This window comes from Chanodichthys erythropterus, chromosome 15, assembly GCF_024489055.1.
Source record: "Chanodichthys erythropterus isolate Z2021 chromosome 15, ASM2448905v1, whole genome shotgun sequence".
Classification (NCBI taxonomy): domain Eukaryota; kingdom Metazoa; phylum Chordata; class Actinopteri; order Cypriniformes; family Xenocyprididae; genus Chanodichthys; species Chanodichthys erythropterus.
In genome coordinates, this window is record NC_090235.1 from 7958409 (window position 1) to 8102587 (window position 144179).

Here is a 144179-nt window from a genome sequence, read left to right on the forward strand (position 1 = left end):
AGCCAGACCATGTCATAAAAGCACTCTTGAGCAAAAGCTATCTACATCAGAGTGATAAAAAGCCAATAAACTGGTCTAACTGTGCATAATTGTTTGTCTTGTTCTGGTGTCATTTGCTCCTTGCATGAAATCAACTCTTACATTTAACAAATATGAAAAGTTGTCATTTAAAACATTAGCTAGCATGATTAAAAAAGAGAGAAAGAGAGAGAAAAGACCCAGTTACTGCTCAGGACTGTTTTAAAATTCATTTGAACCTTTCGTAATCAAATCCCATAGTCAAGCATAATAATTAGGCATGAAGTCTTTTAAATTAAAATCAATTTAAATTTGAATTTTAGCCGTAGTAAAACTGCTAGTATATAAAACATTAGAATTAGGCTGCTTATTCAAATGCATTTCATTTCTTCTTTTTTTTTCTTTTTCAAAATGAATAAATGTTTTTAGTAGTTCTGCCTCTGAATTATTGGATTACAGTTCATTAAGATGTTTAAGTACTTTAAAGAAGCCACATCAATGCATTATTCTACCCTGTTCAGACTTGGTGTCCATTCTAATGAACATCACTTTACTTTTCTCTGATGTTTATCTTATAATGACATGAATAATAGCTTTAAAGTGAAAGTGAGAGTGGAAATGAGCAAGCTAAATATATGTAAGATTGAGTTTATTAATAATCCTTCTACAACTTTTGTCCAAATGAGGCACACCTTATATAATAAAAAAGTCTCTTTTCTTCTCTTCTCTCTATTACCTTACTCTTCTTGACACATGGCATTGCGATACTGCAAATATCAATACTCCGGTATGACACTCCTTTGCTAAAATGCTTTTCCCCCTTAGGCAACTCTTATGTCTCATATGTTGGTTGAGAGCAATACAATTATCTTACCTAAATCCTAAATATTTACTCAACCTATTTGTGTTTTTACAATAGGGTTATTTTTTGTGCAGTAGCTTACTCACAGCACAAGGAAGCTTGATTTTTGAATCAATTTCCGTAAAGAGTCAGTAAAATAAGAACAAATAAATTACAAGCAGCAGTACAAATAAACACAATAGAATAAATATACAAATTAAAGTTTTTTTAGGTAGGCCTATTCAGAAATACTACAGACATTAAATAAAGTAACACTGGATAGTCTTAACTGTAAATTCTAATCCTTAAAATAAAAGTTACAAAAGTGATTCAGTCATAAGCAGTGAGAGATGTTCTCTTTGCTGCTTTAGGCTTCTGCCACTTTAAAGGATTAGTTCACTTTTAAATAAACTTTTGCTGATAATTTACTCACTCGCATGTTATCCAAGATGTCCATGTCTTTCTTTCTTCAGTCGAAAAGAAATTAAGGTTTTTGATGAAAACAATCCAGGATTTTTCTCCATTTAATGGACTTCAATGGGCACCAAACGGTTCAAGGTCCAAATGACAGTGTCAATGCAGCTTCAAATGGCTTTAAACGGTACCAGACGATGAATAAGGGTCTTATCTAGCGAAACGATCGGTCATTTAAAAAGATAATAAACACAAATGCTCACCTTACTCTGTTCTGCGATGTGCGTTTGTGACGTCACTTAATACACGATTACGTTGAAAAGGTCAGGCTTGACGTAGGCGGAAGTACCGAGTCAGTAGCTGTGTCTCATTTAATTTAATTTAGAAGGCTGCATCCTCAAGAGGACAAATCCTGTGAAGGATGCGGTATATGAAGTGTCCTTAGTGAGAATTAAACGAGATATCCTTCATAGGACAATCAGGCAGGAAAGGAAACAGGAAGTATATCGTTGCTATGACAACACGTTCACGGCAGCCTCGTTGTGCTCTCAGCAAATGAATGAAGATTATTAATACATTTGTATGTAATTTGAAAAGAAAATGTATTTACTTGTTTTATTTTGGTTAATGCTTGAGGAGCTGGTTTATGCACAACAGATATGTTACAGAGACAAAAGAGGAGGATATTTGTTCTTCCTAAGTTTAAAACAAAAGCAAGCATGAAACTACTTACATTTAAACACATCTTCGCTTGTACATTTGCCGACACCGCCATTTTTTTTTTTTTCAAATAAATAACAGCGATGCAAAGAATTGTGGGCTATCTGCAGCAGTGAAGGATACACCTCATGCATCCTCCGAATTCCTGTGAAAGAAGGACGCATTCCAAGGTCACGTTCGGAGAGTCCTACTTGCTTTTCTGAAACGATACAGCCTCAATGACGTATACAACCTTTGAAATGAGACACAGCTGGTGAGTCCCTGTTTCCATCTCGCTGCATTACCGGACAAAACGGATTTCCACCGTTACTGAGCAACAGCATTTTAGAGGTGTTTTTGTTCTGATGGAGAAGGGTATGACAGTCTGATGGCACTGACAACACAGGATGGAAGAACCATTATTTGTTTTACCTTTTTTTGTAAACGGTGTTTGACTTAGTATTTGCATAAACACTGACTCGGTACTTCCGCCTACGTCAAGCATGACCTTTTCAATGTAATTGCGTATTACGTGACATCACAAACACACATCGCAGAACAGAGCAAGGCGAGCATTTGTGCTTATAAAACTTAAACTTTATTTATTTTTTTTTAAATCGTTTCACTAAATAAGACCCTTATTCATCGTCTGGTACCGTTTAAAGCCCTTTGAAGCTTCACTGAAACTTTCATTTGGACCTTGAACCGTTTGGTGCCCATTGAAGTCCATTATATGAGGAAAAGTCCTTAATTTCTTTTCGACTGAAGAAAGAAGGATATGGACATCTTGGATGACATGGAAGCTAGTAATTTATCAGCAAAAGTTTGTTTAAAAGTGAACTAATCCTTTAAAGGCAGGAACACAGTGTTTTCAGCACTGTTGGCTGATGTTGGTCCTTGTCAGCTTTTTTTCAGCCGATTCGACATGTTGAATCGATTTCGGAGCCATCTGAAAATTCTGATTGGCTGTTCAGCTACTGCCACCTGCTGGTACGGAAAGGCATTTAATCTTACGCAGGCGCAGAACGGACGTGGTACTTGGCCATCGGCTGTCACGCGCCGGTTTGGTGTGCCAGGCCAACTTTGGACCCAGACGCTGCCGACGTGAGCCAACCCTGCAGTCTGCTTTTGCCGCCACTAGTTCGTCGGCTTGGCGTGTTCCTGCCTTAAGATCCAATGCACAGATCCAATACTGCATGCTATAGTGAATAAATGTTTTGGGGAATTTCCTGCATTATATGCACAAAACCGGAAACTGGAATGAGTAAAACTATGCACGATACTCATGCCAAAATTTAGGCCCTGATTAAACATACATTCTAGATATTTGTGAAAAAAATTTCCAAGACTTGTATTTCCATTATTGCTTCAGGCCTGGAAATGGTTTTAAAATTCCATGACTTTTCTATGTTTTTCAAGAACGTACGAATACTTAAGTGTATATCAAGTAATACATTTGATGACAAAATTCTTATAGGGCCTGAGGCTGCATCTTAGCAAACTCGTATATATGTCTTTGTCCCCATGCTCTGGGCGTCTACTCTAAATCATGCTTCTGCCCTAGATTCCCTGAAGCATGCAGTTCAATTATTACAATTGTTCCACTGTTGATTATTGTGTTGTCTATCATCTTGAAATGTATCACAAACAAATTTTCTTTGTTAATAAAAGCACCAAAAGAATGTCAGCAATCAGGGCCGTCCCAAGCATGGTCCATTCCCCTCCGTTCGCTGCGAGTCAAACCAGTTACACCGCATTAAGGACATCGTTGGCAATACAACTGAATTGACACAAGCTGGAAAAGGTTGCAGGGTCAAACCATAAAGGGTCAAGACCTGTGTGGCCTTGACGACATAACCCCAGGTCATGCCAGCATCAAAAAATATTTTGAAATATTAAACAATGTGCAGAGCAGGGTTGGGAAACACTCTAGGTGACTGTCCCTGCAGCAATTGCAGTGCAGTAAATTCTTTTTTGTTACATAACTACATACTTGCATGCTGGGTGGGACCCTGTATAGTTTCTGGACATTGCCTCCTGTTGCCTCCAAAAGGTGTAAAGTAGGGTTAATTCTCTACCTATAACATAATATGGGTCACTCAGAACTCAAAATCATCACTTGAGAATTAATTCTACTATTTCAGGAAATTATATAATTATTCAGCTTTCTGAATGAAACAATATTAAATACTAACCATGTTTAGCTCTACAGTATTATATTCTCTCAACATTCCAAACATTTAAATTTGCTCAACATAACTGTTACATCCAAAATTAAAACTTTCAATTTGCCATTTAAATAAAACATTCCAATCCCTTACATCTGATTAATATCAGGTCACCCGAAACCCAATTCAGACAAGCTAAAACTGCTTTTAATCAGTTGTTTTTTAATCTAGCTCATTTTAATGCAACAGTAAGGACATTAAACAACTTTGTTTAAATGTATGATCTGAAAAAAAAGAGAAAAAAAAATCATATAAAACATATGCAAACTAGGTAATGGAATTTATCAATCCTGATAACTGATCATTTATATTATTAAAATGTTTGCTGATTTTTAATGAATCAACATTTTGTGAAACAGCGCTCAGTGTAAATGAGTACACCCCCTTTGAAAAGTAACATTTTAAACAATATCTCAAAGAACACAAAAACAATTTCCAAAATGTTGACAAGACTAAATTTAATATAACATCTGTTTAACTTATAACATGAAAGTAAGGTTAATAATATAACTTAGATTACACATTTTTACTCAAATTTAACGAGTTTGTTTGCCCATATATGTCACAGAACCCTTGTTTCCCTGGACTTCAATTCCCATGTTCCTCCTGTTCTCCACACCTGCACTCACTTCCCTCGTCAGCTCCTCATCATCACAGATCACCTGCACCTGGACTCTATTGTTAGCACTCCTATATAATGCACTCACTCCCTGCACTCCTCGTCCGTTCTCTGTTTTGTTAAGGTGTCTGTCTGTTGTTCATTGCCATTGTTTGAAGTAAAGTCTCTATTATCGTGGAAATCCGTATCTGCCTCATCTCTCTACCAGCCACCCGTAACAGAAGAACGGACCCAAACCGACCGGATTTTCCACGAAAAAAAAAAAAAAATGGAGACTTTCCCCAGCTCCCTGGATCCAGCTCCTCCATCGCCTCTCACAGCCAGCGAACGCATTATCGGGCTCCTGCAGGTAGGACGTTCGCTGGAGAGGTATGTGGAGGAGTTCGTTGAGCTTGCTTACTTGTCTAACTGGCCCGACGCTCAGTTGATCTCCCTGTTTTTGGATGGATTGGATGACGACACTATCCGTTTTGATGAACTTGTTTTTTGTTTCTCCTTAAGCGAAACTATCAATTTAATTTTGTGGTTGAATGGCTCCAAATTCTTAGTGAAAGAGGTTCAGGATCAGTGTTGTCGTCCGGTCCATCCAGAAACACGGTTGGCCGGGCCAGTTAGTCAACCTCCGGCTTCCTCCGCACACCGCTCCAGCGAACTCCCTGCCTGCCCCAGGCTGGACCCATATTCCGCTACTGGGCCCAGTAAGCGGAGGAGGAGGAAGAAAGCGGCCCCAATGTCTCCAGAGCCCGCTCCAGTATCTCCAGAGCCCGCTCCAGTATCTCCAGAGCCCGCTCCAGTATCTCCAGAGCCCGCTCCAGTATCTCCAGAGCCCGCTCCAGTATCTCCAGAGCCCGCTCCAGTATCTCCAGAGCCCGCTCCAGTATCTCCAGAGCCCGCTCCAGTATCTCCAGAGCCCGCTCCAGTATCTCAGAGCCCGCTCCAGTATCTCCAGAGCCCGCTCCAGTATCTCCAGAGCCCGCTCCAGTATCTCCAGAGCCCGCTCCAGTATCTCCAGAGCTCGCTCCAGTGTCTACAGACCCCGCTCCAGTGTCTCCAGAGCCCGCTCCAGTGTCTCCAGAGCCCGCTCCAGTATCTCCAGAGCCCGCTCCAGTATCTCCAGAGCCCGCTCCAGTATCTCCAGAGCCCGCTCCAGTATCTCCAGAGCCCGCTCCAGTATCTCCAGAGCCAGCTCCAGTATCTCCAGAGCCAGCTCCAGTCCCCACAGAGCCAGCTCCAGTGCCTGTGGGGATTTTAATTGTATTTGAGGGGGATGAAATGGCCCTCAACCCCAGTCTCCTCCGAGCCAAGTTCTCCAGTCTCCTCCGAGCCAAGTTCTCCAGTCTCCTCCGAGCCAAGTTCTCCAGTCTCCTCCGAGCCAAGTTCTCCAGTCTCCGCCGCCGAGCAAAGTTCTCCAGTCTCCGCCGCCGAGCAAAGTTCTCCAGTCTCCGCCGCCGAGCAAAGTTCTCCAGTCTCCGCCGCCGAGCCAAGTTCTCCAGTCTCCGCCGCCGAGCAAAGTTCTCCAGTCTCCGCCGCCGAGCAAAGTTCTCCAGTCTCCGCCGCCGAGCAAAGTTCTCCAGTCTCCGCCGCCGAGCAAAGTTCTCCAGTCTCCGCCGCCGAGCAAAGTTCTCCAGTCTCCGCCGCCGAGCAAAGTGCTCCAGCCGCCGCCGCCGAGCCAGCCGCTCCAGCCGCCGCCGCCGAGCCAGCCGCTCCAGCCGCCGCCGCCGAGCCAGCCGCTCCAGCCGCCGCCGCCGAGCCAGCCGCTCCAGCCGCCGCCGCCGAGCCAGCCGCTCCAGCCGCCGCCGCCGAGCCAGCCGCTCCAGCCGCCGCCGCCGAGCCCGCCGGTCCTTCCGCCGCCGCCGAGCCAGCCGCTCCAGCCGCCGCCGAGCCAGCCGCTCCAGCCGCCGCCGCCGAACCTACTGCTCCTATGAACTGTGTTTGAACCCTCCAGCCCAAAGACTGTTTTTCCCTCCCTGCCTCCCTCTCCCGCCTCCTCCAAGTCATGTCTATACTGCACCTCCACCTCAAGCCCCCTCGCCCAGATCTCCACCTCGGACCTCTGGGCGATTACCTTCACCCCGGCTCCAACCTCCCTCTGCTCCACCGTTGCCCATCAGTCCTCCAGCTTCACCAGTCTCCATCCTGCCTCCACTCACACCTTGGTCATTCATCAGCCTGCCCTCCCCTCTGGACTTCACTCCTCCGTCTCCGCTCCGTCACTCCGTCCCTCGGATTCAGTTGGCCTCCTCACTCCCCCCGGGGTTCGTTTTGTTGGCTGTCCTTCTGCTTTCACTGCGGCCTTCTGGAGCCCCGGCTGCGCTTCGGTCGGCGGAGCCTTCGGTTCCGCCATCACCCGCCAGTCCTTCAGCGACGCCTGGGCTCAACGCCTCGAAGGCTTCGGCTCCTGACCCGCCATGGCTGCCCGCTGCACCTGACCCGCCATGGCTGCCCGCTGCACCTGACCTGCCATGTATGCCTGCTGCATGTCTGCCCGCTGCACCTGACCCGCCATGGCTGCCCGCTGCACCTGACCCGCCATGGCTGCCTTCAGCCCCTGACCCGCCATGGCTGCCTTCAGCCCCTGACCCGCCATGGCTGCCTTCAGCCCCTGACCCGCCATGGATGCCTTCAGCCCCTGACCCGCCATGGCTGCCTTCAGCCCCTGACCTGCCATGGCTTTTGAACCTGCCCTGGAGACCTCCACTCCAGTTTGCTCCTCCCCCTGCACCAGCTTGAGGTCTCCAGGGCGCCCGCCCCCCTCCCGGTTGTTACATCTACGGCGCGAGGACGCGCCTACCGGGAGGGGGGGGTAATGTCACAGAACCCTTGTTTCCCTGGACTTCAATTCCCATGTTCCTCCTGTTCTCCACACCTGCACTCACTTCCCTCGTCAGCTCCTCATCATCACAGATCACCTGCACCTGGACTCTATTGTTAGCACTCCTATATAATGCACTCACTCCCTGCACTCCTCGTCCGTTCTCTGTTTTGTTAAGGTGTCTGTCTGTTGTTCATTGCCATTGTTTGAAGTAAAGTCTCTATTATCGTGGAAATCCGTATCTGCCTCATCTCTCTACCAGCCACCCGTAACAATATAATCTTTAGGGTATTAGGTTAGCTAATTTGGCTTGCTGTCCACTGAGGAGGGGCTCGATGAAGCATCTTCAACTCGAGCTCACCCCCCAGTGAATAAATAGGATGTGATTACATAGGGCAAGGTACCTGAAATGAAGGTGGAGTTTGGGGAGGTGGAGGGATGCTGAAACAGCTGAGACTGAAGAGAGGTAAGCAGCCGCTTATATACTCTGGCTGTTGATTGGAAGATTAGATTGGCTCGCTCCTCCCTAAATTACGTTTAGGAACTTCACTAGGGTTATGCAAAAATGAGTACACCCCACAACAAAACTACTACATCTAGTTCTTTGTATGACCTCCATGATTTTTAATGACAGCACTCAAGTCTTCTAGGCATGGAATGAACAAGTTGGCAACATTTTGCAACATCTATCTTTTTCCATTCTTCAAGAATGACCTCTTTTAGAGACTTGATGCTGGATGGAGAGTGATGCTCAACTTGTCTCTTCAGAATTCCTCATAGGCATTCGATTGGGTTCAGATCAGGAGCCACTGAATCACTTTCACCCTGTTCTTCTTCAGAAATCCAACAGTGGCCTTAGATGTGTGTTTAGGATTATTGTCATGTTGGAAAAGTGCATGACGACCAAGGGCACGGAGTGATGGTAGCATCTTCTCTTTCAGTATAGAGCAGTACATCTGTGAATTCTGTGATGCCATCAATGAAATGCAGCTCCCCGACACCAGCAGCACTCATGCAGCCCCACATAAGGACACTGACACCACCATGTTTCACTGTGATGTCTTCTTCTTCCACCAGCACCTACATGTCCTCAGGGGGATCTTCTGGCTTATCTGTCTCCGGTGGCGGAGCTGGTCGTGTCTCAGCCATGCGTGCCAGTAGCGTGTTTGGGGGAGCAGGAGGAAGCGGTGTCCGTATCTCCAGTGCCTCTGCTTCTCGTTCCCTCTCTGCTGGAGGTGCTGGCTTCGAGGTGGTGGAGGTTTCAATCTGGCTGATGCCGCTGACGTGTCTGCAAATGAGAAAGCCACCATGCAAAACCTCAATGACCATCTGGCCTCTTACCTGAAGAAGGTGCGCTCTGATGCCTTCAATGAAATGCAGCTCCCGACACCAGCAGCACTCATGCAGCCCCACATAAGGACACTGACACCACCATGTTTCACTGTAGGCACCATGCATTTTTCTTTGTATTCCTCACCTTTGTGATGCCATACAGTTTTGAAGCCATCAGTTCCAGAAACATTTATCTTGGTCTCATCACTCCAGAGTATAGAGTCCCAGTAGTCTTCATCTCTGTCAGCATGGGCCCTGGCAAACTCTATGTGGGCTTTTTTTTTTGTGGGCCTCTGCTTTAAGAGAGGCTTCTTTCGTGGACAGCACCCATGCATGCCATTCATCTGCAGTTTACGCCGCACGTACAGTATTCTGACTGATAAGTAAAGCTTTGCTGATCTTCTTGTAGCCTTCACCTTTCTGGTGTAAAGAAATAATTTTCTTTCTCAGGTTTTGTGACATTTCTCTTCCATGTGGTGCCATTGCTGACAGCATGAAATGGGAAGGGGTTTTAACACCCTTTTATAGTCAACTGTCTTCTGGACACCTGTGTAATGAATAATTAGACTCACCTGTGGTTGAACTCTTGTTAAATTAGACATTTATAGTCTAAAATGTAGATTTGCTACAGAGACTTTCAGTGGGGTGTACTCATTTTTGCATCACCCTAATTAAATTGAGTTAATCTGAAAATATTATTAACGTTACTTTCATGTTATAAGTTAAACAGATGTTATATAAAACTTAGTCTTGTCAACATTTTGGAAATTGTTTTTGTGTTCATTGAGATATTGTTTAAAATGTTACTTTTCAAAGAGTGGTGTACTCATTTACGCTGAGCACTGTATTATGTATTAATGTATTAATGTATTAACTAACATGAACTAACCATGAGCAATACATGAGCACACATTAACTATTGAACCTTATTGTAAAGTGTTACAATTATATTGTGATAGAGTCGCTAAACTATGCGTTCCTAATACAAACATCAAAAGTTTCATTGAAATTAGTTAATTTAAAGAAACTTAAAGGGGTTTTTGAGGAATTTAAGTGAAAATGTTAAATGTTAAAACACCATGCAAAAACCTGTCTTCAGCCACGCCTGCTACCACGGGGAATGGGCAAATAGTTTCACGCTCCCCCACCTTAGGCAATTCATCCACCTAGTCCCACCCCCATTTGTCCACATAAAAGGAACAAGGGTCGTCTTCTCCTCACTCATCCACTCACTCATTCTCTGGCCAGAGTAGAGAACGACAACAAGACTCCTTCAAAATGATGTCTTCTTCTTCTTCCACCCGCACCTACATGTCCTCAGGAGGATCTTCTCGCTTATCTGTCTCCGGTTTCGGAGCTGGTCGTGTCTCAGCCATGCGTGCCGGTAGCGTGTATGGGGGAGCAGGAGGAACCGGTGTCCGTATCTCCAGTGCCTCTGCTTCTCGTTCCTTCTCTGCTGGAGGTGCTGGCTTTGGAGGTGGTGCTGGTTTCAACCTGGCTGATGCCGTTGACGTGTCTGCAAATGAGAAAGCCACCATGCAAAACCTCAATGACCGTCTGGCCTCCTACCTGGAGAAGGTGCGCTCCCTCGAGAAGGCTAATGCTGATCTTGAGCTGAAGATCCGCCAGTTCCTGGACACCAAGGCGGGCCCCTCTGCTCGTGACTACAGCGCCTATTTCGCTACCATCAGTGACCTCCAGGCCAAGGTATGAGACATAACTATTATTCAAGTCAATCATTAAACCACCTTCAGATAAAACTTTCCAGTTTCCTCATTTGCAAAGCATATATTCAAATAATGTGAAAAAATACCATATTTCTCAAGTATGTAACTTCAGGAGATATCTAAAATTTGTCTATTTTTACTCATTTTCCTCTTGAAGATTCTGCATGCTACTGGTGTAAACGGAGGCATCTACTTGAGCATTGACAATGCCAAGCTGGCTGCAGATGACTTCAGAGTCAAGTAAGTGACTAGCAAAATAACAAACAGTACTTCCAACATCTATAAAAAGCACAAAAGCATTTATATCAGTTTCTTTTTTTGTGCAGATATGAGAATGAGCTGAGCATGAGGCAGTCTGTAGAGGCAGACATTGCTGGGCTGAGAAGGGTGCTGGATGAGCTGACAATGTCCAGATCTGATCTGGAGTTGCAGATTGAGGGTCTGAGAGAAGAGCTGATCTTCCTCAAGAAGAATCATGAGGAGGTAAGTTGGTTCACACCCATCAATAAACAAGTAATTCCTCTAAATGAAGCAAATGCTCAGTGGTTTGTTATTGCATCTTTAGGAACTCTTGGCAATCCGTGCCCAGATGAGTGGACAGGTCAATGTAGAGGTTGACGCAGCACCACAGGAAGACCTGACAAAGATCATGGCTGAAATCCGTGAACACTATGAGGCTGTTGCTAATAAGAATCGCAAGGATCTTGAGGCTTGGTTCCAGTCCAAGGTAAAAATCAGATGTTTTTAAAGAAAGTGCAGCATTATAATGAAAGCCAACAAAAGACTTACCTGACTGATTTACTATGGAATGTCTTTTATAGAGTGAAGCCCTTAACAAGGAAGTTGCTGTCAGCACAGAAACCCTTCAAACATCCAGATCTGAAATCACTGAGGTTAAACGCACGCTCCAGGGTCTTGAAATCGAGCTACAGTCACAACTCAGTATGGTAAGCAAAGAGGGTTGAATCCCTTAATGTTTTGTCATTACATTGTGTAAAGCACAGAATAATTCATTTTTTTCCCAAACAGAAAGCGTCGCTGGAAGGCACTTTGGCAGACACACAGGCCCGCTATTCCTCCATGTTGTCTGGCTACCAGTTCCAGGTGACCAGCCTGGAAGACCAACTGGTGCAACTTCGTGCCGATCTGGAGCGTCAAGGTCATGAGTATCAGATCCTTCTGGACATCAAGACCAGACTGGAGATGGAGATCGCAGAGTACAGAAGACTTCTGGATGGAGAGACTGCTAGGTATGACAACTACAACTAAAAATCTCTAAAGAACAGCATTTAGATTAAACAGTAGTATCAAAATTTCTCAGTGAGCAGCCATGAATTATTGCAACAAACAAAATTAAAGTGGGATGGAAATATCGGTCTGGCATTTCTGTAATGTAATTTTGTGTTTCTACCTCTGCAGCCTCTCAAGCTCAAGCAAAATCTCAAGCTCAAGCACAAGCACAACTACACGCAAAGTGGTAACCGTTGTTGAAGAGGTGGTGGACGGCAAAGTGGTCAGCTCATCTTCCCAGGCTACAAGCCAGACCGTGTCTGAACAAAAGACCTCTTGAGCAGAAAAATCTACCTCAGAGTGATTAAAAAATACCAATAAACTGGTATAACTGCAAATTTCTTGTGTTTGTCTTACTTTCTTCTTCTTCTTTTTTGTTTTGATATCATATTTTTTCATAATGTGAAAATGTATACAAAAGGCATTCAAATTAAAAAACAGACCAGCTAGTATTAGCTTAGTTGTGGTATAAAACATTAGAATAAGAAAAAAGGAATAACAGCTAACTCAAAGACCCAATTACATTGAATTAACATACGCTAGTAAAGTTTGCAGGGTCAAACCCTAAATCACCTGTGTGACCTTGAGCAAAGGACATAACCCCAGGTAGCTAGGCCAGCACCAACATTACTTTTGAAATTTTCCTAATTAAACAAACCTGATTAAAAGATGTGCCTCCGGAACTGGAGTTGGGAAACACTCTAGGATACTGTCCCTGCAGCAAAATTATTATTATTATTTAGAATTAAACAATATTAGATACTAACCATGTTTAGCTGTGCAGTATTATATTCACTCCACATTCCAAACATTTAAAAGTTGCTCAACACAACTAAGTTACATGCAAAATTAAAACTTTCAATTTTCCAGTTTTAATAAAAACATTCCAATCTGTCACAATAAATCTGGGGCCGTATTCACAAAACATTTTATCTTACCACTAAGAGTTCTCCCAAATAGCAGTAAAAATTCTTAGCTAAGAGTTTTCTCTTAAAACCTATTCACAAAGCTGCTGAGACAAACTTTTACTAAGGAATAGAGAGAAATCTTAAGATAAGAGTAAGGGTGGGGTTGACCTCGTTGCTATGGAGTATACACACAGTAATTGGCTGATGGGGGAGGAGTCAGCGATTTAATCATAGAAATATTGTAGAATGAGGTGTCATGTTTCCATAATAAAATAAATGTTGCATTATTCAAATAAATATTTTTTAATAAAAATGTTGCCATATTGTTGCCATAAAGGTTTTAAAATGTAGGTGTCACTAATTAAACTAGTAGCCTATACGGTTAATTGTCCACCTCTTGGATGTCTGCATCTCAAGAGAATGCAGAATTCAAGCGACAAAATATGTTTTATAAACAAAGTTTGGCAGAAACACATTCAAACATTCTTTCTAATCAGCTTGAGGAGGAATATATAGACGAGAGCCGACTCGCCTATAGTTACTTAGACAGTTCCCTTTCGATACTTCACTCGTACTGCGTATGGGGAAAGGTCTCCCTTTTTCCCCGGTGCTGAAGCCTTTTTCAATAACGCAGTGTAACTGCACCGTCATTGGTTCACTCATAGACAAGTTGTTGAACCAATGGCGGCGCGGCATAGCTGCGCGGTCTATGGCGACAAAGCGCGCGAATGTTCCCGCCGAAATGGGCGGGGTTAAGGGCTATATAAGCGGGCGTTTCGCCATAGGACTTCAGTGTTTTCTCCTTCAGCGGCGACCTCTACTTCTCTTCGCTGATCTCCGCCTGAAGCCGAAGAAGCTCGCCGCCTTCCTGCTCTCGACGCCGTCTGAAGAGGCTCCCGCAGCGGACTCGCCTGGACTCGCCGGTTGAGGACAGCGCCGGCGTCCTCGCAGACTGAAGCTTCCAGCGCCGTCGCCGAGTCGCCGCCTCCCGCTTCCCGCCGCTTCCTGTGCGTCCCCTGCCGCCATCCGGCGCGCCGCTTGAGAGCTTCACCCGCGGCTTAACGCCGTTCTAAAAGAGCGATTTCAGCGGTTTTAACCACTTCCAGAGCTTCCGCGCCCCTCGCCGCTCTAAAAGAGCCACCCAATTGCCGTTTACACGGCAGCGGCATCTTACGATGCCCCGCCACTCATGTGGTACATGCAGGGCCCCCCTGCACGACGATGATGGACACAGCGAGTGTGTCGCCTGCCTGGGCAAGCCCCATGCGGACGGCGCGCTCGCTGGAGACTCATGCCCGCACTGCGAGTGCATGAGTCTCGCTTCCCTGCGCTCGCGGGTCGCCTTCTTCACGGAGGGCGATCTCGCCGCTCGCGCCCTCCCGTCTCCTTCCTCCCGCGAGCCGGCTAGGAAGAGACAGCGGGGTAGAGCGACTCAGCGCCCGGAGTTGAGCGAGCTCACGCCGGCCCAGCCCCCGCGTGCCTCGCCCTCTCCTCCTAGGGAACTCTCTCCCGTTCTGTTCTCCCGCCCTGAGCAGCGTCCCTCCGCGGAAGCAAGTGACCTCGTCTCATTCGGGGGAACGGACGACGAACAAGATGACTCCATGTCGCTTGCGGCTTCCGAAGGGGAAGGATGGGCTGGCGAGCCAGAAGACCCCGCTCCACCACCTCCCTTGGAACCCATTGAGCATGGCCAGGGCATGGATGCCGAGCTCTTCCGCATCCTGTCTCGAGCCGTAGAGGAGCTGGACCTCGAGTGGGCCCCTCCAGAGGAGCCGTCTCGCAGCCGCCTGGACGAATGGTTCCTGCCAGGCCGCCGCCAAGCACCTCGCCAGCGTTCAGCGCTGTCTAGAGATGCTAGCAGTGATGAAGGCCCTTCAGTTCTTTCAGGCTTACTTGACGGGACGTCATGTCCTAGTTCGGTCAGACAGTATGACTGTGGTGTCATACTTGAACCACCAAGGCGGTCTCTCATCCAGCCGCTTATGCGCTCTGGCGAAACGTCTTCTGGAATGGGCTCTTCCGAGGCTTCAGTCGCTCAGAGCGACTCATGTTCCTGGCAGGAACAATCTGGGTGCGGACATGTTGTCACGGAGCAACATCCCCTCCGACGAGTGGATGCTCCACCCCCAAGTGGTCCTCAAGATCTGGGAGTTCTTCGGGAAGGCAGAGATAGACCTCTTCGCCTCAGAAGACAACTCTCACTGCCCAAAATTTTTCTCGAAGGAAGTAGATGCTCTGGCCCACACATGGCCCAGCACGCTCCTTTACGCTTTCCCTCCGATCGCACTGATCCCCCAGGTCATCAGACGCATCAGAGAAGACCAGCACAGAGTCCTTCTGGTGGCCCCGCTCTGGAGGAACCAGGTTTGGTCCTCAGAGCTATTCAGGCTCTCCCTGGGAGCCCCGTGGCCGATTCCCCTGAGACGGGACCTCCTCTCTCAGGCAAACAGAACAATCTGGCACCCACAGCCGGAGCTCTGGGCTCTGCACCTCTGGTCCCTCGATGCGAGCCGACTAGCCTCCCCGGGGACGTCCTAAATACCATTTCTCAGGCTAGAGCCCCGTCCACGAGACGCCTCTACGACCAGAAGTGGTCAGTCTTTGTTGATTTGTGTTCGGCACGCAACATAGACCCTGTGGAGAGTGACGTATCTTCCATACTGTCTTTCCTCCAAGAGCGCTCTGGAATGGGGCGCACCCCTTCCACGCTTAAGGTTTACGTAGCAGCCATTGCGGCGTTCCACGCTCCTATTGCTGGCCAATCAGTGGGACGAAACGGGCTTGTGATCCGTTTTTTTGAGGGGTGCTAGGCGATTGAATCCTCCCCGCCCTCTCACTGTTCCCCCCTGGGACCTCTCATTGGTCCTCAGGGCCTTAAAGGGAGCCCCATTTGAACCAATGGGTTCAGCCGACCTCAGGCCCCTAACGCTAAAAACCGCTCTGCTACTAGCACTAGCATCGGTTAAGCGTGTCGGCGATTTGCAGGCTCTCTCTGTGAACCCTGCATGCCTTGAATTCGGGCCTGGTGACTCTAAGGTCGTTCTGAAACCTAGGCATGGCTACGTTCCTAAGGTGCTCTCAACTCCGTTTAGAGCTCAGGTCATTTCGCTCTCTGCTCTTCCTCCCTCTGCGGATGAACTGGAGCTGGAGCTACTCTGCCCAGTCAGGGCATTGAGGACCTACATAGAGCGATCGCGGTCCTTTAGGCAGTCGGATCAGCTCTTTGTTTGTTTTGGCGGCCGCACCAAAGGGTCTCCGGTCTCGAAACAGCGCATCTCCCGTTGGATAGTGGATGCTATTAACCTGTGCTACTCCTCACTGGGTACTAACTGTCCCATAGGAGTCAGGGCCCACTCCACTAGAGGAATGGCTTCCTCGTGGGCTTTGTCCAACGGAGTTTCCATCCAAGACATCTGTGAGGCGGCCGGTTGGTCTTCGCCGTCCACCTTTGTCAGGTTCTATCATCTCGATGTCCCGACCTTACAAGCTCGGGTTCTCTCGGTGTGATTAGCGGCCTCTGACGAGTTCCGCTTCACTCCATCCCAGGAAGTATCTTCCTTAAGTGTAACCATGGGTTCGGTTAGGCTTTGCCTTCTTGCTTGTCTTCTTGGCCCCATCTTGGTTGGCCAAATGCAAGCTATATCGTTCCCAGCCGTGGCACGGCGTGGTTGAATTCGTTCCCCATACGCAGTACGAGTGAAGTATCGAAAGGGAACGTACTCGGTTACTAACGTAACCTCGGTTCCCTGAGATACGGAACGAGTACTGCGTCACTTGCCGTGCCACGAGGCTGCGGCTCAGGGTCGTCGCTTCAGTCGATTGACACTGAAGTCCTATGGCGAAACGCCCGCTTATATAGCCCTATACCCCGCCCATTTCGGCGGGAACATTCGCGCGCTTTGTCGCCATAGGCCGCGCAGCTATGCCGCGCCGCCATTGATTCAAAAACTCGTCTATGAGTGAACCAATGACGGTGACGTTACACTGCGTTATTGAAAAAGGCTTCAGCAGCGGGGAAAAAGGGAGACCTTTCCCCATACGCAGTACTCGTTCCGTATCTCAGGGAACCGAGGTTACGTTAGTAACCGAGTACGTTTTCTGTCGCTCCTCACTCTCGGCGGGGGATATGGGGAGAACTTTGGGTTTGGGCTAAATTCCAAGCTCGGAGCCCTCGATCCCCTTGGACAGCACACCAAATACGCTTATTACATATATATATTTTTTACTCTATTCAATCATTTGTAATTGTGAACTCATGCAAACCATTGCCACAGGTAATCAAACAATATTTATTTATTTGTTAAAGATTATTTTTGGCATCTCATTGTAGATTCAAATCTATAAATCAAAATGTATTGCATTTATGAAGAAAAGGTTCAGCACCCAAGGCTCTATTGCTATTGCCTCAATGGTGTACAGTGTCTTTGGATGGATAAGGTGTGATTTGGTCTTAGTGACTTAGGAGTCCTCTTGACTACTCCTAACGTTTCACAGACTTAGGAGCTAGACTTAGCGCTAAAATGCTTTGTGAAATACTCTTACAGCAAAAATTTAGGAGTCCTAAAATTAGGACTGACACGCCCATTATTTTTAAGAGTTTCTCCTAAATCGGCAAGTTAGAAGCTACTTTTAGCCTTAAGATGTTTTGTGAATACGGCCCCTGATTAATATCAGGTCACCCAAAACCCAATTCAGACCAGCTAAAACTGCTTTTAATCATTTGGTTTTTAATCTCCTCCATGAGAGACTCAAGGCCGGTGCGCCTCCCAGGTGAAGCTCATTAACTCTCGCGCCACCGGCCTCGCGCTGTTCCTTCATGGCTCTCGCCCGCCCTGGTCGCCACACTCACTTATTCACCAATGCAGTAAAAATTGCATTGTTTAAATGTATGATTTGTAAATAATAATAATAATAATAATAATAATAATATATATACATTATATATATATATATATATATATATATATATATATATATATATATATATATATATATATATATATAAACATATGCAAACTATGTAATGGAATTTATGTCAATCTCGATAACTGTCCATTTATATTATTAATATATTTGCTGATTTTATTTAATCTACATTTTGTGAAATTACAAAATATACTCACCTTGGAAGTCCACAACTATGTGCAGTGGAAAATATTTTATTTGAAAGTAAATAAAACTTTTACCCCACAGTCATTTATAAACTGGCCTATTATGAACCACTGGAAATAAGAAATGACAGATATATGTACAGCAAAGAATAATATAACAAAAAAAAACAAGAAATAAAATACCTGTGTCCCACACACAAAAAAAACACATATATCTTGGATGCTTTGAGTAAATATTTTATTTTTATAACAATAAGCCAGCTACATATATAGTGAAAAAATTAACTACATGATCATTTTGCTATTATTTCTTGAAAATATTTAAATATATTTTTATTTTTCATTTATCATACTGATAGAGCCACTATACTGTGCATTCCTAATGCAAACATCTAAATTTAATTGAAGAGAAAGAAATAAGTAAAAAAAAAAAAAAAAAAATCCATGATTTTATGCTCGAGTCAAAATTTAAGGGGTTTTTGAGGAATTTAAGTGAAAATGTTAAATGTTAACACAACATGTAAAAACCTGTCTTCAGCCACGCCTGCTACCACGGGGAATGGGCAAATAGTTTCACGCTCCCCCACCTTAGGCAATTCATCCACCTAGTCCCACCCCCATTTGTCCACATAAAAGGAACAAGGGTCATCTTCTCCTCACTCATCCACTCACTCATTCTCTGGCCAGAGTAGAGAACGACAGCAAGACTCCTTCAAAATGATGTCTTCTTCTTCTTCCACCCGCACCTACATGTCCTCAGGAGGATCTTCTCGCTTATCTGTCTCCGGTTTCGGAGCTGGTCGTGTCTCAGCCATGCGTGCCGGTAGCGTGTATGGGGGAGCAGGAGGAACCGGTGTCCGTATCTCCAGTGCCTCTGCTTCTCGTTCCTTCTCTGCTGGAGGTGCTGGCTTTGGAGGTGGTGCTGCTGGTTTCAACCTGGCTGATGCCGTTGACGTGTCTGCAAATGAGAAAGCCACCATGCAAAACCTCAATGACCGTCTGGCCTCCTACCTGGAGAAGGTGCGCTCCCTTGAGAAGGCTAATGCTGATCTTGAGCTGAAGATCCGCAAGTTCCTGGACAGCAAGGCGGGCCCCTCTGCTCGTGACTACAGCGCCTATTTTGTCACTATCAGTGACCTCCAGGCCAAGGTACGAGACATAACTATTATTCAAGTCAATCATTAAACCACCTTCAGATAAAAACTTTCCAGTTTCCTCATTTTCAAAACATATATTCAAATAATGTGAAAAAAATACCATAATTCTCAAGTGTGTGACTTCAGAAGATATCTAAAATTTGTCTATTTTTATTCATTTTCCTCTTGAAGATTCTGCATGCTACTGGTGTAAACGGAGGCATCTACTTGAGCATTGACAATGCCAAGCTGGCTGCAGATGACTTCAGAGTCAAGTAAGTGACTAGCAAAATAACAAACAGCACTTCCAACATCTATAAAAAGCACAAAAGCATTTATATCAGTTTCTTTTTTTGTGCAGATATGAGAATGAGCTGAGCATGAGGCAGTCTGTAGAGGCAGACATTGCTGGGCTGAGAAGGGTGCTGGATGAGCTGACAATGACCAGATCTGATCTGGAGTTGCAGATTGAGGGTCTGAGAGAAGAGCTGATCTTCCTCAAGAAGAATCATGAGGAGGTAAGTTGGTTCACACTCATCAATAAACAAGTAATTCCTCTAAATGAAGCAAATGCTCAGTGGTTTGTTATTGCATCTTTAGGAACTCTTGGCAATCCGTGCCCAGATGAGTGGACAGGTCAATGTAGAGGTTGACGCAGCACCACAGGAAGACCTGACAAAGATCATGGCTGAAATCCGTGAACACTACGAGGCCGTTGCTAATAAGAATCGCAAGGATCTTGAGGCTTGGTTCCAGTCCAAGGTAAAAATCTGATGTTTTTAAAGAAAGTGCAGCATTATAATCAAAACCAAAAAAGACTTACACAACTGCTTTGTTATGGATTGTCTTTTATAGAGTGAAGCCCTTAACAAGGAAGTTGCTGTCAGCACAGAAACCCTTCAAACATCCAGATCTGAAATCACAGAGGTTAAACGCACGCTCCAGGGTCTTGAAATCGAGCTACAGTCACAACTCAGTATGGTAAGCAAAGAGGGTTGAATCCCTTAATGTTTTGTCATTACATTGTGTAAAGCACAGAATAATTCATTTTCTCCCAAACAGAAAGCGTCGCTGGAAGGCACTTTGGCAGACACACAGGCCCGCTATTCCTCCATGTTGTCTGGCTACCAGTTCCAGGTGACCAGCCTGGAAGACCAACTGGTGCAACTTCGTGCCGATCTGGAGCGTCAAGGTCATGAGTATCAGATCCTTCTGAACATCAAGACCAGACTGGAGATGGAGATCGCAGAGTACAGAAGACTTCTGGATGGAGAGACTGCTAGGTATGACAACTACAACTAAAAATCTCTAAAGAACAGCATTTAGATTAAACAGTAGTGTCAAAATTTCTCAGTGAGCAGCCATGAATTATTGCAACAAACAAAATTAAAGTGGGATGGAAATATCGGTCTGGCATTTCTGTAATGTAATTTTGTGTTTCTACCTCTGCAGCCTCTCAAGCTCAAGCACAAGCACAACTACACGCAAAGTGGTAACCGTTGTTGAAGAGGTGGTGGACGGCAAAGTGGTCAGCTCATCTTCCCAGGCTACAAGCCAGACCATGTCTGAACAAAAGACCTCTTGAGCAGCAAAAATCTACCTCAGAGTGATTAAAAAATACCAATAAACTGGTATAACTGCGAATTTCTTGTTTGTCTTATTTTCGTCTTCTTTTTTGTTTTGATATCATATTTTTTCATAGTGTGAAAATGTATACAAAAGCCATTCAAATTAAAAAAACAGACCAGCTAGTATTAGCTTAGTTGTGGTATAAAACATTAGAATAAGAAAAAAGGAATAACAGCTAACTCAAAGACCCAATTACATTGAATTAACATACGCTAGTAAAGTTTGCAGGGTCAAACCCTAAAGGGTCATCACCTGTGTCACCTTGAGCAAAGGATATAACCCCAGGTAGCTAGGCCAGCACCAACAACACTTTTGAAATTTTCCTAATTAAACAAACCTGATTAAAAAATGTGCCTCCAGAACTGGAGTTGTCCCTGCAGTAACTACATACTTTCATGCTGGGAAGGACGGCGCATAGTTTCTGGACATTGCCTCCTGTTGGTCAAAAGGTGTAAAGTATGGTTAACTCTGTACCTATAACATAATAAGGGTCACTCAGAACTCAGAGCAAAATCTAATAATCATCACTTGAGAATTAGTTCTACTATATTAGGAATTTATAAAATTATTATTATTTTTTAGAATTAAACAATATTAGATACTAACAATGTTTAGCTCTACAGTATTATATTCACTCCACATTCCAAACATTTAAAGGTTGCTCAACACAACTTAGTTACATGCAAAATTAAAACTTTCAATTTTCCAATTTAAATTAAAACATTCCAATCCCTCACAATAAATCTGATTAATATCAGGTCACCTAAAACCCAGTTCAGACAAGCTAAAACTGCTTTTAATCACTTGGTTTTTAATCTAGCTCACTTATTCACCAATGCAGTAAGAATTGCATTTTTTAAATGTATGCTTTGTAAATAATAATAATAATTTTAAAAATATAAAACATATGCAAACTAGGTAATTGAATTTATGTCAATCTGATAACTGACCATTTATATTATTAATATATTTGCTGATTTTATTTAATCTACATTTTGTGAAATTACAAAATATACTCACCTTGGAAGTCCACATCTCTACATGCTTCAAATGACACCAACCAATATGTGCAGTGGAAAATATTTTAAAGCAAATAAAACTTTTACCCCACAGTCATTTATAATCTGGCCTATTATGAACCACTGGAATTAAGAAATGACAGATATATGTACAGCAAAGAATAATATAACAAAAAATTAAGACATAAAATGCCTGTGTCCCACACACACACACAAAAAAAAAAAAAAAAAAAAAATATCTTGGATGCTTTGAGTAAATATTTTATTTTTATAACAATAGTCCAACTACATATAAAGTGGGGTCCCATGATCATTTGGCTATTTCTTCTTGAAAATATTTAAATATATTTTTATATTTTATTTATCAGACTGATAGAGCCACTATACTGTGCATTCCTAATGCAAACATCTAAAGTTTAATTGAAGAGAAAGAAATTAGTTAATTTAAAGAAACTCAAAAAAAAAAAAAAAAAAAAATCCATGATTTTATGCTCGAGTCAAAATTTAAGGGGCTTTTGAGGAATTTAAGTGAAACTGTTAAATGTTACCACACCATGTAAAAACCTGTCTTCAGCCACGCCTGCTACCTCGGAGAATGGGCAAATAGTTTCACGCTCCCCCACCTTAGGCAATTCATCCACCTAGTCCCACCCCCATTTATCCACATAAAAGGAACAAGGGTCGTCTTCTCCTCACTCATCCACTCACTCATTCTCTGGCCAGAGTAGAGAACGACAGCAAGACTCCTTCAAAATGATGTCTTCTTCTTCTTCCACCCGAACCTACATGTCCTCAGGAGGATCTTCTCGCTTATCTGTCTCTGGTGGTGGAGCTGGTCGTGTCTCAGCCATGCGTGCCGGTAGTGTGTATGGAGGAGCAGGAGGAACCGGTGTCCGTATCTCCAGTGCCTCTGCTTCTCGTTCCTTCTCTGCTGGAGGGGCTGGCTTTGGAGGTGGTGCTGGTTTCAACCTGGCTGATGCCGTTGACGTGTCTGCAAATGAGAAAGCCACCATGCAAAACCTCAATGACCGTCTGGCCTCCTACCTGGAGAAGGTGCGCTCCCTCGAGAAGGCTAATGCTGATCTTGAGCTGAAGATCCGCCAGTTCCTGGACAGCAAGGCGGGCCCCTCTGCTCGTGACTACAGCGCCTATTTCGCTACCATCAGTGACCTCCAGGCCAAGGTACGAGACGTAACTATAGAACATATTGTTCAAGTCAAAATTATCCAGTTTTCAATATCCCATGTTTCTTCATTTGCAAAGCATATATTGAAAGCATGTAAAAAAAATACCATATTTCTCAAGCATGTAACTTTATTTATTTATTCATTTTCCTCTTGAAGATTCTGCATGCTACTGGTGTAAACGGAGGCATCTACTTGAGCATTGACAATGCCAAGCTGGCTGCAGATGACTTCAGAGTCAAGTAAGTGACTAGCAAAATAACAAACAGCACTTCCAACATCTATAAAAAGCTCAAAAGCATTTATATCAGTTTCTTTTTTTGTGCAGATATGAGAATGAGCTGAGCATGAGGCAGTCTGTAGAGGCAGACATTGCTGGGCTGAGAAGGGTGCTGGATGAGCTGACAATGACCAGATCTGATCTGGAGTTGCAGATTGAGGGTCTGAGAGAAGAGCTGATCTTCCTCAAGAAGAATCATGAGGAGGTAAGTTGGTTCACACTCATCAATAAACAAGTAATTCCTCTAAATGAAGCAAATGCTCAGTGGTTTGTTATTGCATTTTTAGGAACTCTTGGCAGCACGTGCCCAGATGAGTGGACAGGTCAATGTAGAGGTTGACGCAGCACCACAGGAAGACCTGACAAAGATCATGGCTGAAATCCGTGAACACTACGAGGCTGTTGCTAATAAGAATCGCAAGGATCTTGAGGCTTGGTTCCAGTCCAAGGTAAAAATCAGATGTTTTTAAAGAAAGTGCAGCATTATAATGAAAGCCAACAAAAGACTTACCTGACTGATTTACTATGGAATGTCTTTTATAGAGCGAAGCCCTTAACAAGGAAGTTGCTGTCAGCACAGAAACCCTTCAAACATCCAGATCTGAAATCACAGAGGTTAAACGCACGCTCCAGGGTCTTGAAATCGAGCTACAGTCACAACTCAGTATGGTAAGAGAGTATTAATGTTTTGTCATTACGTTGCGTGAAAAACACAGAATAAATAATTTCCTCACCCAAACAGAAAGCGTCGCTGGAAGGCACTTTGGCAGACACACAGGCCCGCTATTCCTCCATGTTGTCTGGCTACCAGTTCCAGGTGACCAGCCTGGAAGACCAACTGGTGCAACTTCGTGCCGATCTGGAGCGTCAAGGTCATGAGTATCAGATCCTTCTGAACATCAAGACCAGACTTGAGATGGAGATCGCAGAGTACAGAAGACTTCTGGATGGAGAGACTGCTAGGTATGACAACTACAACTCAAAATCTCTAAAGAACAGCATTTAGATTAAACAGTAGTGTCAAAATTTCTCAGTGAGCAGCCATGAATTATTGCAACAAACAAAATTAAAGTGGGATGGAAATATCGGTCTGGCATTTCTGTAATGTAATTTTGTGTTTCTACCTCTGCAGCCTCTCAAGCTCAAGCAAAATCTCAAGCACAACACGCAAAGTGGTAACCATTGTTGAAGAGGTGGTGGACGGCAAAGTGGTCAGCTCATCTTCCCAGGCTACAAGCCAGACCGTGTCTGAACAAAAGACCTCTTGAGCAGAAAAATCTACCTCAGAGTGATTAAAAAATACCAATAAACTGGTCTATCTCTGAGTTTCTTGTGTTTGTCTTATTTTCTTCTGTTTTGTTTTAATATATTTTGTCAAAATGTGAAAATGTAGACAAAAGGCATTGTGGTATAAAACATTAGAATTACAAAAATGGTATAACAGCTAACTGAAAGACCCAAATGCATGGCTGTTCTCAATTACCAGTACAAAAACTGAAATGACAAAACACTGCCGATCCAGTAAATTAAATACATTAAAGCAGGTTAAAGTTCATTTTCAATGAATATATCCATTTACAAATATAAGCAAAATATTTATCCTATACAACCAGCTATCAAAATAATTAAATAAATCTCTCTATGGCACGCATACAACCATTTGAATGCATTTAAAAGAGGCTGGTAGCCTACATAGGCTAAAACATTATTTGACATTACATTATTAGGTCATTCATACTTTATTACATCATGGGGGCCAAGCAGCAAAGCCAATTAAAGCAAATACACATTACACTATTTGTCTGTTCACTTACAACCTGACAGACAACTCTTTACCCCTTCAAAACACCAGTCACTTTTCATTCTTGACCTTACTGACACTTCCTTGGGCACTCTTTTGAGATGTGCAGTTATTTGCCTCATGACTTTAGTTTAAAGGGTGAAGTAACAACACAAAGTTGAATGATTGTTATTTCAAATATAGCCTATTATCTCGCCTACGGCATAAATAAATAAAGTACTTTAGTATTAAAGTATTCAGGTTGTGAATGTCACAACGCAGACACATTTCTACACAGCCTTGTAATATTGCAAATCTGAATGTTAAGGAATCTTTTTTTCCGCAGCAGTCTCAAACTCTGTAGAATATCTCTACACACTTTATCCGAAACCACTGTTTTCATCTGGATTTTTGTTCGAGTATTCAATCATTGTGGAACTGCTGTTACCCAAAATTATTTTAACTATTTTAATTATTTTAAATTATTTTAATTGTCGAGTCAAGTTAAACCTGGGAAAGATTTCTAGTAGGCTTACTCTAGGCATACGTGTTTTCGATGATAGATTTTAACATTATTAATATGATGATATCGCAATATCTTGACAAAATGTTATAAATTGTGCTGAAGTAAAGTGTCTCACCTCTTCCTCAGAAAACCGCGCCATTCTTGTCACGCTCGCGCGCTCTTGTGGTCGAGCACGCAATCGACGCTACCAAACAAACAGCCAGTGTTTGTACATAAAAATTAAAAATTTAAATCTAAGGAATTTGACTAAACATTGCCATAAAACGGATATTTCTGGGATTCAGAGAAGCGAATTTCTTGTTAAGGTGACTCGTTTGCTTTAGATAACTGTGTCGAAAAACATATATGGTAACGCTTTAATACTGATCCTTCATTAATGAATAAATACACAGGAACAAATGAATAATGCATTATTAACACTCTAGTAACTACTATTAACTATAATAAACTCTGTTTAATGAATTAGTAAGTAATAGTGCTCAGTTGAAGGAAGTAGTTCAATATTAGCTAATCAGTAGCCTAACAGTTTTTTTCATACCTCCATAACTACAGGTTCATAATTAACATGAATGATGCATAATGTATACTTAATTCTAAAGTAAAGGTCTTGGTAACCCACTAGTAATGACTGAAGTATAACTAAATAGTTAAGAAGGAATTACTAATTATTTGGATCAGTATTCTTAAGTGAAAAGCATGATAACGCTGTAACTACTGAAGTTATTGTAAACTTTTGATGTTTTTGTACTGTAATTCCTTATGATATATTTGGTAACACTTGAGTAATTACTAGTGGGTTACCATGATCTTCACTATAGAATACTGATCCAAATAAGAAGTAGTTACTTTAGAGTTATATAGTAACTTTTGAGTTATTACTATCCAATACTTTACAAAAACCTCAAAAGTTTACAATGACTTCAGTAGTTACTAGAGAGTTATCATGTTTCTCACTTCAGAATACTGATAATCCAAATAATTAGTAATTACTTCTGAAGGATTTGGTAATACTTCAGTCATTACTAGTGGGTTACTATCACCTTCACTTTAGAATTAATTATACATTATGCATTATTCACATTAATTACAAACATGTAGTAGTTCTTAGTAGTTCTCTGGGGGGTATGAAAAAATAGTAGTTACTGATTAGCTAATAGTGAACTACATCAGAGTTTCTTGTTAGTTAATAGTAGTTACTAGAGTGTTAATAATGCATTACTCATTTGTTCCTGTGCAGTTATTCATTAATGAAGTATCAGTATTCTAAAGCGTTACCTCATATTTTTATTTTAACACCGTTAGATTACAAGTTTTTGTACAACTGAGGGTCATGTAAATATAAAGAATCTAATTTCCCACTCTTTTTAAGAAAGATGGCATCAGTATTATTCAGAAACATGTTGCTGTGGTGCATTAATGACAATAATGATGAACAATTATTCATTTTAGTCTTCAATCAATTGGTGACTTATGAAAATGTTGTTAGACTTCCATTATTCAAAACATTGAATTACATTAAAAATGTAAACTTTATTATGGGGTAGTAGCCTATAGCATTGTGAGAGTGAACATTGTTGGCAGCAGAGAAACATTTTTTTTTTGCTTGCTGAATATATGCAAATTAGGGAGAGGTCAAATACCACAGTAAATTCCTGCAGCTCAAACATGCTAAACTCTAAACTTTTGAAAGGAACACACGTACCATGTCCATTAATTAACAGAAAATTTGGTAAATGAGAATAGGATATTAATTTATCTTTATAATCTGATTTTGAGTTTTAAAACATAAAACTCATCAATCAAATGTTCATTCAGGGTACACACACATTTATATTAAACATAGTTATAAATATTAAATAGAATTATTAGCCCAATCTTATTGTAAAGTATATTTGTACAAAGCTTATATCAAATTCTCGATATAACAATATGAGAACTAAAGGCAAATAAAAAATAAATGATAAAATGTATCATGAATCTCTTTTTACGCAGATGTCTATCCTCAGCTCAACAGCCCAAGGGAGGAATTTGATATGTTAAGCTAAACCTGCGGGAAACATCCTGCTGCTCTGTTTAGTGCACAAAGGTACATGCACAAACATGAAAAGTTTCAAACAATCCACTTTTACCTCTTAGTGCCCCTTTATAGTAAAATTGTTACATAATAAGTTACTGTAAGCAAATCTTCAAATGTCAATGAGTTCAACATAGTTCTGTGAAGTTTCACATCTTATCCAGTTACATCTTTTTACACTTTGATAGTTATTCTGAAGTCACACTTGCTTCTTCCAACATGGTTAGATTACTTATATGATGCAGCTGGTGTTCAAATTCTGCAGTGAGCTTTTCGTGGCTCAGATTTTAGAGTAACGAGCAGTAAAAATTTAAATGAGAGTTAGTTTGCCCAAAAATGAAAATTCTGTCATAATTTACTCACCCTCAACTTCCAAACCTGTATGAATTTCTTTCCTCTGCTGAACATAAAAGAAGATATTTTGAAGAATGTTGGAAACCAAAAAGTTGATACTATGGAAGGCAATGGGGCCATCAACTTTTTGGTTACCCATGTTCTTCAAAATCTTCTTTTGTGTTTCGCAGAAGAAAGAAACAACTTGAGGGTGAGTACATTTTGACAGAATTTCCATTTTTGAGGCGAACTATCCCTTTAATGGTGGTCTAGAATATTCAAGGGTTTTAGAGCATAAGGGGCTTTACAGTGAAACCAGCAGTGAAAAACAAGAAACCTCCACAAATGTCTGAACATGTAGCTCTTATCTGAGAAAAGTTTAGAGGGGGTATGCAAGCTTCTATCTTACTTGAGGGGGTGATCAATCAGCAAGCATTACGTGTCTTAGTGTCTCTGTTCACTTAAGATGATTTAAGGTGACAGAGTTTCTTGCTGTCAGCAAATGTTTGATGGAAAAAAGGTTACCATGTCTTTTCTTGTCAGCTTCACCAGCACATAAAAGGACCCTGAGTTTCTCCACTGTACTCACTCTCCAGGCAGAGCAGAGACAACAAACCACCGTCCACATGGCTACCACCTTCTCCAGCGGCAGCTTTGTTTCCAGCAGGTCCTCAATGGGCTCCTCACGATTCTCTGCTTCAGGTGGAGGAGGTGGCCGAATCAGCGCCATTAGGGCTGGCAGCGTGTACGGGGGTGCAGGAGGTTCAGGGGTCCGTATCTCCAGTGCCTCTCGCTCCATGTCTGCAGCAGGGTCAGGTGGTGGCTTTGGCTTTGGAGGTGGATTTGGTGCTGCAGGAGGGGCTGGTGGAGGATTCGGTGGGGGATTTGGAGCTGCATCAGGTGGAGGATTCAGTGTCTCTGGAGGAGCAGATGACAGCGTCATTGGCAATGAGAAGTTCACCATGCAGAATCTCAACGACCGTCTGGCTACTTACCTAGGGAAAGTCCACTCCCTTGAAAAGGCCAATGCAGACCTTGAGTTGAAGATACGCCAATTCCTTGAGAGCAAAATCTCTCCTACAGGCGGTGCTCGTGACTACTCGGCCTTCCAGGCTACTATCAGTGACATCCAGGCTAAAGTAAGTATAGTATAGGTAGATTCTTTGTGGCTACTGCTATAGGAAAATTGCATAACCTAATACTCTTTATTCACTATATAACATGTAAACAAACAAACTTTTGGGGGGTTTTCTTCTCAGATCTTGGGTGCCGTGCAGGTAAAGAACACAGTCCACCTCAGCATTGACAATGCCAGCTTGGCTGCAGATGATTTCAGAATGAAGTAATTATATTTATTTTGTTTTATTTTTCAATAAATAAATATATTTTATCAAATATGTGCTGTCTAAATGTACATTTGTACCTTTTTATTTGACAGATATGAGAACGAGCTGGCAATGCGTCAATCTGTGGAGGCCGACATCTCAGGGTTAAAGAGTGTTCTTAGTGAGCTCATCATGAACAACAAAGACCTCAATCTGCAGATTGAAGGGCTCAATGAGGAGCTGGTCTTCATGAAGAAGAATCACAAGGAGGTAAATTATTTCAAAGCTGTTATATTCAAAATCATTTCGAAGCTGTTCATAATGGAGCAGAGCAAACCACAAGATTTATGCTAAAACTGTTCCAGTTAAACTTTTTAGACAGGAGGTCAGGTCACACAGGTGCTTTATAGCCCCGAGCTCAAGATGTCACTGTTTTGTAACATATTTTCATACCAAGACATTTGAAGTCAAGAATAAACAGGTGATGATGGGAAGATATTTTACAATGGACATCTAAAAATGATATATGATCTATCTTCAGGACCTCTTGACCACACATGATCAGATGAGTGGACAGGTCAGCGTGGAAGTTGATGCCGCACCACAGGAAGACCTCACCAAAATTCTAGCTGAGATGCGTGAGCACTATGAGACCGTCGTAGCCAAGAGCCAGAGAGACCTTGAAGGCTGGTTCCAGCAGAAGGTTGGTTCAGTCCAGAACGTGACTCAGGCAGTCTAGGTGCCCAGCTCAAAAATGTTGGAAATAAAATAATAAAGCTGATCCAAATAATAGTTAATGAAAGAAAAGCAAAACATCTATACTGAAATTAAAACAACATTTTGATAACTGACCAGATCTTGCAAAGACAAAAACATTAGCACAGCTACCTCTATGTTGGGTTTATACAAGCATTTAATTAAAGTTTTTTTTTTTTTTTTTTTAACTACTTATTTTGCAGTCTGAGACCTTGAAACAAGAGGTTGTAACAAGCACAGAGACCTTGCAAACTTCGAAAACTGAGGTCAACACAGTGAAGAGCACAGTACAGTCACTGGAGATTGAGCTTCAGTCCCTCCTTGCCATGGTGAGTATTTGTAGAAGAAATGGGCCCAAAAAACACTATTTAGACACATAAATAACACTTAAATGAGCTCTATGTATTATTATTATTATTTTTTTGACTGTAATAAAGCATTCAAATCTAAGATGTAGGAAACATGCTAAGTACAAATACTTATTTCTCTGAAAAACAAAGCTATAGCCAGTTATTCTATTTTGAAATGTGCATGACATGTTGGAATGTCTGTTTTTGTTTTGGTCTGTGTGATCCCACCCACTGCCAATTTATCCAATAGTATTTTGACACCCTGAATGAACTTGGTCAGAGATTGAAAATTCTACCTGACCAATAAAAACATTACAAACTCATACATTAACTGATCAAATTATACTGTAAGGCTCGTCACTTTCCATTGTTAATTACTCTTGTTTTTTGTTGTGTGTCCTCAATCTGGCAACCTGCATGAGCATCAAGTCGAATATTTCGATTTTGGACTGCAGTACCTAGTTCAACCTCTAGCTGTCAATATTACATAGTGTATGAATGTCAGTGCATTAGATATAAAAATCTCAAAACCAAATGGTGCCATTTGCTTAAAGGATTAGTTCACTTTAAAATGAAAACTACCCCAAGCTTTACTCGCTGTCAAGCCATCCTGTATATGATTTCTTTCTGATGAACACAATCGAAGTTATATTAATAAATATCCTGATGCATCCAAGCTTTATAATGGCAGTGAACAGGACCAACGAGTATGAAGCTAGAAAATGTGCATCCAACCATCATAAACGTACTCAACACAGCTCAGGGGGGTTAATAAAGGCCTTCTGAAGTGAAGCGATACATTTGTGTAGAAAAAAAAAATAGCCATATTTAACAAGTTATGAAGTAAAATATCTAGCTTCCGATTCAACTTACGAAGGAAGTGTAAAACTCTCGCAGTTCACGCTACGTCTAACGACTTCTGTATTCAAATTACGAAAAAAAGTGTGACTGATGTGACGTCAGTTACGCTTTTTCCGTAAGTTGAATATGGAATCTACATATTTTACTTTATAGCTTGTTACATGTGGAATTTTTTTTACACAAATGTTTCGCTTCACTTCAGAAGGCCTTTATTACCCCCCCGGAGCCGTGTGGAGTACGTTTATGATGGATGGATGCACTTTCTTGAGCTTCATACTCATTGGTCCCGTTCACTGCCATTATAAAGCTTGGATGCATCAGGATATTTATTAATATACCTTCAATTAATTAGAGTGAACTAATCCTTTAAGCATTATTTCACATAAAATAAATGTATTATGTCTAAATGATAAAACCATTGAAAAGTAAGATAGAAGGTATTTTAACACTTTCTGGTTATCAAACTTTATAGAAAATGTAAAATTTTGGCCATTGCTAAAATGTGTTTTTCTCATTATCCCTACCTCACAGAAATCATCCATGGAAAGCACCCTGAGTGAGACTCAGAATCGCTACTCGATGCAGCTGTCTGGCTACCAGGCACAGGTGAGAGCTCCTAAAGCTAAGAATCTCATAAATCTTACAGACAGAACTCTCACTGTAGCCAGCTCATTAATAAGGCTTTAAAATGACCTGTGTTGGGGTTAAAAGTTCTGTCTTCTCCCCTCGGGCTTGTAGGTGAGTGGAATGGAGGGCCAACTGGTGCAACTCCGCAGCGATCTGGAGCGCCAAAGTCAAGAGTACCAGATGCTCCTGAACATCAAGACCAGACTAGAACTGGAGATTGCAGAGTACAGAAGACTGCTAGATGCAGAGGCCAGCGGCAGGTAAATCACAGAACTGGAATATGCTCCATATCCATATTCTTGCATAACATGCAGACTGAGAAACATACATTCTTTTCCTGCTATTCTCTAGAACAACTAAAACAACAAACAAAAAAACAATTTAATGAACTTGTTAATTCTTTATTCATTGGACGAAAGAAAGAAAGAAAGAAAGAAAGAAAGAAAGAAAGAAAGAAAGAAAGAAAGAAAGAAAGAAAGAAAGAAAGAAAGAAAGAAAGAAAGAAAGAAAGAAAGAAAGAAAGAAAGAAAGAAAGAAAACTATGCTTAAAATACCACATCTGTAGTACAAAAGAGAAATTACAGGTTTAACTAGTTGCATTTTTTTTTGTTTCCAAACAGCCTGGCCATCTCAGACAACTCCGGCTCCAGCTCCTCCTCCAGCTCCATTACTACCACCAAAAAAGCAGTGATCACTGTTGTGGAAGAGGTGGTTGATGGTGGGACGGTAATTTCTTCCTCTTCAACATCTCTTGTTAAGTGAAGCACATCAGACTCATGTCGGTTGGAGGATGCACCTCCTATCAAGCTGTCAAAATGTGGTTTGTGAGCATTTACAACAATAAAAATAAACAAAATGTGTGTGGTTATGTCATCTATTGTTTATAGGTGCAATTTAGAAAGTGACCAAAACAAATGAAAAAGAGAGCACAGCATTTTAAAGTGTTAGTTCACCCACAACTGAAAATTATTCCGTAATTTACTCACCCTCAAGCCATCCTATGTGTATACGACTTTCTTCTTTCAGTTGTCTCACAGTTATATTAAAAAATATTCTGGCTCTTCCGCTTTATAATGGTAATGGATTCTGAAGCCCAAAAAAGTGCATCCATCCATCATAAGAGGAATCCATATGGCTCCATCGGGTTAACAAAGGCCTTCTGAAGTGAAGCGATGCATTTTTGTAAGAAAAAATATCCATATTTATAACTTTATAAACCATAATGTTGAGTCAGAGGTCACGTCAAGCATGACGTAGAATGTAGGAGTATCGTAAGCTTAGACGCCTCTCACAGTTCAAACAAATAGGGCTGGGCAACAATCTCAAGCTCCTCTTCTCTTATATCGAAATCGTCTAACATTTCTCGTTTTAGACTTCTAATTCATGACGGGTGTTTTGTTTTGCTCTATCCTCTGCGATTCCGCGTTTGGGTCGGAGGTCATTCTTCCGCCGGAACTTGACTCGCATATGGCTGTTGCCGAAAGCCTGTGATTATAGTTTATAAAGTTATAAATATAAATATTTTTCTTACAAAAAAAGCATCGCTTCACTTTAAAAGGCCTTTATTAACCCCCTATCATGATCGACTGGTAGATCTTTATCACTGTCCAAGTAGCTAATAATAGAAAATAATAGAAATATGAGTACAAAAATACATTATATTTCTCCAGTGCCTGTACTGTATTTTTGTATTTATTTCTCTGTTATTTTCGGGAGCTATTGGGACAGTGATAAAGGGAAAAATCCCACATCATGCCTGAGTCTGTGAACGGCCCTTAACAAAAGGCCAGAGACACTGAAGATGGACGCGAAGAGGAGAAAAAAACAACCTGTGGCAACAGTGCAAAAGTAGCCCAATTCCACAGGAAAATCGTGGACTTGGCAACAATGCTCTTACCTGCGAATAAAGTAGCTATTTATCATAGATATATACACTAGATATCGCCTTGGCTACGGCAGTTCATTGGAACGAATGCGTCAATAGAGCCGCCATCTTGGAACAGGGGAGCCTTCCTCTTTAATGCATCAGCGTGAATGTAGGCAAGGGTCTAACAGAAATAAAATCACCATAAATTGGCGTGAATTCGATTTTCTAGGTTTTTTTGGGGGGTTCGTTCCAACGGTCAAATATGTATTTATCATTGAGTCCAGAGAAAATTTAAGGTTTTGATATTAAGATAATCTACTTTTTGTAGATTTGCCGTAGCAGGTCGCGGGGCAGGTGAATATAGCCGTGGCAGGTCGACTGACAGACGCGTTTTTCCGTGGCAGGTCATGGGGCAGGCGAGTATAGCCGTGGCAGGTTGACTGACAGACGCGTTTTTCCGTGGCAGGTCGTGGGGCAGGCGAGTATAGCCGTGGCAGGTTGACTGACAGACGCGTTTTTCCGTGGCAGGTCGTGGGGCAGGCGAGTATAGCAGTGACAGGTCGAGTGGCAGCTGCCCCGCCACGCAAACTGTCAAAAACTAATGGGTAACTAGCGTGGATTAGCTGCGGTCGTTAACCAAGGACGTAACCAGAAATATAATTTCGTAACATTCAATATCATAAAACACATTCTCACTTGTGAAATGTAATCCCTTGCTGTCTGGTTTTTAGATTTCTTTCGTTTGAACATCCATACGCAGCACAAAAGTCTGGCATCTTCCATAAATTCAAAGTACAGGCGGAGATAGCAGCGTTACCTAGCTACTTCCTATGACAAGACCCCTGTTCCAAGATGGCGGCGGTTTTGACGCATGCTTAGAACCCCAAGGCGACATCTAGTGTATATATCTATGGCTATTGATAAGCAAGTCAGTGCTGCTTTGTTTACAGCGGTAACCAAGGAGATGCTTTATCACTACTCTTGCATAAGCTCCACCTGCTGACAGAGAGTTAATTTGCGTCTGCTGTTTTTGTTTCATGCTTTTTTTGTTTGCATATAATTTCACAAAGATAAAGTCAGAACGTTCTGTTTTTGCTTCAAATCTAGAAATTAAATCTAATTCAGATCAAAAACAACTGCTCGTGTGTGTAGCATCTTTGTTTGGATCGAGATTAAAATGCAGTGGTTACTTCTAATTTGAAATAGCAAGATATTTTTGTTTATAATAATAATAATAATAATAATAATATCTGCAAGCAGTATTGGAATCAGCCAATTTGCTTGTAGAAATAAATAAATAAATAAATCAGAATCTGAACTGGCCATGAAAAAATACTAAATACAATCTGGGCTGTCTTTTTCTATCAAATCTTCAATAGATAGATCTTGTCTTTCATAAAGGTCAAGGTTAGGAATCTTGGGCTTAAAAAGGTTGGTGACCACTGCCCTAGAGTAATCCGTATGGATTACTTTTATGATGGATGGATGCGCTTTTCTGGGCTTCATGATCTTGGGTACATTCACTGCCATTATAAAGCTTGGAAGAGTCAAGATATTTTTAAATATAACTCTGACTGTGTTTGGCTGAAAGAAGATAGTCATATACACCTAGGATGGCTTGAGGGTGAGTAAATCATAGGATAATTTTCATTTTCATGCATATTATTAAACATATCCAATCCTAATCCAACAACATCCTCAGTTAAATCCAGGTAAGAAATAATTTGCATCCTATTAAAAACAGAGTATAATGTTTTCAAATCACTGCTTCTCAAATAAAGCTGACTGCCTTCACTCTGTCGAATAGTTTTAAAATCACACATACTAGACAAACATTATACTCTAGGTCAGCAGTCTTCAGATGACTGCATCTGCTGAATGAATACAAAAAAAAACAATGGTAGCGAAAGTAAACATGCATAAGATAAGATAAGTTACAGTATAGGGTTAGTATTTGGTCATAGAGTGCAATAAAGCAGTTAGCAATGCACAATCTTGACAAATCTCAATGTTGTAAAGCACCTAAAAGGTCAAACTGGAATGAAAGATGTTTCTTTTGCTGATAAAATGCCAAGCGTCAAACAAACAAATCTGGTTATTGTTCTGATGAACATGTTTTGCATAAACCTCACCTTTCCATCATAATGCTGCTTTACACACAAAAACCACAAATGTCAAACACATCATCTGCAGCCTAGCCCAGCCCAGCCCATAAAAGAAACGTGGTTTGGTCAGTAAGCAGAATTCATTTTTATGGTAACACGCCTGTCAATGAAAGTCTTTTTTTTTTTTTTTTGAAAATAATTGTTACTGGCGGAACCAGTCTTTAAACTCACATGTTTTTAACATCTCTCTTCATGATGATTGCTGTGCTACCGGATTCTCTTCACAGGATGATTTTCTAAAATGGTTTACTTAGAATTTTGGCAGCCTTTGAAAAAAATGACAAAATAACCAAGAAAATCATTTACAGAAAACGAAACAGCAAAATTATACTAATCAAAGAAAGAAGGGAAGAAAGTGTCAATGGTGAAGTAAAACTATTTTTGCCAGTCGAAGTGGATAGCAAAACCATCCTGTGTTGTTGTTTTTCTTACAGTATTTTTGTCTTGTTTTCAAGTAAATGTATCTAACATCTTTAAAACAAGATACATTTACTTGTGTAAAATATTACACAGGCTGTTTAACATATATATATATATATATATATATATATATATATATATATATATATATATATATATATATATATATATATATATATATATATATATACACACTACATACACATTCTCGCTCAAAAGCTTGGGGTTAGTAAGATTTTATAATGTTTTTGAAAGAAGTCTTTGATGCTCACCAAGGCTGCAATTATTTATCCAAAAATATTATTACAATATAAAATAAAAAAGTTTTTTATGTGAATATATTTTCAAATGTAATTTATTCCTTTGATGCAAAGCTGAATTTTCAGCATCATTACACCAGTCTTAAGAGTCACATGATCCTTCAGAAATCATTCTAATATGCTGATTTGCTGCTCAAGAAACACTTCTTATTATTATCAATGTTGAAAACAGTTTTGCTGCTTAATACTTTTGTGCAAACTGTGATAGTTTTTTTTTCTTCTCAGGATTCTTTGATGAATATACAGTTCAAAAGAACAGCATTTAATTGAAATAGAAATGTTTTGTATCCTTATAAATGTCTTTACTCTCACTTTGGATGCAAACTTTTTGACTTTTACTTTTATTACTGACCCCAAACTTGTTAAAGCATAAAACTCTTGTGAGGTATAAAAATGTTGTGGAGATTATGCATGCTTACAGCAAGAAGTAAACATATAAAGAATAAAGTCTGAAACAAGTATTAATATGTTCTACTCAAAATATACATTTATCTTGTTTTAAGGAAGTTTATATATTTTTACTGGAATTTTTGTGTGTGTGTGTGTGTGTGTGCATGTTTTTTCATGCCACTAATGCACACAAAATTCTTCAAATAGAAGCAAAGAGATTTGTTAAGCAGTGTCCTTTATCCTACAATTCACCTTAGGTGTGACCTTTAAGTTTGCTGGAGATGTTCCAGAAAATGTGGTGATGACATGTACGGAATTCCAGTTATTGTGTATGTGTTCAAATTCACTCTATAAAAGAAGCTGGAGTTCCCCTTCCTTCATTTACTGACCTGTCAGACAGACACAGACAGAAAGTCTCGGTTACCATGGCTTCATCCTACTCCACCCGCAGCAGCTACATGTCCTCCAGCGGCTCATCCATGCGTGCATCCATGGCAAGTGAAAAAAGCGTCCGTATAAGCAGCGTGAGGTCTGGCAGCGTGAGGTCTGGCAGCGTGTACGGCGGCGCAGGAGGTTCAGGGGTCCGGATCTCCAAGTCCTCTCTTTCTGTAGGAGGATTTGGCATGTCAGGGTTGGCAGACAGCAGCATCATTGGCAATGAGAAATTCACCATGCAGAGCCTCAATGACCGTCTGGCTGCTTACCTGATCAAGGTCCGCTCACTGGAGAAGGCCAACGCTGATCTGGAGCTGAAGATCCGCCAGTTTCTAGATGGCAAAACCTCTCCTGCTGCTCGTGACTACAGTGCACACCATGTCACCATACAGGATCTTCAGGCTAAGGTATGTTACAGTTTTCAAGCTTACATGCTATGAAATATCCTAAATATTGGGGGAAAAGTAAATCATGTATATTCATTTTTATGTCCAGATCATGGCAGCCATTCATTTGAAGGGTGGAGTCCATCTCAGCATTGACAACACCAGCCTGGCCATGAATGATTTCAGAATGAAGTGAGACTTTTTATCATTTACCAGGAAATAAACGTAAAAGTTTGAATTAAAACAAGATTAAATATTTCATATTGTTCAAAATATTTTTTTGAAAAATGCAAAATAGTAGCATTTTCACACATATTTTGGACCCAAACTTGCACAAATAATGTTATCTCTGTGACCATATCAATTACTAAATATTGTTTAAATTGTTAAAGGTTTTTCACTGAAATAATTTATAGGAATTACACCAAGGTTTTAAGAAATTGTTCTACATTTGAGAAAGTATAAAACACATGAGTATTTCATTAAATTAGTTGTACACTCTTAAAAATAAACTGACATTGAGGGTTCCATGAAGAACCTTTAACATCCATGGAACTTTTCTATTGCACAAAAGGTTCTTTATAGTGGAAAAGGGTTCTTTAGACTATTAAATTGTTCTTCACACAAAGAAAAACATGGTTCTTTTAAGAACTGTTCACTGAAAGGTTCTTTGAGGAACCAGAATGGTTCTTCTATGGCATCATTGTGAAAACTCCCTTTAGGAACCTTTATTTTCAAGAGTATACCTCAGTTTAGAGGTGGACTTCTTGCAGTAAATTATCTAATGTCTGGTTGAGTGTTTCAAAAAAAAAATGTTTCTGCATGATAGATATGAAACCGAGCATGCCTTGCGTCAGTCTGTGGAAGCAGACATTAATGGGCTGAAGAGGGTGCTTGATGACCTCAACATCAGCAGAAAAGACCTCACCATGCAGATCGAAGGCCTGAAAGAGGAGCTGGTCTTTTTGAAGAAGAATCATGCGGAGGTATATAATGCTTCTGTGTGTGTGTGTGTGTGACTGACTGACAGACTGACTGACTGACTGACAGACAGACAGACAGACAGTTCCTTTAACCCTAATTGATGGAGTGTGAAGCTTTTCATTTCTTAAACAACCATGTAGGAAGAAGCATCATGGCCATATTGCAGGATGACAAAGACAAATTCATCAGCCTCAAATTGTGAATGGCTGGTTGGGAGAGAGCACAAAGAACCATTTTCACACATGAATCGGCACCTTAAATTCATAGAAAGTCTTTGGGATGTGCTGGAGGAGACTTTACAGAGTGCTCGACTCTTGCATCATCAATAAAAGATCTTGACCCAAAATTGATGCTCCTCTCTTGATAGAAATACCATCACATCATTTATTTTCATTAAGAGGTGCATCATTTTTGATCAAGATCTTGTACTGTGTCTTCCCAAAAACTTTCAATGAATTTAATGTCTGGACTCAGAGGTGCCAATTCATGTGTGAAAGTGATTAGATAGATAGATAGATAGATAGATAGATAGATAGATAGATAGATAGATAGATAGATAGATAGATAGATAGATAGATAGATAGATAGATAGATAGATAGATAGATAGATAGATAGATAGATAGACAGACAGACAGACAGACAGACAGACAGACAGACAGACAGACAGACAGACAGACAGACAGACAGACAGACAGACAGATAGATAGATAGATAGATAGATAGATAGATAGATAGATAGATAGATAGATAGATAGATAGACCGATGGATGGACATATAGACAGACAGACAGACAGACAGACAGACAGACAGACAGACAGACAGACAGACAGATAGATAGATAGATAGATAGATAGATAGATAGATAGATAGATAGATAGATAGACAGACAGACAGACAGACAGACAGACAGACAGACAGACAGACAGACAGACAGACAGACAGACAGACAGACAGACAGACAGACAGACAGACAGACAGATAGATAGATAGATAGATAGATAGATAGATAGATAGATAGATAGATAGACAGACAGACAGACAGACAGACAGACAGACAGACAGACAGACAGACAGACAGACAGACAGACAGATAGATAGATAGATAGATAGATAGATAGATAGATAGATAGATAGATAGATAGATAGATAGATAGATAGATAGATAGAGATTTTGACTGTAAAACGTAAATCTCAAATCATTTTTTATGATTTGTAATAAACATGTGTGCTTAAGTGTTGTTAAATAAAGTGTTGTTTATCAATGAGGTTACTTGAGAATTGAATATGGATTCATACATGTTCTCAGGATCTCTTGGCTGCACGCACACAAATGAGCGGACAGGTTCACGTCGAGGTCGATGCGGCTCCACAGCAAGATCTCACCAAGATCCTGGCAGAAATCCGTGAGCACTATGAAGCAGTCACAGCGAAGAACCAAAGAGATCTTGAGCACTGGTTCAAGACAAAGGTGAGATTTATCAAAACATACAAGGACAAAAGTCTTTTAATGTGCTTTTCTGCTCATTTCAACACATATATCATCCCTCTACTTCTTATTTTAGACAGAAACTCTGAAACAAGAAGTTGTCACCAGTACCACAGACTTGAAAACGACTCGTTCTGAAGTCAGTACGGTCAAATCCAGACAGCAGTCGTTGGAAATCGAACTCCAGTCCCTGATAGCCATGGTCAGTGATATACAACTGGCAGTTTTTGTGGCACTAATTCATTGCATTAGTATTACTTTATTCTGAATGTGCATGTTCTCGTCAATTTAGAAATCATCTATGGAGGCCACACTGTCTGAAACAAAGAATCGTTACTCCATGAAGTTGTCAGGCTACCAATATCAGGTGAGTAGATTTGCACTGAAAGGTGTTGTTCATACAAAAATCATAATTTACTCAGCCTCATGTCACTCCAAACCTGACTTTCTGTGCGCTGTTGAACACAAAATACATTATTCAGTACATCTTAAGAGTGTAAGATCTGAAGATGAACAAAACCACTTATTTTTTGTGCTTCTAGGTCACCGTCCTGGAAAAGCAGATCGTGCAGCTCCGGGCTGATCTGGAGAGGCAGCGTCAGGAGTACCAGATACTCCTGGACATCAAGACCAGACTGGAGATGGAGATCGCAGAGTACAGGAGACTTCTAGATGGAGAAGCCACGTGAGTTTAGCTGTTGATTTCTTTCACATAATTCTCAGTCGTTCAGGCCCAAATCATTGAAAAAGCACTCTCAGGAACACACTATTATTGGTATTATATTGTAGAGCTGCACTATTGTGAATTAATTAAGAATGACAATTCTTTTGTTTAAAATAGAGATCATAGTTCTCCCACAATTTTGAAGAGACAACTAAACAAAATTATGTAATTTAGTAAATGTTCTAACAAAATGTTAATTGCTGCACTCTAAAAAAAAGATTGAATGAATGATTCAATGACTCACTCATAAAGACTTCACTTGTTTCACTACTGGATGAATCAGCATTTTTGAACGAATCTCTTGAATGAACGATTCAATGACAAATACATTTTTAGGTCACTTGTCGCCATCTGGTGTAACAATGTAACTTTATTTGAAGTGTCGAAGGTGTTTTACTTTATTTTGATCGCTACCACACTAGTGTTTATATCTGAAGTATAAACTTTTATCCCAGTACATCTGTGATCATTTGAATTATTGTAACACAGAACACAGTGCCCACACAGTGTTTCACTGTGATCTTACTTGTCAAAGGTTTAATAGTCATCATAGCCGAATCACTGTAATTTAGGAAGATCATATGGGTGCTTGATTAGAGATTGTGATCTTTAACCGATTAATCTTGCAGCTCTATCATTTTGAGTATAAAATGAAAGTCCCAGTAACTGGTATTTTTCTTCCACAGTGTCAAAACTACCTCCAGTTCCACCTCGAGGACAAAAGTCATCACAGTTGTGGAAGAGGTCGTAGATGGAAAAGTGGTTTCCTCCTCCACGTCTTCAACCATGTCTGACAGTCGCATAATTTGATTGAAATGCCTGTTTGTGTTGCTGTACGCACAAAACTGGAAACCAAATTAAACAGAATTTTGGTGATGATACATTGTCAGTAGAATTACTTAGCCTACTCTTAAAAGTGAGATTACAATTTGAATAATAATCATAATAAAATACATTTTTAAATAAAACAAATAAATTGGAATCAATGGTTCTATGAAGGACCTTTAACCTACAACTTTCCATTGCACAAAATGTTCTTTATATAGTGGAAAAGAGTTTGTTAGATTATTAAAAGATTAGTTGATCCAAAAATGAAAATTCTGTCATTTATTACTCACCCTCATGTCGTTCCACACCCGTAAGACCTTCGTTAATCTTCGGAACACAAATTAAGATATTTTAGTTGAAATCCGATGGCTCCGATGGTTCTACGTGATTCTTGTCATGATTTCATTTCATGTTGGGTTTCTTTCTGTGCCATCAGCTCAAAATCCACTAGACAAGCTCATTTTCAGTTTGAATATTTTTAATGAAAGAAAAAACACATAGTCCACAAACAGCAGGTGGCGCTCCTGAATGTCCAATAAGATTTGGCTCTTTCAGTTTTCAGGTTACTTTTTACTTGATGATGAGGTGACCTCTGGTGGCTGACCTGGGAATCCTGAAAATGATATCAAGAGTTCAGCATCCTACAAAAGAAATTAACTCAGAATTATCCTATTTTGGAAATCAAACATCACTTTAATTCCATATTAAACATTTTATTGGCAGCTTGTGGATTAAAAACCTCACACTATGTAGCTAATCTTCAGTGCTAAGTATTACAAATTGTAGTTGGTTACCGATTTTAAAATTAGATGACAAAAAATTGTAGTAACGTAATCCATTACTTTAACATAATATAATCTGACTACTTTTTAAGCATTTTTAGATTAAGCCTACTTTTGACCTAACTCGTTTATCACATTGATTTGAATAGGGTAATTTTACACCATATTGATATTAAAATACAAAGAAAGAAAGAAAATATATTCCATTCTTTGTTTTTAACAAGAAGTGCATTAAAGGGTTAGTTCACCCAAAAATGAAATTTATGTCATTATAATTACTTAACCTCATGTCTTTAAACATCCTTAAGACCTTTATTCATCTTCAGAACACAAATTAAGATCTTTTGGTAAAACTTTACAATAAGGTTCATTAGTCAACTACATTAGTTAACATGAACTAATAATGAACTGCACTTACACAGCATTTATTAATCTTTGTTAATGTTAATTTCAACATTTACTAATACATTATTAAAATCTTAACATTAGTAAATGCACTGTGAACTAACATGAACAAACAATGAACAGTAATTTAATTAACATTAACGAAGATTAGTAAATACAGTAACAATGTATTGCTCATGGTTAGTTCATGTTAGTTAAAACATTAACTAATGTTTAACTAATGAACCTTTTTGTAAAGTTCTACCAATATTTTTGATGAAATCTGATTTTTTATTATGCCCCATAGAAAGCAACATAATTACCGCATTCAAGGTCCAGAAAAGTAGTAAAATGTTTTTAAAATAGTCAATATGACTTCAGTGGTTCAACCTTAAAGAGTTAGTTCACCCAAAAATGAAAATTCTGTCATTTATTACTCACCCTCATGTCGTTCCACACCCGTAAGACCTTCGAAAATCTTCGGAACACAAATTAAGATATTTTAGTTGAAATCCGATGGCTCAGTGAGGCCTGCATAGGGAGCAATGACATTTCCTCTCTCAAGATCCATAAAGGTACTAAAAACACATTTAAATCAGTTCATGTGAGTACAGTGGTTCAATATTAACATTATAAAGCGACGAGAATATTTTTGATGTGCCAAAAAAAATAAATAAATAACGACTTATTTAGTGATGGCCGAACTGAAAGCAGTAAAGACATCTGAGAACACTGCTTCAGGAAGCTTCAGAGCATAATGAATCAGTGCATCGAATCTGCTGTTCGGAGCGCCAGAGTCACGTGATTTCAGCCGTTGGCAGTTTGACACGCGAGTTGAATCATGATTCGACACACTGATTCATTATACTCTGATGCTTCATGATAGTACCTTTATGGATCTTGAGAGAGGAAATGTCATTGCAGGCTAAGGAGGCCTCACAGAGCCATCGGATTTCAACTAAAATATCTTAATTTGTGTTCCGAAGATGAACGAAGGTCTTACGGGTGTGGAACGGCATGAGGGTAAGTAATAAATGACCGAATTTTTACATTTTTGGGTGAACTAACACTTTAATGTTATGAAGCGATGAGAATACTTTTTAACAAAATAACGACTTTATTCAACAATTTCGTCTCTCATCTGTCATTCTGCTACTTTGTTTACGTTCAATGCTTCCAGGCTCTACGTCAGAATGAGACTCACTGGCTGCATCCGAAAACCTAGGAAGCTGACTTTTTGCCTCACTGCCTTATTAGGCAGTGACTTGTAAGTCAGCGTTTGTGCATGAAGGCACCTCACAGAACTGATTTTTTTAAACAGAGCTTTGGTGAGAACTAAACTAATTACTACAGTAGTAATTTCTCGCTAGAAATGACATCAAAAGTGGGAAAATGTTGGTCCAAAACGTACATTTACACACAAACTGACCAGTAAATGCAAATTTCTGATGCCATCTTTATTTTTCTTGCTCATCTGTCACAGAATGGAACACACAGGATTGTGGGATATCAAAGGTAGCAAAGGATACATCTATGGCCCCTGCGGCAGCATCACATATATGCGTCGTGGTGCTCAAGTGAACAGCATCAGCCAATACTGAGCCGAGGTTCTGACGTAGAACCTGGAAGCGCTGAACGTAAACAGTGTAGGATGACAGGGGATAGATGAAATTACTGAATGTATTTATTGAAGTTTTTTTGTTTTGTTTTGTTTTTGCACACAAAAAATATTCTCAGCGGGAACGACGTGGGTGAGTACTTAATGACAGAAATTTCACTTTTAGGTGAACTAACCCTTTAAATATTACGTTACGTTAGGATTAGACAGCCGTTCGTGAGTTTAATGAAAAGCTACACTCTAAAAAATGCTGGGTTAAAAACAACCCAAGTTGGGTTGAAAATGGACAAACCCAGTGGTTGGGTTAAATGTTTGCCCAACCTGCTGGGTAGTTTTATTTAAACCAGCTATTATTTAAAAATTGTTATATGGCTAGCTTAAAAAGAACCCAAAATAGTCGGGAAATTAAAAACCAGATGCAATTAGAGACAACAATAATGGACAAAAGGTGAATGTTTATTAATAAGCTTTAATATTTTATTAATAGAAATTTAATAGTTTATTAATATAAATTTATTAATAAGCAATTTAATACATGTTTATTGTTTAATAATTATTCATTGAACATTAATAAATGTTCATTTCCAACATACTTTGGGTTAATTTTAATTAAGCAATACAGTAATTTTTAAACAATAGTTGAGTTAAACAAAACTACCCAGCAGGTTGGGCAAACATTTAACCCTACCGCTGGGTTAAAACAACCCAATTGCTGGGTTTGTCCATTTTCAACCCAACTTGGGTTGTTTTTAACCCAGCATTTTTTACAGTGTATTAAGTAATTATATCATCAATTTTTAAAATAAAAATAATCTAAATGAAACTAAAAAAATGGTTAATTTTTGTCATGTGACCATTAACCAATGATTTATAATGATTTCTGTAAATGCAGTGTTCAAACGTTGTGTGGGTCTGTTTTTCAGTGATCATCACAAGACTAGCAGCTGGTCTGTGTGCAATTCCACAAACCTGGATGACCTTCTGAATGTATATATAAGCAGCAGGCTTTTTTATAGAGGAAAATGTAAAAGATAGTACTAGTAGGGAGAATCAATGAATTATGAATAATTTACTGACATTGTAAGGATAACATGTAATCAATAAAAAAGCAACTGTAGTCGGGTATCTAATTACACGTACTTAATTTTTGGAATCCGATTACATGTATTCAGTTACTACCCAGTCATCTTTGTATTTTCCAATGTTGCAAAACGGCAGTAGAACATATCAGCCAGCAGCGAGAATACAGATCTGACTCAGAAGACCACACTAGGCAAAGCACAGCCTCAAGTCATTGCGGTTAGTACACAACAACTCCTCAAAGATGCATTTAGTTCACTAACTGCATGAATAATTAGTCTGGAGCAGCTGGGAATTAAGCGTTGTATTATCAGTCAACATCCTTAAACATAAAACTACTGTCAACTATTTTCACTGTTCCCTACACTTTTTAATTTCACATTACTTAATGCATCTCTAGTAGTTATATAAGCAATACAGACAATAAAAATAACCATATGTTGATTTTTACTTGACTTAAAGATGGTTGTTGCCGTAATGTGTCATTTTAACCCACGTGCAGCTGAAAAAGAAAAAAAAAATTCCAGATCTTTTCAGTTCATGCAAGTTTACTTTAGCCTACTTTAGACCGGCTCCCTTGTGAAAGATGAGACTTTTGGGACACCAATTAGGTGATAAACATCCATAATATCTATTTGGAGTCAAACAAAACAAGTTCAGCGATTCTCACAGGACTTGCACATATCATTAGCGCCGGAGATAAAACATGAACAGACTGGCCCATAGAATAACACACACATATCAACTCCACAAATTAATATGTATGGGGAGAGAAAGATTACATTTTTAACTTCCGGGATGAATGAACTTGCATAATGTTTGCTTTTATTTACCCCAAAATCCAAATGACCATTTTTTTTGGTCTGAAATACATCCAGCTGTGAATAACTCCACAGTTTAGAAATTGACTTTTTTATGGCTAAACTTTACTTTGCTGATTAACTATTTTTAAAACCAGATTTGATTGAAAACATATGTGCACTCCCTGTTTCTCTCTAACAAACACCTCTGTGTGAGAAATTCCACAGAGATTGAGCTACAGTCAACAAATAGTCCTAAACACTTTATGACTCATAAGAATGACATGTAAATATAACAAATCACAGAACATTTAAACAGCAACTGAGAACAAATATGAAATGAAAAAGCAGCTAAGTCTAGTTTCAGATTCTTATAAGAACTTGTTCTTCTACCACTTACATTCATCTACAGCGATTTGCTTTGACATTAAACCCTGGATTAGAAGTAGACCACAACCTACAGGTGCAGAAATTGTTTCACTTATGGTTTCATTGATACAGTTAATGCAAGTGTTACAGATATTTTCAATAAATCCCAAAATAGCCACATTCAAACAATCATAAAGTTATTCATAAAACTACACACACCAGCCTTAAAGGGATAGTTCACCCAAAAATGAAAATTCTGTCATTAATTACTTGCCCTCATGTCGTTCCGAACCTTCGTTCAATACAAAATAAGATAATTTTGATGAAATTCAAGGTTTTTTATCTCCCATAGAAAGCAACGAAATTACTATATTCAAGGTCCAGAGAAGTAGTAAAGACATTGTTTAAATTATGAAGTTACGAGAATACTTTTTGTGTGCAAAAACAAAACAAAAGTAACGACTTTATTCAAGGATTTCCTGTCAGTCTCCTACAGTTGACGCAGTGAATGCAGTGCAGCACTTCCGTGTTTACGTCAGAACGCTGACTCAGTATTGGCTGACACTGTTTACGTGAGCATGCGTGCAATTCTAATGCAGGAGCCGGTCAATACTGAGCCGCCGTTCTGACGAAGACCCTGGAAGCTCTGCAATGTGTCTTCGACGTAAACTGCGTAGGAGAATGACAGGGTAGAGAGGACATTGTTGAAAGTCGTTATTTTTGTTTTGTTTTTGCACACAAAAAGTATTCTCGTCGCTTCATAACATTAAGGTTGAACCACTGTAGTCACGTTGACTAATTTAACGATGTCTTTACTGCTTTCTTGACCTTGAATGAGGTAATTTCATTGCTTTCTATGGGAGATAATTTCGGATTTCATCAAAAAATATCATAATTTGTGTCCTGAAGATGAACGAAGGTCTTGTGGGTTTGGAAGGACATGAGGTTGAGTAATCAATGACAGAACTAACCCTTTAACTTTCCGTCTTCCTTAAATTTCATTATTAGATGCACAAGTAAAACAAAATTGTATCAACCATTTAGCATTTGCATTTATCAACCACTGCTGTAAATAAAGGGATAGGTGAGAAACCTTTTCAAACACACAACTCCGTTTCAAAAATAACAGCAGATGTTTTACTTGTTTTAACATTAGTTTCTTTAATAATTCATTCCAGTACATGGTTTAAGAATTACATATTATCAATAAACGTGTACACTGAGTATTTTACTGGAGGAAAGAAACTAGAATGGCACTCACTACGACACAGATCAGACAAGATACAAAGACTCTCTGTAAGCTCACCGATCCCAAACATAGACAGTTTCATAAGAGAAAATCAGTCACGTCTGTAACCAAATGAAGATAATAAGAAAAGAAGAGACGTAAGGTATGAAAACATAATGAAACATATATATTTTATAATATATTTATATATATTGTAGCTTTTTTTTAAAAAAAGAAAGAAAAAAGAAAAAAAGAAAAGCAAGAGTAATACTTTTTGAGATGTAATGAGGTTTTATTTCAGCTACTATCGTTACTGAGACTGCTGCCACTGCTAAGATCGGGCCGTTCTCTTTTGTGAATCTGCTCGTGTGCTTTGAGATGACCTGATTGGCTGAAATTCTTCCCGCACTGCTGGCAGGTGTACGGCCGTTCGCCCGTGTGAATTTGCTGGTGTGCTTTAAGATGTCCCAAGCGACCGAAACTTTTGCCGCACTGGGTGCAGCCGAACGGTCTTTCCCCGGAGTGAATCTTCTCGTGCGTTCTGAGGACCCCTGAATTGCTGAAAGATTTGCCACACTGGGAGCAGCTGTACGGCTTCTCGCCCGTGTGGATTTGCTGGTGATTGCGGTAGCTCGTCTCTTTAGTGAAGCTCTTGCCGCACAGCGAACAGCAGAAGGGCCGCTCTCCCGTGTGGCTCAACTGGTGGGCTTTGAGTTCCTTCGTTTGACTGAAGCACTTTCCGCACTCCGCGCAACTGAACGGCTTCTCGCCCGTGTGCAGCCGCTGGTGCGAGCGGAGGTCGTCCGCTTTGGTGAAACCCTTCGGGCAGTGAGCGCAGGTGTAAGGTTTTTGCCCCGTGTGGATGAGCTGGTGCCTTTTCAAGTTACCGGCCTGCCCGAAGCTCTTCCCACACTGGGAGCAAGTGTAAGGCCTCTCGCCGGTGTGGATGCGTTGGTGAGTCTTCAGGTTACCCAGGGTGCTGAAGTTCTTCCCGCACTGAGTGCAAGAGAACGGCTTCTCACCTGTGAGGTTGCGAGGTTTGCGTGGCCCGTGGCCTTTTGTGCTGGTTTGATTGTGCGCGGCAGGCGCTTTGCTGGCCTGGACGGACGTCAGTTCGTAAAGGTTTCCAGAGGGGAAATCCGAGTCTATTTTCCCCATGCCGTCGATGACGGTATCGGGCCGGAGCTTGTTGAGCTCGGTGCGCAGCTCCGCCATGTGAATGGACTCCAGGCCGTTCATCTCGGTCTTGATGTGGCTGGACATGAGGATGGGTTCGTACTCGGTCTTGATGGCGCCGAGCTCGCTGGCGTAGTAGCTGTGCAGGTCAGAATGCTGCTCCGACTTGATGTACTCCAGGCTGTCCGAGACGTGGGTGATGTAGTCGAACACCAGGCTGGGTTCATAGTGTGACTTGTAGGAGTCCAGCTCCGTGCTGTGGAAGGAATGGAGGTCGCTGTGGTGCTCCGATTTGATGTAGTCCAGGCCGCTGATCTCCATCTTGATCTGCTCGGAGCCCAGCTCTGCGGTGCTCAGGGGCTGAATCACGGAGAGGTCCACCGTGCGGATGGGGTCGAGGTCGGGCTCGCTTTTGATGCAGGGCAGCATGGCCATGGGCTCCACGATCTCGGACGCCAGCGAGCTGAGCGTGGGTGTGCTACATTCCGACGAGAGCATGGTCAGGGTCGGAGTGGTGCACTCCGCTCGCAAAGAGTCAAGTGGCGGAGTGTCGCATTCCGACACCAAATTATTTAGTCCTAAAGTGATGCATTCTGTCTCCAACTCTGCCATCCTGGTGGAAGCTAGTCCACCGCCTGACCGAAGCTTCCGTTATGAGTAATATACCTTACTTTCAAAGAGATAAAAGCGGGATTCCTGAGCGGGGATTGTCACTGCTGCCACGGCAACCTCTGACCGGGGTTAGGAACAACCGTGATTCCCCTGGCTCCTGGATGGGGAGGAAACAAACAAAAAAATGAAATGTACAGCATTTAAACAGCAACTGAAAGTCCCTTTATTGGTATAGACTAGGGGTGGGACAGTTCGCTGTGTAAAAAAAAAAAAAAAAAAAAAATCAAACCGTTCGGTTCTCAACCGGCACGCTCTTGCACAGTGGTTCATTCCAAACCTGACGACGCATCTATAATATGATTTGTTGAAAACAACGTGCAAAACAGACAGACGGATTCGGCTAATGTATGTTTCAGTCGATGGATACGGGTGAGACCTGAACATCTCACATTGCTATCTGTGTTTAAACTAAACTCATTTAAACCAAGGCGGGAAAGAGAACTCGCGCACGCTGTGAGGATTTGTGTGTACTCATGGAGAGCCGCCTCACAGCGCGCAAATACTCTTGTGCAAATTCTATTTCAAGTCTTGCACCTTAATGGACAAATTCACACAAAAATTATGTCAACATGCCCATCTTAGAGAGTATCCTAACAAACATGTGAATCAGTGTCAGCGAATTGGATCTTTGAATAATGTCTTAAAGGGACAGCAGTCTAATATTCCTGCTCTCTGTGTTTTGATGTTAATCGAACGACAAAGCATGAAGAAATTACTATTGATTGAATAGCTTTTGTAGCTTCAATAATGTTTCATCTTTATTTAACAATTCAAAGAAGTTTACATGCAGTGTTATTTTATATTTGATTACTTTATTCAATTTCTGTACCTGAAAGTTGTTAGATACCTGAAAAACCAGTAAAGCATTGTTTATTTTATTTGTATCTTAGCTCTCATGTATTCATTTTTGCCGTTTCTTGTAGTTAAAGAAAATAAAAACATAGTCTATCTTTATTTGACAACTGTTCTATTTTTTACTGAGCATAGCACATATCAAACTGTACCGAATCCGTGACCCTAAAATCATGATACAAACCGAACTGTGAGAAATCTGAACTGTGCCATCCCCAGTACAGACTTAGTATACGCACAATGGAACCAAAATTTCACATCCTGTAAAAAAGCCCATGTCAACATCAATTTATTTTTTGGTGGTGCATTCCACAGGAAAACACATTACAAAAGATGGAGGAGAACCAACGTGTGTCTAGCAACAGTTTTTGGTGGAATGATTTGACATTAAAGATTAAATCCACGACTCTATTGCTGTCTTTACAAACAAACATAAGACGCTCAATTAAGTCTTTTTTCATTGGCGTTTAAATAAGTTTGTAATGTTAGACATTATGATTTAGAAAGGTTGTTTTTAGCATGGCCTTTCTATGTAATGTTTTATGTACTTTTTTCTGTATAGCACTTTGGTCTAACCTTGGTAGTTTTCAAAGTGCTTTATAAATAAAGGTTGAGTTGAGACTCGGTGGAGAATTTCATATTTCTTTTTCATTTCCCAACAAACACATGAAATGGATGTACATTAGGTGTGTACTTGATGCTTTATTAGTGTATTTTATTATATGCAGAATGATGGGAAATATAGTTTAGTCACACAAGTGCCATCATAGAGCAGGTAACTGACTAGCTCTATTGCTATTTTTCAAAAACAAAATGACTTTATACAAACTACATTGTACCATGAACATTCACAATTACATCTTATGACTTCAAGCAATTTGCTTCTGCCATAATTGAATTTGACTCCGTCATGAAGTTTTTTTATTTGATGGCATTCATTTGGACTGAACACAATACCATTATTCAGACATGAATTGAAAGCACCATGTGCAGGACTTTAGCTGTCAAAATTCAATCTAAACTAAGGGCAAAAGTTACAGAAAAGCCACTCAAAAAAATCCTTGATCAAACACCAATTCACATCATTGGATATTTTGCATGCACTTCAAGTCATTTCAAAATGGCTGTTTCTTGAATGCATGTGACAAACCTGTTCATGCAAAACAAAATTAATTGACACCTCTGGTGTATTTTTGCTCTGCAATACACTAATAAATGATTATATCATCATATCATATGAAATTATGAATGATTAACCTATTAATCATGACAAACATTGACCTAATAAATATGACAAGCATCTACAGATGTCAAAGTCAATCTGACACATTGGAGAAGCATTACAACCAGATGTTTACATCAAAATTGATTATGAAAGAGTCACATAAAATATAAAAACTAAGCAAATTTGTGCGGAAATAAAACAAAATGGGAGATTCAAGCTGATATGAGTATAATTACAACGTCGCGTCATTTGTGTAATTGTGTGTGCCGACTGTCTCAAAGTAGTACGCTTTTTAGGCCGGCGAAAAATAGGAAGAACGAACAAAAATAAAAAGATTAAAAACTTGACGTAGATGTGCGTAAAAACGCGCAAAAAAAGCTCGTACATTTTACCGAGAATCACTAAGCAACTAGTCAAGACAGCTTCGCTAGTTCGCCACGCATCATGCACTTTTCTGCTGCCTTTCTTGAATCTGGCGGCGTTTTTGCACACAATAAATCTTTTGCATTTTTTCCAAGAAGAGAACCGTTTAATCCACGACGCCTGGGAACGTCGAACGTGCGATACAAGCACTGAACGGCTAGCGAATAGTGGGTATATCGGCATGCAGGGCGCGTTTCGGTGTTTCCAGCGGTGGTGATGAAGAACATACAAAGGCAAGAGGGTGAAAATGCCACAGCTTCAGCATGCGCGAGCCAGTGGCCATCTTGTTTGTAGCTGAACGTCGCTGCATCTGCCAACTGAACGATCCGCTGAGGGAAAGTTGAGCCAGCTGCAACTTTTGAACGCAAACATCGATTCGTTCACCTTTGCATAACAATGCAAAACGCTCGCTGCTATAGAAGAGCGTATGTGGTGAGTTGCATGACTTGCGCGGTTCATGCACACTCTCATCACAACCTATCAGGAGAGACAGGAGGAGGAAAAAAAGATGAAAACAGCAGAACGCTAATAAAAACGCTTGCGAGGACGCCTCGGCGATTTTTTTTTTTACCTGTTCATGCTTTTTTTCGGCCGTCAACGCGCCGAAGCGGAACCCACATCAAACCCCTGCCGGACCCGCCACGTCCACCTCGGCCCCAGCGTCCAGCAGCCTCCCTGTCGCACACACTCCTTCTTTCCCTCTCTCTCCTCCCTCTCATTGACTAATTCCGCTTCGTTTTCACTCCCGTTGTCGCTTTCCTCCGGGTTTCAGCCGTTGTACTTCCGTCGTAAAAATGTAAATGCGCGCGCAGCAGTACCGTTTACTGAGCAGCTAATTTGTTTACTTCCGACAAATGCTCGTTTTCGGCGTATTATAAAAGGACGCACGGCCGAGGGAAATGAAATAAACATCTGTACGTACTAAGCAAATAGTGTTTTGTGCAACCAGATGTGTTTTTCGTTGTCTGGCTCATTTAATGCTATCAACATCATGCATCATCTGAAGGAAGATACACATCAGCAGTTACTCCTCATGACAAAAGCTCAGTGCTAGAGAGACATCACATGCTTGGACACTCCAGAGTTGTTATGAAGTGGATAGATATTGCATTATTATCATCAGACAATAATATGTAAATTCTGACACCTGCATTCCATTGCAAAGGACAAGTAGGCTGTTGATAATAAATTAAAATAGTATTTGATTGTCTTTGTGCATGAAATGCCTGAAATATAAGTTTATTTTATGCACAAAATATAAATCGCTGTAGCCTACAAAATATTAAAGGGTTAGTTCACCCAAAAATGAAAATTCTGTCATTAATTACTCACTCTCATGTTGCTCTACACCCGTAAGACCTTCGTTCATCTTCAGAACACAAATTAAGATATTTTTGATAAAATCCAGCCTGCATGTCCAGCAATAACATTCCTTTTTCAGATGCCAAAAGACAGTTTATGTGACAACAGTGGTTCAACCTTAATATTATAAAGCGACGAGAATAGTTTTTGTGCACCAAAAATAACAAAATGGCGATTTTATTCAACAATATCTAGTGATGGGCGATTTCAAAACACTGCTTCATGAAGCTTTTTTATTTCGAATCAGTGGTTCGGAGTGCGTATCAAACTGCCAAAGTCACGTGGACTAGTTTCAAAACTCTTATGATGTAACGAAGCCTTGTTTACTGAAATCATGTGATTTCGGTGCTCTGAACCACTGATTCGAAACAAATGATTTCTAAAGCTTCGAAGCTTCATGAAGCAGTGTTCTGAAATCGGCCATCACTAGATTTTGTTGAATAAAGTCATTATTTTGTTATTTTTTGGTGCACAAAAAGTATTCTAGTCACTTTATAATATTAAGGTTGAACCACTGTAGTCACATGAACTGTTTTAAATGTTTTTAGTAGCTTTCTGGGCACTGAAAAAGGGATGTTATTGCTGGTGATGCAGGCCTTACTGAGTTTATCAAAAAATCTTAATTTGTGATCTGAAGATGGACGAAGGTCTTACTGGTTTGGAACGACATGAGAGTGAGTAATGACAATTGTCATTTTTGGGTGAACTAACCCTGTGTTATTCTGCATGTTTTGAAGCCAAAACAAATGTAAAATGCAAATAAATGAAAAGATTGCATTGTTAAACTAGGTTCTCAACCTGTAAAAATGTTTAAATATAAATTTAAGTACGAGTATCAGCATCTCGCTTTACCACTAAATGATTTCTGTACAAAACTGATGTGTTCCTCATTCAATTCAAGCTTTATAATTCAAAAATATGTTGAGAACTTTATAGTCACTGTATATTCATCCTGTATGTGCTTACTTGAAAAGTACAATTGGATATCTGTGTCACTTGCTTTTAGAAATAAGTTTCACCTTATACGCTGCAGCATGCAGCAATTTCCACAACTGATATGAATCAAATTGCAAGCGTCACACAGCTGTTACTGCTTAGAACATCACAATAGCATCAAACAGGAAGCCCTTTTCAAGTTGCATCTAGCTGGAGGACTTTACTGTAGAATTTATTAGAAAGCTAAAAACACCCTTAGGGATATTTAATTGGTTGCGTTTCATCCATCTGTGCATCCAGGCTCCAAAAAAAACATCTCTTATGATCCCAGCTGTTGCCCATAGAGTTCAGAAACTCACAACTCTAAAGTTGCACTGGTACAAATGAAGGAAACAGATTTTATGGATGACACAAGATACAATTCAAGACTCAGAATGAAAAATGACAAAGGATGTAATGGATGCAATTTTACACCTTTTAATGTATTGCCATAATTCAAATGTACAATTACTTCAAGTCACATTAAAAGACATTTCAGTGATAGAAAAAAATCTCTTTTTGGAAAAATTTAGAAATGAAATGCTGGTTAAAACAACAGGCATTCTTAAGATATGAAAAAAAATCAAAAATACACCCAACTTCCCTATAGTAACAATTTTTGATCAATGACCAAATTTTGTGCAACATTGAAAAGAAGATTTAGTATTGATTTTCTGTGTATGTGGTTCATAATTACCTGGATCATAACAATGATTTTCTGTAAATTAACAAATATGAATTAAGTAGAGGGTTTTCATTAATCACCCTGACGTTTTTCCCAATTTAGAGAGGTTTATTTCAACAAAATTATTACTGAAATTAAACCCCAAATTTAACGGAGCACTGGTAATTGTCTGTTTTCACCATGCAACTATGTGAATGAGTCCTGAGGTAATGAACTGAGCAAACAAACAATGATCTGATTTCTATGCAAAGCTTTCAGGCTACCAACAAAACTGAGGTATGGATGTGTGGAGTAACAGTGCAAAATATATACTGGAGTAAACAAAGAAAAAAAAAAGGAAAAGAAAATGGTACAAAAGTAATACTTGGCATTTATTGGTCAAATGCTGATCCTCTATAATCTATTCAGATGCTCTAACATAAAAAACCATAAACCTTAATCCATGGAAAAGAGTTGATCCAATTGGTCTGTTACAACAAGAAGTGTTCTTTTCAATACAATGCAATACAGATTCTTAAAAAGTAGCTAAACCGATAAAAGGAGTTATCATGCAAAAGGTAAAACAAACAAAACACCAAAATGCTCAAGTAGTTTGTAAGAATAATGCAGTTCTCTGGGAAAATGAATGACGGCAAAGCTCTCTGAACTCATTTTTTAGACTGTTTGGCAGAAGGTTCTTGATTTTGCTTCATAAAAAAGTTGCAAAAAAATTAATAGGTAAAACCATCCTTACAGAATATCAATGCCAAGTCCATTCAGTTATCATGATCAACTTCACGGAAAGTCAGTGACTGCAGACGCGCACACAAACAAACTATTTCAGGCACTAAATACCGCACAAAGTTGCAATGTCATTTTTACAAGAGACAGCATCACACATTCGCCATTACTAACTGAATAAAGAGCTGCGCCCTAAAGACATTTTACATGCGGAGTTTCTTTATTTCATACATGGGGCTGCTGCACTGCATTCATTCAAATGCAAAATTCAAGTCCTTCAATATTAATTTAAATTGCTTATTGTAACCCGGAACAAAATGGAAATATACCATTATATTTTTAATCTTACCAATAATCCTGTTCAGTCATTTGAATCAATCAACTGTAATTATCTTAAAGGGTTAGTTCACCCAAAAATGAAAAATTCTGTCATTAATTACTCGCCCTTGTGTCGTCCCACACCCGTAAGACCTTCGTTCATCTTCGGAACACAAATTAAGATATTTTTGATAAAATCCGATGGCTCAGTGAGGCCTGCATTGCCAGCAAGATAATTAACATTTTCAAGGTCCAGAAAGCTACTAAAGACATATTTATAACAGATCATGTGACTACAGTGGTTCAACCGTAATGTTATGAAGCGACGAGAATACTTTTTGTGCTCAAAAACAAAACAACTTTATTCAACAATATCTAGTGATGGGCGACTTCAAAACACTGCTTCATGAAGCTTCGAAGCTTTACGAATCTTTTGTTTTGAAATCAGTGGTTCGGAGCGTGTATCAAACTGCCAAAGTCATGTGATTTCATTAAAGAGGCTTCGTTATTGTCATAAGTGTTTCGGGGGCGTGACTTTGGCAGTTTGATACACACACTCCGAAACACTGATTCGAAACAAATGATTCGTAATACTTCGAAGCTTTACAAACCATTGTAGTCACATGAACTGTTTTAAATATGTCTTTAGTAGCTTTCTGGGTATTGAAAGTGTTAATTGTCTTGCTGGCAATGCAGGCCTCACTGAGCCATCAGATTTTATGAAAAATATCTTAACGAAGGTCTTACGGGTGTGGAACGACATAAGGGTAAGTAATTAATGACAGAATTTTCAATTTTTTTGTCATCATTTACTCATACTCATGTGGTTCCAAACCTGTATGACTTACTTTCTACTGTGGAATATCACTATTTTGAGAAATGTCTTGAGTGTTTTTATTTTTGGTTGAAATATCCCTTTCCAGTATCCTTCCCAGTAGTCTACGTCGATGGAACATACCGAGTTATTTTAACATTTCTAATTACACAGAAGTAAGATCTGACTAGCAGTAACATGGATAAAGAGAACTGGTACAATATCTATAGTTGCCTGTTCAGGTGAAAGTACTAAACACAAGAAAGTAGTAGTTCTGCTAAGTTTTTTTTTTTTTTAAGCAGGGTGCTAAACAATTAATTAATCAGCTTATTGAACGGTTAAATCTAGGCACTAGCAACAGATGATGTACTTCATTATAGTCTACAAATGAAGTTAAGATACTCAACACATTTGAAAATTAACTTAAGCCCTGTCCCAAATGGAAATCTTACTCCAAATCCACAATTTTTCATGACATAATGCCTCTTTGCTGCGAAGCTTGCTTCAGAGTGGCTCACCAAAAGTGCATATTAAGGGCGTATATTGGCCGCAAAGAGGGCACTCATGAGCACCCTTTCGAAACCTAACATTACAAATGGGGTGCCCTACGGTCTTTTGAACTTAATGGACATGCATATGCGGTGGCCATTGTAAGTCCACAAGTGCATGAGAGGTGTGCCATTTAGGACAGGGCCTAAGGGTTCATAATCTAACATGTAATGGGCCATAATGAAAAACACACACACAAAAAATTACAATCTCAGAAGTGTATGTATGGTCGAATGAATTCCCTTCATTGTAATCTTTGGGTCACAAGTTCTTGGTACCTTCCTACAGGGCGATATTAGGTAGCGTTAAACAAAATAAGCCACATTTTTAAATGCACAATCAAATAAGTAGGCCAACAGCCAGTCCCGTTCCATTTGTAAACGTTTCTTTTGAACAGGACCTTAACTCCTGATATTGCAGAAGTCCTAAAAGATATGGTCCCATCGATGAGGTATTGATCCAAGAAGTAACAGTAACACCTTGTACTTAATTCCCATCATGCTTATTACTGACAAAGATGATATTGTAAAAATTCAGGGAATGTGCGTAACAAGTAGGACTTCGCTGTTAGCATTCCCTTCGATATAGGGCATAAATCGTAAGTGCAGGGTTTGTCTGCCTCTCTGAAAACTGTAGAAAACAGCTTCCATAAGGAAGACTCCATATTCAGATAAATGCCACCGATGTTGGGAAAACCAAATCTCACAACCAACAACTGCGCATTTCTCCAAGTTCAAGAGCCATGCAAACACTACAACGCAATCAGTACAGGAAGACACTACTAGTTGAGGATAAGTCATATCCACTTATAAAGTCAATGAAGCGAGAATATGAAGGGTTAGGAACTTCAAGTTTCTTTCCAATAACCATTTCAATGCAATTTTCTTGACCCGGCACCAACTCCATCCTTGACTCCTTGCCTCTTGAAGACAGCTCCTTGGTTGTGCACGTCATGCAATGACAATTGTGCAAGTTCAAGTCGAAAATTGTAAGCCATCCTCTATCCACGGTGAAAGGTTGAAGAAAACATTTAGAATTGGACATACAAGTCAAAACATTAGTTATATAAAAAAAATCCAGTATGACATCTGAACATAAGAGGTATTTCATGTTGAGTACTAAGTCAGCAAGGAAAAGATGGTTGATTTGATCGCAGGAGACGCGTTACAATGTATCTTGCTCATCTGATCACATTCAAAAGGTTTGTAAAAAAACAAAAACAAAAAATCAAGACCATCATGCTGCAAGGGCCATAGCAACTGCTCTCCTTTCCTTTTCCACAATAGGTTCATGTAACGTGTGAAATATTTACAAAGTTTAAGATCTTTAAAAAAAAAAAAAAAATCACACCCAATGGAAAAAGGAAATTCATCAGTCCTTATTGTGATATTGTGTCTATATAGCCCTACTCTGATATTTACACTGCATGTACAGCTTGTTGTTACTAGTTGTTGTTTCTTCAAATTTCCCTAAAATTAGGGAACCAAAATTAAGGTAAAACATTTTAAATCATATTGGATGACAAATCCTTTTACGTCAAAGTACCTTCAAACTAGGAAAAAAGACTGAGTTTTTTGTACTTCCTTCAGTACTTGAAATTAGGGATGCTCCGATTGATTGGCCATAGTTCGGTATCGGCCAATAATCACATTCTATTACTCGATTGGTAGTCGCTAAATTGGCTGATCTCACGAACTGATCCCAATTTGATGGCGCAAAAAAACGTCGTAGTCACCTGTCATGTTCTAAAGAAACATAATGTGGAGGAACACTGAAGGGTAAAGGGATTTAATAGACCTTATTCAGAGCAGTGCCGTGACAGGTAGGAAAGTGAGACTGTAAGGGATAGACTTGTTGTCAATAGCATCCGCTGTAAAAAGCTGTTCCTAGATCACTTATAATTTTCCACAGCTGTCAGGAGTTTGTCTACTGACATTTCTTGGAAAGATATTTTTGCAGTTTCATCAGTAGAACAATCCAAAAACTCAATGCTACAACCCACTGTTTTGAGATGTATGTCTATCCCTCACAGCCTCGCTTTCATTCCCATTAAAAATGAAAGATGTTGTGAATAAGGTCTATACAATGAACCTGATTCGCTGCCTCTGTCATCTGCTCTTAGCGACAGGGAAACTGAGCATGTGTGATTACCTGCGTCTGTCCTTCTTCAGGTCAAGTCATATATTCATAAAAATTTGTTGTTTGCCATCAGCTGTCAGAAGATGAAGGCCATATCTTTGTCATAGTATTCTTTCAACATTTAAGGGGATTTACCATGACTGGAGTCAGCTCTGTTCAATACACTGAATTAATGCTATTGAAGCGAAACATCAGCTTCAGCGTCACCCAGGTGACGCATCACTAAAGAGACAGTAGCTTGCCGCCAACTACTGGTGTCACAATGTAACTGCACTGACTGACAGCCTGCAATTACGTTCAGTTATAAAGTCTTGTTGGCTCTTTAAGCCAAAGTATCCTAATATGGACAGTGTTTTGCGTAAGCTCCGTTTTTAAAAAAGGCCTATTAAAATGTTCAAACGAATATTTGTTGTGCTAATTATTTCTCAATTAAAACAAATACAACCCCAAATCCAGAAAAGTTGGGATGTTTTTAAAAAATGTAATAAATAATCTGATTTGTTGATTCTCTTTAACCTTTATTTAACTGATAAAAGTACAAAGAAAATATTTTCAAAGTTTTCACTGACCAACTTAAATATAATTTTGTATATATATATATATATATATAAAAACACATTTTGATTTTGATGGCTGCAACACACTCGAAAAAAGTTGGGACAGAGGCATGTTTACCACTGTGTCACATCACCTTTCCTATTAATTACACTTTTTAATTGACAATATTAATTGTTGCATTTTTGCAAATGGAATTTTTGCCCATTCTCGCCTGATACAAGACAGCTGTTCAACAGTCTGTAGCCGTCATTGTCCGATTATCCTTTTCGTGATCTGCCATACATTTTGAATAAGAGACAGATCTGGACTGCAGACAGGCCAGTCAAGTACATCCACTCTATGATATAGAGTGTCTAAGAAACCACTGTGGTGTAACACATGCAGAATGAGGCACTGTCTTGCTTCCCAGGAAAGATCATCTTGTTGGCAACTTGATATGTCCCTGTACAATCCCAGTATACATCTCCACGTCAATGGTACTTTCACACATATGCAAGTCGCCCATGCTGTTTGCACTGATACACCCCCATACCATGACAGATTTTTGCTTTTGCATCTGTCGCTGATGAATGTCTGGACGGTCCCTTTCGTCTTTGGGACTGAAAACTCGAACTGAAAAGTTTTTCCCAAAAGCATGCTGAAATGTGCACTCATCTTACCACATCTTGGTCTTCTGGACCATCTGAGATAAGCACAGGCCCAGAGAACAGATGTATATTTTTCTCCTTGCGTAACAGCGATTCAAGTTGCGTTTCTTGATGCAGTGGCAGACTGTGTTGAGTGACAACGGGTTTCTCCTGAGCCCATGTGGCTATATTTATCACAGCAGCATGATGGTTTCTCATGTAATGTTGTCTGAAGGCTTGAAGGTCACACACATTAAACGGAGGTCTCCTGCCTTGCCCTATACAGACTGAGATTTCTCTGGATTCCCTGAATCTTTTCACAATATGCTGAAAGTCCTAAATAGTTTCAAATATTGCATTGAGAAATGTAATTTTTGAATTGTTTGACAATTCTCTCATGAAATTCAGCACACAGTGGTGAGCCATGACCCATGTTTGCTTGCAAAGACTGAGTCTTTGGTGGATGCTCCTTTAATACCCAATCACGATACCCTCACCGATTACCAATTCACTTTCTAACTGTGGACTGTTTCAAAACAGTTTAACTAGGATATTTCATAAACTTTTCACTTCTATTTTGCCTCTGTCTCAACTTTTTTTGGACGGTGTTGCAACCATCAAAATCAAAATTTGTTTATATTTACAAAATACAATTAATTTGGCCAGTGAAAACATTGGAAAGTTTCTCTTTGTACTTTTGTCAGTTAAATAAATGTTAAATAGAATGAACAAAATCACAAACTCTTGATTTTATTACATTTTACAAAATGTCCCAACTTTTCTGGAATTGGGGTTGTACAACATTATTGTGAATAATATAACCAAGGCGACATCTGTGGTATTATTTTATCAGAAAAAAAAAAGTTAACAATGACAGTCAACTACATATCACTTCTATAAAACTTAAATGATCGGGATCGATATCGGCCAATGCGAAAATCCTGATCGGAGCATCCTTATTTGAAATTAATTTGAAAGTCTGACTCACTCTGAAAAGCAACAAATATTAGAAAAACATCCCTTTTCATTTGCTAAATTTCTCCTGAATTTGCTTCATCTACACGCTCTCATATTGTTTTGTCCGTGTGCGTCCGTAAGTGAGCCTGGAGCCTTGAAGACTGGGAGAAACTCTTTCCACATTGCGGGCATCGGTTGGGCGTCTCCTCGTGCGTTTGCCGGTGAGCTCTGAGTAGATGAGCTCGGCTGAACTTTCTGCCGCACTCTTTGCAAGCATGGGATTTCCTCCTACCTTTGGGTTTCGAGGACTCACTCCTGCTCATCATCTCGTCGTCACCTTCGTCATCCTCCCCGACTTCACCCTCCTCTTCCTTTTTCTTATTTGCCTGGTTACTCTTTGAATCGTTGATGACTTGCGAATCAGCTGGGTCCACGAACACTTCCAGAGTGGGAACAGCATCCATGGACTCATCGTCATCCTCGAGCAGCTGGGATGGAAGGGTCAGGAGTCTTTGCAACATAGACGGGGATCTGATTTGAGAGTTGTCGCCTGTATATAAAAACAAAGCAACTTGAAAGGATAGTATGCTTTTAAATTATAACCATATTGATTCATCAGCACAGCGCAGCCTACCTGTGGAGCTGACGACTGGAACGCCTTGTGTGTCCGAGGATAGAGAAACAACCTCCATATCGTCTACCTGCAACCAGGGCGGCTGCCCCACCTCAAGCTCCAGTTTCCTTTGACTGGCCAGGCAAGACGGCATGAGCGTCTCTCGAATTAGGCTGTCCATGTCAGTCACCGAGGCAGAGTTCAGCTCGTTGCGCTCCTCCTTACTGGTGGTGACCTCTTTGATTTGCCAGAAGTCATTGCACCACTTCTGCCCAAATACTTTGTCCAGGATGGGCACCCAGTCTTGAGACACTGCAATGACAGTCTGCTTGTCTGGTTCTGTTGAGGAAAAAACATAATTAAGGAGGAAATTAAGAATGACTTTTAAGGATTCATTGACTTCATAAGTTCATAATTAGGGTTATACAAACTGGAAATCCAAATGAACATTGCTTGCTGATTTAGCAATCAAGGATTCAGAGGAGTTTGGTTACATTTTATTTGTAAATAATGTAGAATTTGCTCTTGAATACCTGGGACATTTGGCTAAGTGATTATTCATTTGAAAGCAACAACATACAAGTTAGAATAAATTAAATTGTTAGAAAAACTGAAAAACAAAATCACATTTCAGCACAGGCACTTGGGTCTAATTCATTAAAGGGTAAGCTCACCCCCCCAAAAAATTATGTCATTAATGACTCATCCTCATGTTGTTCCACACCCATAAGACCTCCGTTCATCTTCGGAACACAGTTTAAGATATTTTAGATTTAGTCCGAGAGCTTTCTGTCCCTCCAAATGTATGTGCGGTAGACTGTCCATGTCCAGAAAGGTAATAAAAACATCATCAAAGTAGTCCATGTGACATCAGTGGGTCAGTTAGAATTTGTTGAAGCATCAAAAATACATTTTGGTCCAAAAATAACAAAAACTACGACTTTATTCAGCATTGTCTTCTCTTCATGAATCCTTTCCATTGAATTGATTCCATTGAATCAATCCCATTGAATCCTGAATCTGTCGGCGTTGGTAATGCACTTTTACATCGTTGTTTTTGGCGATTAGGGCATCCACGACATGCACACTTATGCACCATTTAAAAAAAAAATATTGCAGTACCAAAATGCAAACAATGTAGAATAGCTTGAATACAGCGTGCGTCTCCCTCACTGTAAACGAAGCTCGGGCGCACCAGATAACACGTCAGCAGCGTCACTGCGGAGTCATGAACAGGGATTGACAACAGACCCGGAAGAGAATACAATGCTGAATAAAGTCGTAGTTTGTGTTATTTTTGGACCAAAATGTATTTTCGATGCTTCAAAAACTTCTAACTAACCCACTGATGTCACATGGACTGCTTTGATGATGTTTTTATTACCTTTCTGGACACGGACAGTATACCGTACATACATTTTCAATGGAGGGACAGAAAGCTCTCTGACTAAATCTAAAATATCTTAAACTGTGTTCCGAAGATGAACGGAGGTGTTATGGGTGTGGAACGACATGAGGGTGAGTCATTAATGACATAATTTTCATTTTTGGGTGAACTAACCCCTTAATTATCCGCAATCCAGGCGATAGCTGTCTGAAGATGTTTAAAGTAGGCAATCTTGGGACGAATTGTTGGCCAGGTTTGCTTTGTTTTTACATAAGAGCTTAAAAATAGACTTCTGAATGAAACCCAGAGAACAGATGGCAAAACGAGAAAGTATTTTTGTCTCTGGTCTGTCAACTGTTGAACAATAAACTGAGGCGTGCCAAAATAATGTGTTAATAACAGGGGAAATTCAGTTTTGTTGTAATGCTGTTTTTGAACAATGGGCATATTTTATTTAAAAGAGGCGTTTAAGTACATTTTTCTATTGATCGTGGGAGCTATAATTCATCAAATCAGAAGAAAATTATGGCAAACAGCTGCATATCCAGCCTGATATCTGGACTGACGTTTAGTTACAGTGAAGTATTACTGTCAGGATATTCTGCTAAATCCTCCGCAATTTAGCACTCAGAACTGATCTGAAAGATAGTGAACTGCAACAAACAAGATGCATTTGTACAGTAACCTGGTTTTCATAATTCTTTTAGTGAGCATAGTGCTAAAACAACGCAGACAGCTTATGCAAATAATGTTACCAGCAGGCACAATTCATTTGGATTAAATTCCACCCACAAATAGGAAGCAGTTCTATCCAACTTTACACTTCTGTATGTAAAAATAAATACTTTTAATTAGCAAGAAAGACATTATAAATGTCTCATTTAAGGTTATTTCAAATAAATGATGTCCTTTTGAACTTTGTACCATTGGTGGATTCAGTTTGTTCCTTTTCCCACCCTTTTTTGGGTGATTGGTCCTGCAGGCCTTTCGACTCTTGCTTTTCTACTTTGGAACTGCTAGGAGAGGCAGAGTCATTTTCGCAGTCTTCTGGTACCACAGCAACCACGTCATTGGTTTCCACGATCTTCTTTTCCTGTAGCTGCTCTTTCAGTATCTGGTTTTCCCCCTCCTTCTTAGTAAACTCCAAGAGCAGGTCATCAAAGCTGTCTTCCACAATTTTGGTCAGCTCACAAACGGCGAATTCCAGCACGTGTTCCATAACAGATTTCAACTGACCTTGAAATGGAGACAAAATGGGGGACATTATGATATATTTACATAGGAAAAAATCTATATGGTGAGAATCTTATGACACAAACAGGTAGTTACTGCATATAAATCATCCAATCTCTCTCTGCACCAGCCACACACTGCACCAAATAAGACCGCTGGCTGACATTTACGAGAATCACACCAATTTGCTTCACTCCTTACTTTCAGCAAGCAAAAGTTCAGATTTAAAGCCTCAATTACGCTGTCAAGATTTAAAGCAATCTAAGAAGAATGTCACTACTAAAGCGTTTCTCATGATGGAGATTGAGAGATGGAGCAGGGATCTCTGTTACATAGTGTATAAAACTGAGTGGTATTTTTAAATCTGGTGTATAATAACATTTGTATAGTACCATAATAAAGTATGATGGTTACATTAGAAAGCTAACACTGCAAAACCAATTAAATATACATATGGTCCCAAATTATATTAGAAGACTTCAACTACTACGTACTACGAAAATCAAATTGTTAGGTACAAACAATTTACTTATTGTGTTCATGTTGTCTTTCAAAACACTTTTGCTGCTATTGAGGTGGAATATGTGTAAAGTTAGGACAGGTTCGGTGGTACGAGTAGGTTTAAGGTTAAGGGGAAAGGGATGGGTCAACAGTGTAATTATAGATTTAATTACAGAAACTGTTAACAGAGGTATTTTTTTTAAATATAAGTACAATGCAAAATCTCTTAGGCTTATCAAAGCTGCATTTATTTGATTAAAAATACAAATTTTATTGTGAAATAATATTACAATTTAAAAATACCCGTTCTCTATTTTAATATATTTTAAAATGTAATTTATTCCTGTGATCAAAGCTGAATTTTTAGCATCATTATTCTAGTCTTCAGTGTCACATGATCTTTCAGAAATCATTTTAATATGCTGAGCTGCTGCTCAAGAAACATTTATTAATATTATCAATGTTGAAAACTGTTGTGTACAATTTTTTTTCAGGATTATTTGATTATTTGAACGGTAGTGTATAATCTTAAAAAAAGCTTTCTATTTCAGATAAATGCTGTTTTTTAACTTTCTATTCATCAAAGAAGCCTGAAAAAAAAAAAAAAAAAAATACACAACTGGTTTCAACAGTTATAATATATTTGGGATCGTTTCTTTAGCAGCAAATCATCATATTAGAAAGATTTCTGAAGGATCATGTGACACTGAACTGAAGACTGGAGTAATAACACTGAACATTTCAGGTTCAGATATTAAAAGATTTAGGCGTCTCCAAAACTCTGTATTTCGGGACAGAACAGGAATCATATGTAATCTCTATGTAATTACCTTAGCACTTCTTATACTGATGTGACGTTGGTGGCTTGAAATGAAATGGGAAGGAAATGCTGCAGGTCTGATTTTTGAGTTGGGCGCTATCTTGTAACTTGTATGAAATTAACCTCCCTGCAGCAGTAGAGCCTTTAAAATGCACAGCATGCATTCCTCTCCATTCCTCAGTGACTGTATGGAGTCCATTTTGATCAGACCACTGAAAAGCCACATCAAAAAGTCCCCAAATGCCACTTCATGTTTTACTGTGTGAGCATAATTAAAATATGAACATAATATTATTAACATATTGCCAAATTTATATATATATATATATATATATATATATATATATATACTAACATGTCAAAGTGGTCACATTAAAGTTATATTACAATAAATACATACAGAAATGTATAGATTTCAGTGGAAATTAATATCTTTTCTTCTGTTATCAAACAATACAAATGCTTGAGGCAGTGTTTTGGGTTGCTTTTGCACTACACCATTTTCAACAAAAAAAACGGCAAACTTTTTATGCGTTTTGGCCATTCATTTACACGACAACAGTTTTTGGGGCCTGAAAAGCAAACTGTTGAAAATAGTAGTATTGTCCCTGTGTAAACTACAAAAACGTGAATTTATGAAAACGGTGACGTCATGTGCATGCGTATTATGTGTTCAGTTTATAGGCATGTAGTGTTTCTTTACAAAGTGACGTCGCCAACTACTGGTCTGGCATGTATAATACAATCGTTTTCACGGATCAGTGTGAACGGGGGTCGTTTTGTCAACTTTGTCGTCTGTATGCAAAAAACACAAAGGAAAACGTGTAAACTTACCATAAAAAATTATCCAAAATTCTTCAGTGCTACCTAATTATCAGGTAGTCCAATCAAAACTTCAGCAACATAGAAACACAGACAATTACAAAAACCACAAAAATAAAATAACAAAACTAGTGACTGACAACAATAGAATACATACATGTTTGGTCATTAAACTATACAGACACGTTTATTATATATAAAACGTTTTTGTATCGAATCAGCGTTTCGTCCAGACGGATCCGGCGTTTTGGGAGCCTGAAGCTGCTATTTTTTTTAAACCGGGTCCCAGAGTGGATAAATCTGAAAACGACACCCTTGCATTTTCGTGTGTACAGCCAATCCATAGATTTTGTGAAATGAAAACATTTCACAAAATCAAGTAACAACAACAACAACGGACTGCATTCTTGTGTTCATGCCGCAGAAGCTGCTGAGCCTAATACAGGGTTCCCACTCTTTTTCAGCGATAATTTTCCAGGACTTTTCCAGGACATTTTCAATTTTACTATGGCAGGAATAAAAGACAAGTATCACGCCCTAAAGTAATATATTGCTCTTTATTGCCATGACTTAAATATATAAAATCAGTTTTTAATATGCACTCTTAATCATACATTATGACTATTGAAGCTTGTTTCCGCCACAGAATTAAAAAAAAAGTTGCAATTACCTTTTTTGTATCTCACTATTCTGACTTTTTTTTTCCCCTCGCAATTTCGAGTTTATATCACAATTATGTAAGCTCGGATTTTTTTTTAAATTGAGATAAAAAGTTGCAATTACCTTTTTAATTTTTTATTCAGCAGCAGACACTTCCATAGTTTATTGCCATAACTTAACTATAAAATCAGTTTTTAATATGAGCTCTTAATCATACATTATGACAAACTGTTCTCATTACCAGTGTCCATATCATAGCAAAAAATAGTGGAACTATTTTAATGTTTTGTTTAACTATTTGAAAATAAAAATATTAGTCAAAGACAAAGTCGAGGAAAAACAAAGAATCCCATAACACGTAATAGAATATGTGGCAGGTCTATTAGTTATTTCTGTCCCATTCAATGCTGGTTATCACCATGTCAATCAATATAATTTTGGATTCAATCCCACATTTAAATAAGTTAGTCATTCCCAAAACTTTGCAGTGTGTATACTTAGCAGCATGAAAAACTTTCAAATTGCAAATGGGTTATAAACACATTTTCCTTTTTTAATCACTGCAGCTGTTAATCACTGTTGTGAAAACTCCTGTTATAATCAATGAAGCTGGCTACACTGCACAATGAATCTCTTATTGACCTGATATTGCATCAAAATTATTAGTTAGCAAGTTACTGAATTAGGTAGCTGCTTACTAATTAACATTGTCTGCATACATTTGAGCAGTTAATAGCATTAGCCAACTGCTGCAAGTGGCAACACAACACTAAACATCATCATTGAAAATACTATTTCAAAACTCAGCATTCCTGAATGCAGCAACTAACGGCAATTGTTTTTGGGCAGTAATAAACTTTTTGTTCTCAACTAAAGAAAAACCTAAGAACTTTTTTAAAAAAAATAATTTTCAAGGACAACAACAAGATTTTCCAGGACATTTTTCATTTTCTCGAATTTTCCATGTGTTTTCCAGGACTGGAAACTTTGTCATCAATTTTCCAGGTTTTCAAGGTTTTCCAGGACGAGTGGGAACCCTGTATTAGCTTTATTAAAATAAAGCTTTATTTCTAAGCTTTACTAAAGTCTGTATACAGCGCACAAGGTTTTTTGCGCATGCTCCAAGTCTTATTTTCCTTTTTAGTGTATCTCCGTGGCAGAATTACAGCTCCACATACAGATCTGGCATGTATACTACATTGTTTTGAGTCGGTTTCAGTGGTTTCGTGTATTCCTTGAGATTAGGAAAAAAAAAAAAAAGATAGGATAGGGAAAGCTGTAAATTCTAAATCATTAGCCGTCAATATCAAACTATGTTGGCTAAGATGATTTATTTAATTCTTAACCTCCATGTAATTTGACACCCCAGCTCACACTAATGATGAAAATGTGCAACACGTTCTAGACAAACAAATGCCATTCAAAACCCAGTATACTTCTGAAATGTGATGCACTGCAGAATGAAACAGGATATTCAAGAAAATGAAATGTAGTGCATGACTTGACTTGATCCACTGGCAATTGAATGGATGCATGCAAAATGGTTTATAGGCCCTGTTTATATATGGTATTAAGATGTGTTTTGGTCGATCAGATCACAAGTAGATAGGGACACACATATACCCGTTTACACCTGGTGTTTTAATACGTTTCTTTTGTCCACTTTCGACCACTTCTGTCCTTATTTCTTCGAGGGGTGAGCAAATGTACAAGCTTTTTCAGATCTTTCAATCTAATAGATGAAATAAACTGTACATATGAACATGAAAAGAGACAATGGGAAAACAGAGAAGCAGCTTTTGTTTCTGCTCTGACAGCTGCAAGACCGGCAGAACGCTGTGTGTGTCAGGAATGGGGAGAGAACATTATGCATGATACATTTTAGTCTTCAAACCAAACTTAGATCTTCAGCTGACAAAGTTTAAAACCCATCTGGCTAGCGCGCTTTCCATAATGTTTACGTGTTAGGTCAGTGGACCGAGAGCAAGCAGTCTTTTGTGGTTGTTTGGCACTAACATTTTGTGGCTGGACGCATTTGACCTCATGAGCGTTTCTGACTACTTCTGTAAGTGATCTTAAACTTTGGTCTTCAGCCAACAAAGTTTAAAACCTGTCTGGCTAGCGCGCTTTCCATAATGTTTACGTGTTAGGTCAGTGGACCGAGAGCAAGCAGTCTTTTGTGGTTGTTTGGCACTAACATTTTGTGGCTGGACGCATTTGACCTCATGAGCGTTTCTGACTACTTCTGTAAGTGATCTTAAACTTTGGTCTTCAGCCAACAAAGTTTAAAACCTGTCTGGCTAGCGCGCTTTCCATAATGTTTACGTGTTAGGTCAGTGGACCGAGAGCAAGCAGTCTTTTGTGGTTGTTTGGCACTAACATTTTGTGGCTGGACGCATTTGACCTCATGAGCGTTTCTGACTACTTCTGTAAGTGATCTTAAACTTTGGTCTTCAGCCAACAAAGTTTAAATCCTGTCTGGCTAGCATGCTTCTCATAATGTTTACCCATTAGATCAGTAGACAGAGAGTAGACATCTTTTGTGGCTGTTTGAACACATTCAACCACATGACCATCTACACTACGAAAGCAATCAGGTAGAATGCATTTGACTACCTCTAGAAATGGTCTAAAGTGGACAAACTCTGGATATTTTAGACCCCATTTACACCTTTATTTAGTGTTGTCCACTAGTGATCGGACTGATGAAAATGCTTCTAAATACCAGGTGTAAACGGCCTATATGACAGGAGCGATGCTGAAAAGTAAGAGGACTTTGTGACGTCAATCGAAAAGAAAAAGTAGTTTCAGAGGCTTTTATTTCTTTGAAATAACGCAAACTGATGTATCTTTCACAACCATTAAAAATGCATTAAAAATCCATTTTGATTTCATTTTCAGGGCTCAACAATTATGGATTTTTTGGGCCCAACCACAAAAATATGACAAAAAAAAAGTATTTACAATTTAAGATATTTAAAACAATATTATTACTAGTGAATCTAAAAATATATTTCTAAAAAAAAAGAAGAAAAAGATTAATTTTAATTTTAGCAAAGTATTTTATATTTGAGAAATACTTTTTTAGTAAATCTTACACATTTTCTTAACAGTTTTCAGTTTTTCTCTTCACAAATATATTTGTTTCTTTACAATAAGATTATAAAACCAGCTGCAAATTACAAAGCTATAATGTAACTCCATAAATTAATTTTGAAGGAAAATGATAGTATACACTGCAAACCATTACCAATTGGTTTGTAGTTTAACACAATTCTTTTCTGATGCTCTCGAAACATTCACCAGTCATTCTTGCATTGTCTGCTCAGCTACATGAGCCAGCAATATTTTGAATTTGCAACAATCACGAAAAGCACCAGATTAAAGGGTTAGTTCACCCAAAAATGAACTACTCATTAATTACTCACCCTCATGTCGTTTTACACCCGTAAGACCTTTGTTCATCTTGGCAGTTTGTTACATGCTCCCAACCACTGATTCGAAACCAAAGATTTGTAAAGCTTCGAAGTTTCATGAAAGAGTGTTTTGAAATCGCCCATCACTAGATATTATTAATGAATAATGCCATTGTTATTATTTTTTTTTTTTGGGCACATAAAAAGTGTTCTCGTCGCTTCATAACATTAAGGTTAAACCGCTGTACATTGAAAGTGTTAATTGTCTTGCTGACAATGCAGGCCTCACTGAGCCATCTGATTTTATCAAAAATATCTTAATTTGTGTTCCGAAAATGAACAAAGATCTTACGGGTGTAGAACGACATGAGGTGGGTGAGTAATTAATCACAGAATTTTAATTTTTGGGTGAACTAACCCTTTAAGTCTGCAAGGAATTAAAAGTTTTTAATTGGCAACACAGCAGTGATTTCAAATGGCCCGGAACCATCTCACACTATCCCTGGGTTAGTAGGCCTGATGTTGACTTTAAGAAAGCTGCAATGGAAAATAAAGACTTACCTATTCAAATGCAAATTTTGAACAGTATGCAAGGTAAATGGGAATGTCTGATCTTGATTCATTTGATCTATATCAAAGAAATTAAACTGGAGCACTGTTGAGAAAAACGTATTACCAGAGCATGTTGACATGCAAAGAAGATCATTGGGCTCCTTTGTAATTTGGCTGCAGTCCCTGCTTATGCAGAATGAAGACTCTCATGATACTCCCCCCCTCAAACCCCAACCATGGATACCCTCTGCAGGGTCCGGTAGGTGTGGCTTCTTCTAACCACCTCCATTGGCTAAAATGCAAGGCAAAGACACCCTCCCCATGGCTACCGTCACCGCAGTATGAAAAGCAGCGCTAAGGAGCAGCTCAACGACAGAAGCGTCATCACCCAATCCAGCCATTGGCAGCAGTCATAACAAGTCAGCCACACTCCAAACATCAAACTGTCCATGTATACATGCCCACACAGGCCTGAGGACTGCTAACCAGGATTCATTTCAAAGACCAGACATCAGAAACTTCCTTCAATGATACGATTCCACTCAACAAAGACAAAACATTCAGTCTAAAACAATGCCTTGTTTCTCTACAGTCTGCTTAGAACAATTATGCAGACTTGGACACTTCCTCTAATAGAGTAAGCAATTGGTTTTACCAACAATAGTCCCTCAACTTATGGATTTTATTAACTATGGATTTTATCTTGATTGCTATCTGAACTTTACCAAGTCATACTTACAATTAAGACTGAAATTTAGCTTTTGCTAGTAGTTGTTTTAGATCAGGGTAGCTGGTGTCTGGCTGGTCATGGTGCAAGCTGGTAGACAATCTTGGACCAGAAAGAAAACTGTTTTTTGTAACATAATGTCTGTTAAAACAGCTAATGGCCAGCAAGAAACCAACTACCATGTTCCAAAACACACCTACCATCCAAAGCTGGATTTTCCATCAGGGCATGGTTTGGATTTACCAACAGGGTCATTCGTGCCACGTTTCTGAAATGTAGGGGCGTTTAACCACAATTAGGGAATTGAAATGCATGGGTGCAAAAACAGAGCCTAAGTTTACAATGACTTCCTCCTTCCGTTCAAAATGGTGTTTACCCTTGTTTTTAAAAACCTCGTCACTGCGCACCAAGCCATCGAGTCAGATTTGCATTGTATACACGAGCGCTTTAACCATACGGATTATTGTACACGATATTAGAGACATTTCGCTCATTTCCATTCAGTAAAAACACAGTTTGCACACAAATAGGCTTACCAACTGCTCGCCCTTTCTGTTCACGTCTAAGCGTTTCAGACTGAACGCCACAGTCAGGGCTCTGACTGGGGGTGTGTTGCTTTGTTTCATCGTTCGCGTCTGTTTTTCTTTTAGACGCATTGCTTTTCCCGTTCCCTCCGTATTCTTGCTGCCGAGACTGAAGGGTTGCCCTTAAACGCTGATTTTCCTGCTCTTTGGTGGCCGTTTCCAATAGCATTGAATTCAAAGTGGCCCCAACAGTCTTGGTGATTTCCTGAACGGCGAGCTGCACTACCTGCTCCAGTGCGGACTCCAGCTGACCTTGGAAAAACGAAATGTACAGGGCACCGTTCATGTTTACAACCGCTCTGTTGGAAGACCTCTGTCATTCTTCTTCTTCATACCCCCCAAAATAGTGTTAAATATACAGAAGTGCCCCAGAACAACTGCCTAGAAACGAACAGTTACCCCTTTCTCGCGAAACACATCGTGGATGTATACACCCCTTAGTATGCTGTACCGTAATGTACCGTGAAGTCGCACAGGGATTCAAAGTAGTCCATAAGCACATTTGAGGATCTTCCCTCAGACGACCACTACGCCATTTTGCCCCAAATTTAAAACGTATTGCGCACATAACCCAGAAACATGACAGGGCAAAACGCCGTTTTCAATAAAAGTAGTTTAGCCTAATAGAGTTTAATTTGTTAGCAGGTTTGTGCATCCGACGTTTTGTAGTTTTGGACTGAGGGAGGGGGATGATTCATTTAATGATTAATTTAAAACTCTTTAACGTTTAGTAGATTATAGATACTCAGTTATTGCCTATTATATCCACTACTTTTGTCGCGCATGCTATTGTGATTTTCCTGCATTGACTTCCACTGCTTACAAACGTTTGTGTGCGCTCCACTACTTTGAATACGGTAAAACAGCCGCTGCATGATTTAGAAGGAAGGTGGGGCGAGTATCATGGTAGATTACAGATTCAAACGCATGTACGGTGCTTTGAAATTGAGTTGCCAGTGCCAAGCCAGCATATATTTTCCCAAGAAAATTATAGTTTTTATTGCATAAGAAACATGTAAAATGATTTGAGAAAAGAAATCTTTATTTATTATGTAATTATTCATTTTAGTGACCACGCCCACAAATATTTGTGATAATAGAAAAGCACAGGATGTTTTTAAGGTGCAGTAGGATGCTGGACTTAAAGGGTTAGTTCACCCAAAAATGAAAATAATGTCATTTATTACTCACCTTCATGCCGTTTCACACCCGTAAGGGGCCGTTCACACAGAACGCGTCTTTGCGTCTAAGGGCCGTTACATAGTCAACGCGAGAAACGCGAGCAAGCAACGCGAGCGACGCGCTCCCTTTCATAGTCTAAACAGTGGACGCAAGCGTCACGGGCTATGCGTGTATGCAATACACCGCTCACGCAACAGGGGGTAGTAGAGTCGGGTGATATTAGTAGAGTCGGGTCACGTGATATTCAGATCAAAATGGCAACTGAAGAGGAGTGTATTCTGTTGCTGATTTTACATTGGCGGCAACAAAGGCAACGCAGAGATAGACGGTGGTATGTTCGCCCTTTAAAACAAAAAAGAGATCAGGATGGGGAGTTTGTGTCTCTGGTGCTTCCCATGCGAAGTCTGGACGAGGAGAGACATTTCCAGTATTTTTCCTCTTCGCCCGCCATTGTATTCAAACCTTCTTCTTCTGTAAACACAATATACTTGAATTAATGTACAATACTTGCAATGTCGCCCCCACCGACAACGCATAGTATTGCGTGCATCGGCGCGTCGCGTATCAAAAACTAGGACGACACATTTGGCTACGCACCGACGCATAACGGCGGCCGAAGCGTAACGATGCGTAGCCTCGGGGACGCGTATGCGTACAGATGCATTGACTATGAAACGGCCCTAAAAACGCGAGACGCAGCGCTCAGGAGTGGTTTTAAAAAAAGCGCAACATAGAACGCGAGAGTCTCGAGATGCGCCTTTGAGACGTGAGGCAATAACGGAAATAATAGAAATAGGCAAACTGCAGAATTTACATATACAAGTTTTGACATGGAAAAAAAGAAAATAAGATAATAATGTGCGCCTCCTCCGCCATGTTGCCGTTATATAAAACAGTTGTCATGCCAACTCGCAACACTTGCCCCGCCTCCAAGTTCTTCTGATTGGTCCACTGTTTTGGAACTGACATTGATGAGCGGCGCTGCGTGTGAAAGTTGAAATTCTTTTAATTTGACACGGCGTCTTAAAAACGCGACGCTCATGTGTGAGGCGCTGCAAAAGACGCGAGACGCGAGCGTAACGGTCATGCACGTCCGTCAAGCGCGTGTTTACATAGAAAAACAATGGGAAAGTAGCGCATTGGAATAGAAAAATGCATTCTGTGTGAACGGCCCCTAAGACCTTCGGAACACAAATTAAGATATTTTTGTTGAAATCCGATGACTCAGTGAGGCCTCTCTCAAGATCCATTAATGTACTAGAAACATATTTAAATCAGTTCATGTGAGTACAGTGGTTCAATATTAATATTATAAAGCGACGAGAATATTTTTGGTGCGCCAAAAAAACTAAATAACAACTTATATAGTGATGTCCGATTTCAAAACACTGCTTCATGAAGCTTTGTAGCGTTATGAATCTTTTGTGTCGAATCATGATTCGGATCGCGTCAAACCGCCAAATTGCTGAAATCACGTGACTTTGGCGCTCCGAACCGCTGATTCGACACAAAAGATTCATAACACTCAGAAGCTTCCTGAAGCAGTGTTTTGAAATCGGCCATCACTAAAAATATTCTTGTCGCTTTATAATGTTAATATTGAACCACTGTACTCACATGAACTGATTTAAATATGATCTTGAGAGAGGAAATGTCTTTGCTGGCTATGCAGGCCTCACTGAGCCATCGGATTTCAACAAAAATATCTTAATTTGTGTTACGAAGATTAATGAAGATCTTACGGGTGTGGGACGGCATGAGGGTGAGTAATAAATGACATTTTAATTTTTGGGTGAACTAATCCCGTAAACTACAGTGAACAAAAGCATATGACTGAATCTGCTAAGTTTTCAGTTGCTGGTGCCATTGTAAAAAGTCGCCCATTCATTCATTTCTTCAGCAAAAAAAATATGTCTGCCCAACGCTATCTCAGGGGTTTGGGGTAGGTCATTCGTATGAATTCATACGAATTTGTCAACTCATAAAATAAATACGATTTAGCAAAAAACGTATGAATTAGTACGAGTGAGGTCGTATGAATTCATACGATTTAGCTACCTCGTAAAATACGTACGAATTGCCGTGAGATCAGGTTGCAACGCCCCATTGAGGCGTCCCGCTTCATGTTAAATAACAACAACAAACAAACACCAAAAAAAACTTTTATTAGACTACTAATAGAACTGCAGTCTTCATCTCCTGTGAATGTAATTCGTTTTTCAGAAGTTTGGTTCATTTCCTTTTGTGTAAATCCAAACGAGAATGACAAAATGTATGTTTGAGTTTTTGAAGTTGTAAAATGGCAGGAAAAGAACTCCCTTGTCACGCATGCGATCTGTGGCCACAAATATGCCACAGCCCCGGTTCCTCTTCCTACAGCAGCAGAGGAAGAAGACTGCAGGACTCACACCAACACACTGTTACTAAACTATGTCTGGTAGTTTTATGGGTCAAAGAGAGACATAAAATTAATTTGAGGTATTTTCTGTAGATAATGTGCAACTCCTGTAAGATTTTATCTGATTGTTATAAAGTTCAAGGTCATAATCATTACGCAATGATTCATTCCTTTTGTACATCTTGTTCATATGTCTCTTTTTTCCAGATGCTATTATCTCGAGTGAGCTTTTGAAAAAAACGTCCCTCCATGGAGGACACAATTTTCTATAATTCAGTATTCTTTTTTTAAATTCTGCTGCTTCACTGTGTTGCAATTTGAGAGAGTTTACCTTCTACTTTTGAAGAGTTAATTTTTCACATTTTTATTTGATTTTATTTGGTTAGCCCGTGAAGTCACATATTCATGCAGTATTCATTAAACTTTAATTCACGGAATTCACTGACAACTTTGTGTTCTTGAAAACTTTAAAGCGTGTTTAGTAGTGCAAACAACAGCACAAAAGAGTTATTCATTTGAACAAGAACTGCCAGCTGTATTACATTAGAAATAATGCAGTTTGAAAGCCAGCACTATGTTTGAAAATACATTTCAACCAATATTTATTTATTTTTTTGTCAGTTTCTATTAGGAACGTTTTTGAAGCATTCGAAACAACTTTAAAATGAATAAAACAATCGATTGATTTGAGAATATTTCTAAAAATCATTTAAAATTGACAAATGACCTAGTAATTTATAAAATAAGGGTATTCTTGTTGTGCATGTTTTGTGATGTAGCTCAAGCAATACTGAAGAAAAACCATGTAAAAGACCAGGGATTGTTACAATGTACTGTGAATAACATATGTTCAATGATAAGCATGGCAGATAAGCAGACATCTACTATATGATAGCATGTGGGGGCCACATTTCACCATGATAATATATATGTATTTCACTCTATTTAAACAACACTCTGTTTCAAAGTCTGCCGCATATGTTTCTTGCAACGTATATAGGCCTATACAGCTAATATAATAGCTGTATAATATGCTCTACAAACAGCACAGTTTTCAAACACCAGGGGGTGCAGTATGATAACTGTATCAAATAAAATGCTATTTTAACTCTTGAGGTCATCCTTTTTGGCATGATGGCTGAACTTATTGCATTCATTTTTTTTTCAGTGGAGAACAACAGAACAAAATGCCTTGATTAATTTAAAAGTAACAGGATTAAGGATTTTATAAACAATATGTTTATATTTAAGTAAAAAGTCTGTTTTAGGTCAAGACCTCCAATAAGCACAAGGTGACAATAGCTAGGTCAGTCAGGTCCTCATGGTCCGCCAGGATCTTAAAATCATTTAAAACAAATAAAAATAATTGATTTTACTATTTCAATGCAAAGCAGTAAAGTGTGATGCCAGTTGGTTGGTTTGGTCTGCTATTCTACCACACTAGCAGAGACCAGCTTGAGGATGAATCAAGTATTAATTTTACCTTGATGCTCCAAATAGGACAGTATTATTCAGTTCTTACAGCCGTTCACTGAAATGACAAGAACATCCCAAAAAAACTAATTAAGTATGCAGAATGTCAAAAAAAAAACTTTTTCAGTAGTGCTGAAAAAGTTTTTCTAAGTTTTAAGCTTTGTAACTTAATTTGCAGATGTTTAGATGATTTCATTTTGTGCCTGTCAGAACTGCAAAACAGCCTCAAGACAGCTATACTTTTTAAAAAATGTACAATATACTGTATATATAGTAGCTTGGAATTAAAATTTTATGTTAATATTAGTTAAGGTGGGTGACACAACCAAAAAAAAAAAGATTTAATATAATACAAATAATTCGAAGGACCCCCAAATAAAAATGGGGCATGGTCCACTGTTCCGGACCTGTACCTGTACCTTCTGTTTGTTTTATTATTGTTTATTTGTCTTACAGCAGAGGTTTTATGTAGTTGTTGTCTGAGAGGCAGCAAAACATTGAGCACACCTCATTTATGCACTTGGGAATCCCACTGCAGTGGTGAATTAATGACAGGTAACCAGGCGGAATGAGCACCTAATATTAATATGCCTACATTGCTTTGTAACATAACGCAGGTATTCATGCCACCTATTTGAAGGTAGGGTAGGCAATTTCAGAGAGGCTAGCAATAGCAAGCTAGCTTTGAAAGCATGAGATCCCACCCTCCCTTTAGAGCACTCTCCAAAGCCCCAACACATTCAAAACACAACGTGCACAAAAGTCTGCAAAGCGTCACAAGAGAAGAAACTGCGTTAAATTACCTCAGGTCTCAAAGAACATAACATTACAGTAATAATGAATGTAAACAACATACAGAGCTCCTACTTGTACCACCTGACTGCTGCAGATTATTTCTGCTTTGATAGTGGTGCCATAGAAACACATAAATCCGAGTCTGAGGATGTGAACCGCTCCAGGTAGAACATCACAGGTTGCCATCTTGTAATTACGGCTACGACATGCGGTGAACGCAGCATAAGCTCGTTGTTTTGGTTCAAGAGGAACTGTAAAAGGCAGCTGCTGTTTGTTTGTGCAACTTGGTGACTGTCTGTCTACATCTCTGCACGAGCAGATTCATTTTCTACCACTGTTCCATGTATTTTAATTTCTAAGATAAAAAAAACACTTAAGGTGCAGAATTTCACAGCTGATATCCAGTAATTTAAAATGGAATCCGCGTGAGGGCGAAACAGGTCTCATTGTATTTGTTTGTCTGAGAAAGTGGTAACAGCAGTATACATGAAGGCAATCTATTGACTTCATAGGAATTTACATAACCTTGCTGATTCACTGTATTGTTGCAGTTTTATTCAATTTAAATATCTAAATGTTAGAAGAAGAAAAAAAAAACTTTTAGAGATCAATCTGCATATGCTTATAATAATAATACATCACAGACTACGGCCCAGTTTCACAGACAAGGCTTAGATTAAGCCAGGATTAGGCCTTAGTTCAATTAGGACAATTTAAGTAGCTTTTAAACATGCCTTAGAAAAAAACATTACTGGTGTGCATCTTGAGACAAAACAATGGCACGAACATATTTTAAGATATGTCAGTGCAAGTTGCTTTCAGTTAAAACAAACATGCATTTAGGGACTAGGTTTAAGCCTAACCGGGGTTTAGTGTATTATGGCGCCACAAGCATTGGTCCACATTCATAGTATAAATTGCATGGTAAAGTGATCAGGACAATTCCTCAAAATACTTATTTTGTGTTCCACAGAAGAAAGTAAGTAAAAAGTAAGGGGGCAGTTTTGGCGAGGAGGCAGTTGTGGTCTAATGTTTAGAGATTCAGACTTGTAACCCGAAGGTTACCGGCAGGAAATGTAGGTGGGGGGAGTGAATGAACAGCACATTCTTCCACTCTTATTACCCACAACTGAGGTGCCCTTGAGCAAGGCACCTAACCCCCAATCGCTCCTCGGGTGCCGCAGCAAACATGGCTGCCCACAAGTCCTGAAAAGTAAAGCCAAAACGTTTAGATCGCCCCCAGGTGGCTGGATGCAGTATAGCTCATAAACCCCACCCTCTCCATGTAATCTAATGGGACGTGAGACAAACTAAACAATCAAATTACACTTCTGTCAGGAACACTATCATCAAATATGATTGATAATTGCATAGAGTTTGTATTGGCAGTATGGTTCTGTTCTGGGCAAGAACTCCCTGCGCTTCCATGCAGCCTAAGAGCAAGTCCTAAGAGCAGGGAGAGCAGCAATAACCGCCCTTAGTGTAAACAGAACAGAACCAACATATGCAGATATCATTAATGTCAATAATTTTAACATATATTTCAAGAATTAGTCTGATTCAGGGGAATCATAAGGCCAATCCTGACTGAAGAGAGGAGGAGATGGGGATGGAGGAGGGTAATTAGCTCCTGAGAAATGCGATAGCTACTGATAATACTGAGGAACTTGTATATGGATTTTGTGATAGGCGTCGTATTCCTATAGGTAGACGTGAGTCACCTGGGAGTCAGCTGATGCGAGCTTGACTGACGTGACCTGCCAGAACGGACACTAACACTTGATTTAAAAAAAAAAAAAATCCAGAGATGGTTTCTGTCATTTTAGGTCATTTTCACAAGTTTAAATGTCCATTTTTTAAATAAGTTTGGTTTTAGTTAATTATTTAATGCTATAAAAACAAGCAGTGTGTTGTCATAATTGACAGCTTTTCTCAGCAAAGTAGTCACTGAGTCACTTTTTTCAGGATTTTCGGGAGGAGATTGGAGCTTCAACTTTAGTTTCTACATTTCCATAACTGTTTATTTCACACTGACATAATGTGTTGTTCTGATGTAATCTGTACTAAACCGATTCTGCACGAGTGTATGCGAGGCCTTGATACCGCAGCTCCACTTCATGCTCACTACTGACTCAGGCTCCAAGATGTCAGTGCCATATTTGGACATTGGCGGCTTCGGTTCTCTACAATGGAAGAGAGTGAAGGTGTGTCGTCCATATTTTTTTAGTCTATGTGTGTGCTTTTCACTTTAAACCCCTGGGGTCCTGTGTCACCTCTTCCTTTTGTTGTGCCAAATTCTGACCCTGCCAGATTATTACCCCAGTGTAGGTAGCCTTAGAATTAGGTGTGGGGGGGAAGTTAGGATTAGGCAACTAGGTAGCGGCCTCAACGAGGGGGGTAATAATTTGGCAGGGAGTTAAAATTCGGCACAACATCGGCACAGGGACTGCTGTAGCACTGAGATGCAGCTTGGCAGGCATTTAAGATACACTGCAAGTTTCTCCCTTCGCTGCCGCTGCACTCAGTGACCTGTACGTGGGTCATAAATTGCAGCACAGAATGCAAAACAACAAACCCTTCTGCAGCAGTGCGCCTAGCAATCAATTCAATGGTGTGTTAAAGAAATAGTTCAGCCAAAAATGAAACATCTGTCATCATTTGCTCACCCTCTTGTTATCCTGTAACATATACTAACATACCAATGTTCCATTCACTCATTTTTTCTTCCTTTGTGTGATGAGCAGATGATACAAGTTTGGAATGATAAAATGTACATGACAGATTTTATCTACTACCACATCTTGCATTGCACAGTAAAGCTTGTTTTCAGACCACAGGCCTGTCAGACCGAAGAACTTTACAACTGATGTAACATCTGGGTCGGACTCGGCTACGCTGTTGGTGTAAATGGGTTAACCCACATTCCACAGCAAGCCTTCATGGCCTAGATCACAATCGGGACTAAACCAAGATCTGATGCTGCGTGGCACTGGTAACTGAGGTTACAAGTTATAATTTGAAGACAAATTGCTATTTCAGCCTTCAACAAAGTTTGTTGATTTTAAATTGGTCAACTACGACTGAGTACTAATTCAAAGTTGATTTCTGGTGTGCCAGGGGTACCGTTCTGATAGCTGCTTGGATGAACAAAACAAAAAAATAATGAAAAACATTTGGTGCTAAACAGAAAGTGGCCCTTGGCAAACTGAAAGCAAGCTTCAGAATAAATGAATCTAAACACGCAAAGAGTTTCCATTGCTATGATCAATGGCAGGAAGAAAAGAGAACTTATTGTACTTGAGGATAGGATGAAAGAATGTCTTTTTTTAGTTTGTCAGAGCTTACTTTCTTACTATTCAAATTAATTTGCATTTAACATAACTCATTGTTTAATTATATTAATTAAATTAAAATTAAAATTTAATTATTTAAAATCTTAATCTTATTTAATCCTAATTAGTTTCATTTTGAATAAATCAAGCTATTGTTTGGCTTCTCAGGTCTTAGTTAAAAAATATTGGCCATAGTTGCTAGCTCAAGTTTCTAGCTTACATGAAATTCTGTCGTATAGGAGAAAAGGGCTGAATATATCATAATGTCATGATATCTGAAAGAATAAACATTGAAATTCCCCTCAGAGTGGTTTGGTCTCTTCTGACCTACATTGATCTTCAGGTAGATGTTCTGAGGAGATAAAGCAATAATCCACCAGAGCAGTAAGATAAGTCTCTCAGGAGGAGTCAGCATGTTCCTCATCCCATAAAAAAAAACATCAGCTACATAATCAATCTGCAAAGAGTCAAAGTATTATTATTGTCACCTTAAATGACCTTTTTAAATATACCAGGTGAAAAATCTCAGTTATGCTGGAATCAAACACCTGGCAGATATATGCTAGCCACTTTGGCAGGCGGACTGCACTTTGACATTGAGATACAAGATCTTCCAGAGAGTCAACAACAATTTCACTCATTAAAACATATACAATGCACAAAAACGTATGACCTGATTGCAGTTTGACACATACAGATGAGCCAAAACATTATGACCACCTGTCTAACATGCTGTTGGTCTTTGTGTGCTGCAAAACCAGAGCCGACCCGCTGACGCATGGACTCCACTAGAGACCTGAAGGTGTCCTGTGGTATCTGGCACCTTGACGTTAGCAGCAGATCATTCAAGTCCTGTAGGTTACGAGGTGGAGCAACTTGTTGGCCCAGCACATCCCACAGATGCTCAATTGGATTGAGATCTGGGGAATCTGGAGCCCAGAACTCTTCATCATGTTCCTAAAACCATTCCTGAACAATGTGCGCAGTGTGGTAGTGTGCATTATCCTGCTGCATTATCCTGGTGTACCTGGTCTGCAACAATGTGGCACATGTCAAATTTACATCCACACGAATGGCCGGACCGAGGGTTTCCCAGCAGAACATTGCCCAGAGCATCACACTCCCTCCATCGGCTTCCCATTGTCGCCACTTTCGTCAGTGGACAGGGGTTATCACTCTGGTTGGTCTACACAGCGTCATACACAGCAGAGTGTGATACAGTGTGTGTTTGTGACACATGCTTCCCATAACAATCATTTCACGAGTTCACGCTTACAAATAATCAGATAGAAAGTAGTATGCGTATTTGGAGTGCTCTCCGAGGAGAGGGCTCCGATCTTGGTATTTTGTCCCGAACCCAGAGTATCCCCCCATATCTCTGTTTAAGATGGTAACCAGGCGAGTGTGAGGAGACGGGGTGGTGCAGGGATGCTGAAACTGTCGAGGAACATAGGTGAGTCGTACATATATAGGCCTCCACTCATGCTGATTGGAATGATGTGTCGATTGGGTAGATCATTTGTACGTGTTCCTCCTGAACCTTGTTAATAAAATATACTTCAAATTTTGCGTCATTTGTGCCACAGTAGACCTTCTGTTGTCTCGGACCAGACAGGATAGCCTCCGTTGCCCTAATGCATCGATGAGCCTTGGGGATTCAACACCCTGTCGCCGGTTTTTGGTTTGTCCCTTCATGGACCACTGTTGGTAAATTCTCACCACTGTTGACAAAGAGCAACCCATGCCATAACAATTTGGCCCTTGTCAAAGTGGCCATTTCTCCTGCATAATATAATATAATATAATATAATATGGCCTTGTTAGGAGATGATCAATGATTTTCGCTTCACCTGTGACTGGTCATTATGTTTTGGCTCATCAGTGTATACAATGCATAAAGATGCATCACAAAAGATGTTTTTTTTTTGTTTTGTTTTTTAATAGTGTTTTGCAGCTCCTTCCATGCCTATGAAGCATAAAAATCGAAAGCAGTTTTACCAAATTTCTGATTGCACCCTGGGGACTTAATACATTTGCTAGTACTATAATGGTTGCTATGATAAGATATAGGAACAGTATAATTGAATTGAAATGGTCGAAACTAAAGAGTCAAAGCCTAATAGTTTTTGAATGCTTTGAACGTTATTGGTTCAGAGCAACAGCGGTTTACACACCATTTCTGCAGACATTGCAGATGAGAGGTGTGAAGAACTTCTGTTTCTCTCTAAAAATGTTTAGTCAGATATTCACCCATCGTTTATGAATGCTGATACGTTGAATACTTGCACCAAATGAAGTTGGTCAAGAATTCACAAAGATCTTGGTGTGATAAAAGTCATTACATGCGAGATAAATGCAGAGCAAAGCCCAAGTGTCCACAAGAATGATCGTATTGATCCTATTCACATAGATTCAATATTGTGTACTAGTAAACCTGCACATTTACTGTGAGGTCCAAAAATGTTTGAAATCATATAAGTGGGTTGGGTCATTCCTCTAAAATCTCTAAAGTGCCGAGACTGACCCTTTCAAATTGTCGTGGTAGGAATTTTCATCTCAGTAAGATAAGAGCCAATCGAGCACAGATCCAGAGATGCCAATCGCAGCCAGTGCGAAGGTCAACGGTCTGCAATTTAATGCATTAAATAAAGCAGACAGAGAGAAGCCTGAATCAAGACTGATATCAAATCTTGATTAGTATGACCCTGCAGTGTGAGCTTCACTAGTAGAAGACTATATGTCATGATTCATTTGCAGTAAGTGCACCTCATTGCCACTGAGAAATACAGGCTACAATAAAAACCTAGTTTTAAAAGTGTTCTCCTGCTTACTGTTACAGCTGGGATGCTTTTATGTTTTATTGCATTTCAAATTAAAACATTTTTTTGATGTTTTAGCATCCATCAAGAAAAACCAGTGGTATTTATATACAGTGGTATTTCTGAAATGAAGTTACAGAAGTGTTATTGATTTCATTGATTGCATGTTAATAGATGGCCTGAGAAGAGTGTAAATAAGTCTATTCCTCACAGGCCGTGTTGGTTACAAAAAAAGTGTTAAAATTTGTTAAATTCATTTCTTTTAACTATAAGAGAGCAAAGAATTGTTTATTGATGTTACAAAAGGCTAAAAAGTATGCGTATATGTGCTTGTGTCTTTGTGTTGGTGTTGTAGAAAAAAAAGTGTGAAGGTAACATAACTGGTGTTTCTGAGTCTGCTCTTTTTTGTTCCCCCCCCCTTTTTTTTTTCTAACGTTAGGGTTATTTAACTGAATCGTCCGCCCTGCCCTACCAAGGCTGTTAAGAAAACATCTCAACTAGGTAAATGTCAATTGTTTGCTTGGTATTTTCATATTTTGTATAGGAATTATGAATAGCTTACCATTTATCTTTCTTTCAATGCATAAATGTTTGTCTTTGGTACAGTGTAGAATAAAGGTAGAAAGGTTTCTAAAGAGTGGATTTATTTAGTGGGTATTTTTAATAACATCACTTATGTTATACTTGCATCAAAAGTTGGGAAATATATACTTGGTTTGATATTTTGTTATATAATGTAAAGATACTCAGACATTTCTACATGTTAAATGTCCAAATACTTCTTGATCAGTTATTAAATTAGAATAATGTGAAATAGTTCTCTTCTCATTTTCTTCTCTTTCAGCCTGCAGTACAAATGGCTCCTCTTCTGTTGCTCCTCTTTCTTCCTTTTGCCCTCTGTTGTGAAACAGTCCCCAGCACCGAGTGCGAGAAGATTCCTTTCGTGCCGGGGCATAATTTGGTGGGAGAGGGCTTTGACATTGTGCGGATGCAGACCACCGGAGCTTTTGTGGTGGATGTGCGGACCTACATGGTTGGAGGAGACCATGGCAACTGCACTGTGTGCGATAACAAACTACTCAATGGGAAACAGAAGTTGCCAGCTTCTGTGGTCGACTGGCGCATCAAGGTGCAGTGTCGTCGCAGCCTCAGTGCCAAGGTGTATGAAACGTCCAGCTCGGTTCTTAAGGACACCACCACTTCAGCCAGTGCCAGCTGGAAGGTTGGACTGAGTGTGCCTATGGTGGCTGGTGTGGCTGTCGGTGGCACTCATTCAAAGTCAGCCAGGTTTGCCAAGAGCCACAGCGGTCAAGACAAGTTCTCCTACACCAGCCACACCTTCTCCTGTCGCTATTACTCGTAAGTCATATGTGTGTGCACTCTTTAAAATACAGGGTCTTTATTGACATAATTGGTTCCATGAAGAAGCTTTAACATTCTTTACAGTAAAAAAAAGTTACTTAAGTTTCTTTAAATGTTCTTTACAGAAAAAAGTTAATAGCCAAACATATCATTACAAAAGTTCACAATGCTGTTACAGATTAAATATATGTTCGTCAGATTAAAAGCTGATATTTAATCACTCAAACCCCTTTATCTGAACCTCTCTACTTAACCGTTGCACTCGCACATCTGCCATGTTTGTTGATTTGGGACATACTAATTCGAATTTCGAATACTATTTAATAATAACACTTTAAAACACTCAAGGACACCATACAGTTGAGTGATAGTCAAATCAGGACATCAATACAACAAACATCAGCTATTTAACATTACATTACTAACATAATGCATGAAAAGCAAATTGTTTTTGCTCTCCTTTCGTCAGATTTCGTCTTCAGGCTCGTCCTCCACTGACCAAAGAATTTGCCGGTTCCATCCATTCTCTTCCTGCTAAATACGACAGCAGTTCAGAAGCTGCATACAACCATTTTATCTCTATCTATGGAACACACTTCTTGAGGAGAGTCGACCTGGGCGGCCGCGTACAGTCAACCACCGCTGTCAAGACCTGCCAGGTTTCCATGACGGGTCTGACGGTACACGACGTGAGCAATTGCTTATCAGCGGAGGCGTCCGGCGTCATTAAGGGCGTGAAGGTGAGCGGGCAAGCAAGCTACTGCAAAGCCAAGCAACAGAAACTGGAGAAGGGCAACACCTTCAGTGCCTCCTTTTCTGACCGCATCACTGAAATATTGGGCGGCAACGGTGAGCAGCAAGACATCCTCTTTGATCCAAGCAGCAAAAATGGTTATGGTGCTTGGCTCACCTCACTGAAGAAAATTCCTGGAGTGGTGTCCTATACCTTGAGCTCATTGCATATGCTCGTGCGAAACGACTCAGCTAGACGAAGCAGTCTGCAAGCTGCCATCAGCAAATACATCACAAAAAACGCCGTATCAACCGCTTGCCCCTCCAGTTGCAAAGTGGGCCGGCGTGACAGTAGTTGTGCATGCAAATGCAGCGGTCATCAAAGAGTTGATAGTAACTGCTGTCCGAGTCAGCCAGGTGTGGCCACGTTGAGCGTGATCGTGAAGAGTGCTGCGGGATTGTGGGGAGACGTGTTCTCTAAAACTGATGGTTATGTTAAAGTGTTTTACGGCTCTGGAGCGGCTACAACCAATGTGATTATGAACAACAACTTTCCTCAGTGGAACTACCAGTGGAATATTGGAACTGTGGTTCTGACTGAACGCAAGTGAGTAAAACACAGTTTCCGAAATCATAGTTTCAATTTCTGTCAGCAATACTGTAGATGCCTTTAAAACGTGTGATAATGTAAACTTCCGAAATTTTAAATTAAATTAAATTAATACTTTTTGTACTTTATGTCATGTCCATCCTCTTCTTACAGGCCCTTGAGATTTGAGGTGTGGGACCGTGATAACATGTTTGATGATGATCTATTGGGAAAGGGTTCTCTTGTCCCAACGCAAGGCAAGAATATACAGAAACAGTTTGGATTTAAGCACGGCTCTCTTTTGATTTACTACACTGCAACATGTGGCCCAAGTCTTACAGGGCTTGTTTGTGAGAAATACGCTCCTACACCGGGTGGTGATGGTGCTCTAAACTATTACCAATCATTTGGCAGAGAGCAGCCCATTGCTTTTAAAAAAAACAATGTCTTTGCAAGAAATAAGTCTTTCCTGTAATAATACAGTACAATGTAAAGATTCTGGAAAATATTGAAGAAGGTCCTTCTGAGTTAATGCATGTATAAAAATGGCCATAAGCTATTTGAGATATTTGATACACATTGGAAATAGTTATTATAAATCAAATACCATTGACTTATTTTTACACACATTTACAAAATCTTCACTTTTAAGAACTAATAAGAACCTTAAGAACTTTTATCTGAAATATTTTTATTTTTCTTATAATTTTGTCTGATTCTTAAAAAAAAAATATTCTCAATATATGAATTAGTTTTAAAATTTTATATGTATCTTTTACAATGACTGTCATATTAAATAAAAAATAATGCTTTCAGACAGATGCAATAAACTTTCTTGAAAAAAATGTATTTATATTTTTGTCTCTAGTGTTCATTGCAGTCAAACTTACAGCTGCTAATTTCACTCATAGTGGGTGAAATTAGATTTGTGAACTATTTTAACAATTGCACAGAAAAGCAGGGAAGAGATAAAACAATGGTTCTGATTAATCAGAAACGTTTGATGTAAAAATTAAAAACACATGACTAAATAAAGAGCAATTATGCCTTGATGTTTTTAATTAAAATGAATAACATTCTAAGCATTTCGGAAGATGCATATAGCATGAAGATAGTGGTATCTGTCACCTTTCTAAATGTGGATGAGGATGGAAAATCATAAGTAAACTAGATGTAAAAATCCTTGATATCTATAGAATGAAAACATTAAACTGCTATAAATTTTAAATACATCCTTTGATACAAATTAAAATGACAAATGTTTTTGGCAAAACAAAAGAAAAATGACCTGTGACTGCAGTCTTTCTGAACCAAACAGCGCCCCCTGTAGAAAAGCTACTGCTTTACACAAGAAGTATCTCATAAAGGCCTTCTGCTGTGTTCAGTTCAATAATTTAGGCCCAAACCTCCCTAAAGCTGGTTTGTGATCATTTCTATTGTTAAAGGCCTTAAAAAAAATCAATATGAATTTAACAAAATTCACTTATATGCATATTGGTGTTCAGAGGGTTTTATATTAAAAGCCATGTGGTCAAAAGTAAGTATGCTATTTCTGAACCACCAATTGAACTGAAAGCACTGGTGGTGCACAGATGACTGACGAACATCTTCAATGCGGTTAAAACTGCAATGACATTAAAATAATATTTTGTGTATACTGCACAAATCTCTTCTTACAGAAACATTTGAACATATTTGCAAAGAAAGAAAAATGCTAAAAGTAATTTAATTGTACTTGGACAAAACTGCTTTGTCTTTGTCTAAAATGGAGCCATTTGAAACTTATGGCACTGGGATTAGCAAAAATGTTATATTCTATAAATGTGTTATATTCTTGACGCTATACTTTTAAATCAGTTCCCACAGTTCACATATCTGAGCTCTGCAGGCCCATTACAGTGAACTGGGCTGGAGCGCAAAGATGCGCTGAAGATCCCTCCCACCCTGATCATTTGTTCCAGAAGTTTCCCTCTGGCAGATGTTTCAAGCAATCCAAACCAAGACCAACAGACAACTGTACTTCCAAAGCTGTATACATTCATATACATATATTCAAAGGACTTTAAAGTGAAAACAAATACAAATTGGCCGTATTTACTTTTATAATGCATGTTCCTTGCCCTGATCCTGTGGTCTTCGTAATCTTTCATCAAAATGTAATACTTTGTTCTTCCTATGAAACTACTTTCCTTTCACAGTTGCCATTATTGGTTAATGGTTACCAATAAAGGCCATAAAGGATTAGTTCACTTTAAAATGAAAATTAGCCCAAGCCATCCTAGATGTAAATGACTTTCTTCTTTCTGATGAACACAATCAGAGTTATATTAATAAATATCCTGACACATCTGAGCTTTATAATGGCAGTGAATGGGATCAACAAGTATGAAGTTCAAGAAAGTGCATCCATCCACATCCATCCATCATAAACGCACTCCACACGGCTCCGGGGGGTTAATAAAAGCCGTCTGAAATGAAGCGATGCATTTGTGTAAGAAAAATATCCATATTTAACAAGTTCTAAAGTCAAATATTGAGCTTCTTTTTGTATTAAACGTACGAAAAAAGTTGAATACGGAAGGTGTAGGACGTAGTGTAAGTGTTCTGACCTTTTTTTGTAAGTTGAATACAGAAGGCGGCCTGGCGGAAGATAGATATTTGACTTTATAACTTGTTAAATATGGATATTTTTCTTACACAACTGCATCGCTTCACTTCAGAAGGCCTTTATTAACCCCCTGGAGCCGTGTGGAGTATGTTTATAATGAATGCATGTGGATGGAGACACTTTCTTCAGCTCATACTCATTGGTATCGCTCACTGACAATATAAAGCTCGGTTGCGTCAGGATATTTATTAATATATCTTTGATTGTGTTCATCAGAAAGAAGAAAGTCATGGTTTGAGGGTGAGTAAAGCTTGGGGTAATTTTCATTTTAAAGTGAACTAATCCTAAGACTTGAATTATTTTACTAAAATATTTTTATTAATACTGACACTCTATCAAGAGAATTAAAATAGAAAATTACATAAGAAATCACAAAAGACATTTCTATGACATGAGAAGTGCATATCACAATCTTGAAAGAATTTTATTTTCTTCTGCTTGTGTGAAAATGCTGAAAGGCACAAGCAGTCCTAGACAGTTGTTCAAAATTTGATAATGTTATGTAATTTTATCAGAGATCTGCTCATTTACAGCTTGGGCCATATTAAATGTTAAAAAGAATGGCATTCAAACATTAATTGGCTATAATTTCTTAATTTTATCTTCAGATATCACAAAAAAAAAAGTCTTAATAAATCTATTGGTACTGGTATCAACATCAACAATATTTGCCTTGGTACTTGATCAAAAAGAAAATAAGGTTGCAATTCAGGTTGACTTTAAAAACACCTGGATCACTTCATATGTTATATTCCCTACATTGTATATTAATGTGTTTTATTAGAGTGCATTTCTCTTTGTACTCATCGTAACTGGCTAAATTGTTACCTCACACGTATAATGGTGAATAAAACCAGTTCTAAATATTTTAAAGGTTTAATATGCATTGACATAGTATGATGTTTCAATGCGACCTACCCAATTTCCCCTCCAGTACAATGAAACAGACCCGCATCGATTATTTCGTCAGGCCTACAAGAGGCTCCTGGTTTTGTATTCCGTCTAAAACAAACTACAGTTCCCTACTTATAACGGGTAACGTAGGGCAGTTACGCGCTGCGGAGACGCGCAGTACAGCAAGCGAGCGGAATGGGGGAGGGGCGGCAGGTAAAGTGAGACGGCGGCGGCGCATGCGCAGAAGCGCTCCAGCCCTCTGCATCGCTCCCCTCCCCCCACCTCTTTTTTTGCAGCATCAGTACCGCGTTCGGAATCGCATTCGTGTGCTGGAGTCAGAGCGCGCTGCGGGGCATCACTGCACCGCCACGGAGGACACACCATCACAGAACCAGGAACAGGGAAAAGGAAAAAAGGCGTGAAATAGTGCAGAGGGGAAGAACAGGGCGCTCTTTTTTTTTTGAAATCACCGAAATCTGTGGGAAATTAAACAGGAGCCAGACATTTGCCAATAATAAATACACGAACGCAGCGGACATCTCAAGCGATATTTTTGGCCAGCACGGCGGGGAAAAATGAAGGATCGCACGCAGGAACTACGAAGTGTAAGTCTGTATTTCTGATGCTTTATCGTTCATCTCCTCCCATATTCTCCGTCTCCTCACCGCAACCGGGCGTCAGCAGCTGACATCTCACTGCTGCTCGCTCACGGCTGAACATTTATGGGCATGGTACGGTTTTCATAAAATCTCCGATATTTTTTTCTTCTTCTTTATGCAATTACAAATGTAACAGTCTACCACATCGCATGTATATTATGCTTTTAATAGCAGCTCTCACGCGAGCACTGTTCCATGTGCGATGGATCGATTTATCGATCAAATCGGGTTATATGGCGTAATTCGCGAAATCAGTCCCCCCACATTAGCATGCATACATGCTACTTTGATACATGTCGCCCAGGAGTGTGATCTAGGGTATAGACTGCTGCGGATAGTTAGGCAGTATCCTTACACTGATACGCACCATCCCGATATCTAATTCTATGATCACCACCATGATTAATTATTAATAGCTATTTTTTTTTTGTTAAACGAAAATAACATGCATGCGAACAGGTCCCCCCTGTTCCGTACCCTATTAACTCTATTAGATTTTCCCTTCTGCACCTGGGAATTTTGAGTACTAAAGCTCCATTCTGGTTACATGTAGTAGGCTACATGCATTTGGATCATTGGATGGGATGTGCGATTATTGCAGCGCGCATTGTTCCGTTCTTAGCCCCATATTAAATATGAAAGGGTGTAATATTGTTTCACGTATCGCCCAATTGAGCTAAACGAATACAACATGGCCGCCAAAGTATTTCTATTTGTAGTCGCGACGGTATAGAGACTTAATCATTTATTTATTTATTTATTTTCAGTAATATCGAAGGTGGGCCTTGAGGATTTAATGCGTCGCCCAACCTCCACGAATTTTCCGTCGCTAGAGATCAATGGAATATCGTAAAGGAAACGCCTGAACCCAGTGCACCGCACTCATCAGTGTGTGCGCGTGTAGTGCGCTTGCGAGGGAGCGAAAGGGGTGGGGGGGTGGAAGAGAGATATGTACATTAACATGTTTGTAAAAATATTGGCAACTTCACAACCCATCTTTCTCAGTGAGCCACTTGCTTCATCATGAAAAAGTCATTTGTACAAAACCCCGACCGGAATCAGTCCAAGACTTCCCTTATTCCCCCGGAGACCCGGCGCATCTGATATCATCCTTTGCTTATCAGACGCAACGTAGAAATGTAATCTACAGATAATTGGATTTACAGAATTCGCAATTATACGTGATGCGCGTGCAGACTCCCCAAAGCCGAGCAGACTCGCTGCGCTTTTATGCTGCCACAGTGCTTTTAAACATACATATCCTAAGTATACCTTCTAAAGGTGTTGATGGTTCAACGCGAATCTGATGCGACATGATTGGGCAATAATCGAATTTTATGTAATCGTCAACCTCACTGTGACGTATTGGTCGCGCGGTGAGGGAAGTGTACGGGTTACTTGGACTGTGGGCGTGCGCAGGGCGAGCGTGTCTATGCATAGTGGAGACGAGCAAGGATAAATCAGACAGAATTCATTGACCTTGCCCCTTTCAATATTAGGTTTCATTTGTATAGGGGAGAGATCTGACATTAAATGAATGAGTAAGATTGAATGGGATAATTGCAGCCTGAAGTATTTCTCATGAAATTAGGCTGAGAAAGCATTATGTGACCAAAGCAACCCTTTGGCTCAAAAAAAAAAAAAAAAATGCATTACACATTATGAGAACTATAGATTTATGACTTTCATCGGTACTCCAATGACAGCCTCGTTCAGATAATTAGCACACTTATTTTATTAAGATTGCACCGAACCTATACAGAAAATTGAACGGAATATCAATGGCAGATCATTTGATTCAGATAACAGGTCTGTGGATCTGGGCTGGTTGTCGCACAGGAGAAGGTGACACAAGGGCTATATCTCCGTAACTATAAGGTTTTGAGACAAAAGTTCAATTAGACAAATGTGGTTGTGGTTTCAAACACCTCGTTCAAAACATATAGAATTTATTATTCACAATATTTGACCAAAATAATGCTTTGATATTTTTATACACTAACCTTCTACACATTTGATGTTTCGTTAATTGTTTTGTGTTTCATAACTGTCTTACTGTTTAAATATAGTTTTAATAAACGAAACCCAAAAATGAAAATTCTGACATCATTTACTCACCCTCAAATTGTTCAAAACCCGAAAGAAGATATTTTGAAGAATGTCAGTAACCAAACAGTTGATGGGCTCCACTGGCTTCCATATTATTTTTTACCCCATTTTTCCATACTATGAAAGTCAATGGGGCCCATCAACTGTCTGGTTACCAACATTCTTCAAAATATCTTCTTTTGTGTTCAGCAGAAGAAAGAAATTCATACAGGTTTGGAACAACTTGAGCGTGATTAAATAATTTTTCATTTTTGGGTGAAGACTGTCATAACTTAGCGTACAGTGAGACAAAAATGCCTGCTATATCACAAAAGGTCTGTGTCTTGATTGAACCATTTTTCTTGGCACTGGAAATGTTCAGTAGCTTTTTTGAAACCAAGACTTTATAAGGCATCAGACTGTACTGAAATCAACTTAATAAATCCACCCTAAGAAATATTCACCAGAGTAAAATGTGTAACATCTTCGGTCTCTCATAATATATGATAATAAATTGATAATTTCATATCCTAAGCATCCTATGCAGTCTACAACAGAGAAGTCTTTTCATGAATGATGATGACATGTGAAAAGCAGTTTATGTCAGCATTGGAGCGTTAGTTTGACAGAGAAAGCAGGCAATAAATATGATCAAAATGCATACATTTGAACAAAATTGTTCCAAATCCCGATACTAAACATGCACAATGTATTGCTGTGCTTCACTGTGCCCTGTAATGTCCTTGAGTGAGGCAAGGTTGAATGTCTGTGTCTCTCAGCCTTCCTCTCTTTCTTTCTCTGCCTCTCAGATAACAGGCTTGAGAGGTAAAGTCATATGTAAGACTCTAAATTTAAATTATATAGGCAGTGAATTAAATGTGCTTTATTGAATGTGAAACACATTTTTGTTGTGCCTTTATAGTTCAATCCAAAATGAAAATTGTCATTTTCACACCTGTATGACTTTCTTTTGTCTGCTGAACACAAAAGAAGATACTTTGAAGAATGTTGTTAACCAAACCGTTTTGGTGACCACAGACTTCCACTGTATGGACAAAATATTGAGACATCTCTCAGAATATCTTCTTTTATTATCCACAGAAAAAAAGTCACGAGGGTGAGTAAATGATGACAGTTTTCACTTTTGAGTGAACTATTAAGAAGCAGTCAGATGAATAACCTGTCAGCCTGTCATGATAGCTAAAAGCCTGAATAAGTTACAAGATATGTCTGGATGTTGTAGCTTGTTAGTATAGGCTCAGTGTTTAAATATTAAAATGTTCTGAATATTGGATTGAGTACTAAAATTCATATTTAGTTATATGACTGTACTGAAAAACTTTTCTCAGATCAGTTGAATGTAGGACGTGGTTTACCACATGATATGTATACAGGGCCGGTTCTAGAGATTTGGAGGTTCTTGGCAAAATTTATGTTGCAGATTCTTAACCTTTTTATTTATACAACATATGTCATTATATTTTTACATATATCCATATTAATCAATTTTTGGCAGTGATTTGTTCAGTCATTTATTAACAGTTCCTGGACTCCACTTTAGTAAATGAGCATAAGTGCTTTTTATCATTTGTTTTTGTAGCTGGGTATGAAACCAATCAAACCAATATATGTTTTGCAGTGCAGTACCTTAAATATGCATCAAACTAAATATAGCAACAGTTTTTATGATTTACAAACTGAACGTATTATGTTAGAGCAGTAATGTAAACTCCAGCAGAATTTAGAAGATACAGACACTTGATGTACTTTTTTGAAACATTAAAAAATGCTTTAGTGTGTTTGCTCTTTGGCTTTGAAAACAAACTTCTTTTACTTTTGTATTTTGCTATAGTCAGCTCCCGACACAATGTTATTCATCGTACGTGCAAATTCAAAGCGTCTAATCTGGACGCGTCAATGCCGCTGGCGTTTTTTAAAACTATTAATAATAAACCGGCAAATGAAGGATTTGTTCATTTTGGCATCACCATAATTCAGTGACTTGAACTAAAGCCAGTCAGCTGCTGAAAAGTTGCATCTTCATACCATATTTATTCAAACATTTAGAGGGCGAGACCCACTTTGAAATGGTGACAGCAATTGGTTTCATGTCAGGTGAGTGACTATATTCATCCATATCCAATAGACAAAGAGCCTAGTATTTTGCTGCCCATTTTGATTGTTGGACTAGCGTATAGGGGGATGTTACGGTATCGAGGCCCTGCCTCAAAGCCAGAGGCTCTAGGCAATTGCCTACTCTGCCTATATGTAGTGGCAGCCCTGTATGTATATTTCAGTTAGTTGGCTAATGAATGGGTGAGAATATGCAAAATGTGGGGAAAATGTCATTTATTGTGCATCAAAATAAACAAGCAAGCAAAACAACATGAAAAATGTATGGAAATGAGTAAGTATCAATAAATTAAGACCCCAATTAATATTTGTTGAAAGCCACTGACTCTTGTTGAGAGAGCATGGTATAAAGAATTTGTTGCTTTATCGATGATATCCAGATTATTATTTGGTGAAAAACCGCAGGTGTGGACTGACTGGAAAGTTGGCAGCCTAATATTTAATTTACTCAGAAGCACCAGGAAGGCAAAGACTATGTGACATCACATACTGTATCTTGCCCAGTTTTGTCCAGAAAAGGAGAGGTCAGACACATAGTGCTAACTGATACTAAATGAGTGATAATTGAACCCACAGATAGAATTCAATATGACAGTAAGATACAATTCAGTAGACAGGTTGTAAACTCTAAAATCAATGGCATATCTGTAACTTCATTTCACAATTCTTGATGCAGATGTCATATATTTGTTCAAAAAAGGAATAAAATAAATGATCAAAAATGAACACACACAAATAGCTTTATAAATATCACTTGCATTTGTGTATAACCAAGCAAAAATTGCTACAGCAAATCAGTCGGTTTATATAAAAAAAACGGGGCATAATTGGTTGCATTTTATTTTGTGATTTTACTAGAACGAACGAAAGGGAATACGAGGAATAAGAGGAAACATAATTCTTAATGTAATGAACTTAAAAGGTTTTTTGAGTGGGCACACTTGCTAAATGGACACAGAAACAGATTGGATTGCCAATATTTTTTATTTTGGAATCAACAAAAATTATGTTTTAGATCACTGCTGCCTTATTTGTGACTTTCTGAGTTGATTGGATGCTAACCTGTTAGATACTCAAAAAGTGTTTTTTTTTTAGAGCGTGTGGGGGATTAATTCTCTGGACAGATGGAATAGAAGCAGGGAACCCCGGTAGCCGACGCGACACACAGAGAAAGTATCAGAATGATAAGCAGCGAGCTGCGCTACAGCTGACTGCAGCAAGAGCTGAGCTCATGGGGAAAGTGAACTCAGTAGGTGTCTTGTCAGCCGACGGGGCCAAAACAGGTAGATAATAATTGGCAGAGAGTGGGAGAAGGGAATATACGGCTACATATGTGAAGTTGGCCGCTGCCCAACAACAGATGCAACAGATAGGTCAAGACAGGTCACGGATGTGGCTGTGTCAGTGGAAAAAGGGAAACATGAAACACTGCAGGTATGAAACTGCAGTAAGGTTAGAGAGGGAGGTGGAATTTCCCCAAATCTCAGATTAGGGAGAAAGGGAAAGAAGAGGTAGAGAGAGTGGAGAAAAGAAAAAGGGATAAGCAGTGGTGGCCACAGGTACTGTAACAGATGGAGGATAAATGAGATGCATCATAAAGACATTTGGTTAGGAGATAAATGAAGGTATAATGATTCTGTTGTAGGGTTTTGCACTAAATGTACACTGGGTAGATTTGCTGATGTGCAGGAATTGGGTAAAACTGCTTTGTAATACTATGAAATGAATTTTGAGCACTGACACTTGCGCCGGTAGACTAAACCGATTTGGTTGACGCTTTTTGCATATTAAGAGCTCAGCGGAAGGTAGTGTAGTGATGCTCGGAGATTAAACTGAAATGTTGCCACTTAAAATTGTACAGATTTTATGAAATTTGTAACTGTGGAAACTGGGGGCTGAATGATACAGGAAAGTAGTTAATATGCTTAAATGTTTAGGTCTAGTCGAAGGGCTGTCAGAGGATTCTTTATAGACTAAACCCAGATTTAGCAGAAATGTGGCCATGGTTGCACCCTATACATGCTAATGAGTTTGTCGAGCATCTATAGTTTAGGCCTGTTAAACATTCTGTAAAAACTTTTCATGTTGAAATACATTAAGTGCACTAGCATAATCCTGAATGCAAGATCTACAAGATATGAAGATACATTTCTACAAGATATGAAGATATCTGCTTGCATGTTAGCTTGTAGTACTATTAGCTATGTCTGGCTGATCTGATACCTTGCATTAATTATAACATTTTTAGATTTTTAATTGGTTTGATCTCTATATAGAACTCTGAAATCTGATTTTTTTTTATTACAATTAAGTATGGCATTTCTTATATAGTACACTATTAACCAAACACCAAAGAATAATGCAGATAAGGATGGACATTTTAATGGTAAATTATTGGTTTGGGGAAATTTAGATTTGTATGTCATGGACTTTATTTCATTTGGACTTTTTTTTAAGTCAAAAAAGATATGAAACTGGGATTTATGAGTTACACAGCGACCCCTGCAGGTCATCACATTCACTGACCACTGGATATAGCTACATTAGGCTCCTACTGGTTTTAGTTGGTTACCACCATTGTTGGGATTGGATTCTGAATCTTATTTCTCTTCATTTACTCAACCTCAAGTTGTTCCAAACTTAAGTTTAAATTTCTTGCTTTTGCTGAACACAAAAGAAGAAATTTTGAAGAATACTGGAACCAGACAGTTGACGATGGCCATTGACTTTCATGGTATTTTTTTTCCTACTATGGAAGACAATGGCCATCGTTAATTGTCTGGTTACCCATATTTTTCAAAATATCTTTTTGTGTTCAACAGAAAGATAGAAACTCGTACAAGTTTGGAACAACTTGAGGGTGAGTAAATGATGACAGAATTTTAATTTTTGGGTAAACTATCCCTTTAATGATTGAACAGTTTTATTAGTACTTAATAACTGAACCTAACTATGAGCTTAAGCATATTAAAAATAATATTTGAATATTCATTTTTTTTTATTATTTGAAGCAATCTCTTTAGGATATGTATTTTTAGCTACAAGTTATAGTTCTGATTCAGTGGTCATTAGGCTGATTCAGACTGATAACTGAGTTTCAGATTTTTTATTTTTAGTCACCAAATCAAAACCAGTTTAATGACTCAAAAGAGTCATTTCTTCGCAAAGCAGGTAGCACTCGCCACACGTGTGAGGACAGCGCAATAGAAAGCTGACTGTCTATCTTTTGCACTCACATCTGTCTCTCTCTCATCACAATTAATTCAGACTGCAAACACACAATTCAGCTAAATTCAGAAAATAGCAGTGCAGGAAACATTGTCAGGGTACTTTAGTACTAAAGTTTGATGTGTATAGGAGCCATGCTCCTCGATAGTTTCTCAAATTAAGTGCTGAACACAAACTAGCATCCAAGGAATAGTTGAATCTGTCATTTACTCACCCTTCTACCATTCCAAACCAATATGAATATTTTTTTTTTGTCATAATCAGTCTGATTGCTGTTTTCCATGCTGTTACAATTAATGTTGACTGATGCTTTCAAACTTAAAAAGGATGCAAAAGCACCGTAAAGGTGTCGTAATAGTCTTAAATTTCAGTCTGTCCTCAAACAAAGCTATTGTATGGATTCAACGACACCAGCACATTCTTCAAAATTTCTTTTGTGTTCCACAGAAGAAAGTCAGTCATAGAGGTTTGAAACAACACAAGGGTGAGTAAATGATTTTGAATTTTAATTTCTGGATGGCCAGTTCCTTTAATCTGTCTTAACATATGGGTGGGCGCCCACTGAAGTAATTGGATTTTTTTTGTTGTTGCGTATGGTTGCTTCACCATTAGCAGTCTCAGCAATTCCTGAAGAATTTGAAGAGGGAGGACCTGTCAATAACAGCATTATTGATCCATTTTTTTTATTGATCCATTTTCCTTCATTTTTTGGATTTTGAAGAACTACAGACAAATGCAAAAAGAGATTGAATTGCATTGTAATTTCTGAGATATTGACTCCAGTATCATTCATGTAAACAAAGACCTGACTATGGGAAAAGTGCAAGATGAATATAAATTGAAGTCACAGATGAACTAATGTTCATGCGACCTTCTACTAAACTATATTTTACTCACATTTTGCTTAGTCATTGTCAAAGTAAAGCACCGAATGCCTCATAATACACTGTGCATGAACATCTGCAGAGCATCATCCATGATATTGTATATACGCCGTCTGTGGAACAAATTTCACACCGTTTAATGGAAATTTCATAATAGACCAGGATAATCTTTTGTAAGCAATGTTAAGCGTCAACATCAAGCAAGTTAAACTGAGGTCAGGCTGCACAGGCTTTCGATTTCATTAAGACTGTATCACAGTTTTCTCTTTCTGACCAGCGCCTTTTAGTCATGCCCACAAAATACTGCCCTGATGGGTAATTTCAATAGATCGGCGAGATTTCCCAAGATTTAAAAGTTACAGAGTGGATTTCTGCTTTAAATTGACTGCGGGTTGTGAATGAGTCAGCAAGTTTGTTGTTCGTTCTCCAGTGGCTTGCTGTCATTTGAACCAGATAGTTATTTTTCATACCTGAGTCATTATTGACTAATGTGAAAAGGCAGTGGCTATTCCAATGGGATACAGGAAGCGTTTTTATCGGTACTGGTATGTGGTCGAGATGTCAGTCCCAATCGCACCTCAAATATGTTTCCAAGAAGTGCCTGTGTTTCTTTGGAGCTGCTGGCACATTTCACGATCTTATTAACATCTGATTTTACTGACAAGAATGTGAATATCATAAAAACATTTGTACATGATTTGTTTCCTTATTAAAACACTAAATGTTCAAGAAAATGATTAATAGTTTACCCAAGCTGACACGTTGTGTTAAAGACTTTCCTGCTTCTGTGACGTGTAAGCTTTTGTTATTCATACATTTGAAATATAAAATTTGACTATACATTGCATTGCCATAATTAATCATAAAATTTGATAAAACTATCAAACATAAAACAAGCTAAGTTTTGCAAGAATTATCACTTTGCTAAGAACAAAATTGGTTACGTGGCACATGCAATGTGATTCAATAGAAACGATCATGCTAATCAAAACCTTATCATCTGTTTTTCATTTGTAAATTCTACGGTTCTCTCTCAGTCTCATAACTTTGCTCCAGATTTTTCTAAAGAGTGTAGAGCAAAGTTTTAAAAGCGATGTTGTTTTAAACACTAACAACGCGTTTTAACCAACACTGTAATAAGCAACAGGACATTTTGTTGATCGCTGGTTTCAATTTTTACAGTGTTGTCTAAAATCTCATTGGTCCAAAATTACACTCCTTTTAACTCTACATTAAACATCAAATATCTTCATTCTAACACTATACATCATTTTTTGCATTCAGCATACATTCAAATCGCTTGTTACTGATATCATATTCTGCTGCTGTAAAGTTTAATATACTAATTTTCTTAATTTTAAAACTGTAAAAAGATATTTACAGTTTAGGTAATTTCTTTCTTTTTTTTTTAAATTAAGATGATGTGCAGCCCTATAGTTAAATAGTCCTTGAATCATTTTTGGACTGTGATTTATGATCTTTTATTTAGGCTTGTTCACATCTGCTTCAATTGATTTCTAATGGCACGAGGTTGCTCAAATGACCATATATATGCTTTCAGTTCTTTGACAAAGGACTCATCGACTGTCTATTTAGTTTCTTGTTATTAGCCTCGGTTTATAGCCCAATTGAACTGGGAATAACCCTGTCCCTTGGGTGGAAAGGAGAGAGGACGTCATGCATCACTAAAAGACAACACAAAATACACACTATGATGCATCTTCCTCATCTTTTATACGCAGTTATTGCCTGTTTTTTGTTTTTACAGCCACAACTTTTCCCTTAAATTGAAGGTTCCCTTGAAGGAACTTCTTATTGCTAGACATGATGCAAAATTTAATGCAGTGATTATATATTGCAATGCCATAATTAAGCATAGAATCTAATTAAATGATCAATTTAATGCGATTAAGAATAAAAGAAAGCATGTTTTGCAAGAACTTTGCTAGGTATAATATTGGTTGCATGGCATATGCAATGTGATTCAACAACAATAATCGTGCTAATCATAATCTTGTCATCTCTTGATAATATCTTTCCATTGGTTTCAGTTCTCTCTCAGTCACAAGACGGAACGCACATCATTTGGTGTTGCTAGACATGATGCAAAATGTAATGCAATGTTTTCTATGCCAGAACGCACCATTATACTGGAAGAATCCACGGGTTAGAGCAGGAATGCGATTTACTTCCACTTTGGAAATATAATCACATTTTCCACCACTTCTCGTGGTTCCTCATGTTTGTCAACAGAAACTAATGCAGTATTATGAGGCTAAAGGAGGTTACTGTCTAACGCTGTAAGGACTTCTGATGCCTGTGGCCAATGGCCATCCTCAGCGCAGATGGGCCAACGGCAGGGATGCAGGATTATGACACTTCTGCATTACCCTCACACCTGATTTTTCACCGCATTATTCCGAAAGAACCCGGCACAGATTCTAGTGTACGTTTCCGAGAGCTTGCCGTATCCGCTGGTGAAGGTCCTCGTCACCTGCTTGGAACGAGATACTTTTTTTAAACGTCCTTTTCCGGTGACAACTTGTTCCGCATCGTTCCGGGCCCCCCTCCCCCATCACTCTCTCTTTCCCTGTGGAGGTCTGTCTCTCTCCCCATCCCCCTCTCATTGCACTTTCCTGACCCTCCCCCTACAGCTGCACACTTATTCCTCTTGATTCTCCCTGCCACACACTCGTACACTCTCGCTTTCGCATCCTAAGCATACTCACTATTGCTCGATCCCTGCCAAGGGCTTTTTTCCAATCGCAGTGTGGGTAAATAAATCAAAGTATGAAAAAACTGAAACTGACACACATTCATTGCGTGGAAAGCACCACTTGAGCAATTCAGTGCATTCTTAAACTTATGAATGTGGGCAATTTATGTCAGAATTGTTTTTAGTTGAATAACGAATAAAATAACTATTAAAAAACTAATAAAAGTAAGTATTTCATACTTCATATTTTTTATATGTACATAGTTTTTTTATCTTTTGTAATTATTAATACAGCAGCATTCGGTTCTTCACAGTTAAGCTTTTTTGGGAGTATGAAACTTTTATATAATTGCTGAAGCTTTTATATTATTTTCGTGCAGTATATTGCGCAAATCAATTATTAAGAGTAAAAATAAGATACCTGGTGACATATTAAAACAATGTACACATGTACAGCGAGATGCATAAATACTTAAATTGTGTTTGTATGTGTGTTTGTATTCCAATCACTGCGTGGGTATGACTATGCCTGCAGTATATTGTGAGGACAGTTTTATTGCAGGGACAATGTCACGTCCTCTCTGCTGCACACCACCCACCAGTCTTTAACACCGCCAATAAAACGACTAAAACAAAATGGCTTCCTGTCTAGTTATGGTACAGCTGGTTTGCAAAATATACCATTGAAACCAGCACGTCAGAAAACGGGAATATTTCAGTGTATTCATTTCATTTTTGGTAATTGTACACTAGGTGGGATATAAATTCTCGGCCACTAAAGTAACGTAATAGACGCAGTCTAGCAGAATCAGCTCAATAAGATGGTAACTAATAGTGACAACCAAGTCAACAAATTTCATTTTATCTTGACAGCATAAAAGGGAGGCCCTGCATAATTTAAAGGTAAATATCAGGGTAGGATTTGGACTTGTATACTCGGACTGTAGCTCGGTCAGTAGTGCATAACGCTGGCAATGTCAAGATCATGGGCTCTATTCCGGAGGAAGGCATGAACCCTAAATGTAATGAAAGTCACTTTGGATAAAAGCATCTGCCAAATGCATAAATGTAAGTTGTTCATCTCAGACTTTCTATGTAGGTGAGTCAATTACCTGAGCTAACTGCCTCCTGAGGTTCATAGTGAAATAGGGCAACTGGGTGCCAATGGGATTTCTCACAATCTGATTCAGAAATCATAATAGTACAAGTCCTACAAAATAAGTGAAAATGGCGATTTTTTACAAATGTTAAATATATATGGAATATTTCTCAAGCCTTGTTAGCATTCTATCTTGTTTGAAGCTGGTTGACAATGGGACTTTTGATGGCTAAAGTTAAGAAGCCTGGTGGGTAGACCAGTATAATTCAAATTAAATAGCAATTATTGGTAACACTTTATTTCAGTGGTCCACTTTGGGCATTCTACTAACAATAAGTAACTTTGAAACTACATGTCAACTAACTTTCATTAGACTATTAATAGACTGTCTGCTTTATTGTTATGGTCTCCCAACAGACATTACTACTATAAGTAATTTTTTAACTACATCAACTTATTCTACTAACCTGAACCCTAGCACCTAACTAATCTAGTTAACATGTTCTGTAGTTGAAAAGTTACTTATAGTAAGTAGAATGTCTAAAGTGGACCATCAGAAAAAAGTATAACCCAATTTTTAATGTAATACTAAATTAAAATGTTGCTCTTCTTCTGTATGCCCACTTTTCCATCTTAAAGGCCCCATGCAATAAAAATAAGTCAAATGTCAATGTCTCTCAGCTTTAAGGTCATCTATGCTAGTGTAGTTCAAAATTTGTTTTTAGAAGATTTGTGCATTTAACAAGAAGTTCTTTTATCCTGCTAACATTCCTGTAGCTCAAGTGGCTCAGTGGCGCAGGGGCTAGCTGCCCTGAGGTTAAGGATTCAATTCCCAGGGAATGCATGAATAGATAAGTGTATCTGCAAAATGCATAAATGTAAATGCTAAAGCACAGGTTGAGACAGGGGTCCAAACATTAGCACAATGGGTTCATATAAGGACAAATGGAAAAACTGGTAAGCAAATTGGACTTATCTTTGACTCAATGTCATTAGACATGTCTATATGAGACATGGTGATATTCAAAATGACTCATGTACAGCAGTATGTCTCCATGTGCTGAATCGTCAGCATGTAATTAGCCACTTGTCTCCAATGGTAGATAGATTGGAGCATGTTTCTATACACTCTAAAAAATGCTGGGTTGTTTCAACCCAAGTTTGGGTCAAAAATGGACAAACCCAACCACATAAATTTTTAAATGCATTTTTTTAACCCAACGGTTGGGTTTGTCCATTTTTGACCCAAATTTGGGTTAAAACAACCCAGCATTTTTTAGAGTGTATATTTGCTGGTGCACATGCTGATCATTATACAACATACTCCTCCTAAGTTTTAATTCATAAACCATAGCAGTTATCTATGTTTGGCATGGGTATGAATATTAAAATGTATGCAGATGGTTGCTTTTCCTAAGTATCTTTTGCCCTTAATTATATAAAGGTGATTCTTAATGGTGGACAGCAGATCTGTTCTGATTGGTTTGGGGAGAGCAGGGGGAAAATGCTAAACAAACTATATAATTATGCACAGTTAGGATATAAATATCTTGTTGATATTAAAGGCTATGGGGGGATGTAGATTTAGATCACAAATTCCTCTTTTAATAGGTAGAAGCTAGTTAGAGGTCAAGTTTTGTGACATGGTTTCATCCTCAAAAATCATGTAAAACACTAAAGAAAGATAAAAGAAAATATAATCCAAAATACATTATATGCCTTGCTGTAGTTTATCTATTTACAGGCTTGCCACTATTCTTATGCCATCTAAATAATTTTGCATATTGTTGGACCTACACAGTTCATAGTAATCTACATACTAGTAGTATTAGAAATTAAAAAATAATAAACTTCAGGTCACGCATAGTCTTGATTCATTGTGTTTGATTCAGTTACGAATAAAACTGTCATAAAATATGCAGTTTCCCTCACAGCTGTGCTTAAGTTTTGTCTCTCTGTGGTCTGGAGAAGTATAAGATTAATTAAAACCTTTTAAACTCAAATAAACATTTCATGTCCATGTATTTATTTCTTTGTTAAATAGCCGTGTAACAAGCAGGGTAATGTACAGTCATAGTCGGTCATTATGGCAAAACAAACCCTCCCAGAGTGGTACAAGACCAGATCCTGATCACCCTGTCGGGGTTTATTTTGCGATAATGGCCTTCTGATTGTATAATATCCTTTACTTAAAACCAATCTCAGACATTTGCTGTGTACCCAAATAGACTATAATGACCTTGGGTTGCTTATGCTGTAGTTTTGCAGACGATCTGTCATAAGGCTGGCAATGAGTAGATGTGACATATCCCCAAGCATACAGTGGTGCTCTTTTTAAAAAAGAAAAGCCAATATATTATGTGAAAAAGAACACTATCAGGGTTCTTTATGTATCTTTATGTGATATATATTTGGATTGCAGAGAAGGAAATGTACATATTTCCTACACATACTTTGAACCCTAAAGGATAATATATATATATATATATATATATATATATATATATATATATATATATATATATATATATATATATATATATATATATATATATATATTTTTTTTTTTTTTTTTTTTTTTTTTAGGAAAACATACCCTTCCACTTGGTATACCCTTCATTCTCATGGCTAGCAACTAGAACTGATAAAATTAATACCCTAGTGCAGTGCAAGTCACTTTGGATAAAATTTCGAAATGTACAAATAATCTGCCTTAAGGAAGGCTGGTTTTGGGTTCACATGACCCCGATACAACTCTCTTCCTTGTGTGCAAAAACAGCTAGAAGACTAGCAGAGTGCATTTCATCTAAAAGCTGGACAATTTAGGTTGTGAAACGCCCCAAAACAGCATGAGATGCAAACACAATGGCCAAATGCAACAGCATGCCAATTATAGCTCACTTCTAAAAATATAGAATATATATATATATATATATATAATCTTATATAGGTAAGATAAATGTATTTATCTTTCATATAAAATCTAGATAAACCTAAAAAATGTGTATTCTGTTGATGGATGACTAATAATGGCATCCCTAATTAATCCTGAGCTACTTAATTGCAAGCCAGTATAAATCTCCCTTCTGTTCTAGTCAATTCCAGGATCACATATTTTGAGGTAGTACCAAATATATCTCTAAAACAATTCTCTAAAATGTCTCCCCTTGTTTTAGCAGAGAATCCCTTCTTGTCACTCAACAACAAAAGAGATGAAAGCAGATATGAATTGTTTATTGCTGTCCCACTGTGACCCTTGTCTAACATCGTAGGAGATTTATTGTCTCCAAACTCTTCCCCCAGACCTTATCTGTGCTCTCCAGCTTTGTAGACACAGAATGCGTCTTCCAAAAAAAAAAAAGGCAACAACATTTGCAGAATCTTCCATCATCACCCACACACTAACCACACTGTTAGGAGGCTTCAGTGGCACAATTCAGCACTTAAATTCAGAAATCCACGAGGCCTTTCCTCCTCATCCTGAAATCTGTTGCTATAGAATTTTTTTGTGAAGGTCATTAGCGACTGATATTGCGGTACCGTAGACATACAGCGCAGGGGACCAGCGGCAAAGCCACTCCCCATGAAACCAGATGCTGAGGGGGCAGGGAGGGCAGGGCTCGGGAAGGGAGTGGCCAGATAAGGAGAGAAGCAGGCGAGTAAACATTAGCATGGCTGATGTGACAACACACAGGCCGCTTTCTGTTACTATTTCATTGTGCTTTGACATTCAATCCTCTTGTCACAGGGAAATGCATAGAATCGGATAGCTAAAACAGAAACGGCAGGCTAAAATGTTGAATAAGCAATTGTCAGTAAGCTAAAAGCATCAGACATTTCACCTTTGCTCATGGGGGAAGGGACTTTATTGCCATTATCTGATGACGGGAGAGTGAAAATAGCCTCTGCATGAATTAAGTGACGTTAGCTGGAGATAGTCAGGCTGATGCATCAATCACCCGACAGGCAGACAGTTATGTCTATCATAGACCTATACTGTAGAAATATCTAAAAACATTCTGCTCAAGAAATAGCCAGTTATCAATCACCTACATATATTCTTGTAAATTTGTCAGCCAAATCAGCAGCAGAGTAAGAATTGAACCTTTTTGCCCACCCACAAAATATATAAAATAGCTGCTTTTTTAGCATTTATATATATATATGCTCCCTAGTGCCTGTCATAAACATATTGTTTCTCCAGGAATGGAGCGCCAGAGCATAAACATTTAACCTCCATTTATTGACCATAGTGTGTTGGATGAATAATGCCATTTATCCATATATCCATTATCTTACTTTTAAAAGGAACACTTTATGGCAACAGTGTTAAACAGAATAAATAATTATTTTTGACTAGGTGATTAAGATGACATTAGAAAAATATTATTGCCGGTTTTTACTTTGTGCTTATAGTTTGGAATGGAATATATGACATAATGTCTGACCGTCGTGGACAGTTTCAACCGCACAAGTTGAAACATTTCAATGCATCTGAAGCCCAGAACAAATATGATCCGAAAATGTCACATCAGTAGAGAGTTAGAACTCCATGAAGCCCTCATAAAACTCTCCAATGGAAATGAATGACCTCTTGTCTACTGTTGTTGTCATAAGTATTTCTTCTAAGAAAAGCAAGTGTTTGGGAAACCAGTCATGATTGACATCTTTCAATAACTGCAATTGCTTAATTATTTAGAATTAATTTAATTATTCAATATATAAACATGCCCTGTCTTAACATATGCATGAATATAGTATCTGCTCTCTGTTTCATTTTATTACAGTTTAAAAGATATTAAGAGCCTGTCTGTGGCGGTGATGATAAAAATAACAACTCAAAACCATCATAAAAGCTGTATTAATTTCATTGGCAACAATAATTTCACACGACTGTCCAAGAACTGCTTTGCAAATATTAATGAATATTAATCAGTGCCCATAAAATTCCAAAATGTGTTCCAGTAAACAAGATTCCAGCTTACCCTCCTGACTGTCACTATAATCTTTCTCTTTGGACATAGCTGTTTCATTGGGTGGGAAGCAGTTTGCTTGAAATGAAGAGCTATTAGTTCCCAGAAAAGGTGGGACAGGGGATGGTCTTTATGGCTACACACACAGGAGAACGTCCTATTCCGCTCAGTGTGGATCGGTCGTACAGCTAATCTGAGATCGCCCTCCAGCTATCCCCAATTCTCATACCAATATGTGAACACAATCAAACGATCTTTTAAATGTGGCACCGTGTGCTCATCTGAAAACATGTGATTTGCATTAGTTTATTAGGCTGCCCTACTTTATCCTATATGAGAAATGGAAAAGCAATCTGGATGTATTAAATACGGTTGGTCTTTTGAAACCCAACTGCTGTGTGTTTGGGCCATTATCTCATTATCACTGTGTTCTTGGTCGAGATATTGAATGAAACCACCAAAAACAGCAGCAAAGAATGAAAATTATTCTGCATTGATGGAATAGATGCTGATTAATACTGATGTTTTCTCTTTTTTGAGCAATTTTGTACTCCTCACATTACTGTCTCTTTAAGATGAATCACTATTGTTGTATTCTTCATTTGTAAGTCCCTTTGGGTAGAAGCATCAGCTAAACTAATTCATGTAAATGTAAATAATTCATACGCTTTTCTTATTTACATACTATTTACTGTAGAGATATGTTGTCCAACATTTAATTTGACTAGTTCTCTCTGTGCTTGTTTAAGTTATTGCTCAACATTATAAAAATTACTGAAGAAATGATTTTTAATGGATTGAGATTATCAAGACTTTCTAAGTGATGTTTTTATTTTTCTCACAGGCTAAGGACAGTGACGATGATGAGGAAGTCGTTCATGTCGACCGGGACCACTTTATGGATGAATTTTTTGAACAGGTAAACTTTATCTTAAGGCAAATATCATATTATCCAGTTGTGATTTATGCAAATGCAGAAGTAGGTGATCTGATTTGCTCATCAGGTTTTGTTCATGTCAATCTGAGTGCTGCTGTCATTACAGGGTTAGTTCACCCAAAAATGAAATTTCTGTCATTAAGTACTCACCCTCATGTTGTTCCAAACCCGACTGATAGAGAAGAGGTAAAATTGTTGAAAAAAGTTGTTATTTTTGTTTTGTTTTTGCACACAAAAAGTATTCTCGTCGCTTCATAACATTAAGGTTGGACCACTGCAGTCACATTGACTGTTTTTACTACTTCTTTGGACCTTGAATGTGGTAATTTTGTTGCTTTTTATGGGAGATAAAAAACCTCTCGGATTTCATCAAAAATATCTTAAATTGTGAAGATGAACGAAGGTCTTACAGGTGTGGAACAAGAGGGTGAGTACTTAATGACACAAATTTCATTTTTGGGTGAACTAACCCTTTATGCAAATAAGAGACAAACCAATTACTAAAACATTCTAAGATTCATGTAAATTTTCGATTTCAACTTAAGGCTGGAACACACCCAGGGCCGGATTTATGCATAGGCATTCTAGACACGTGCCTATGCTCGCACGTCTCCATATTACAATATGGAGAAATAATATTAATTTTTTAATTCTTAGTATTATTTCACTCTAAAGCTAAAAATCTGTAAGACAATTACTTTATAAATTAATAAAATTTAAAATATCGTCACTGTTGGGCAAAAACATCTCTACATTTCATCATTTTATTTATTTATTTATTCATTCATTCATTCATTCATAAATGTATTACTGTTGGCAGGGCCTTACAGTGCATATGTGATGCAGGTGCTACGGAGAGTTGTGAGTCACTTTTATAACATGCATTTGAAAAAGCAACACATCTTTCCAAACTTGTAACGAGAAGCATTTACAAACCTGATCAACAAAAGAAAACATTTAATGGCATGTTTTTACTCCAAACTCACTTCATAACATCAGTTGAGTGATTGAAATAACTTCCTTTTGTGAGTTGACGTGGCTTCATATCATAGAATGAGGCAGAAATTATATTATTTTATAGTATTCTATACAGTGATAAAGGCTATGTCGATTAGCACTGCATTATAAATATACTTTATTCTCATGAAAATACTCAAAATGTCTAGAAAAACACAGATAAACCACATATTGTCGCAATTAATTGTCTTCATGTTTCATCAGTCAAAACATCTCTATCTATGTTTTATTCTGCACAGCAATAGCTGGATGCCTTTGTCCATATAAGGGATTTCCTGGAACATCATAAGATTTATTATTTCTAATATTCTAATTAATATTCGAATTATTATTTATTATTTCTCACATTCTGCACGAGGGCAAGTATGAAAAAGACATTGCATTACGTGTGTGTATTCACTAATGCTCACAACACCTTCATTTGGTTAAAAAAAAAAAATAGAAAAGAAAGAAATTTGAAGTATGTGGATCTATACGTTTTTCTCCAGTGTAGAAAAGCTTTTTTTCTCTCAGTGGATGCATTAGATTTCCTGACAAAAAATAAGAAATTACCATCACATAATAATTTAATATTTTATAATGAAACAGACGTTTCTAATGATTTATAGTTATGTGTTAAAGGATCAGTTCACTTCAGAATTAAAATTTCCTGATAATTTACTCACCCCCATGTCATCCAAGATATTTATGTCTTTCTTTCTTCAGTTGAAAAGAGATTACTGTTTTTAAGGAAAACTTTCCAGGATTTTTCTCTATGTAGTGGATTTCAATGGGTTGAAGGTCCAAATTGCAGTTTCAGTACAGCTTCAAAGGGCTCTACACGATCCCAGACGAGGAATAATGGTCTTGTCTAGCAAAACTATCAGTCATTTTCTAAAAAAAATAAATAAATTAATTATATATATATATACTTTTTAACCACAAATGTTCGCACTGCTCTGCGATGTGACATGCATTACGTAATCATGGTGGAAAGGTCACGCTTGACGTAGGCGGAAGTATCACAGTAGGGAGAAAATCTCCATCTCATTTTCGCCTCCAACTTCAAAATCGTCCGACATTGTTGTTTTACCTTTTTTGTAAAGGCCTTTGACTTAGTCTTTACACATTCGCTTTGTAGACACTAGATCTCTACTTCCCCCTACGTCACGTGTGACCTTTCCAGTGTGATTACATCATGCGTGGCACATCACAGAACAGTGCAAGATAAGTATTTGTAGTTAAATTTTTTTTTTTTTAGAAAATGGCCGATTGTTTTGCTAAATACGATTCCTCAGCTGGGATCATGTAGAGCCCTTTGAAGCTGCACTGAAACTGCAATTTGGACCTTCAACCCGTTGTACCCTGGTGAAGTCCAGTATATGGAGAAAAATCCTGGAATGTTTTCCTCAAAAATCTTAATTTCTTTTCGACTGAAGAAAGAAAGACATAAACATCTTAGATGACATATGGGTGAGTAAATTATTAGGAAATTTTAATTCTGAAGTGAACTAATCCTTTAACAGGTCACCCTGCAGTTTTATACTTGTGCTACAATTGTGTGGCCTGTGCTACAAAACTTTTGACCTCTGTAGCACCAGTGCTATGTGCAAAAAAAAGCTAACGTACAGCCTTACTATTGGTCACCCTTTATATCTGTGGCTTTAGCCAATTTTAACCATGCAATGCAGTGTGTACCATCTCTACTTGTTTGCAGTGGAAGGTTAAAGAATTGGTTGTTTGAACAAATACAGCAATTTATTTTTTCAAGAAACACTAATATATATATATATATATATGTGTGTGTGTGTGTGTGTGTGTGTGTGTATATATATATATATATATATATATATATATATATATATATATATATATGTGTGTGTGTGTGTGTGTGTGTGTGTGTGTGTGTGTGTGTGTATATATATATATATATATATATATATATATATATATATATATACAATGCCCTCCAAAAGTTTGGAAACGCCCTAGAAAAGTGGGGTTTTGGACAATATTGGCATGAATCCTTTTTAATTTGTGATAATTTTGCACTGATAAGGGACAACACAAACTACGAAAACATATTTTATTACATAATTTCGATTCATGAAAATATCCACCATTAGCAGCTATCTGACCTAAACTGGGTTGTAATTGGTTGATTGTATTCTAAACTTAATTGGCAATCATTGTTGAAGTTATTAAGGTGTGCTGACCCAAAGATCTTATACTAACCTGGGCCAAGTTTAAACCAGTAACCAGGCATCACAGCTGGCAAAGGGGCGTGTCTGACTTTGACATATATGTATTGCCATTATTATGTAATGAAAATTAATATTGCTGGTCTTCAATGATAATGTCAAGTTACTTTAATGTATTTGCACCAAAAAATTATAAGGATTTATGCTGATATCATCCAAAACCACACTTTGCCAGGGGTGTTTCCAAACTTTTGGAGGGCAATGTATATATATATATATAAACGCAATTTTTTTATGTATTTGAGGAGTGGAGAAGAATATCTTAGACTAGCATTTGCCTTCGAGTCATAGCCAATGCTATCTTAAATAACTTGTGCATAGCACTTCATCTTTTATAACGAGATTTTGGCCAAATGACAGAAAAAAAAACACAGCTACACAGCTACAGTAAACTTTATAACATTGATGAAAACATAATGCGAAGCACTTACTGCCTCAGATGCAGCTGTTCTAATGACAGACAAATCACGACATTCGCTGGTCAAAAATTGCAAGTATATAATCATATAGAAAGCCACAATATTAAAGGTGCTACATAGGATCTTTTCGTCGACTGAGAAACCAAAGACTGTTAGTGAGATTTTGAAATGAGCGCATGCGTTAGAACAACCCCCCTCCTTCACGGCTCATTTCGAGGGAGCGCCTCCCAAAACTTGTGCACGAGTATTGGAACACGAGTGTTTACCACCGGCATTCGCTGTGTCGTGTTAGTGGATTCATTATGTCGGACTCACCGCAGGTAACTCATAATCTGCAGTTGTTACTCCTGTCTCCTGACAAAAACATTGCATGCGGCGCCTGAGGAGTGTGGAAAGTTACTGGAGCGCGTAAACGATTGGCTGATGTTTTTAAGGCCCTACCTCGTGCACAGATGATGTATATTAATATTATTCCTCTCAGTGCACCTAATAAATAGTCTTTTATCAGTTAGTAAAGACAGTTTCAAGTAATATTTCAAAAATGTATAAAACAAAACATCCTAAGTAGCACCTTTAACTTCGACATTCTAAAAAAACAGTTTCCTGAAAAGTAGCTGTTTTGGTCATAAGAGTTTTCCGACCAACAGCGGGGCGGGTTTTTTGGGGGGCCCAAAAATGTATTTTGCCTATGTCACAATATGAGCTAAACTCAGCCCTGAACACACTATTTGACTTTAAAATCTGAACAGATTTTAAAACACAATTCATCATACACTTGCCGACTTTGTAAATGGTTACAGAGAAAACTGGGCATCATAAATGTAAACTCATATATCAAATACTACTACTAAGAAACTCATGCAGAAACATGCATCTCATTGACAGAAGATGCATGACAAAAATGGCTCAGAATATTAAATGTTTGATATCCTGACTATGATGAAATCATAGTCTGAAGCTAAAACAAAAAAATGGAATCTGTGCCCAACTGCCCATCATACATTTTGTGATCCAACTGCACAAAATCTGTAGATTTGCTCTGAATTTCAGCAACTAGCGTTGACTTGTCCAGACTCCAAAACAGAGCAAAAAAGTTGTGTAGTGTATTCAAGCCTTTAACTACTTAAACTGTAATTCTGATAATATAATTTGTAATGAAAACAAATCTACAATAGTGACCAAAAGTGATGTCTGGAGGGGATATTTGTTTTTTATGACTCTACAAGTTTGATTTAATGATCAAAATATAAGGAAAAGATTTTATATATTTTTTAAATATTTAAATATGAAGGAAAAACAAAACACACTAAACTTGGTTTGAGGTATTTATCTGGCAAAATTATTTGGCAAAAAAAAAAAAAAAAAAAAATAGGCAAACTATACAGCTACATGTTTTATTGTGATATGCAAAAAAATTAATAGAAAAACAAAAAGCTCACATGAAAAAGCATATGTTGACTATAACATACTCAGTATTTAATATTTTGTTGGTTCTCTCTTGTTTTTGTATGTGCTCATAATTTCTTTATATGACAGCCTGGCCAAAAATTATGTCCGAACAATTTGGCATGTTTCATTGCGTTATATAAAACAATTTACTCCAAGCACAACTACACTTACAAAATCTTAAAAAAAAATTAACAATCAAGTCAAGTCGAGTAATCTTTATTTATATAGCGCTTTATACAATACAGATTGTTTTAAAGCAGCTTTACAGTTCTAACAGAAAAATGATGCATTTCGTCAGTTGTTCAGCTCAAGTCAGTTCAGTGTTGATTTAGTTCTGTTGTAAAGATCATCAATTATTAAATTAGTTCATTTCATCTATATTGTTGAATATTAAGTGTCCCCAACTAAGCAAGAGGCGACACTGGCAAGGAACTCAAACTCCATCAGGTGACAGAATGGAGAAAAAAACCTTGGGAGAAACCAGGCTCAATCGGATGGGCCAGTTCTCCTCTGGCCAACGAACGAACATGGTGTGATTATGATTCAGGCTGCACCACAAGTCAGAATTCAGATCGGGATAGCATTCAAATATTCATCCAGTTCCTTTTGCTTGAAGATGTCAATTTTCCTAGGCCAGACATCACTTTTGGCCACTATACTGTAAGTATATTCAAAATGATTAAATATATAATATCAAAAATATAAAACAAAAGTCTCTTGTTTCCCATACTGTTTTTCATTACCTGATCATAAGGAAGTATAGTTATTCATTTTTATGCCGTTCACACCTTAAAGCAGCGTAGTTCCTGCATGCTTTCTTCCAAAATATGAACATTGATCGCAAATTAATTTCTACAGCTAACATTTAATGGGACGTGAAATAATATGGTATCTGTAATATGGGATTTAGAAATATGATTAAAATGTCAAAAAATATAATCTAAATATATAATATTTATATTATAAATATACAAATAATAAATTGCTCCATATTATTCAAGCTGATTAGCCAGTTGCTTTTTTCTCTTTTTTTTTTTTTCACAATATGCAAGTAATTAGTCATTTAGATTAAGTCCTCTTTCATATAATTTGCAAATGACACTATTATGATTATGCGCATTATTTAAGGCATGTTCTCCTGACAGGTGGAAGAGATCCGTGGCTGTATTGAAAAGCTGTCAGAGGATGTAGAACAGGTCAAGAAGCAGCACAGTGCCATCCTGGCAGCACCCAACCCTGATGAAAGTGAGTTCCACCCACACAGTTTTATCCAAACTACTGCCCCAGTGTATACACAGCATCTATGAAGAAGCATTCACATTCATTTCAGTGTGTTTTAAAAAATGAAAATTCAGCCTCTAGAATATTCTTGTTTTTTGTACTGTATGTGACACTTCATCAGTGAGACGTTCAGGCATACAATAAAAAAAAAAATGTGCAAATTTGATGTTCTACCTCCCCCATATCTCGCTCTAGGATCTATCCATTCAGGCACACAAATATAAACCACACAGACACACGTTTGTGAATGCATATCTATGTTATCTCAGGGCAAGATGACACATTTTTACATTAGCTTTCAACTTCACCCACGTTAAATGTGATGCACTGTATATTTGCATTGTCTACTATACCGCTCATATATAGAGGGATAGTTCAACCAAAAATGAAAATTCTGTTATCATTTACTCCCCCTCAAATTGTTCCAAACCTGTATAAAATTCTTTGTTCTGCTGAACATAAAGGAAGATATTTGGAAGAATGTTTGTAACCATACAGATCTCGCCCCCCATTTACCACCATAGTAGGAAAAATAAATATATGGTAGTCAATGTGGGACGAGATCTGCTTTAAAAGCATAAAATCTGACTTGTGTGCTATATTCAAAATCTTTGCATGGAAATTTAAACTACTACTTTTTTGAACATTTCATGTACAGAAGGTGAGTAAATGAGGACAGAATTTGTATTTTTTGGAGAACTGTCCCTTTAACACATTTACGACCCGTAAAAGTTATGCTTGCATATTCGGTCACAATGCAGGAAGATTGTGAGGGGTGCAAATTCAATAAAGAATTTATCGCTTTTTGGAAAGCACCAGCTCCATGACTTCACTGCAGTTGTGTGGTAAGATATATGAGCTCATTGGTGAGCCTATTCAAGCCTTTCTCCAATACCTTGCATTTGCGCCACCCACTCTACAAAAGAGTCGCCACATTGCTCCAAGTGTTTGTTAGACCCAGCCCACACACCTCATAGTGCACCAGCCCACACTGCATCTATAGAGGCTGTTTCTTCAGCTCTGAGTCCTCAAATGTTGCTAAAAAATCCTGCTCACCTCATCTCTCCCCAGCAACAATGTTCAATTACGGCAAATGTCTATGAGTGTTCGAGTCATTCCAGTATTGTCTGTGACTAATATGTGAGGTCATTCTGACAAAGCAGCTCTTTAGTATATGTGCAGTAAGTCAACTGTCAAATCAATGAGGTTACAACATTATTTAATGAAGAAATGCTTTTGTTGGATCCATTTTTTTTTTTTTTTTTACAGGTACTCAAATATTGCTTCTGAATTAAGAGTGAATAGCAAATAGACCATTTTATAGGTGCAGTGTGTATTTTTTATTTTATTTTTTGTTAAAATACTTTTATCTCATTTAACAAGCAGAGACAACCATAAGTATGTTTATTCATAGACTATTTTTTGTGAAAAGCAAGTGAAAAGAGTCATTATTTTTGTGTCATTATTTCTATTGGTGGCACTTGTGGTGCCGAAAATACATACTTCACCTTTTAATAGTAATCAAACATCAGTTTCAGGGCAGATTAAATATATAAAATAGATTTGGGGTCATTCGCTAACAAAAAAAGTGCCATAGTACTTCCATGTTTGGATATATACCATTTAAAATGGAAGTAAATTCTGCCACTGTGAGTGTGATATTGCTTTTATACAACAGTTCAAGAAGGCAATATTGAGTAACTTACATTTTAGACACAATATTGCAAGTTACTTTGCCTATTTTTCATCATAGACAAAGACTAAATAACACACAGTAGTGGTGTTTTGTGGTTCCTGAATGAATCAGTGTTATTGAACAAATTGTTTGATTGACTGATTCAGTGATTCGTTCATAAAAAAGTCACTTGTTTTCATTCCTGATTGAATTAGTGTTTTTAAAGAAATCATTTCAGTTAATGATTTAATGACTCACCCAAAAAGACAGTCATTTGTTTCATTTCTGAGTGAATTATTGTTTTTAAACAAATATTTTGAGTGAATAATTCGGTGACTCACTCATATAGATGGTCACTTGAACGCACCATTTGAATGAATGATTCAGTGACTCACTTCTTGCCACCTACAGGTGTAACCATGTAACCTGCAGAAAGAGTAAAAGAAAAATCTGTACACTGTTTAAAAAGTTTTAGCATTTAAGTTAAGCATTTTTCAGGACTCTTGGAACACTGCTCAGCCAATCAAACTTGAGGCCCAGAACTGTTTAATATTGTAAATAACTTCAGACAAACACATTATTAAAGAATTCTATTATTTTAGTCTCATGTTAACCTGTTTAATATTGAAGTATTGTGGCTATACTATGCTTATGGCTATATTTTAGCATGTATTGCCTGGCTCTATTTACTTCCATTATAAGTGCTTTATTGTAACTACAAATTTTTCTAAATTATTTTCTGTTGTAACTGACATTATGCCGCATCTTATTGAACGCATTTTTAACCCCAAACCCAGAGTGCCCTCTAAAGCTGCCTGGCTTAGTTAAAGAAATCCACAGCCTATGAATGACTCAGCTGCTATAGATGAATCTTTAATAGATGATGTCTCACTGTGTCTGACAGTTTTGGTTCAGTTTCGTACATTTGACTGCATGTGATTCGCTTTGGTTTCAATGCATGGTTTCTTTGTTTCTGTTATGTTGTTGCATGCATGTATAAGAACATTATTTTCTTTTTTTCCTGTTCTCTTTTCTTTTGCTTTCCCCCCTGTCTGTTTTCACCACGCTGCATGAAGGATGAAGAGAACCTGTGGAAGTTGAGTGTCTGTCTCGATATCTGTGTCAGTGTGAAACAGAAACCTGAGGAGAGGTGGAGAACATATTTAATAAACCAATTCTTAAAGGAATAGTGCACCCAAAATGAAAATGTTGTCATTATTTACTCACGCTCATGTTGTTTCAAGATGTTAGGAAGACATGCACTCAAAAGTAACAAAAGTACATGCCAATTTATACATTAGGGCTCCAGACTGTGACCAAATTGTCACATTTTGCAACCTTTTTTCCTGCCGGTATAGCAAAATTTTGTTAGAGGTCACATTGGTGCAACCACCACGTTGCCCAACTGATGAGAGCTGCCATTTCTGTTGCACATAATTCATATGAAAAACATCAAATGGCAAATGAAACAAAAGCGGAATGTAACCGCATTTTGAGCTGCAAAACACAGACCGTTCAACTCAGACAACAAACAGTGCAACACAGCGCGATACTGTTACTACACAGCGCTGGGAGATCCAGTGAGAAAGCAGTTGAATTCGCCACAGAATTAATAACATCGCAGAGAAATCTAGTGGGAAGCATTTAAATTCGGTGAAGTATCCTCTGTTACAAACTACAGGTGTAATATTAAACATGAATAAACAAGTTATATAAGGTTCTCCAGTCCACAACAAAATCACCAACATTCACCATGGATGTAATGTAAGTAAGGCTAACTGTAACCATGGTTGCAGAAATGGTCGAATGTTTTTACATGATTCATTTCAGGGTTCATGCAAACTTTAAAGAGTGAAATTCAAGGACTTTTTAAAGTGCTTCACACTTTTTCCAACACTTCAAAGCTTTAATTTTAGTGTTATTTTTATGTTATTTTTAATGTGATTTGTAAAACTAAAAGTTAAAAGATGAAGCAAAACTTTTATTTTAAAAAGCCATTAAATTACCGCTATAACCAGTAGATGGCAGCAGAGGAGCACTTATTGGCTTATTAGGCAAGGCAATTTTATTTGTAAAGCACATTTCATACACAATGAAAAAACTCACAACTCAAAGTGCTTTACATAAAGAAGAACCAAATACATAATATTATTGAAACGCATAAGAAATGGATATTAGCCATTTCCACTCCCTAATATATGGAAAAGTAGGAAATGTCAAAGTCTCATGTAAAACAAAAACTTCAAATTGTGACTGAAAAAGAAAAACAGAAAAGCAACAGAAAGCAAGTTAAGAGTACTCCTTTTATAATCACTGTCAGTTCAGTATGACATATTTAATAAGTGTTGAATATTTACTTTTTTCCCTTATAAAAATCATCATATCACTGTACTTTTGCATTAATAAGTGCAGTTACTAATAATATGACATGTTATTAGTAACTGCACTTATTAATGCAAAACTATAGTAATATAGTTACCAAACGCTACCAAATCAGGTTCTGGCGCCACCGTCTGTAGAACTTAGTGGCAACGGTGCCACTGCTCTCAAATGTTAGTCTGGAGCCCTGTTGCCGTGTTCCAAAAAATGACCAAAAAGAATAAATTCAGTGGTCATATGGACTATTATACAGTTATGGTGTTTTTCGTCTTTTTGGTTGTGTAAATCACCATCTCCTGTTATTTATGGAAAAGGATGCTCAGACATTCTGCTTAAGATCAACTTTTGAGTTTTGCAAAATTATACAGAGCAAATGATGTGGGAGTGAGTATATGACTTGATAAAATTTCCATTTAGGCTTTAAATGTCTAACTTAAATTGTTCTCCTTGAATTATTCTCCTTCAGTTTCAGTGTATATAGTGTTGTGTGTGTTTTTGTTATTTATTGAGCTTGTAATGTTATACATACTGCATAACATGTACAGTATAGAAGAATTTAAGGTTTATTTTCGAGGAGTTCAAGGAGAATTCGAGGCCAATGCCCATTTCTCTTTCTTACAGCAGAAGCCTTTGTATTCAATACTTACAAAAATGGAAAGACAGACACTGTCATTTTTCCTTTTCCTTTCATCCAAAATATTCCACTCAGAATATAATGACAGGAATATGATCTCAGTCACTAGCAAGTTCATGGGTGACGTCAGCTTGATCAAGCTAACGTTTGTGTGTTTAGATCTTTAACCAAGGCTGTAAAACCATCCCCCTCACCCTCAAGTGATACAGCGTTATTGTGATCTCAGGAACATTTCTGGGTCAGCGCTTCTAGAAGCTAATCCACAACATCTACGTTAGCAGCCCAAGCTCTCCATTAATACACCCCCACCACAAAACCAAAGCATTTCATGGATTTTTTATTATCCTTTTACTGAGGTCACCCTACTTTTACATTACATACTTTTGTATGTGCTACTGTACAGAGCTAAATGTGCAACGTTTGTGGAAAAAGCCAGCTTGCTAAAAGATGAGCGAATCCCTCTCTTTTAAATTCTGCAGTTGTGACCTTCAGCAGAAATGTTAACCTCTGTTGGCTCTATGGGTGACTAATGGTTACCTCTTTGCCCTAGTTCATTAATTCACCCAATCAGCTTAAATGACTAAATTAGCCATCAAAATTATAGCACAGAATGAACTCCTGCCCCCAAAAGTTCTCCATGTTGCCCTGCAGGTGAGTGACGTTAGCAAGTAAAAATGAGCTGTGCATAGTTCACTTAGCTGAGGGATGATAAATTTGATGGTTAGCATTTCTTTACTGCCAATGGTCTGGATTTTATTGCATGTTCAATATATAAACATAAAATCATTGCTATAAGTGTTAATTTATTTGTTGGAATGTTTTGCTAAATGCATTTTGCAGTAGGCGGTAATATGTGGCCAAAAAAACAACAACAACAAAAAAAACCTGCAGAAATTACATAATGTTTTTTTTAAGCAGACATCAACAAACACCATATGCTACACAGAATTCAGGTTCATGTCATTTATCTAGCTATCATAAATTACTAGTAAATTCATATTAGATAAACATTAGCTACTAAAAGATCATAAAAGTCTGTTATTAATAGGCCGAGCCAGACCTGTAGAGCTTTTTCATATTTTATGAGGAAATTTTGAGAAAAACAAATCTGCAGAATTCTGTGAATTTGTGAAAAATATTTAATAAACAAACATGCAGAGGTAGATTTTGTAGAACTGTATGAATGAAAATTTTGCAGAAATCCTAAACCTCATGTTTCTGATGCAACAGGCCTGCTTTAGCAAACATGTGGCAACTGCTAACTGATACAAATAAAATCACATTTAAGAGCTATTAAAGTGCTGGTTAGATGTCATGTTAAACAGTGGGTGTGACAAGAAACATTCTCATCGGTCAAATCGATCTCTCGACCACATGAGAAAAAAAAAGCTGACATGAGACAACGGCTTGTTTAGAACAGGAAAGAGCAGGAACGCATTTAGCTGTCTGTAAGGACAACAATAGTGTAGCGGTGTGCAAATATTGCGATGCAAACTCAGTGACAGGAGATACATTACACTTTTGTTTAATCGATGGACAGGGGAACTGGCCACACCCTGACTACAGCACTTTAACAGACATGAGTGACTAAACAGATCATTTGTTTTACAGGACAGCATTGCTTTTTACACTGTTTTCTTTGTCATGTGCTTTTTTAAAAATAAAAGTGATTTAAATGTTTTTAATGGCACATTACCAATATATATGAATCACGAATAGTTTTAATTTATTTTTAATTAATTTAAATAATTTCTACTCTTTGAAAGTTTGTAATTCTCTGATAAAGGGAATATGCAGGTTTCAATGCAGATGTTCAGATTTTTCTAAATGCTTAAAAAAGTCATTTTTCATATACAAATATATTAAGGATATTACAATAATATGTTCCAGCATACTGAATTTGGTCAACCCAACATGCAAATCAAAATAATACCCAATTGCCAAAAGCTAACAATCAATTAATTTAACTAAAGAGATTATATTTTGAGGAAAATAGAGAAATTCTGGCAAATTTAACCTTTCAACACTCCTAAAAATGAGGAAAAAGTAATTAAGGACACACAATTAAAAAGTTTAAAGCCATTATGAGCTATCCTTTAAAAGCAAAAAAAAAAAAAGCAATCATTCTTGGGCACAGAAAAGTTCTCCTAATTGAAGAATCACCCGTATATACTATGAAACGACAATCAAAGTGATGAATTACTGCTCACAACGTATAGACGTATAATTTATCACCCTTCTCCCACCCGCCACCCACTGTCCATCCCCTGAAAGTGATCAGCAGGAGTCACAATATTGATGGCCAGGAGGAGACTCTGAGAGATTTAAAGTGTGGGGCTTGTATAAATTCTCAACCCGGCTTATTAAACCCTATTTATTGATAAGTTGTGTATATGTGTTTTAATTATGCCAACACATGGAGTGAATTATTGAACTAGCATTTATTGGCATAGGGCATGTTTTGGCAAATGAGATCTGCTACGCTTGCTGAGGAAATATGAGAATTTGTTCAGCTTAGTTAAAATAACATACATAAGGACACTGCTGCAAGAATATATTAAACCCCCCGTAGCAGATTTCTACAGGTGGCACTAGGGAGGAGGTGGGGTAAACAACATTTTTTATAATCGCGCCACAGGGCAATCGCAGGCTTGGGTACGAAACATATGGTCACATGGATTAGGAAGTACATCTTGTTGGCTAATGTCACAACGTTATAGGAACCAATCAGCACTCGGTTAAAGTCATGACGGAAATAAAATCTCAGACAGTCAGTGTACACATATATTATGATAAATATTTCAGTATGAATTTGCAAGTGCATTATTCCTCCTAAATAATCCCTGGTGATAAAGTGATACTGGCATAAATACTCATAGAGGAAGAAATGTCATGGTCATCAAACTCTCATGGCTGGAGAAATGAGAGAAAGCAGCGAGGGATAGGATTAGTCAGACTAAAGGAGAGTGTGTAGGTGGGAGTTGAAAAGGCTGAGGTGGTGTCCAGGGAGTGAATGGCACTGCAGTAACTATCAATCAACATATGACTGCAGCCTGCAGTCTGTACACACATCCACCGCTTAACCAGAGTGCTCATTTTTCACTTTAAAGAACAAGAACATTATATGGCCTGAGATATTTTCAAAGGTTACAGTCTTAAAAACTAATATACACTTCACTGCAAAAAATCTGGATTGTTAATCTGTATTTTTGGTCAAGTTCTCCAGTTAAAAATTAATTATGAAAGATAAGAAGATTTTTAGCATTTATAAAGCAAAAAAACTTTTTTTGTTAGAAAAAAATCTATCTATCTATCTATCTATCTATCTATCTATCTATCTATCTATCTATCTATCTATCTATCTATCTATCTATCTATCTATCTATCTATCTATCTATCTATCTATCTATCTATCTATCTATCTCTGTCTGTCTGTCTATCGTAATGTAGTATGTTGTCACACGACTTCGTACCCTATATATAATGCAACCAGTGCTCATTAACAATGAAAACTCAACTTTATATGTATTTAAACAACTTTTCTTTTGTATTTCCTTGTGTTTTTGCTCTGCAGAGACCAAGCAGGAGTTGGAGGACCTCACAGCTGACATTAAGAAGACAGCCAATAAAGTGCGCTCTAAATTAAAAGGTATAAAAAACAGAAATTTTAACTTTATTAGCACTTTTATATTTCTGTATGATTGTTTTAACATGTATTTTATGTAAAACATTAAAAACTATTATCCTGCTCTCTCTATATAAATAATGAAACAGATCTGAGATCAGCTTGAGATGAATGGTGAACATTCTTGCAATGTTCTTCAACTCTTTGAATTTAGCGTGAGAAAATGAGAAGTCTATTTGCAAGTATACATGAAGTTTAGTCCTCTAAAAACTCCTAAAACCTTCTTCATCACGTAGGCAAAGCTAATTTGGACTCAATCTTTGATTCAAAAGGCATCCACCTGAGGCGAAGGGAGTTGAGCAATAGAAAATTCTTAACAAGTAGGAGTTTCAACTAATCTCTTTTGAAGTGTTCTCCTCAGTGTCGCTCAGGAAAAGACAAAAAGTTGCACTCCACCCCAAGAACAAGATAACATTTTTCAGTAACTAATACAATATAAGTAATTAAATGAATTGAAATGTATTTTTATTACACCTATACCTAATACTTAGAGAGAGGTATCAGTTAGCATTCTCATTCATCTCAATGGCAGTTGATCGACCAGAAGTACATGACCTGCATCCTGCCAACTTTGTTTTTTAGAGCCATTCACCTGAGCCTTGAATGCCATGTGATTAATCTCTTTGGAAACCACAAAAAAATTACTTCATGACAACATTAATTGGTTGATGCCAACACAAACCCTTCACTTATAAAAATATTATTATATTTTTACTATTTGCATAACATATATTTATATATAATATATTAAATGTATTCACCTTATTTTTCAGGTAAGTGTGGGCGTAGCCATTTGTAATTTTATTGTGTCTGGCTTCTAGTGTCATTCGCTTCCAGTTATTTTTAGCTGTACAAAACAGCTTGTTATGCTGCTTGATATTGCAAACTGGCATTTCTTACCATATTATTTTAATGTATTGTCTTTATTATAAACATGCTGGTTTGTAGAGCAAATAGTTTTACTTTACACTTTGATATTCTTCTTGTTATTTCCTTATAGTGGCTAATAATTCAGAAGTCAGAAAACACCTTACTTCTGCATACACACAAATATATATATACACTGATCAGGCATAACATTATGAGCACTGACAGGTGAAGTGAATAACACTTACCTCATCATATTCATCACGGCACCTGTTAGTGGGTGGGATATATTAGGCAGCAACTGAACATTTTGTCCTCAAAGTTGATGTGTCAGAAGCAGGAAAAATGGGCAAGCGTAAGGATTTGAGCGAGTTTGACAAGGGCCAAAATGTGATGGCTAGACGACTGTGTCAGAGCATCTCCAAAACTGCAGCTCTTGTGGGGTGTCCCCGGTCTGCAGTGGTCAGTATCTATCAAAAGTGCTCCAAGGAAGGAACAGTGGTGAACCGGCGACAGAGTCATGGTCGGCCAAGGCTCATTGATGCACGTGTGGAGCGAAGGCTGGCCCGTGTGGTCTGATCCAACAGACGAGCTCCTGTAGTTCAAATTGCTCAAGAAGTTAATGCTGGTTCTGATAGAAAGATGTCAGAACACACAGTGCATCACAGTTTGTTGCGTATGGGGCTGCATAGCTGCAGACCAGTCAGGGTGACCATGCTGACCCCTGTCCACCGCCGAAAGCTCCAACAGTGGGAACATGAGCATCAGAACTGGACCACAGAGCAATGGAAGAAGGTGGACTGGTCTGATGAATCACGTTTTCTTTTACATCACATGGATGGCTGGGTGCATGTGTGTCTGGGGAACACATGGCAGACCATGTACAGATACCAGAGCACATTTTCAGGGGTCTAGTGGAGTCCATGCCTCGACGGATCAGGGCTGATTTGGCAGCAAAAAGTTGGTCATAATGTTATGCCTGATCGGTGTGTGTGTGTGTGTAATATATATATATATATATATATATATATATATATATATATATATATATATATATATATATATATATGTTTTTGTTTTTTTGCAACTGTATCTTTAAAACTTCTACATGCAAGTAGCCTACAGTGACGGTCATTCTGATAGCTACTTCATCTACACTCTCGTTGATGCAGCCAGTGACACATGGTGCACCCAGCTCCATCAGAACTGAATGGAGTGTGAATCCCATTGTCTCCTGAAGTGGACAGTGAGATCTATTGTCCTTCTGAGATTAAGGGACTTGTTATTACTCTGGGACTACTTTGTCTGACACCTAGTGTGTATGCACTTTCATTGTAACAGTTCAGTCCGCCAATTACTTTTTCGTGTTGTACTTGCAGTGCCACCTCAGTAACTGTTGTAACCAGGTAACCAGGGTGAGACAACTGCTATATGAAATGTCAATCATTAAGATATGTTGAAGAGGCAATATTTCTCATGCTCACTGCGTGTGCATGGGTTTGCTGTTTTACTACAATTTCTTTTATTCAGTTTATTTCTCTATTCCACAGCAATCGAACAAAGTATCGAGCAAGAGGAGGGGTTGAACAGATCATCTGCAGATTTGCGGATCCGCAAGACACAGGTATGAAAATAATGAGAAATATTGACATTATTTACTATCTTTATTCTCCTAACGATAATCATCGTCAATCTACTGAGTTAAATCAATGTAATGTGTAAAATACTTATCACAAAAGAGTCAAGGAACTCGACAAAGAAGAACTGGTCCTACTTTATATTAAGTGGCCTTAACTACTATGTACATACATCAAAAAATAAGTACAATGTACTTATTGGGTTTATATTGAATTGCAAAACATGTTTGCATCTATTGAGGTGGGATACGGGTAAGGTTAGGGAAAGCTTTGGTGGTATGGGTAGGTTTAAGGGTAGGGGTAAGGTGTAAGGGATGGGTCAACAGTGTAATTATAAATGTAATTACAGAAATTAATTACAGATGTAATTACATGCAGGTGTTTTTAAAATATAAGTACAATGTAAAACCATGTATGTACACAATAAGTGCATTGTATCAAATTATTAATTTAAATTTAAGTACATAGTAGTTAAGGCCACTTAATATAAAGTGGGTCCGAAGAACTTATTATTAATTTATTATTTTTAGTTTAGTTTTCCATTGTCAAGCAATTTCACAACTTCTTAATTATTATATTTAATATTCAATTAATAAATAATCTCAGAATAATACTTTTACTGTTTAACCTTTTTAAATATAAGTGTTACAAGCTATCAGACTTATCAGTTGTTATGAATGATTTCATTTTTTGTTTTGTGTCCTTCGAGTTCCACATAATCATGTATAGGCATATATATAAACATACATGCATTGTGTCTTTCACTTGGGAATAAGGTCATAGGAAGTGCTCAGGGGATATTCAAGACTTTCAAAGCTTTTTGTTATTATGTTAAATAGTTTCTCTAAAATGGAAGCAATGTTCAGCAAAACAGTAACAAATCTGACCTTCAGGGTGTCCAGTGTGCTCAGAGACAGACATACTTCCTGTGACCTCTGCCCTCCCACTGAGCAGCTCTGTCAAACACCCTCCTTAGTGCCATCTGCTGTTCAAAAACAGAATGTGCGCAATAATATCTCAAACTGCAGCAAAAGCAGGGGCTGATTTCACAATGATCACACTTAGCCCACAATATTATTATCTCGAGCCGCCTACTGTCAGCGCATGTATTCACATCCTGATGTGCAGCTTCTACCTTTATCCCACAGCATTCCACGCTGTCACGCAAGTTTGTGGAGGTGATGACGGAGTACAACACCACGCAGTCCAAATATAGGGACCGCTGCAAGGACCGCATTCAGAGACAACTGGAAATTAGTGAGTTCTGCTAGCACACACAAAGACACACACCCACCCACACGCAAAAGCTGAGAAACATCCTCCACATAACTGGAATGCACAGTTACATTTTAACTACAAATCTTACTAAGTGAAGTGACAGACTGATCATTAAAGCTGTATAGCATGTTACTGCATCAAAACCTTTGACCTGTGAGCCATATTCTAAGAGTTGATCTAATACAGGAACACAAATCTCATCAAAAAAGCCAGGATGCAACATAATGATACCTTGTACTTCTAATATCTTTAATTAGCTGGCAGAACAACTACCAATGAGGAGCTGGAAGACATGTTGGAGAGCGGGAAACTTGCTATCTTCACTGATGATGTAAGTTTAATAGTCGTCAATCAATGACAAACTAATTTTACTATGACTTCATGATTTCAGGACCAATTCCACTTTAAAATGTAATTTTACCAAGATCCAGTCACAAATAGTAGCCTGAGCCCTTACGGTACTCCTCTGAATGTGCACATTTGGTGCTTTAACTGTTGGGTAATAGTCCACTGAAAAGTGGTCTTCGCAAGGCAGTCCTAAAGAAAACTAAAATGGTAAATGAGACACGCTACACTCATACACTTCCCAGACATGCTAGGGAGTCCATATCAAGTGTGCTATTTGGGACAGGAACTATGAATTGGGTTTCCATGGAAGCATATTCACAATTTGTTGACTGTTTCACCCAATCTAAGTGCAAAAAATCTATATGTGCCAATGTATGTTTAGCAATAGTAACTTGATCTGCTGCCATGAACATTTTCTCATATTCTCTGTTTAACAGATCAAAATGGACTCCCAGATGACCAAGCAGGCACTAAATGAGATTGAAACCCGACACACTGAGATCATCAAGTTGGAGAACAGCATCCGTGAGCTCCATGACATGTTTGTGGACATGGCCATGCTGGTGGAGAGTCAGGTACAACCAAGAGTCCAACATTTCTATAGAGCAAAAATGCTCCAAGAACTATTTGAACAAATGCTAGTCCCTTTCACAAGGCTGTTAGTAAAGTATTAAAGGATTGTCGATTTGAGAAATTTTGCCATTCAAGTCTGGAAGCAATTAAAGGAATAGTTCAGGCAAAATTCTCTCATTTACTCACCCTCAAGTTGTTCCAAACCTGTATGAATTTCTTTCTTTTGCTGAACACAAGAAGATATTTTGAAGAATGTTGGTAACCAAACAGTTGATGGGCCCCATTGACTTCCATAGTAATTGTCCAAAAGTAATATGGAAGTCAATGGGACCCCATCAGCTGTTTGGTTACCCATTTTCTTCAAAATAACTTCTTTTCATTTTTTGGGTGGATTACCTCTTTAATTATTATGTATATACTATTTTATTTATATAGTATTTATTTCAGTTAGTTGCCAAGGAATAATTTAAAATTTTCATTTAAGCTTTTCCACCTAATATTTATATTTTATTTTATACCAGCTTTATTTCAATTAACGGAAAAAAAAAAAAAATTAAATAGTACAATTCATAATGGCGACATCTGTCAGGCTTGGCTGATCACTGATGCACCATTTTATATTTTGGATGTAAACATGGGCTGGACGAAAAATTACTTGGAAGTCTAGTTGCGCTACAAAGTGATGCTCACTTTCAAATGTAGTTCACAGATAGCCATTTATATATATATATATATATATATATATATATATATATATATATATATATATATATATATATATATATATATATATATATATTTCCACACAACCAAGGACAATGGAAATAGTTTACATGACATTGCTATAGAATGCCATCATGTTAAGGTACAAGGACAGTCCCCATGGATCAACCTGGGGTTAAGGGCCTTTGCTTAAAGGGCTAAGGGTGCACTCAGTCATCACAACTTGTGGGGTTCGAAATCAGGCTGCATAAAGCATTTAAGTGAATCTTAACTTTCAAGTCTTCTGTTTTTTTGCATTTGATACAGTGATTTTCATGTGTGTATTTGAATATTTTGAAGAAGTTGTTTGAAGTGCCTATTTTTGTCATTCACAGGGAGAGATGATTGACAGAATTGAGTATAACGTGGAACACTCTGTGGACTATGTAGAGAGAGCAGTTTCTGACACCAAGAAGGCTGTCAAATACCAGAGTCAGGCACGCAAGGTAAAAACACTATCAGCTGCTACACCTGACGTCTTTCAATATTATGCCTTTTGTGTACAATGATTCACGCATTCTAGAGAACACAGGCTCAGTCCTGTCATGTACAAAAACGAGTAATAGAAGAGCATTTTGAAATGATTCCTAAACCACTTAAAGATCCCATAGAATTGAAAATTGAATTTACCTTGGCATAGTTGAAAAACAAGAGTTCAATACATGGAAATGACATAGAGTGAGTCTCAAACACCATTGTTTCCTCCTTCTTGTGTAAATCTCATTTGTTTAAAAGACCTCAACATAACATCGACTGTTACGACATGATCTATGATATCATGATATTTTTAGTGATATTTGTAAATTGTCTTTCTAAATGTTTCGTTAGCATGTTGCTAATGTACTGTTAAATGTGGTTAAAGTTACCATTGTTTATTACCATATTCACGGAGACAAGAGAGCCGTCGCTATTTTCATTATTGAACACTTGCAGTCTGTATAATTCATAAACACAACTTCATTCTTTATAAATCTCTCCAACAGTGTGTAATGTTAGCTTTAGCCAAGGAGCACAGCCTCAAACTCATTCAGAATCAAATGTAAACATCCAAATAAATACTATACTCACATGATCCGATGCATGCATGCCGTATGCATGATGAACATTTTGTAAAGATCCATTTTGAGGGTTATATTAGCTGTGTAAACTTTGTTTATGCAATGCATTATAGTCGAGAGCTCCGTGGGTGGGGAGCGTGAGATATAAAGGGGCCGAAGCCTGAATTGGCGCATTTATAATGATGCCCTAAAATAGGCAGTTAAAAAAATTAATTAAAAAAAAATCTATGGGGTATTTTGAGCTGAAACTTCACAGACACATTCAGGGGACCCCTTAGACTTATATTACATCTTGTGAAAAAACGTACCTTTAATCCATCCAAAGAAAAACTATATTGCTCCTTTGGCACTCATTGGCTCTCCAACAGATGCTGTCTGCTCCCAGCTTTTTTGCTGCAGTTTTGCTGGCTAACATCCATTGCAGTGGTCTAAAGGCAGCAGACTCTTGGTGGTATGCCACCTACTTCTATGCTTTCTGATGAGTCAAATTGCAGATCTGGTGAACATAATCTTTACATTTATTCACTTACCAGACCTTCAGAAATGCCAGGTGAAGAATTGTCAATGATTGATTGATCTACAGTTATTTGTAGCGAATAATCAAATCAATTAAGGATAGTAATTAAATAAACAAATGATAAAATCATTCAGATTAAACCAGGCACATTGCAGCTTTCATAATATAAATGCAACTTCTGAGACAAGGGGTCGCAAATCCCCAGCCAGCTACTGCAGGGCAAATTTGATTGGCAATAAGAGCCTGCAATTATTGTAAATAAATATTTTTGGTTTTTGAAAGCCCATGAATTTCATCAAACCAGGGTAGCACACCGCATCCAGAAATACTGTTTGACCTATTACAGTATGGCATACAGTAACACTTCCAATTTGTAAGCAAATTAAAGAAACACATTAAGAGTAGGTTAAATTGTCTGTCTGTATGTACTGTAAATCCAGGTTGTAAGTTTAAAAATGGACCCTTGTTTTGTGTTTTTCAATCGAGTAGTTACTATTTAGTGATTAATTTTTTATTTATTTGGTGATTAATTTTTTCACATCATATTTTAATATTTTACTTTTGGGTCTTGGTATTGCCTATTTTAGATTTAAACGCCCCAAATTGGTCCATAAAAAAAGAAATAAAGATAGCTTTGTCCTGGTACAGTCAGATGATCACTATAAAAAGCTGCAAAGTAAATGTTCCTGCTTCAAACTTACATGTGCACTGTAAAAAATCAAAAGTTGAGAAAACTTAAAAGTTTAAGGCAACAAACTTCAGCAGATTTTTGTTTTTGTGGGAGATTTTTGAGTTTTCTCAACTTTTTGTTGTATAAACTGAATACAACAAGACAACTAAAAAATCTGCTGAAGTTTGTTGCCTAAAACTTTTAAGTTTTCTCAACTTTTGATTTTTTGCAGCGTGGTTTTTCATCTGCATGTCCAACCAAGCAACAGTATTTTCATTTAGTTAATTCTGTTTGGCATTAGTCTCTTGGCACAATATAATATTTACAGCTTCCCTCCATGACATCATCACATTCACTACACGTTTCCTTTTGAGATTTCAAAGTTTAGAATGATGTTAGCACTGCATTTAGCCTTTACAGTTAGACGGTATCTAATCACCACCTTCTCAAATGCAGTCAGTATTCAAAGAGCCAATGTCCCAGAGTGGGTCCTTTCATCAATAATTTAATTAACTTTTAATTAATGTAATGATTTACTTTGGTAATGGTTTAATTGTTCATGGTTTCATTTAATGAGTTGAAGTGTGGTTAAGATGAGGTGATGCTGCTGACTGTGTACTTCTGCGCAATCGAGTAATAGAGTAACTAGATGAACAAACCAAACGATTGTTGATCTGTTGGATGTTTAATTGCACATCTTTCTTTCTTTCTTTCTCCTTCTTTTTCGCCCTCTGCAGAAGAAGATCATGATCATCATCTGCTGTGTAATACTGGGAGTGGTTTTGGCGTCCACTATCGGAGGAACCCTGGGCTTCTAAACGACATGAAGAAAGACAAACACTTGGAAAGCTGAGTGTTTTATCAACTTAAACACGAGATAAGGAAACTGTCATAAAACGGGGGTTGGGTAGGGTTAAAAATCGAATATTCAAAAATCAAACAATCAAAAAATAAATAAATAAATAAAAGGAGATGTTACGTACTAGCTGATTTAAATATATACAAAAGTGGGTTCAAATACACATAATATTTACAAACTGTACATGTAAATGTATTGAACATAAAAGCAGCACATGGGTTACTACCTGTAAAGGAATAAAACTCAACTTTTATTTTTATTTTATTTTTTAGCGTTGCTTTCATTTTTGGGGGGGCCTCCAGGACAGTGCCAGCAACTGCTAAATTGTTTTACGTTCCGGCAGAACATGGTGTTTGGCAAACCATACTAGCATTACGAATAATAACCAACTGACTGCATAGATGTTATAGATAGTAGTACTAGTCCGATTTCAATGGTCTAGCGTTCAGAGTGGTTGCTTGCATTCAGATGAAATCTCATTTATTACCTTGTTAGCTCATTACCGATGGAGTGCTGTAGATTAAAAGCACCGTCAACCTCATAGCTGAATTTCTGTCTTAACAGTTTTACTGTGGTAAGGGTTATGGTTAACCCCAACCCTAAACAAATGAAGAAAAAATGTAGAAGCACACATCATTGCGAACTGTGAGAGGAAGTGATATCACCAAGTTTGTACATAAAGATGATTTTCTTTTGACTTCATTTGCTGTACTGTAGATGGTAGGCAGTGAAGGAACGGACATTTCATTTTAACACATATAGAAAGCTGGGATCGATAGGGTGGCATTGCATCGCAAACTGTTGAACTATGCAGTTTTGATAGTGATTTGCCCCTGCTTTTTTAATTAATTCATAGCAACCTATGGAATGACTCTAAAAGAGACAAAATTTATTTGTCTATGCCGAAGATTTCTTAGTGGGAACATTTTGAGAAAAGAAAATGTCAATACTTGAAGCAACGCCTAGCCTAAATATTATCTTTTGGAGGGTGGTTAGGTCTGCTGAAATTAATATTCCTTATTTTTCGGTTAATAGTTAGTTTTGCATTTTTTATTTGCCTTATTTAATGAATTGCAAATATATTTTATGTAATAATATAAAGGATAGGCTTGAACAGGACTGTTTTGGTATTGAAGGATCGATTTGGGAGTTTGACGTTTTTCACCTTGGTGCTAGTTAATGAAGAGACACTAATAAAAATAACTACTAGGACATGATAGTTGAATCCTTATTAAATTCTACATATCTGAAACAATGATACGAGCTCTTGATGAGCTACCTGACTAAATATTTTCCTGTAGATGCATTCTTCAGTTCTGTTGAAGAAACTTGTAGGATACTTATTATGCAGCGACTAAATATAAAGAAATTTTCACAAACTTTATATGAAAAAACTCAAATCCAGCTCTGAACGCCCAGAGAGACAGCATCTTGTCAAGATAATGCTAGCTTAGAATAAGACGCTTTGATTTTGTCCAAAGATTTTTTTTTTTTTTTAGAAACACAAATCAAACAGCTGTATCATTAATTCGTTGCATCCTTTTCTTTGCGGACAGAAAGTGCCAGCCTGTTTAATCATGTACTGCATGCTTTAAATTCAAGGGCTAAAATTCAAAACCAAACTTTAGCTCTGTTTTTTGCTTTTGTTGATACAGAATCCCTCTTGGCTTGACTTAGAACGCCCTCACCCTCATGTTCATGACGTTACAGAACATGTACCAACTCTGAAAGTGCACTCCTTTTCTCAATACGGACTTCATTTTCCATGTACTGCTTATCATAGAATATATAACAGGAGCCCCCCCACCCCGTCCCGCCACCCCTTTACCTACCTAAAGCAAAGTAGTAGGGAACAGGAAAGATTTTGGGGATATATACTGTACACATTTTTTTGGAAAGCCTGAGGCAGAGGGCCGGGACTATTTTGCTTTAATCATTCCAGTAACGTCCAGCATGTTTTCTTTGAAACTTCTGTGTATTTAGTGTCGAATCACTTACATGTATGGTAAAATGAGGTAAATATGTATGTCGGTGTTGTTTTTTAGTAGACGATATAGCTGGAAGGCCCTTATTTGTTAACGCATGCAACTTTCGCTTTGTTAGTTTGCATGGCTCTCGATCATGTGTGCACTTTACAATCACAGAAAACAATGTCTTATGCCGCCACATTTTTTGGGTTGTACCGTTTTCCGTTTTGTTAATATGTTTATTTGTTTTTTTTTGTTGGTTTTTTTTTTATATGATTATTTATTATGAATCTCTTAGGGTTGGATGGGGGGATTGACTTCATTTAATATTTCTCCTTTCTATTTCATCATGACCCTGACAATGCTGGAGTTTTAACGTGGTCCCCATGAATGTGTTCCCTGTGGATGTGCACATGAATACAAAATCTGTTTGTTGTCAGGTATTTTGTTCCTAAACCACGTCCATAGTGTAAAACGACGTATTTCCCCCCCTCCTCGCCCTCTGGAAACACTCTGGGTACTAATAATTTTTGCGCATCTTGTTCATTTCCCCTTCCCCTTATGTACTCCCAAACTTGATTGTTGTGCTTAACTGGTGATGATATGTGAATTCTTTCGTAAGACTATTCTTTATTGTGAGTCGTGTGCTGCGGTGTCGAATTGTGCAACTCAAAAGGCCATGTATGCGTGCCCTGTCCCTTCGGCATATTTTCCTTTTTTACGTACACGTTGCTGTATAAGTGAGCATGAGCATTTGTGTGTGTGGATGTGTGTGTGTGCTCGTTTGCTGTTGGAGCCCTCGGTCGCACCGCAACGCTAACCGGCGTCGGGCGCGAGGGGCTTCTCTGGTCTGCAGGTCTATGGTATGCAGCTCTAGCGCTCCAGTTTTGTGCCGACTTCATTCAAATGTTAAGAAAAGTAATAAGACTAAAAAGCCAAAGCGTTATGCGAGTACAGAGTACAATGTTACAGTCAACTGTATTGTGTAGTCCTCCCCGCCCGTAAATCTTGTGAACTATCTTGCGTATACATTTACTATGTTTTCAATCCCACAAGGTTCTCGTTATAAAGGTTTATTTATTTATTTATTTATATTCATTCTGAACAATATGTATAATGTATACTACACAAGCCTGTTCGTTTTAAAGCACTTTCTCCAAAAACAGCTACGTACAAAACAAATATGTTGTGTGTACTGTATGTTGTTTTTTCTTTCTCCCCTCAATGATGCTGTTTATGTTGCCATTTACCCCTTGTTCAGCTCACTTGCATTGCTTCCTCTGTGCTGGCAATACATTAGACGTAGACATTAGATCAGCTCTGGTTAAAAGAAAATGAAATAAAAAAAAAACTGTAAACTAACATGGGCACAGATCTGGATGAAAGTTTTCTCAGTTGTCTTATTTTCATTTTTCAACACTGTTTTTGGATGTTCGTCACACAGACACTGATATGACCAGACAGCACTGGCATAACACAGCACATTGAGAAGGCATTTTGTAAATGAGTGAAAATTACAAACTACTTATATATATATATAAAAAAAACAATGTACCTTTTAGAGTTTAACTGCATAATAGTCTTTTTGGTTGGGGTTGTTGAGTGCTTCATCATTGCAGGTGAAGAAAAAACCCTTACGCCCAAACTGCACGGCGAGCGAACAGTGATGCAACAAAGCTAGAACGCTCCCGCCTAGAATGATCAACGAAGCCGTCTCAGCTACGTAGACTGCTTTGTGTATTGTAATCCTCGCTGCTTAGTTTCCACGTGTGCTTTAGCTGTCTTGGAGATGCATCGCACCTGACTGACAGCTCTCAAAGACTTTGACGTTAACGGATATGACTTCTTGGTCCACGGCTAATGAGACCTGCGATCGTGATTTTTCTCAACAGCCCCAGCCATGATCCTCCTTAATTTCATCCCCTTTTGTGTCATTCCTTTGATGTATATTCCCATTAAACTTTATACCAGTATTCTTGTTTCAGTGTTAGATTTAGAACGAGGAAACGGTTTGTGGAGATGGTGCTCAAACTGTGATTTCAGCAAAATGATCATCAATTACAGAGGATGGCCTGTAATGATGTGATGAAAACACTATTCTAATTAGAACGGGAAGATGACTGGATAAGGATGACATAATTGAATTATACCATTATCAAATGTGATGAATTATATAACTACGATGATTTAAAAATCCCGAGAAGTTGTGTTATATTAGTAGTAATATTGAATGCTCGCGATTTTGTCAATCTGAACTGAATCTTTGTCTTGTAATTATTGTAAATATTTCAAAGAGAGAAAAAATGATTTGCATGTCCATGTATAAAACAACTAAAATAGTTCCTGTCAAAGTTGTGAGGTTGATTGATTTTCTTGTTCTTTGCCCTGGTCGCATTGCTTTGCTACCGACTGCTCGCTTGCCTAAAAGCAGTGATGTCAAGAGTACTCTATAACGAAGAAAAGTGGAACAACACTTTAACATCCGCTTCAATACAATATGTTGTGTTACCTCAGAGAGCCGTTAGCGGATCAACTCTGGGGGAAAAAAGTGCTTCCCTCCATGTACACCATTGATTGGTCTACAGGTCAAATGCACACCATCTGTAGCTTCCATGCAACTCGACTGCTTTTCTTACAGAGGTTCACCATATTGGCAATGTCAAATTGAGAACAAACAGTGGCATTTTTGTGCATTTCGTGGTATGTTTGGACGCTTTCACAATCGGTGTCGGTTAGAAAACCTTGCGTGAATAGACTGTAGCATGGCTGAAAAGCCAAACCTAACAAGGGATGAGCTCTGGTCTTATACGAAGAGCACAGTTCTTGGGATTTAGAGGTTTTCTTTAAAAGTACAGTAGGAAACAATAATGCTCAAAGCAAACAGAAAAACACTCATCTGTGCAATACAAAGAAAAGGGCTTTCTCACACACACATTTGAAAGCACTGAAGAACGCCGACTTCAATATTATTGTGGGAGTTGAGGGAAACAACAGCCACTAACTGTGGTTCCAGCTGTCGTTTTATGTGTCGCCAACCGCCTTCTCACCCCACTAGGATGTAAGTTGAACGTGCAATCAGGGCAGAAACCACAATGAGATGGGCACCAAGGATGGGAAGGAAGAAATTAAATCGATTTCTGCAACTTTGACTGGAATTGCAACTTCTGTCTTTTATTTTCTGTGTGTGTATGTGTGTACTGTATTGTAAAAAAAGGAAAAAGATACAAACAAACAACCTAACTGTCCCTCTCTCTCCCCTCTCTCTTGTAATACTGTTTGCTGTTCTGTTTGGTTAGTGTGGCGTACCAGTATCCCTCTCCTCCCCTAAACCCTTTGCTATCTTCCTCCCTTCTCTCACAATCTCTCTCTCTCCCTCTTTTCTCCATGGATCTTTAAGATGAGAACTCTATGCAGATGCTGTCTTTTATAAGTGTGTCAAAATTTTAAGTTGAAATGAAAAATGAAAAAAGAAAAACCCCAACAAACAGATATTATGAACTGAAACAAAAAATAAAGAAAAACGATTGTCCAGTGTACAATTGCTGTAGTTGTCTTCCCTATATTTACTCCTTTCTCAGATGATGGGCAGGGCTGGGGGAAGTCAATAACATAAAAAAAGCTTTATATGCATCAAACATATATACTGACTTTTGTGTTACAGTGTTTTTGAAGCTAACTTTCAGGCTGCACTGCCTGGTGCACCATCATTATGGATTTAGATGTTTTTGCCAACTTTGTGGGTAAAATAAAAACAGTTGGTGTTTCAAGTACTGCACTGGTAGGAAGAAAAAATGGTATAGAAATAATTTTCACTCAAAAATTGTTAGTAAGACAAAGATACAGCAACTAACACATTGAATTAAACATGAAAATTTGAAGTAGAATGAATGAAATAGTATTTCCTTGTAAAACCAACTCCAGCAATCTTCAAAGTCAATAAAGAGATTTTGATCGGAACGGCCACTGTGGTAGCAGCATCAGGTTTGAGCCTCTTCCCTTAATTATATATTATAAAATGTTGTAATTTGTGAATTGTGTAAATGTAAATTTATAATAGACACCTCAGTAAATATGACAGAAGTCACATCTGAATCAGTAATTGTAACTTAAATGTCATTTAACAAATTAATTCCATCTGAATGGTGCTAAAGATGTTTCATCCACTGGAAAGCGTTGGACACACTTTCAATTAACTATTAAGCCAGCCACATTCACCCCAGACCCCTGTGTGCAAAGTAGATAAAGTTATTTAGAAAGATAATGGGTTTTTTCTCAATTATGTTGTTATTGATTGCACCAGAAGATGCCCTGGGAGCTGTGCAAGACCAACAAGTACTTATCATTACTCTAAATTAATTAATTTAGTCCTTTCAGTGAAAAATTGCCAAACTTGGCAGGTATGAAGGGCTGGTTTTCCAGTTGCTAAGCAACAGGCAGTACATTTTCGTTTAAAAATAATTCAGTCACTGTGCACTGTTTGAGCTACAAGCTTTGTATGTTAATGTTTTAGGCAGAGGATTCAATATATTACTCTCAATTCATGAGTTATGCATTTAGTTTCTATAGGTGTAAAAACGCCCTTGTAAAACATGCAATTTTCACTCCACACCCTTAGAAACACACATTTCAAGCAGGACTTCACAGCCTCAAAACAGGTTTAAGTTGTCAATACAACTGAATGCAATGGAGTCTAGCATTTAAATGAATCTGAATTGAGAAGCTGCAAAAACTCTCAAGCAGTGTTGCTTAGAAATTAAATTAATGAAACATGTCTAGGCTACTAAATAGCTTAAAGGGTTAGTTCAACCAAAAATGAAAATAATGTTATTAATTACCCTCATGCCGTTCCACACCTGTAAGACCTTCGTTAATCTTTGGAACACAAATAAAAACACACAAAAAAAAATATTTTTGTTGAAATCCGATGGCTCCGTGAGGCCTCCATAGGGAGCAATGACATTTCCTCTCTCAAGATCCATAAAAGCACTAAAAACATATTTAAATCAGTTCATGTGAGTACATGGCTCAACTGCTGATTCGACACTGATTCATAACACTCCGAAGCTTCCTGAAGCAGTGTTTTGAAATCGGCCATCACTATATAAGTCATTAGTTTGTTTTGTTTTTTGGCGCACCAAAAATATTCTCGTCTCTTTATAATATTAATATTGTAGTTAATATTGTAGTATTAACCACTGTAGTCACATGAACTGATTTAAATATATTTTTAGTACATTAATGGATCTTGAGAGAGGAAATGTCATTGCTCCCTATGCAGGCCTCACTGAGCCGTCAACTAAAATATCTTAATTTGTGTTCCGAAGATTAATGAAGGTCTTACGGGTGTGGAACGGCATGAGGGTGAGTAATAAATGACAGAATTTTCATTTTTGGGTGAACTAACCCTTTAACTTGTTTCAGAACTATCCAAAAGGACAATCTGTCTGAAGGTGAAAACTTACCTAAAGGATCTTTCACCATCTAGTGGACACTCCAAGACCTCAATCAACCAGTTCACTCATTCATAGACTATTCGAGTATTCTGCATCCAGCAGCACCTGAGAATCAAATTAATTTTCATCCACATAGCATTTTAACATTCTCAGTATCCCAAAAGCAATATGCAATTATCAAGAATTTTGTGAATAAGCTGGATATCTGCATAAAAATGTTTTGATTATTATCTCATAAAGTCAGTATAACTCGTGTGTTACATTTCAAGTCTTCTGACGCCACATGATAGATTTATAAAACACAATTTAAGCAGTTCTGTCATGACAACTCTCGGAGTGTTTGGCATGGTAATGGATTTGACAATGTAGATATATTTGGTCTTGGGGGAATAGATCTGCTACTGCTGCTGCAGAGCAAGTACGGGACTTGCTACTGCCAATACATACACGACATGCTGCTGCTGTACAATATAGACCCCTTAATCGCCTACGTCACTGTGACGTCACCGCTCTAGCTGGAGGCAAAACATAAATAAGAACTAATAGCGGGCGCACTAAACGTTTGAGGTTTTGACTTTAAAATGTCGTCTTGTTGTGTTTTTGGCTGCCAGAATAGAAGGAACAGGACTTTTGGTTCAAAACTAAATTTTTACCAGATCCCGGCATACATTCCTTCACAGAAATCAAAAAGATCATTGTGGTTGAAAGCATATGGCGGAGATGATCATAAATAATACTTGTGTTTGCAGTGCACACTTTATATCAGGTAAAATAATCGATGCATATGTAATTGTGTGTTGGTTTTATCTAGTACAAATCAGCAAATTTCTGTTTTATAGGTGAAAAGTCGCCAACATTCAGCGCACTAGCTATCTTAAATGTTAAACAAACATACAGCGACAGATGTGTGTGCCATCCTTTGAATGGTCTCTTAAAATAATCCACATTGCTAGCCATAATCATAGTTAGCCCAGCGTTAGGTTACATTAGACGATAAGCCTTGACAAAATTCCCCAAAACACCCGAAAGTAATTCATATGTTGTCTAGGAAATATCCAAAACTTAAGTTAATTTACAAAAATAGCTGTCACGGTCCCGCAGAGTCAGTGACTGTACATATTCGGACAGTTCTGAACCTTCTGCATCTATGTTTAATAAATCCCTCCTAGCTAGCTTACGCTTGTCAACATTGAGTCCGGCGTCTCTTTTTGCCTCCAGCTAAGCCCCGCCCACCAGGAAACGTTGCAATGTTTACAAACTTTTAAGGGGTCTATAGCAGTGTTTCTCAACCAGGGATCCATGGACCCCTAGTGGTCCTTGGCATAATGAATTTTTGTATATTTTGACATTTGAAGTTCCTATAAAAGAAGAAGATAATATATGTATAATATAACTGATGATATGACTAAATATAGGACAAGTCAACTAACATTGTAGTAAATTATACTTTATTGCATTTGGTCATCACAAAAGAAATTAATCATACCAATAAGCAAATTTTATTCTGGGGTCCTTGAGGATGGTTCCAAATATGATGGGGGTCCATTACTCAAAAAAGGTTGAGATTCACTGGTCTATAGCATACATGAATAACCGTAGCAGGGGCCGGTTGCACCAGCTGTGCGCAAGTTACAACGTAGACTAGTTTTCACGTAAATGGGCACTAAGTTACAACTTACGCGCTACTAAATATATTTGTGTTGCACCATTAAACTTAGTTGAAGCGTAACTCTATGTATACACTAAATATTTACGGAAGCCTCCTATCAGGAGTAATGATTGGAATAAAATAGTAGACTAACTGAACTGCATCAATAAGCTCTTGTTTTACCTGACAGACTTCATTCTTTACACATATATGATGCTGCTGATATTTACACGCTCTTACATTTTAAGAACATTATGTGAAAAAATACTTTGTTAGCCACTCGTCAATACGAACCTGTTAAGTGCGCCGCGATGTGTGCATCGGTCCTATCACTCCGTGTTGTGCATGTCAAATAAAATCAGTCAAAATCAATCTTTTTTTTTTTTTTTTTAAAAAACGTTATTTGTTTATTGATCCTTATTAATTTCGTTTCAAATACATTTTGATACAATGTTATTTACATATAAAAACATTTATGATTAAGTAGTAGGCTATTATATTTAATGGAAACTTATTTTTACTGTTAGCTACGTGAGGCAAAATAAGTCAGAATGAAGAATAAACTAAAATTCACAGAATTTCAACAACTTCTGCTCCTGTATTTGAAGGATCACTGAGGGTAAACGTCATATTATGCGACTACGCATTACTAGCATTAATAGCTACCCTCTGCCTTAAGAACAAATGGTGCAACCGAATAAAGTACAGAGTTAGTTACAAACTAGCTAGTAGTTACTAAGCAACTAGTGTGGACTTTACATTCCAATTTAAGAAAGAATTTACGAACGGCTGGTGAAACCCTACCCAGATCTCTACAGGTGGAGCTAGGGACGGTGAAGGGTTTCTGAAGCACGCTGCGCTGCTAAGCAATGCTAACTTATGCATTTAAAGATTAAGCAAGCAAGCTCATTGCTACTAATACAGCAGGAACCAATCATCTGTGACTTATAGATAATGATGTGATAATTAGCAGGTTGTGTTAAAGGACCTATTAGCCTGCCCATTAGAGTTTCATGCCAGAACTTTGTTTTTATTCAATGATAGTTTTCACCTCAGACGAGCCCTGTCGTTATGAAGTCAAAACCTCAATTTCTGGACGGAAACGCGCGCTTGAAGCCAGCTTCGGTTTGTGTGGGCAAAATTATCAGTGAAAAACGGCTTCGTTTTTGTCTGTTCCTCACACAAAACAAAGAACATTTGGGATACAGAGCTTACTTTTTATTAAACTTTTATGGTGCTTTTTGGTGTCACTGGCGGACGTTGTCACTGAGTGAAGATTCCTCAAGAGT

The 144179-nt window shown here is 38.3% G+C and overlaps 10 protein-coding genes across 11 annotated transcripts in view; 8 read left to right on the plus strand and 2 right to left on the minus strand.

Moving 5' to 3' along the window:
* LOC137037055 (keratin, type I cytoskeletal 13-like) overlaps positions 1–48 on the plus strand; it is a 1963-nt gene extending 1915 nt beyond the window's left edge. The window contains exon 7 of the mRNA XM_067410794.1: positions 1–48. This exon is cut by the window's left edge and continues 100 nt beyond it. Within this exon, the coding sequence (XP_067266895.1) occupies positions 1–18 (18 nt within the window). The 3' untranslated portion in view covers positions 19–48.
* Positions 49–8688: 8640 nt separating this feature from the next.
* Positions 8689–12260, plus strand: LOC137002161 (keratin, type I cytoskeletal 13-like). The gene is made up of 8 exons (XM_067361665.1): positions 8689–8889; positions 10212–10670; positions 10848–10930; positions 11017–11173; positions 11256–11417; positions 11512–11637; positions 11720–11940; positions 12110–12260. The coding sequence occupies exons 1-8, from the start codon at positions 8689–8691 to the stop codon at positions 12258–12260; spliced, it is 1560 nt and encodes a 519-aa protein (XP_067217766.1).
* Positions 12261–18588: 6328 nt separating this feature from the next.
* Positions 18589–20773, plus strand: LOC137002191 (keratin, type I cytoskeletal 13-like). The gene is made up of 7 exons (XM_067361695.1): positions 18589–19148; positions 19328–19410; positions 19497–19653; positions 19736–19897; positions 19991–20116; positions 20198–20418; positions 20588–20773. The coding sequence occupies exons 1-7, from the start codon at positions 18717–18719 to the stop codon at positions 20718–20720; spliced, it is 1314 nt and encodes a 437-aa protein (XP_067217796.1). The 5' UTR covers positions 18589–18716; the 3' UTR covers positions 20721–20773.
* A 1743-nt stretch (positions 20774–22516) lies between these two features.
* LOC137002162 (keratin, type I cytoskeletal 13-like) lies at positions 22517–24515 on the plus strand. The gene is made up of 7 exons (XM_067361666.1): positions 22517–22965; positions 23127–23209; positions 23296–23452; positions 23535–23696; positions 23791–23916; positions 23990–24210; positions 24380–24515. The coding sequence occupies exons 1-7, from the start codon at positions 22537–22539 to the stop codon at positions 24513–24515; spliced, it is 1314 nt and encodes a 437-aa protein (XP_067217767.1). The 5' UTR covers positions 22517–22536.
* A 4035-nt stretch (positions 24516–28550) lies between these two features.
* On the plus strand, positions 28551–32641 carry krt1-19e (keratin, type 1, 19e). The gene is made up of 8 exons (XM_067411849.1): positions 28551–29099; positions 29220–29302; positions 29399–29555; positions 29827–29988; positions 30245–30370; positions 31784–31858; positions 31991–32139; positions 32500–32641. The coding sequence occupies exons 1-8, from the start codon at positions 28587–28589 to the stop codon at positions 32639–32641; spliced, it is 1407 nt and encodes a 468-aa protein (XP_067267950.1). The 5' UTR covers positions 28551–28586.
* A 4891-nt stretch (positions 32642–37532) lies between these two features.
* Positions 37533–41023, plus strand: krt1-19d (keratin, type 1, gene 19d). The gene is made up of 7 exons (XM_067411848.1): positions 37533–37883; positions 37972–38054; positions 38692–38848; positions 40155–40316; positions 40411–40536; positions 40627–40701; positions 40877–41023. The coding sequence occupies exons 1-7, from the start codon at positions 37533–37535 to the stop codon at positions 41021–41023; spliced, it is 1101 nt and encodes a 366-aa protein (XP_067267949.1).
* Positions 41024–46479: 5456 nt separating this feature from the next.
* Positions 46480–53584, minus strand: si:dkeyp-113d7.1 (uncharacterized protein LOC407709 homolog). The gene is made up of 2 exons (XM_067411503.1): positions 53067–53584; positions 46480–50092 (listed from the first exon to the last, which is right to left on the minus strand). Exon 2 carries the CDS (start codon positions 49933–49935, stop codon positions 48445–48447), a length of 1491 nt encoding a protein of 496 aa, XP_067267604.1. The 5' UTR covers positions 49936–50092; positions 53067–53584; the 3' UTR covers positions 46480–48444.
* Positions 53585–57217: 3633 nt separating this feature from the next.
* Positions 57218–73931, minus strand: si:dkeyp-113d7.10 (zinc finger protein 853). Its single transcript, XM_067411504.1, has 4 exons — positions 73466–73931; positions 65123–65434; positions 62833–63150; positions 57218–62748 (listed from the first exon to the last, which is right to left on the minus strand). The coding sequence occupies exons 1-4, from the start codon at positions 73797–73799 to the stop codon at positions 62309–62311; spliced, it is 1404 nt and encodes a 467-aa protein (XP_067267605.1). The 5' UTR covers positions 73800–73931; the 3' UTR covers positions 57218–62308.
* A 12057-nt stretch (positions 73932–85988) lies between these two features.
* Positions 85989–89009, plus strand: prf1.3 (perforin 1.3). 2 transcript variants are annotated; one of them, XM_067411501.1, is made up of 4 exons: positions 85989–86013; positions 86357–86871; positions 87344–88213; positions 88370–89009. In XM_067411501.1, the coding sequence occupies exons 2-4, from the start codon at positions 86369–86371 to the stop codon at positions 88668–88670; spliced, it is 1674 nt and encodes a 557-aa protein (XP_067267602.1). In that variant the 5' UTR covers positions 85989–86013; positions 86357–86368; the 3' UTR covers positions 88671–89009. The 2 variants fall into 2 exon arrangements, with proteins under 2 accessions (XP_067267602.1, XP_067267603.1); XM_067411502.1 differs by having other exon boundaries at positions 85998–86013; positions 86330–86871.
* Positions 89010–107418: 18409 nt separating this feature from the next.
* Positions 107419–134154, plus strand: stx1b (syntaxin 1B). The gene is made up of 10 exons (XM_067411506.1): positions 107419–107459; positions 110393–110456; positions 116745–116844; positions 125143–125217; positions 127671–127744; positions 128906–129014; positions 129293–129366; positions 129821–129958; positions 131054–131164; positions 133701–134154. The coding sequence occupies exons 1-10, from the start codon at positions 107419–107421 to the stop codon at positions 133779–133781; spliced, it is 867 nt and encodes a 288-aa protein (XP_067267607.1). The 3' UTR covers positions 133782–134154.
* Positions 134155–144179: the final 10025 nt, after the last annotated feature.

What these genes read in the sequence shown, in the direction of transcription:
- si:dkeyp-113d7.10 (XM_067411504.1), bottom strand. Translation starts at nt 73,799, where the DNA reads ATGAACGGTGCCCTGTACATTTCGTTTTTCCAAGGTCAGCTGGAGTCC. An exon ending in ACAAACTGAATCCACCAATG is followed by an intron (nt 63,151 to 65,122) that starts GTACAAAGTTCA and finishes TTTCCTCAACAG; the next exon opens with AACCAGACAAGCAGACTGTC. An exon ending in TCCAGTCGTCAGCTCCACAG is followed by an intron (nt 62,749 to 62,832) that starts GTAGGCTGCGCT and finishes TTTTATATACAG; the next exon opens with GCGACAACTCTCAAATCAGA.
- prf1.3 (XM_067411501.1), top strand. Translation starts at nt 86,369, where the DNA reads ATGGCTCCTCTTCTGTTGCTCCTCTTTCTTCCTTTTGCCCTCTGTTGT. An exon ending in TTCTCCTGTCGCTATTACTC is followed by an intron (nt 86,872 to 87,343) that starts GTAAGTCATATG and finishes TCCTTTCGTCAG; the next exon opens with ATTTCGTCTTCAGGCTCGTC. An exon ending in GTGGTTCTGACTGAACGCAA is followed by an intron (nt 88,214 to 88,369) that starts GTGAGTAAAACA and finishes CTCTTCTTACAG; the next exon opens with GCCCTTGAGATTTGAGGTGT.
- stx1b (XM_067411506.1), top strand. Translation starts at nt 107,419, where the DNA reads ATGCAAACACAATGGCCAAATGCAACAGCATGCCAATTATA. An exon ending in AGCACCCAACCCTGATGAAA is followed by an intron (nt 116,845 to 125,142) that starts GTGAGTTCCACC and finishes TTTGCTCTGCAG; the next exon opens with AGACCAAGCAGGAGTTGGAG. An exon ending in TCAGAGACAACTGGAAATTA is followed by an intron (nt 129,015 to 129,292) that starts GTGAGTTCTGCT and finishes ATCTTTAATTAG; the next exon opens with CTGGCAGAACAACTACCAAT.
- LOC137002191 (XM_067361695.1), top strand. Translation starts at nt 18,717, where the DNA reads ATGATGTCTTCTTCTTCTTCCACCCGCACCTACATGTCCTCAGGAGGA. An exon ending in GCAGATGACTTCAGAGTCAA is followed by an intron (nt 19,411 to 19,496) that starts GTAAGTGACTAG and finishes TTTTTTGTGCAG; the next exon opens with ATATGAGAATGAGCTGAGCA. An exon ending in AGGCTTGGTTCCAGTCCAAG is followed by an intron (nt 19,898 to 19,990) that starts GTAAAAATCTGA and finishes TGTCTTTTATAG; the next exon opens with AGTGAAGCCCTTAACAAGGA.
- krt1-19d (XM_067411848.1), top strand. Translation starts at nt 37,533, where the DNA reads ATGGCAAGTGAAAAAAGCGTCCGTATAAGCAGCGTGAGGTCTGGCAGC. An exon ending in TCCAGTCCCTGATAGCCATG is followed by an intron (nt 40,537 to 40,626) that starts GTCAGTGATATA and finishes TCGTCAATTTAG; the next exon opens with AAATCATCTATGGAGGCCAC. An exon ending in TGTCAGGCTACCAATATCAG is followed by an intron (nt 40,702 to 40,876) that starts GTGAGTAGATTT and finishes TTGTGCTTCTAG; the next exon opens with GTCACCGTCCTGGAAAAGCA.
- LOC137002161 (XM_067361665.1), top strand. Translation starts at nt 8,689, where the DNA reads ATGTCTTCTTCTTCCACCAGCACCTACATGTCCTCAGGGGGATCTTCT. An exon ending in GCAGATGACTTCAGAGTCAA is followed by an intron (nt 10,931 to 11,016) that starts GTAAGTGACTAG and finishes TTTTTTGTGCAG; the next exon opens with ATATGAGAATGAGCTGAGCA. An exon ending in AGGCTTGGTTCCAGTCCAAG is followed by an intron (nt 11,418 to 11,511) that starts GTAAAAATCAGA and finishes TGTCTTTTATAG; the next exon opens with AGTGAAGCCCTTAACAAGGA.
- LOC137002162 (XM_067361666.1), top strand. Translation starts at nt 22,537, where the DNA reads ATGATGTCTTCTTCTTCTTCCACCCGAACCTACATGTCCTCAGGAGGA. An exon ending in GCAGATGACTTCAGAGTCAA is followed by an intron (nt 23,210 to 23,295) that starts GTAAGTGACTAG and finishes TTTTTTGTGCAG; the next exon opens with ATATGAGAATGAGCTGAGCA. An exon ending in AGGCTTGGTTCCAGTCCAAG is followed by an intron (nt 23,697 to 23,790) that starts GTAAAAATCAGA and finishes TGTCTTTTATAG; the next exon opens with AGCGAAGCCCTTAACAAGGA.
- si:dkeyp-113d7.1 (XM_067411503.1), bottom strand. Translation starts at nt 49,935, where the DNA reads ATGGCAGAGTTGGAGACAGAATGCATCACTTTAGGACTAAATAATTTG.
- krt1-19e (XM_067411849.1), top strand. Translation starts at nt 28,587, where the DNA reads ATGGCTACCACCTTCTCCAGCGGCAGCTTTGTTTCCAGCAGGTCCTCA. An exon ending in TCAGTGACATCCAGGCTAAA is followed by an intron (nt 29,100 to 29,219) that starts GTAAGTATAGTA and finishes TTTTCTTCTCAG; the next exon opens with ATCTTGGGTGCCGTGCAGGT. An exon ending in AAGGCTGGTTCCAGCAGAAG is followed by an intron (nt 29,989 to 30,244) that starts GTTGGTTCAGTC and finishes CTTATTTTGCAG; the next exon opens with TCTGAGACCTTGAAACAAGA.